Raw genomic sequence first — 144,179 nt, 5'->3', positions numbered from 1 at the left:
AGTCTCACTGGTGACAGTAAAGCTGTCTAACTGCATGTGAAGGAAGAATCCTAAGTGTTCAAGGAATGAAAAGATGTTGCTGGGTTTCCTGATTTACCCTACTATAAAGGACAGAACTGCACGTTAGGAGTTTGTATTGCCTACTGGAGCACCTCTGTAACGCACCCTTGTGCCATGGGTGAAACTCACTGAAGGGAATTAAATCAGCACAATCTTTCCCAACTCAAACAAAACCAACAGCCTAGGTTGTAGGCCCTACCCAAAGGCTGCTGTAGAAGTAAGAAAGGCAATTTCTAGACTCCTTTTTCAACTGTGAACTGTTACTAGTGCAGTCATGTACTGCTTTGTGGCTAGTGCTGCACCCAGGATCAGGGGCTGGGGTATCAAGGGAGGCTCTGACAGCCTCCCCCTGGGATCTTGTGTGATCAGCCAGCTGCTTGCTGCTGGAACCCCTGCTGCCACCCCAGTGCTGCAGCTTGGACGTGTGCTGGCCAGGCACCCTTCATCCGGGTGGCAGGATGCTGCCCTGGGATGAAGCTGCTATGAAGGGAGCCTGTATCAGCCCAACTATCCCCACCGAAAGAGTTCCTCAGAAGGGACACAGGTAGCAGCCAAAATAAGAATATCATTTAGGTGTGCTAATGACCTCTGCCAGCTCTGTCCTGAATATGCTTAGCTTGCTGCCCTCCAGAAATGGTGCAATAACACTTGTGCACTAGGAGTCTTACTAAATATCTGCAGCTCAGCTGAGCACGCTCTGAGTTTTTATTACAAGCCACTATATGTCTTTGTCATTAAACACGCTGCTAATTCATTACTTTGGACATTAACAGAATGCAGAAAGTATCTTAAAATAACATCTTAATTTATATTTTCAACATCTTGGCACCTCAGATTTTTATTTTATAAGCTTCATTAATGCTTAATGTCTGCTGTTGCATGGCAGCCCAGCTACACTGACAGCTATTGTTGCAAGTTATAGAATCATAGAATGGTTTCAGTTGTAAGGGATCAAGGGATCTTAACAATCATCCAGTTCCAACCTCCCTGCCACAGGCAGGGACACCTTCCACTAGACCAGGTTGCTCCAAGCCTTGAACACTCTCAGGGATGGAGCATCCACAGCTTCTCTGGGCAACCTGTGCCAGCGCCTCACCACCCTCACAGTAAATAATTTCTTTTTAAGATCTCATCTCAATCTCCCCTCTTTCAGCTTAAAGCCATTCTCCCTTGTCCTGTCACAACATGCCCTTGTAAAAAGTCCACCTCCAGTTTTCTTGTAGGCCCTCTCTAGGTATTGAAAGGCTGCAATAAGGTCCCCCTGGAGCCTTCTCTTCTCCATGATGAACAACCCCAGCTTTCAGTCTGTATCCATAGGAGAGGTGCTCCAGTCCTCTGATCATCCTTGTGGCCCTCCTCTGGATTTGCCCCAACAGATCCATGTCCTTCTTCTGTTGTGGGCCCAGAGCTGAACAACTCAGTTTTTCATCTTTCATCCATTCAGTTAATCAAACAATCAATTAAGCACAATTTCCCTGAATCCAAACTATTCCTACTTTCACTATTGCTTCTGCAATAGGGGTAGTTTTTAATAATGTTCCTCCTGAAACATAAACCAACATGCTTTCTAAAATACATGTATCAAATACAGTTTTCTGCAAAATTGTAGAAGGCTTCTATCTTCTTCCAGTATCTCAGTTTTTCACGCATGTGAACGCAACGGTAGCAAAATAATAATTTATAACATTGCCAAATTATTTGCCAGTTGATAATATATTTGGAGTTTGGACTAAAAAAAGAAAAATAAACACAACCCTCAAAAAGAAATAGAAATAACCTGGTTAGAGGGAAAAGGGAGAATAATCTATCTTGACCTTTCATCCGTTACATTGCTCTACTGCTCAAAGCCACGTTACTTATGATTTATACACACATCTTATTTTGCTATGTTTCAGGATTCTTGAAAAATGGACATCCTTTTTAAGGTCTCAAATACAATCACTATATAGCAGGCTTGCAACCTTTTAATGACGTAATAAGAATGTATAGAATATTGTAAATAACTGCATATATATAGGACTTTTTAAAGTTTTAACAGAAATGCATCAAAGCGGTTCGAAACCCAACTTTCCTTGGAAACCAGACTGTAAGCATTTTTAATTATTCAAGCTGGGCTGAACCTGAATATTCTTTTTGAATCTGTGAGTTTTCTTTCTTTGGCACAGCCTCGTTCCTTAACACAACAGAAGCTGTCAGTGTTGAGCATCCTCAGTCTTATAAGTGGCCTTCATTAGGATTCCCTCCCAGGTCTCCAGAAAGGTAAAAAGGAAGCAGCTTCAGGAAACACCATGTGTGGCACTACTGAAGCTGGAAAGACATATTCTCTAACAACTAGCCTCTGTGCTCAGGCAGCCCACAGTCTCACTGGTGAGCTTTCATTAAACACAATGCTTCTTAAGTCTGCAAGGCGGCAGGACAGTTTCCTTAGCAGCCAAGGAATTTTCTACTAAAACAAACCAAGGATCCGTATATTGTAATATCTTTCTCTTATACCAGTTAATGTTAAACACTTCAGCGGAAAGTGTAAATAATGGTGTTGCTCTAGCAAAATAACATCTGCTTTGCTTTTAATCTGGCTTTAGCCTTTGTTAAAAGAAAATCACAACTTCAGTAGAACCTAAAATTTACATTTAACACATCAATTCCGCTTTACTTGAAGGTATTTTTACCTTGCATGCAAAATGTTTCAGGAGGACTGAAGCCTGTGCCTAAAGCTAAGTAGAAATTCAAGTGCTTCTTTGGCGAGGGATAAATAGACGCGCATAATTGAGTGCACTGGTCAACCAGGTTATGTTGATAAGCCTAAATAAAAGCCAGCCAAGAACCAGTCTTGGGCCCCAGGGCCAGAGAGTTGCCCTTTCTATGGCAAGTTTGTCTTGGAAGCAAATATTTGGGATAGTTCAAAGAGGAGCTGGAACTGAGCTGGCTCACACAAAGCAGTGGGGTCAATGAGAGCCCAGGCTCTCCATCCCTACACACTTTAATTTAGCAGTGCAGACAAACTCTCAGGATCCTACACCCCAGCTCTCGTACCCATTTTCTGTTCAGGTAGCTCTGCAAATTTCACTTTGGTTATTCCTGCCTACACCAGGCCCCAATAGTTTTCTTGCTTACACAATCCTAAATCCCAGGGAAGGACCTTTTCTTTTTGTCTTTCTCATTTTTCAGGTCAGAATGCTAACACTTTGAGGTAAACATGCTTGTATCTCCTGGGAATGTAAGGCTTCTTTGCATTACTGATGATGTGTCTGTTGCTGTTAATCTGCCTCTTCCATCAGTATCTGGGATCACTCTGTTCCACTCAGGTTCTGGAAATATCAGTCATATACTTTGATTGACTGTCAGATGATGAAAACAGGCTTAAGCAAAACTTTCCTTGGGAACAAGAGTTAATCAGAGCTATAACTGGACCTTCATGAAAATACGGTATTTAAAAACTTGTGGTTACCTCACCAGTTTGATCAACCCAATTCACCTCAAGGGGCAATTACCATCTGAAATGTCACAGACATCATACACCACTTTGAATCTTCAGAAATTGTTCCTCCACTAAAGACCTTTCTTATGGCACAGTGGGGATGCTAGTGTAAAAAGCCTGGCTATAAATTGCTGGATTTTAAAGTAAATATCAGTATTCTTGGAACCAGGTTCCAGTCCTCCAACTGTTTGAGCCTGACAGGCTTGTCTTTAAAGTTTCTGTATTTACTTTAAGATTTCTGACTGCTGTAATCAGTGGATGAAACAACAGCTAGAATACTGTATGGAAAGAAGTGATGGTGGAACTTAATGGTTTTTTCCATCTCTAAGTACCACATTTATTTTCTCTGCATGCATTTTTAGCTTACAAGTTAAAGCACCTTCAGTCAGTCATAGTTTGATTCTTTTTCATAAGGTGATATGGGCACTTCATATAATGCAGCTACACCAAGAGCCTTTTACTTGATATTTCAGTAAGAGATCAGATCACAAAGGCAAAAGAAGAAAAAGGAAACATGATGGCAGACCACTCAAACCTGCAATTCAAACATTGCATAAAAGAAGTTTTCATTTTGTTTGTAAATATAAATTAGAAAGCAGTCGCCTTCCCAAAATTAAGGACCCTGTAGATACTTTTTGCAGTAGCAGGCTGACCAGCATTTTTAAATCATTATTTTTACTGCTTCTGCTGAATGAGGAAAAAAAAAAAAATTAAGGCTGCACTATGGGAATGAAGCATAATTTACAATTTCTCATTTAAACATGCAAATGTCTATGGGAAAAAGACTGGAACATGTAGGAGGGAGAAGACTTAATTATATATAACATTTCAGAGGTCCTTTCAGCCTATATCTCAACAGTTTCCAGCTACTCAGTCAGTCACTTATTTTTAGATCTAAATTTCTCTCTATCACACTTGAATCTGTTACCTAATTTATAAGGTACTCCATCAGAACTTCCAGTTCTTAACCATGAGGTAACAGAAAACATCAAACATGTTAACTAAAGGACCTCCCAGGCAATTTTAAGGTCCATCTTTCTTAGTATTCTGCCACTTCTCTTTTCCCTTTCCCTTCCTTTTCCCTTTCCTTTCCTTCCCCCTTTCCTTTTCATCTTTACTGTAATTTTGCTTCTATCATGGATCTGAGCCTGAGCAATGTTTCTAAATAACTTGTATTTATGATTAAAGAGAGGGAGAAAAAAAAAAAACCCAACCAACAAACCAAACGTCAACTCTGAGAAAAATATATATTCCTAGCTCCATGTGAGACAGAACAGGGCACAGAAATCATCTGGCGGCAGCAGCCCCCTTGACCCAGAGCTGCTCAGTAGCACAGCGAGCCCTGCAAGGAAGGCAGCAGAATCCTCGGACCCCTCAGCATACACGGGAAAAGGGCAATAACCACTATCGGCAGCATTGTACAGGTAATGACTGGCTGGGGACAGGTTGAAAAGCAGGGCTGCTGCTGAGGACAGCTCCTGTGCTCAGCATCACCCCCAGCCCAGGCAGCTGCCAAACCCCCTGGTTTACTCAGAACTAGGCAAGGCTCCCACTTGCTGCTGCTTTCCTGGGGCACCAGCTGGCTTTGGGAGGTGTGCAGGGCTCTCACAAGGCTCTCACAGTGTAGAAAACCACAAACTTGAGGCCATGGTGCAGTCCTTTCTCCTGATGAAAAATTAGCTGGAGACTTCACTTCCCTGTGTACTGCAGCTGCCACCAAGACAGCCCCAGATTAAAAACTGCTGTATAAAACATTCAGCCTCCTGGAAAAGTTTTAAAGCCTTTGGACTAGTGCCGATTCTCTGACAATCTCACCTTTGCTTTACATGAACTGGGAACTATTACACTATACGGTGTGATCAAGAGCTGATAATTACTGTCTTAAATCGAATGCTATGGCTACCATACACATAGAATATTTAATGCCTTTAACAAAAACAGAAAGGCAAGTGCTTCTCTGCAAAGTCAAGGCATGTGTGTCCTATTTGCCAACTCTAATACCTTTCTTTAGATCTGCTTTCATCCCTTAAAGCTCTTTAAAATAACACAGGAATATCCATTATAATATTGTAAATAGCATTGCTCAGCTCTCTTTTCAACAGAGGGAATAAAAGAGCCTACCTTGTAAAAATGGCTTCTTATCACTGTATTTCCTTTGTGACTTTCCATGCATTACGCTTATCTTTAAACAGGAAAAAAGGTATTCAGTCTTGTAAAATCAATTAAGCTTTTAAGGGATGAACTCATCTTCTACTTCCTTTACATATCCTTTAAAATATATGCAAGCTTTCCTGACTTGCTTCACCTGGCAAGCCCCAATCTGATCCTTCTCACCAAGCTAGGGTAACTTATCTGGACACTAAAGGGATGGACAAAACAGCCTTTTGTGAAGGAATTCACCCCCTTATGCAACTAAATAACTTCCAGGTTAGTCAGTAGCTCCCAAAGAGCCAGTATAGGGAATATCTCATTTTTTCATTCCTGGGGCAAACTGAAAAGTCACTCCAAACTTCAGCTTTCTCAGTGAACTAAAAAACTAATGACTACTTTGTCCATTCTCCCCAGTTGCACCAGCCTCCTTCCCTGGGGTCTCTGCAATCTAAAGCCATAGATCGACAATACTAAAACTCACCATCACTTGCTGTTCTGAGGCAACAGCAAAGTGCACATCTCTGCTGGCAGGGACCATCAGTATAAATCAGAACAACACACCCTGAGCACAAAACATTCTGTATAACCCCTTTTTAAATAGGTTCCACATCCACATCATCATCTCCAGTTAAACCACTGGCACCTGGGCCTCAGCAAATGCAGAAGCTAGAACACACTTGCCCTTTGTGTTTAGAGAAATGAAAGGGATCATGTCTTTCTCCTCACCCTAGGTGCGCCTTGCTTCTGACCCCCGTGCTGAATGGGAGATGGAGGCGGAGTAAAGAACAGAGGAAGGAAGGAGGAATTTTTGTGATTTTTGCCAATGTAATTAACTTCAGGGCCTTTTTTACTACCCCACACTTTTCTGAGATCATTTCACACTTCTAGCATAGCTGTCAGTTCCTCTTAGTTGGTTTTGTCTCAGTATCAGCTGATCCGCTTTCTGTTTGAGTTTACTTCCTGCACCAAACAGTACAAATGAGCTCAGTGATTTCCCATGCCTTTCCTCTCTTCCTACCTTCTATTATGGCGGGGCAGGGGAGGGATAAATTTGTACCATCCTCCTCCCACATGACTTCCCAAGGTAGTAAGGTTGAACAGGCAGCTGAAGAATGGGTGCTGACCCTGGCTGCAGAACCAGGGTGGGAGGATCAGAGTCCTGAGCTGCAGCTGATGGAAATAAGGTGGCAGAGTGGGCTGCAGCCACCGTCAGACCAGATTGAGTGCTTTGAGAAAGGGGAAGATGTTCCCACGTAACAGTGGCAGGCAATCACGCCTTGAGATAGAAAAGGTTCTCACCAAGCCACAGCTCAACTATGCACTTCTTAGTCAGGACTGTTAGCCAAAGGGCACCCCAGCACGGAGGAAATACATTATCCCTTCCAAGAGTTGCCTGAACGCTTTGTTACACACTCTTTCTTCTGTCCTATCGGCTCGGTGTGGGTGAGATGTGCCCAGTAAATTGCTCTTTCTCCCATCTCAGAAGCACCGTAATTCCCAGGGTTACTAAAAAGGATACCTGGAAGTATCAGTGGTCTTGCTGCCTTTTATTTATGCACCACTGAAATTTCATTTAAATCCTTGTTAATTTAGGTACACAAACAAGTAGGTAAGTACATCAAGCAGATGCTACTGACATTTTCTGTGTTGAGGGCCGGATGACGGTAACAAGCAGAGGTGCCTATACTGCTGTGTGTCAGCATTTTAAAAGCAGCTCCACAAATGCCACCATCTCTCAGCACCTAATGAACAAGAGGATATTGCTGAAGCTGCCAAAAGGGGGTTTAAAACTAGAGCGTCTCACAGGAGTCAAACAAGCAGCTTGAACTCAAAATGCCTCTCCCACCTTGCAGATGGGTAAGAGAGGCCAGACCACCACTGCCAGACAACACGAGGCTTGGCACGAGGAGGCTGGGAACACAAAGACAAGAAGAGATGGTACATGAGTGACACCAAGCATGACTGCGGGAGAAGCGCTGGAACAACTGCCAGTTCGGGGCTATTTAGCAGGGTTGCCTGACTGAGCCAGGCAAGGCAGCAGCTCTCCAGTCTGAAGCCTCCGTTCTCCCTCTCCTCCTCATAAATAAGCAAACGTCTACTATGCTGGCTGGCCTCTGGAAATCCCTTTCCAGCAGACACCAGTAGGTGAACAATACTCTCTAGGAGCATTCTTGGAAGCACAGGCTACACTATGCTGCCTAATCAAGGGCAGAAACCTCCACCAGGCAGCAGGGCACTGGCAGGTTCCTCTGCCCATTTGAGAAATACCTCCATCCCTAACTATCCAGCAGAAGTGCTTTGGGAGATTCAGGACAATGCCCATAGGAAGCACAGAGAATTAAGGCTGGTTAGCTCCTCAGTTTATCACTTGTGCATTGATAGAGATCTGTTAGCACGAAAAGAGCTGTATCATCGTAAGATGAGGGTATGATTAATTTTATTGATGTGTGGGTTAGAAGAAATGAATTGGTTCTAAGTGCTTTGAGACAAAACACTATGATGTGTTTCCAAAGGGAACTTGGGAAAATAAACTTTACAAAGCAACAGGCGAGGTTAATATGGATTGGGAGTTAGAAACTGAATATAACATTTGATGCTTTGGTATTTGAATCAAGGCCAAACTTTGATTATCACATCGATCAGTTGATTAAACCTAGTCACCTGAAACCTGGTATTATGCACTGTGCAGGATATCAGAAGATACTGTTTAAACTAAGAAGCATAAAAGGTTATTGCATCTCAATCATCATTCTATGCCTATGCTGTGGCGATGCCATTTATAAAGATAGCAGGAATGCCACAAAGCAAGCGTTATGTACGAGTACAAATGTTGTTGACTTATTCTGGGTCATTGAAGATTGACATTTTGGAAACTGCAGACATGTGGATGATATGGTGTGTGTTATATGGAACAAGCCTGTTCTTCTAAGATTTCAAACTCAATTATGCAGATAAAAAAAGTTTAGATAAACTTCTCAGTTTAATACAAATGAACTTTTGGATGCTTATCTGAACTGACCCCCTGAAGGCATTTGGGATTATTCTGAATGCTGTTGTTGTTGCTGGAAATAACAGCAAGTTAAGAATTTAGTTTTAACTTTTGCATTTCTTGAACCCGGTCTGCTGGATTGTGCAAGGGGAGGGACAGACTCCAACCTCTGCCCATTTTCATCATTTCATTGTATCTAGCTGACTGTAGTGCATATCTGCTCTCCAGTGCAAAGAAATCACAATTTGAGCCTTAGAGTTACATTAGAAGCATTGTGAATTCAGCTATGAGTGATTTTCCTTGCTTTTTCAAGACAGGATATTAAGAAACAAAAGCCCCCCCCCCCCCGACTTCAGTTTCAGGGGGACGATAGACTGTCTTCATAGGTTTGCTTATTTCTACCCCTTACAGGTCAGGAACTTAACGCACCTCTGTGCATAGCATCTGGTCAGTTCTGGAAAGCATTAAATCAAAATGGACTTTGTAGGCTCCACCTCCTGACCTGGACCCACTACTGTAAGGTCACCCTTCAGTTACTGAACCATGCTTAGAGGTGGGTCTTTTCATGATACTGGGACAGAGAGCAACCTCATGGATTTCATCCTCCCAGACACTTCCCCTTCTCTGCACTTCCAGTGCTGCACAAGCGGAAAGTCACAGCTGTGACCCCCCCCAGTCACCCCTCAGTGGGAAGAGTGAGGACTTATGATGTGAGCTGCAAGGTCAGGGCTTCAAGAAGAGCTGGAACTGCCAAAGAGGAGAGCTCAGACGATGGTGAGTGCGCAGGCTGAGAAAGGAGTGGGAAAGCTACTGAGAAAGAAGGGCACACAGGTAAGACCTTCTAGAAAGTAGTGGTTTGGGAACAGTGAGGTTGGGGGATGCATCAGTGCAGGGCCACCTTCCTGTTCAGCTCATGCTTTCTGGTCAGGCTGCCAGGGAAGGACCCGGTGTGCATAGCTGCCAGGCACACATCCTCTTTTTATGTTTTTAGAAATACATGATTTCAGGACCAGCACTGTGCTGACATGGCTGTACTGCACTCGGTCATAGGATCTTGACATGTCACTGCCTTGCAGCTCACTTGGAGATTTATGGTCTTGACGGAGACTTCCTTTGTAAGACCTCAGGCCACACTTTACAGCTGCTTCCTAGTTGGTAAATAAAAGACACTAACATCAGAAGTTTGGTTGTGAAACAGTTCCTAGTATTGACATAGGCAGAGATTTACAGCCTTAGACCATACAGGATCTTCTTCAGCTTCACCCTTCAACAAGATTCACTACAGCCCACCTAAGGGTAGCTGGCCTGCTTGCTCTCCTGCTGATTGGTAAAAAACCATCACTCAATTGTACTGAGGTTTCCAAAAGAGGGAAGGAAATACTGCCTACCACTGAGATCATACATTATCAAAAAAACCCAATCTCGTTACCAAAGTAAGTTATCCAAGAAATTACAGGACACGCAAATGTAAATGACCGAATGCAAACTGCAGTAAGCTACAGACAGAGCATATGGCTGAATTTACTAAATCAGTGCCAATACCCATTCAACAACAACGCAAAATCTCTTCAATGTTCAAGGTCAAATAAGCAACCAATTTTCACAAGGGAGGCCTATATGTTGTACACGTACTAATGCACATACATGTGGTGACTCTCCACAGAGTGGTAACTGACCATCAGCATGCTGGCGATTTATTTGGCTGTTTCAATGATAATGGACTACTCTCGGTTAGTTATTTTACTTGAAATATGGTTTGGAAATGAAAATTTCTCAGCCTTGGAAAGGTCATGATTATCTAAACCCTCCTATTTAACCACAAGAGGAGTCTTTTGGCTGCCAGAAGCCAATGCATGTAGACATCTAGTTGAAATCTACAGGGGAGAAGTATTTGCACTCCAGTACCTAAAAATTAAAGTGGATTCACACAATACCTGTGCTCTCAAAACTCTGCCATGTGCTAATGCCACCATGTTCATAGTGTACACAGTTCACAGATCTAAGTGTCAGCAACTAAACATAAAACTTACATAGAATGCATTATATACAGTAAGCACTGCTGCAGAGAAAACCATGGCGCACAGCTGCAATTGTACATGCCACTCTCATTTCAATAAAAATTATATCTTGTCATTACTACCTGTAGAATGAAAACCAAAAAGGACTAAAACCCGGTTTTCTCAGAGGAAGGGAGAGGGATGGGGGAAATAATCTCATGGCAAAAGTTTAACAAGGTCTTGCCTGCGCAGTTCATGCCAGGTAGCCCTTAGTCATGCGAGGCAGCTTCACAGCACAGCGTCGCAGGGTTGTGCTTGCAGTGCTCCTAACAGCACTGGACTCCCTGGGCAGGAGACTGCTGGTGAATGAGGAGCTCTGCAGGAAGCTTCCAGCTGTATTTCTCCACTATCACTACAGCAGGGTTTGGGGTTGGTTAATATCACTATGCTTAAGAATGTAAATTCCCTCCCAGACTCCTGACTGCAATAAAAATTTCCCACCAGTACCTCAAGCTGAGAATCATTCATTTGTGAACAGCCAGTAAGTTATTGCCTAGACAGCTGAAATAAATCAGAATATCTATTTCCCAGAAATCTGAAGTAACTCTATTTGTTTTGATGGCAAGACACACACAATAGAATTAATTTCAATTAATATTTTTGACCTTCTCCATAGAGATCCTGATATTGAAGAAAACTCAGAAGTGGAAACTTATCAAGACTGTCGTTGCCTTTCAAAGAGAAAAGAAGTGGGTGCTGACACAAGCTGAAAGAGAGTGGCCATCTGCAAAGAGGTGAACGAGCTACACAGCCCAGCCTGGTGCTTGGGTGTCTTGACAGCAGCAAGTAAATTCTCCCTCATTTACTCAGATAGATGAGATCCCCAGCAGGTACAAAGTTCATCTCATGGAGACACAGTGGAAACACCTTGAAGGACATACTGTCCTTCAGGATGGCTGAAGGATACTTTGCTCTTATAATCCTCTTCTAGTGCGGTTTTCTCTCCAAGGTGACCTCTGACATGAAAATCCAGAATAGCCATATAAACCATCCTACTTCCACCCTTCATCCTCACTACAGAAGAGACAAGATATCTTCAAGAGACTATCCCTTTCTCTTTCTCGCCCTTCCTAGGTCAAGGTAAAACTGAGGGCCTGGCCAGCACCATGGAAGCAAACTGCTGGAGACCATGAGATGGATACATTCAATAACCTTGCAGGTTCAGGAAGCCTCCTCCTTGTGGGCTAGCTTATGCTGAGGTTTAGCTGTCCATCTGAACTGTGTAAACTATAGGCTCCTCAGGTATGTATTCAATACACTGTAGCTACTCCTCCAAGCAATTTCAAACAGTACATAGCCTTTAAAAAGACCATCCAGAGGTGAAGCTGTGTGGAAATCTGCAAGCAGAGGTTACCTGCTGGCTTAGAAGACTAGCCAAAAGGAAGACTGCCAGGAAGTGCCTCAGTTTCTGACAAGAGCAGCTTCTGAAGCAGCTCGTGTTTACAACAGTTTCCAATTAACTCGGAGGAGGCTCGCTGCAAAACATAACGCAGGAATTTGAGGCACTTTGCGTGAAAGTCAAAAACGCATGGTTGGAAACAAGCAAGGGCTAGGAAAAAGTGTAGAGGCCTAAGAGCTCAGAACTGCCCTTAGGTTGAGCTCAGGGTTGCCAGCATGACTGGCAACCTCGTTGGGCACTGCTCGCTGTGTGCTGGACCCCAAGCCACCCTGCTGCATCACACCACAAGGATTCGAGTGGGCAGAGGTCTTGGTGGAGGAGGGCTGGCTTGGGAAGGATCCTGCCCAAGGTATCTCCTAGCACGCACCTGGTGGGCACTGATACTGGCTTGGTGACCAGTGGGCACCTTCCTTGGTGGAATGCTCACGTCAAGAAGACTCCTGGTCCTTATGGCACCCACTCCAAAAATCTGGTCACTGACTATCTTTGTAGCTGATGCGGCCTAAATGACCAGATGAGTCAAAGTACACAAAGCCTTGTTTTAGACTCTGAAATCAACTTGCAGTATTTTCCTGTTCAGAAAGGCAATCTAATCCCCCCTGACGCCAGTGAACAATACCCTGATGTTACAGAGGATCTCATACTGCATGCAAGAAGCAAACAGGCAAAAATATGCAAAATCAAAGACAGACTCCATAACAAGCAGAACATGAATTTGCAGACACTGTAGTGAACAGCAATGGCCACATCTGTGCCCAGTATTCAGAAAGAGAAGAAATAAGTTAAAGGTATAAATGAAACAAATTAAAAGAGTCTGTCTGGTGGCAAAGCAAAACTCTTCTAGATCAAAGTAGGTAGAGATTTACTTGTTTTGGTGGAGACATCTCTTGCTGTTAAAAGAAAGCACTAGAAAACGCTGACACAAAAATGGAGATGGAACATATCTATTTTCTCTAGGTCTTATATCCACAACATAGTAAGAGCTGACAATAAGCCTAAACACAGTAGATACGAATTTTTAGCAGTAAAAAGAAAGATTAAACAAGAAAACTCTCATTATCAGCCACCCAAGCAGGAGAAAACAAATGTCAAGCACTGCAGAATACCAAGTCAGACTCATAACTGCGTTTAATACTGCCACTGAACAACGCTGATGAAGGCAACTTGTCACCTGTTCTGTTCCATGAAAAGCAGAAAGCAAAACTGCCTACACTCTTGGAACTGATGTCAGAGTTACTGGGGGCATGCAGATAAATAGAGACAGGCAGAACAAAACCAATTAGTGTGAGAGTCAGCACTCTGGCCACACCAAATGAGGCAGTGTGTCTTGGTAGCTGGAAACAAACAGATATGAACAGCAATAATATTACCAGGAGATCAGAGGTTCTCCCTCTCTTTCAAACATAAAGAACATCTGTATCCCAACCCCCCAAGTTGTTTTTTTCCTCTAAAATATCTTGGACAGGTTAAACCATGGCAAATTTAGATAGCTAAGCCCTACAACCTGATAATAGACTCAAATTCAGTAGGTATGAATTTGAGCAGTGAAGTATAAGTTTGGATGCTCATATCCAGAACTAATCCACTTATCTCTACCTGACCATAGTGATGGTGATACTCAGGAGGACTCAATAAATTACAGGCACTTCAGGGATTATTTGAGCATTTCTGTTTATATGTATTTGGAGTTTTATGATACGCTCAGGCTGATGAATTGTTACTTCTGGCTCTACCTTTAAAAAGTCCTCACTTTGAACAAACTGAACCTGATTACTGTATTACACACAAATTCATATTGCATTGACACAACTGGTTGTAAACCACGCACAGAAAGAAATCAGTCCCTGCTGGGTTCCTCACCCCTGAACCACAGCTGCAATGCACACTGACCTTACAACCTGCTCATCCGTCTGGCAGGGAAAGTGGTGATGCAGCCCTTGACCCTGCTGCCCATGTCTGCATACTCCTTTTAGGCTGCAGGGGACTCACTGCACCCCTAACCCTGAAGCTGTGCGCGCCCCTGCCAATGCAGCTGGTGTTTCTGCAGCTGCAGTCTAGCTCTGGGTGGGGAGGACAAGGAAGAGATAGCGAGAAATAATCTCAGTGATTATGTGAGATGGAGAATACATTCCCTTAAATAACCTCCTCTGCCTGCTGAAGTTATCAGAGCATGCCTTTCTAATGCTGGCTAATGCCAGGTTAAGTTCAGTAGTTTGCAGCTGCATATTTTGTTTGAGATTTGTCCTTAATTGAACAGCAAGCTCAGGGACCGCACTAACAAGTAATATCTGCTACAAAAACACATCCATCTCAAAAGACATTTTTCAAAGAGGCACATACAATCTTGTTAAAAGCAGGAACCCTAATGGCCATTTGCTCCATCATATACCAGCAGCAGGTATGGCAGGAAAGGGAACAGCTGCTTAGTTGCTTCTGCAATCTATTTTGTCTAGATGTTTGTATGTTTGGGAGAGTGGTCTGGCCCTTTTGCAGCTCTCAGATGAATCACTCTGATAATGGACTACCAAGTGCATGGATAACATTATCAGTGATGCAGACCATGGTTCCTATATTGCCTTAATATGCCTCCGAACCAATCTGGTAAATTACTTTCATTATAGGATTTAGATAATATCCCATTACAGATCAAGCTTTTGGTTAAATGTCGTTTCTTTGAAAGACATATTTGGTATCAAGGTCTGCTTGGCAGTTTCTGAAGAGACTGAACAGAGTCCCAGACATCCTTACCTACCCCTCACAGCATTCCCTCTAACTAGCAAGCACAGGGTGGAACAACAAAAGCCACAAGATGAAATAACAGCATCTTGTGTCAACAGAGGATTGCTAGCTAGACAGATTTATTCACTGAAATCTGTCCCTGGAGTACTGCACAAATGCACGCATCCTGGTCACATACTGAAAATTGTTTCTAGGCCACATCGAGTAATTCTGAAATTAAAGAGACTACCTACGATTACACTATAGTGTTAGAAAAATATTTCCATATACAGGCTGCTGTTAAAGAAACCAACTCTTCAGTACCTTTCCAGTGGCTTACTCCTGACACTTCAGTGAAACTACAAAGCCCACCCTAGCTGTCAAAGCACAGCGAGTCTGTGCTGCATTTATTGCATGGTTCCCTTCCTTGCCCTGAAAGGAGATCTCAACAAAATAATTTTCCACTTGCACTTGAAAAAAAAGATAAAGATATCCTGCAACAAAACCAAGCCATGAAAATGCTTTTATTCGTATTAGAAAGTATAACTGTTCGTCCCCCTTTCTAAACAAAATGAGCACATTTTGTTTAGAAAGCCCAGCCTATGCTTTTTTTCTAGAGTTTCTGTTAAACATTTTTACTTTATAGTTAATAAAAAAAGGCATTTCATTTTAGCAAAGTCCTGGCTTATTAAAACTAAAGTGATGTGGCGTATTAGAGGGACTTGCCAATATTATCTTCGCACGATAATTTATTCCATATTTAGTGTTTAATACAGCTAAAGCATATGGTGCTGTTTTATTCAAACAGTAAACTATGTGATCATTAAAAATATATGGAAATGTAAACATCATGTCAGAGTTCAGTGTCTCAGGAAGGAGTTGTTAATCCTTGCAAACAGTTTCATTATAATGAGAAGCCAAATGAATTAATGATTTTGTTTCTTTATGTATTTACTTGGTATTATGTACCCATTTACAGTAATTAATTTGGTTGTATTTCAAATTTATATGTATTTACATTTCCACATTATTATAAAGGAATGTGTCATTTTTATTTTGATTTTATGAGAAACAAAGATTGGCAAAATCTGTTTAACTACTAAGCTGGGAGCTCAGATCAATCCCCATTTCACTTGAGGATTGAAAGCACAAAGCTTCTGGATCTACAGAAGCTTTGTCAGCCTTGGCAGTTTGCATTATGTTACCCATGATAGTATGCAGAAGGATCCATTGCCATGAATGCAATTTAAGAAAACACTTTCAGTTCTTTTTATTCCTTTCTCGGTATTTTTCAGGCAGCTGGAATGTCTTTTTTTCTTTCACTCTCCTTGCTGTAGAGAGATTACTTATTACTTGTATTTAACTGAATAAAAAAAAAAACCCCAAAAATCTTGAAAGGTAATTAATAAGTTGAGTCCCTAAGAGAAACTTCTCAGGGCTGTTCATGCAAAGGGAGAAAGCCAGAGGGATTTTGCTGGAACCTGGTAGGGGCGCAGTTTTGGAGACTGAGTCTCTGTTGAGCAGGGGATTAGGGAAAGCTGCAGTAGGTGCTCTGGGAACACTTTCCACAGCCCCCTGCCCGTTCCTATCAACCTGCCACAACCTGTACCACTTCTAAGTGTAAGCTGACCACTGAGGCTCTGTGCACCTAATGACAGCATTACCATAACATTATAATTTTTCAGCTCGTGTCTTGCAGGAAGATGCAGACGTTTGGGGCTCATGGCTGTGCTGATTAGTATGCAGCGTTGGACATTTTTCACCGTTAGGCAAAAATATCTCCGTCTTTACCAAGGTCAGGATTTCATCCACAGAGCATGAAGATTCCAAACAAACCAGATACTAGAATTAACTAAAACCCTCTATGGCTGCCTCTCAAATCAGCAAACACTGCTGTCGATGCAAGGCCTTTTAACTATTTCATCAGGCTACCTGAAGATTTAAGGCTGTGGAGTTATCTCCCTCCAAATCTGACTTCTGTTTCCTTACTGGGTTCCTGCAGCTCAGCCTGACCGTCGCAAGCAAAGGCAAAATGCTCCAAATACCTTCGCTGCTCAGACAGTGAGCAATCCCAGAAAATAGACAAGCCTTATCTGTTGCCTCTGGGCAGAAGGACACTGATAAGAGGTACACTCAGGATTTTGCTCCACAGCACAAAGAGAACAAGGTATTAACTTGCAGCTTCTCCAGGGCCTGCAAAGCTAGCTAACATTTCACCATCACTGAAGAAGCTCTCCCCTTGCAGATGAGTCACGTTCCTTAAAAGAAAAGCACATATCACAAGGGAGATGGTAAAATCTGGATGTCCTTTTAGGAAATCACACAGATTCTGCTTTGGTCCTAATGGAAAACTCACCACTGAGGTGACTGGGTGAGTTTAAAACTGAACACGATTTCAGCCTAACTTAAAACTCAGTATTGGGCTACCTGCATGAAAAGGTGAAAGCCTGTGTTCACCAAGTCAGGTGCAGTAATCTAAATCTTCTAACCTCAAATTCTCCAACACTGGGGTTATGATGTCTCATTTTTCCGTCAATTGTTTGTCCTCCAGACCATGCAAATTCAACATGAAAATTTCTTTCTTACAGCCATTTAATTTATACCATCCATTACCCCCGCCTGCATGACTGACATTTACTGCACGATGTCTGGTACGTAGTGCTGGCGGCTGGGAGCCAGAAGACCTGGTGTCTATAGCTGATGTTACTATCTTTGGTAAGTCACTTCATCTCTCCTATTGCATGCACTTAATCACGGTCATCATCTTCAATTGAGGTGTTTGAAGTGACTCTATTATTACAGCTGTTACACCAGATACAACAAGGCTTGAATTATTTTCAAGGAACACAGCAATACAAGACTGTGAATTATTAGGTAGCACGTCTAACCTAAAGTATTTGGCAGATACAGCCACAGAGTTGAATGTCACACCATTCAGGTCTTTTTTCCATGTAGTCAGCAGTGTAGATAAGCAACACATTGGCTGCCTGTATTGAAAAAAAATGTGCTTCACCCATTGTGCTGCGGAAATGAAGGGAAATAGGTAGTTCATTTGCCCCTTCTTTGATCATGATAATTATTTGGATCAGCCTGATCCAAAGTCTGGTGCTGCTGGCTGGGAGCTTTTTCTTCTCTTCATTCCCTTTCTAAGTAGCAAAGTGTTCTCCTAATTCACACTCCTCTGTTGAAACTGCAGGAAAACAGGTAGTAAAGCTGACATAGAGGAAGCCACAAATCCTGTTAATTACACAGATTTACACCAGGTAAATACCCTAGACCACCTTTCTCCCTCTTGATACCTCCAAACAGCATCCAGTTTTAGCTTTGGTATTCCTGAGAAAAATCAGGATGTTGATTTAATGAGGGCAAAGAAACTAATTCAGTAAACATGAGAACCCTCCAATGTAATTCCTTTCATGCAGAATCAAACAGATTGATGGCCAGAACTGTATTAAAAGCATGACAGAACTGTATTAAACCAAAACAGTATTAAAAGCGTGACATGGTTAAATAGGCATTTTATGTTCTTCAGCCATTAGCACTAAAAGTCCTAAAAAGAACTACAAGATATATTATGAGAATGCCTGTACCAAAGGCATCAGTTTTCTAGCTCTGTTTTTACAGATCAAGTTTTAGCAACCTTTTGGATTTTGAAACTGAAATCAAACTTTGGGAATTCACACATCTCTTGGGATCACTGCATTTATTTCACATGGGCTGCAGAAAAAGAAAATATCCCAGGTCTTCTAAATCCTCATGCTAATCCATTTCCATCCCTAGTGTAACAAAATGTCCAGGTGCACAGACTTCCCCAAATGATCTCAATATTACAATAATCATTCATTATTTACTGAGCTCTAATCATGTCCTTGGTACTTGGTGATTCATGGAGACCTCCCTAACTAAAGGGGTCTCTGAGTAAAAGTCAGGAGCTAAGACCTGCTGGAAAATCACGGGCAGGAGGAGGACAGAGAGTGCCTCTCTCCTGCTGTTGCTCCACCACCCTTCACCCAGGTACTGAATCTATTATTGAGCAAGTTGTCTCTAAAGTCTCATGGTTGCTAAATTCCCTGCCCAGAGCTGTTGCTGTGACAAGACACTGCGCTACCCCCCTTCCCTGGCACCATGAGGCTGTCACCTCTCGCAGGCTTTCAACGGTCCTGAAACAAATATACGCTGCAGTCTCTAATTTGCCTGTCAGTACTCAGAGTACTGTGCGGTTTTGGAGGACTTGGCGTTGCAGAAAGTAGGCATGTATCACTGGAAAAGGAGACTCACATCACAGCTATTTTCCTGCATTCTTAACGCTAAATTTTAAGGCGATTTTTGCCCTGTTGTAATTCAGTAGCAAGCATAACTTAATTATTTGGCCAATTATAATATCAGAGATCATAACAACCATTACATGAATGGGTGTTGAATCAGCGCATTTTCCACTCCACGGTAAGCAACAGGAAAGAGAGAGGAAAATGTATTAACTGAACAAAATCTAATAAACATAATGCTACCTACAGATACATGCTATTTAATCTCATGAAGGGATTTTATGCTTCTGTTCGCATGGTGATATCAGATAGCATCTCACTGAAGGAAGCAGTGACTCCAGTGTGAAAGGCCAGCGTCTGGAAAATAATGTTTCTATTTTAATATCTGCATGCAAACAAAATGTTGTCTGCCTTGCTAATTCTTAAATGTGTGTGGAGGAATAAAACTCAGGCACTGACACATTTTAGGCTACACCCAAGTGGAAAATGCTGCCATTGACTTTAACCTGAGCTTTGTAGACAAGTCTGAGCTTCTCTGGGGACACGGCACATCATCTGTTTGTCCGCGTGGACCTTCCTCAGCTGGAACTAGAGCTGGAATGGGGTGTTACCAGCTACTCCTATACAGACAGTAGGGACCTCTTTTCATGAGTTCACTTAAAACATATCTGCTGCACTTATTATGCTGTTGTGGATAAGTCCAAGGGTTGACAAATTCCCTCCAAAACTTAGATGAATTGGCCACAAGCTGTGCTGAATCAAGAAGGGCTAGAAGAAGAACATACCATGTTTAACTTTACCCCTCCCTTAAGGGGAGGGGAAGCAGAAAAGGGGGTAGCTAAGCCTTTAGAACATAAGGGAACCTACAAAAAAACCTGAATTTACAAGAACTAGTGCTTTAGTTCAAGAGACAAAAGTTTGTACCAAATCTGAAGTGATACAGTGATCCACAAGGGTTAAATGTCCTTTCATTATCAGTTGTTACAGCTACGTGTGATATTGATTAAGTTAATAAACAAGATAGCATTTTGAAGAGGAAGTGTTAGATTTTCTAACAGTGATTAGCACATTGATTGTGATTGGCTATACAATTACAGAGCCATTAAGGTGGTATTTGATTGTTTAACATGGCATTTTATAGTCACTAACTAATTAGAACATCAGTGGGCTCATGGTGGAACATTCACACTTGTAAAGCACACATAATTTTCTGAACATAAAATTCTATTATTGACATTCATTTACTGAATAGAAACCTCAAGTAGAAGGTTTCTTTCTGCATACCTGTTACTGAAACTGAAGTCCACAGCATGCATCCAAGTCTAAATCTTTTTAAAAACAATAGCCACATTTATGGTGACCTCCTCTAACACCTGCATACATATTTAAGCTGAATTTATTATTACTATTATTCTTCTTTCAATACAGGAAAAGATATTCTAAGGGCCGTATATTGGCTAGTCCTCATCCAGATACTATCAAAGTAAATGGTAAGGGTCATTTCTTTCAAGGACATAACGCAGATTCTAAATTGGGCACTTTGAAAAGTTAAATCTTACATCATTTTAGGTTATATCTTTATTTTCATTTCAGAGATTCAAAAAAAGAGCTGATTAGAGTGTTACTCAGAGATTTTTACTGCAGCTGGAAGTACACATCTGTACAAGGTAGCATGAGATGTATCAGGCTATAAATTCTGGTATTTTGTGAACTACTCCTGGTTTCCGCATTTGTTTTTCCCATGAAAAATAGCTGACACAAGAAAGATTTCAAGATACATCAAAATCAGGAATTTATATTCAGCGCTTACAAACCAGTGGAGCCTTCTTTTTAGTGTTGATAAAAGTCAAGGAAAATGAAGATCAGCTGTCGCATTGCAAACACCACCTATTTCACACAGCTACACCTAGCTCTGTGGGGGCAGGTAGACCCAGGGGTTTATCTTTTTTCTACAAACAGACACATCAGGCAGCCCTAGAAGTTTGTGGTAATCCTGCTAAAGCAACCATAGCTAACTATACTTTCAAAAGAATGAGTGCGTGGTGCTGTACCCCATGGCATGTCCTCATTATAAAAGAAGAAATGGCTCTGCTGAATGTGTCTCACATTTTCTCAGGATGTACTATTACCTTTCTCTTGCAGCTGCTTCTGCTTCTTGGCCACATTTAGCACAGTGACAACTGCTTTCATAGCCCAGATTGACACTGCCAAGTTTTAACAACTGGTGTACAGGTCCTGACAGAAACAATCCAGGAAACTTGGCAAATCTGTTTCTCTTTTAAGGCTGATTACATGCCCTTCCTTGAACAGCGCAAGGTCTCAGAAAACACCTGATCATCAGTACCTGCATAGATGCTGTACTGTGTCCCAGCAGCCCTCAAGAGTCACATACAGCATCTGTATCCATGATGGTGACAAAGTGAGTAAGATCTTTATTGCCGCAAGTCCAGTGACTCAGACTGCAGACACCTACACATATTACCCCAGTCTTTGGAAATGCCTCCCCCAGTGATCCATTCCTATGGTCCACAGAAGGTGAGCGCAGAACTTCATCTCTATGCTGCGGATAAAGGCAAGATCACCTCAGCCTGTGGGGACAGGAAACTGTTTCAGTTCCTCTCCAAGGTCAACCAGAGGAACAAGGACAGCAGTCCTGATGTGAAAAGGAGGACAGACACCAGCAGCCACGAGGGAGAGAAAGGTAGCCAGGACTTGGCCAGGGGAGCCTGCCCTGGTAAAGCAGAACCGCAGTCCACACAACTTCTGGAGATTGCCAAAACCTGCCCTAATCTGGGAGCCGACCTTCCTCTTCAGTGGTGTCTCCCTCTTCATGTTCAGTAGCATTATGAATGTGTGAAAGGGAGGGAAGAGTTTCTGGGGAACACGAAAGGGCACGGAAGTGACACTGTCATGGGACTCTGGCCTTTGGAAAAACACCAGGCTGAAACCTGCCACCAAATGAGGACAAGGTGAGATGCTTAGATAAAATTCTACCCTTTCAATGCATTTTCCCCATACATAACACATAATCCGATCCTCTCTTACATCCTCTTTTAAATGGCAGTCCTTTGTAGAATAACAAAAAATAAAGGAAAGAACATGGAGAGCAGCTAGTTTATTTCAAAAACCTGAACTAGCCATGCATCAAAACACAGAGTGGGCCATCTGGTAGGGTTCCAACTGTTGCAAAACAGAAATACACCAGGAATCAGACATCTCATAAGTTAGTAAAATCGTGATCTGCATCACCAAGTATTACAAAATAAGTGACAAAAGGACATAAAACTCTGTTCCCTGAAAAACTTGCTAGTGACTTCAGCCTGAGGTCTTGGTTTTTAAGTCCCCAGTACTCATGCACTGAAAAACACGGAACTGTAAGTTCAAGACCAATTTCCCCACACTGAGCAGGCCAAGCTGTCACAGAAGATAATAAAGGGAATATTGCTAAACTTATTTCAGGAAGAATTACTTCTGTGTGTTGCTAGCAAGAAACAAGAGTCTGCTGTCCTTGCATAGTATTCCTTGACCACATCATTGCTTTTTAAGCTGGTCTCAGCAGTGTTTGCCAGGAGATACTCATTAGTTCTTAGCTGTTCCATTGCATGCTGGTAGAAGACACAACGACTACATGTAAACAAATTGGCTCCACAGGCAGCTTGCTCTTCCTTAGTGGTGAACAAGAAACAGGCGACTCTCACATCCACAGATTCTCTGCTATGCTCTGAACAAGTTTATTTCTCTTTAGATTTTTTGCACACACTAAAAACGTGTGATAAAGCTCAGTGTAAAGGCATGAGAACCAGTAGAAGTTTTGTACCACCTTTTCCCTTCCTTTTGACATGACATTACAAATATTGGAGCTATTTACACAAGTACTAAAAATAAGCAACAATAAGTACATGTTAAGACACAGTTGTAAAGTGATATTTTCCTCAGCTTCAGCACTCCTCAGTGACTCTGCTTGGTGCTTTGCTGTTGAAAACTAACAGATGACTCTTTGTTTCTTTCTTCCAGTCACCACATCGTCTTTGTTATACCAAATACTCCACAACACACAGCAATAACACTTCTTGCCTCAGAGAGGTGCAAGCAAGTCAGTCTACTAATAACATACCAAAATGTTCCCTGGCTTCACAGTGCAGAAAGACTACCCAGTCCCTCTAAGAGCCCCAAGTTCACATCGGAGTAGCTGGCTCCTGTATCTTCTTGGACAGCAAGCGCAGACATGGACCACACCAAGCCTGGCTTTCTACATCCAGGAATGTCCACAGCAAGCCTTGAGTACTGTCTCATCCCCATGTGCTCATGTAGCAGTCACGGCTGGCATCCCTCTAAAACAGCCAGCAGGCTGAAACACAGCCCACTCAATACAACAGGCACCTCGTGGTTGAAAAACAAAAGGAAGAAAAAGAGAGAAATTACCCCTCCAAGTGCAGCAGTGTCACAGGCTGCTGTCCTTCACTAGAGGGCTGGGGAGAACTCTCCCCACTGCCCACCCTCCTGGGTGCTGCTAGGTGTTCCAGGCTCCATCACCCCTTCCACCTGCGAGCACCATGTGCACCATCTGCTTTCTCTTTCCAAAAAATCCCATCAGCTCTGCTGCAGCAGTAGCAGTTGCTTGAGTTACACCAGATGCTGGTGAATTGTGCAGCAAGGCTATACGCAGACATCAGATATGAGCAGGACCCATGACCATGCATGAGAGAGGTAGCTGCTGGGTGCTGGGGATTTTAAGTAGTGAAGGAAAGGTGAAAAGCTATCCCCACCCACCCATGATTTCCTCACATTTCCTCTGTGCTTTTTTATGAACCACAAAAAAGCACGTCCTGCGGGATTCAGTGCCAGAGGGCAGGCTGGGGAATGTTTGTGCTATACAACCACTGTGTACCAACCAGCCAGGAGACCGCACCAAGTATAAGCTCAAGCAGCAAAGCTTTGTTTTTTCTCTGAGCACATGTCAAAGTCAGCTGTTGCACGCTGATAAAATTTGTAGCAGCAAGCCTTCTAGTGTAAACATCGCTTCACTCACACTAAAGTAACTAGTCCTCTGCTGGGGGGTACAGCCATCATTTCGAAGTGGGAAGACACGATGACAGTCAGACAAAATGCTCAATGATTTATTAATAGAATGATAGAGGAATGAGATAACTCAGAAGCATGGCAACCAATTTACTCCATATGGCTGAAACCCTTCTAATGTTTGGGATTATATCTCACAAAAATGTATACAACTCATATCAAGAATTTCCCTCCCAGACCACTTTTTACTAAACAGAGATTTTCAAAAGCATTTTCTGCTGGGCTAAGCTTTACTTCCATCAAAATCACCAGCACTCCAGTTTTACTTTGATGAGAGCAAAGCTAGGCCAAATCCCACACACAAAGTTTGATTTACTAAATGCAGGGTGCTAATGCTGCTATCTCCACAGCCATATGAAATCATAGCTCCTGTGGTGCGTCTATGGAAAAGTGAACTCAGGACTTTCTAGCAATGCAGAGCCTGTTCCAGCTCAGCACAAATTATCTGAGTGACTTCGCATAAAATCCTAGTTACAAATGCTTAGGTGAGGGTATCGATATTACACTGATGCATTGGGGATCCAAAACTAAAGAAATCAGAGAAATCAAACACCGGTTAAAAAAAAATCAAGAACAATAAGGACTGGACATGCTTTGCATTCTTTTCCAAATCAGAAGCATTTGCTGTTCATGCTGCAGCCAGCTCAGCAGCTTGGACTGCAGGTCTCCTTTGCAGTGGGGAGAAAGGACTATCAGAATTAAGGAGAGATAACACATAAAACTGAAATTCAGCAAATAAACAAACAAATAAGAACACAGAGGACTAAACTTACTCCAGCCCAGCAGACCCTACTAACAAGGCACATGTTGTCTCTATAGTCTTCACAAAAGCACAAAAAGACAACTTATTCCTTTTCATTACACGCTGAAATCAACCAAAATGAAGTGTGTTTGATTGGAGAGAAAGCTATTGTGGACCGTAATTACATACAAAGAAAATGGATATATCTAACATGAAAGCGTTCTACATGGAACTAAAATGCAATAGCAAGGATAATTACTTTGATCCTTAAGTCTTTTCCACAATAACAAAAATCTTGGCAAGCTGAAAGTTGATTCTGCAATTTTTAATGTCTTTTAAGACAACTCATTTCCTCCTGCTATCCCCCACCAACCAGTTAGTCCCAGGTTTTTTAAACCAATTACTTAAGGAGACATGCCCACTAAACAGTAAGTCTTTTCCTTTTCTTTTTTCTTTCCTTTCTCATTTCTCCTTTTTGCTACTGCTGCTACAAGTAGTGTTTAAGGTAGAATCATAGAATAGTTTGGATTGAAAGGGACCTTTAAATGTCATCTAGTCCAAGCCCTCCCTACACCTTCAACTAGATCAGGTTGCTCAGAGCCTCGTCCAAGCTGACCTTCCAATATTTCCAGGGATGGGACATCTACCCCCTGTCTGGGCAACCTGCTCCAGTGTTTCACCATACTTGTCACAAAACCCCATGTAGTCTGAACCTACCTTCTTTTTGTTGAGAACCATTATGCCTTTTCTTATCACAACAGGCCCTACTAAAAAAGTCTGTCCCCATCTTTCTTATAAGCCCCCTTAAAGTACTGAAAGGCTGCAATAAAGTCCAACTCTCTCACCCTCTCCTCATAGGAGACGTGCTCCAGCCCTGGGATCAGTTTTCCATCCACTGATAATTTTTGTGGTCTTCCTCTGGACCCACTCCAACATGTCCATTTCTTTCTCGTACTGAGCTCTGGGGGGGAGAGGGAGTGGATGGGGATGCCACACTGAAAAAATCGTATGTTTACCTTTGACAAAATGCTGTACATGTAATTGCCAGAGGGTTTGCGGGTTTTGGGGTGGTTTTGTTTGGGATTTTTTTGGTTGGTTGGGCTTTGTGGTTTTTTTTTTTTTTTTTTGGTGTGGGTTTTTTTTGGTTTTGTTGTTTTTTTTTTTTTTTTTGTCATGGGCATTTTAATGTGATTGAACACAAACCCAACAGTAATAGTCTTTTTCATTGCTTCCTATCCTGAAATCATTCAGTTACTTCCTCTGTTTGATATAGGAAGCTCTGGCGCTGCAGCAATGGAATTTTTCTTTAATCTTATGGTCAACGAGGGCTGATGTTGAATGGTGCACATGGGAGCAGCTCAGGTCAGGCATCTTTACAGAGGCATTGGCAAAGACTGTGCTTACTGGTTCTTCACTCAAAATTATGTAGAACACAATTAGAGGCATTTCCCGATACCCATAACTGAGACACTACAGACCAAGTTCTTGGAAGCCTCTGACAAAACATATCCAGGAACCTTCCGATGATTTGTTGACGTCCCTGATTTCCAGTTTGGAAAATTAGAAAATAACTTGGCACATAATCCTGCAAAGGACCTTTCCAAGCAGAAACTATTGGACAAAGACCAAAGAGTTTGCAGCTGAATCTAACTTTTTTTAGCGAGGTGCCGCAGGGAAGCAAGACCCATGTGATTAAAAGAAGGGGTGAGTATGTGTATACGTACATGCGTATGTACCCAGCATGGCTATGTGCACCTATCCCTTTTGTTCCTTATCTCTCCATCCTCCCTGTAAACTTCGAGACTTAATTTTTTACACACTTCACAAAGGAATAAATCTCTTTGAGGTATTCGTCCCTTACAATATAGTGAAAAAAAGAGTTAGGTAATGAAGAAGATCTTACTAGAGCCTCTGCTGAGGGAAAGGTTATAGTGTGAGCTCAGTGAGTATTAAATACCATGTAATCTACACAGGACATCATTCTTGTGGCACAAATTTGAAGAAAAACAAGCCTCCTCCCGTTCATGCAGCTGTTTTTCTCTAACTGCTTGCACTCCTGATGGATGGCCTCCCTTTAATTTTGGTGAACATGCACCCACTGATGCATGAACTGACCTCAGCAGCACCAGGTACTTGAGCACTGTGAATAGCACAATGTAGGCTGCAGGTCAGTAGTCTGGACAGTTCACATTAACGTTCAACAGCTAGCTAAAAACTGTCAGTTTACATCTTACTGATGTAAGAACCGTAGTGTCCAGTGCCGTAGAGCATTTTGAAACAACAATCTTGGAAAGAGGTACAAACGGCGGAAGAATGTGGACTGACTTTTTAAATGTGTTTTTGGAACAGGAGCCCAGGCTTTGTTTGGATACAGTCTAATGTATTTACTCCACCACCCTGCAGGAACCCCGCTGGACTGCATTCCCACAGGGGGATGGTAATAAACCACACACCTCCAACATGCCTGGTTATGCTGCTCAGACTTATTCACCCTTTTTTCTCCTGTGCGAAGGATGTGAAGCAGAAAAGTTGGCTCATCTGTTCAGTACCAATTCTTTCCTTTCCTCTGTAGGCTGTACTCTATAGCTAAACAAGCAGAGGAATTAAGTCAGCAACTAATGACTGTCAACCTGGGAGAAAAGAAAATTGGAAAGCAATTCATGCTTGAAGACTTAGACATAAATTACTCCAGGTAAGCTACACACAACATGTCAGCAAGTCTGTAGGATCTCCCTTCATGCATCTCCTAGCCTGCCACAGCCTATGGCAAAGGTTCATTTACCCTTTTGTCCCTGCAACTTTCTGAAGCACAAATGCCTTCAAGGGCTGTCCCTGGAACGATGCCACTTAAGCAACATCCGTAGCCCTGTAAGAAACCTTACTGTGCATACCATGTGGCTTTCCTTTCTGCCTTAAAGTTGAATCTATTATGGGCTTTCAGATACTACCTACTTTCTTTGCACTCATACAATGTAGGCTTTTACTGTCAGGAATTAATACAGCAGCAGAGAAGAATAATTTCAGCTCTATAAGTTTCTCTATTTACATCCATTTCTTTAGGAAGAATACAATATTCCCATTTGAAAGCAAGAAGAAAAAGGGTTTTCAGGGGACGAGTGTTTCAGTTATAGTACTTCAACATTATTACAGAAGCACCCAGCGATCCTAAGGACATAAGTGCAATACTCTGACTCACCTGTTTCAAATGTTATGTGATTGAACTGATAGAGCATGACCATGACAAACAAGGGCTTCTGTCCCATTTTACAGATAGGTAAATAAAGGCAAAGAAAACAGAACAGACTTCAACGCTATGCACACAACAGGGAAACGCGCTTTTCTGAAATGATGCATGGTAGTAAAATGTGGCTCTTAGTTACAGGTGTGTTGTCCCAGACACACAGATCAGTGAATGTTAAAGATTATGTTAAAAATGAAACAATATTCAGATGATTCAGGGGAATCATCTGTTGAACTGGTTTTCTACTTGCCAGAGAGAAAGAAGTCTGGAAACTTCCGCTTTAAAAGAGAAAATTATATCAATGCCACAAGAAACTCAGTGTTTAACACTGGTTTTATGGTTTTAAACCACTGGTTTACAATTGTCATATAAAGCAAGTTACTCCATTTGATACTTCTGCAGGTGAGCTAAGAATCAGTCCCAGGCAATACATTTAAGCAGCTAATATACAGTTACATTGAGAGTTGGTCAGACTTTTTCCAGTTTTTCTTTGTTTTTTTTTTTAAGGCAGTGGCAAGAGGTTTTTTTGCTGAGGGTATTTTATCACAGAGGATCTGTTTGCACCAAACTTAGTCACTGCCCTGTTAGAAACCTGCATTTATTTGCAAGCAACGCAAACAGTTCTTCAGCTCAAGGACTATGTAGAGTAAGACAGCCCATAGCATGATGGAGTCCTGATATCAGCTGGATGATACTGTAATAGAAGCAGTGAAAAGCAGCATAGTAAAAACTCAGTTGGAGAGGGACTAACATTCAAAGTCTCTATTGCCTTTTTCTTGTTATTCCATTCATTTCATCCGTACTGTGTACCTGACATTGGTCGTAAATGATGAAGGCCTTTCGGAAGATTTTCACTCAGCTTTCCCTAGCTGCTGAATTAACAGCACACTCAGATGCATTTTTTTCTTTCCTTGTAACACTAAGTATCCTGTCACTTTTAATTCAAACTGACCTACTGCAATAGCATTAGCTCAAATGCAGTCTGGATGGTGAGAGTGAACACTTTACATTGTCTTTGACAGAAATGTCATTGTAGGTACAATGCAACATTTTCCACTACAGGAACAAATAAATCACAATCTTTAAGCACTGGGGCTACTTCCTGTAACAGCAGGGACTTTCAGAAGAACAGAAGGGTTTCATGAACTGGAAGTGGCACTGCAGAAATGGCATTAACAGAGTGAAGAAAGTTTAATGGGAAATATGGCAGCTCAGGATAGAAGCTGAAGCAAAGGTGAAACTATTTCAATGCTACCTCCTGTTTTCTGGTCAGCAGATTTTGACTACACAAGCCTGAACTCCTTGAAAATACTGTTCCTTGTCCAGAAAATTTTGTTAACTCAATTTCCTCCAAATTTTTCCCCCTACAAATACATGGCTTCTTTCTGTACTCCTGAAGTAGAAAACACAACTCCTCAGCAGCTGTCTCTGGACTGCTGCTCTCTCTTCAGCTGCATTCAAGGATACGCCTGTACTTTTTCAAGAAGGAAAATAGCGATGATGCCACAGTGCATTGTGCCCCTGCAAAAGATTTTTATGTAACTAATTAGAAATAAAGATCAAAGAAATATAGGCTGACCAGGAAAATAAATGTAAGAGTGGGCATCCCACTAAATGTTAAGTCTTAAAGCAGACATTTCTCCTCCATATTCTACCTTCTGCAGTCATTCATAAATCTCCCCTTCCACTCCTCTGCTGGCTAGTTCCTCTCTATTGAATGTCAATGCTTTTCTTCACTTGGTGTTACAGAAACAGGCTTTCCTACACCCTGTTCTAGCCCACTCTGTGTGCCTCACAAGCTTTCTTCTGAAAAACCCTTCTCTTCATAATGTGAAGTTATATAGGAGCACTGGATGCATTTCATCCTCTACAGACTATTCTGATCCTTTCTGCTTGCCAGAAATGCCCACATAGACACACAAAGAAATGTTTCCCTGGGGAACATTTGACCATATACTATTTAACCATCAGCTGCTACTGGAGCTCCCTAGTTAGCTCAATGACTGAACCTGTTTTTAGCTCCCAGCATGGTTTCCCAAGCTGAGACACCCAAGGAGAGAGGATGTGTGTGCTGCGTGCGACTGCCTGCAGTTCCCTTCTCCCACGGGGAGGGAGAAGACTTCAGTCGCCAGGGATGTCAATCAAGTGTTAAATTTGCAATAGCAAAGAATTCTTTTAAGCCAGACATCTATTTAATAACGCTTACTCCTTACTCATAATTGCAGACAAACCTGTCCATAATCAGATAACATGAAAGACCCTGACAGATGGCTGGTGACGTCTGTACCTGCCCCCGTCCCCCATACTTGGCCAATTTGCTGTGGTTTGCAAGTATCTGAGAGGCAGCCCCTGAGAAACAGGCAAGCTTTGCACTCCTAGGCAGGCTACGTGTGTCACAGTAGTGAGCGTAACCTGCTGGTTAAAGCACAAAGTCATTATCAAGAGAGCTTGGGTGCTGTTCCTGGCCACACAGATCGTTCGCATGCACTGCACAACCTGACAGGTGGTGGCTGCATAAGTTTGGGGAAATTTTTTTGTAACGTTACTGAAAATCTTGTATTTTAACTTTTTTCTGGGTTACTGAGTTAAGAAGGTTCTGCAATGGAAATAACTTATCTTTGATTGGTAGCAATAGAAATAACTTATCTTTAAGAGCATTGCTGCAATTATGCTGAAATTACCAAAACAAATAAAACCTCTGCAAATCACTTTCAAACACTAGAAGACATACTGATATTTGTAAGTGTTCTCAAGGAACTGTAATTCATACCGGTACACCACACACAGATAAAGCCTGATGCTTACAAGCTGTGTCTGCCATGCAGTCCATCTGCTTTCTTCAAATGGCCATATTAGACCAGCACTGTGCCTGAGCTGCAGAGGTTATTAATTGGCAGCAAATAGAAGCACACTATTTAAACCACTTTTGACTAATGCAAACCCAGATAAATCTGAGTTGGCAGATTTATTAGCACCCAATATTATGCTATGACTCAAAGAATGATTAGCCAGGACCCTTGACAGGCTGAAGATATATGATCTCATATGGCAGCCTTTATCTGCATCTTTTGAGAGATGACATTAGGTGTGTGGGTGTTTGCTTAGTGCTTGTGTAAACTGTTAGACTGATAGCCCTGAAATATGAAACTTTATCTTCAAAACTGGGCACAGTCTGGATCCTTTTTTAGAATGCTGTATTGCACCTTAAAGAAGGCTTGGAGGCTTATTGTGAAGGGCCAGGACAGGAGAGTGACTTGGTGCTTATTCACCAAGGAGACAGCTAAGAAGTCTAATGAGATATTTCTTTGCAATGTAGAAGGTATGAAAATACCTGGGGTATACTTCACATATTTGGTGTGCTTACACTCAGTACAGACTTGGTAAATTTTATAATACCTTACAAATTCTCTTCCTGCTGCACACCTACATTTGCTTTACATCATACTTTGTCCTGAAGAATTAGGTATCCTAATAGGGGGTATCTTAATGGAAACACTGGAGAGGAAATTCACAAAGCAAGTTCTTCAAAGATAAAGAAGAGATAATTCCATAAATCCCCCCCATCTTTCCCCTTGCAAAGCGAATCAGTGTACAACTTGCTTCAAATTAAAGTAAGCTTTGCAAATTTACATTTCATCCCAATTCAGAAAGTCTAAATTAACTGATTAACTAATCAGAGTATCCTGAGGAAAGGGGAATCTGTCAGTTTGCATACATGGAAAGCAAAGGAGAGGAATAAGTAGAAATAAGATGACAAAAGGGCCTTGAAATTTCCAGTGAGTATCTAAATTGTGTGAGCCATCCTCAAACCTAAGAAGCATGTATTTCTCAACCACAAGTAACAGGACCGCAGCTGTGGCCTCGGCTGAGCTGTAATAGAAGGAGAAATGTAGCGTGGACAGAGGGCATTAATGATTATTTTCTTCTATTATTCTCTGCTTTCTTAAATTCTTATTAGGAAATTAATAAACACTTATGGTTTGCAGGACAAATCCAGGCACTAGAAACTTTCCAGGGGACTTTCTTTATTACTAATGGTAATTATGCCTACAGATGAAGTAACAGCTGAGTGACTCAAGTTACCCTGCCGTTTAATTTAATCAAAGAAGTCGTGAATCCTTTAACAAGACCTTTAGAAAAAGGACAAAGACAGTTTCCCCTATTATGGGGTTACAAAGAATACAAAGAATTTATTTCATAACACCTCATATACAGTAAAAGTACGTAAGGAAAGAGAAAAGGAAAGGGAATCAATAAAGCCAACTGAAGGCATGTCGATTTTTTTGTTCCGAAGTCTGTGGCATGCTCTTAGATCACTGCCATAATCTGGAGGATTTACAGATGCGACAAATTGGTCGCAACAATATGTGTTAAACTCACAAATTGTGAATTTAACAGAAAGAGCATCTGACTGCTTCTTGTCCCTAGAGCACACAACATCAGGAGGAGGCAAAACTCTACCTACCAACACTTAACCTTAGGAAGCTGTGCTAAGATTTTATTTCATTTCTGCTGTTCCAAAGCCTGAGGCTCGCAGAATAAACTCTTGCAGAACCTGGGAACCAGAAGCAGCAGGAAAGATCTACTGATCTTTGGCATATTCTGTCATGGAGTTTGAGACTAGACAAAAATTTGAGAGGCTAGACCAAATGAGGTGTTCAATAAAGCTCTGGTAGATTTAGCACCTTACTTCTTGAACACTGATGCTCCTGATGATAATAGTGAGAATAAACCCTGGTTTGTTGATACAACAGCTCCGTGCCACTACTGGGTTCTTCAGTTCATGAAAATATTAAGGGCTAACATATCAGCTCCACTGTCAGAACAAGAGCTGCAATCCTTCCTTTCTATAACATGTCCCTTCACTCTTCAACTTGTATTGGTCTCAACTTAAGGTTAACAGAGAAAATATAAGGAAAGAGAGAAACACAAACAGTCTTAAGGCTGTCTCTTGCAGTAAGCAGCAAATAGCAATAATCTTCACAAGCCCCAGAAATCTTCCAAGATGACTCACAACTCTCTCAATTATAGAGGAGCCTGAGGGACTCCCCAGTTTCTGGCAGTGTGGCCTATCTCTCACTTAGCACAAGCATAGCCACCACTCCTCTCACTGGCTGCTTCAGCCACGGTGAAGTTACACTGCCTACGTGTAGCCTGCAAAATAAACCCTCTGCTTTGGTGCTTGATTGCCCAGCAGCTCAGGTGCATGCCACATGGCTCTGGTTCCCTCACTATCCAAACTTGACTTCACCAGGGCTCGTTCTCTAACTGTACCTGGCTGGGTCTTTGGAGAGACGCATGTTAGAGAGATAAAGGCTACACACCTACAGTCACACAGCAGGTCAGTGTCAAACATTAATAATAGAATCATTTTCTACACGAGAGCCCTTGTTTCAGAGTCCAGCCCAACCCAGAAAGTTAAAGAATTAACGTGTGCAGCAACCTTTCTTTTAAAGAGCTCATCTGTTACGTTAAAGGCTAATTAAGGTTAAGCATACCACACTCTATGTAGGAAGACTCGTTAAGTCATTCAATCTCTGGAGAATCGCAATGGGTTTCCACAGGAAGTTGTCAGTTCTGCGCTCAAACTACCTTCAGAAGCCACAAGCAATAGGGGTATTTAGTAGCTCTTTTGCAAGATACTTCAGTGTCTTGCCACCTGAAAACTCTAACCTGATATTTGGCTTAACTGTGTCTCCAGTATGAAGTTTTATATCCCCATGCCTTTTGATCATGCTTGGGTGCATCAAACTACACTTCTTTCATTCCTGGATGTTTGCATACTTTGAACATTTGTAGGCTGTAATAGTATTTCTCCTTAGTCATTAACAGTGATACACTGGACTACGAAAACAGTCAAATATTTTGTCCGAGTTCTTTCTTTCCAGTCCCAATATTTGCTGCTTCTTGCTAAACTCTCTGCAATTTGTTCCTCTCTTTGGAGACAGAGTGCCCCAAACGAATTCAGTGGGCAAAACACTCAGTGTACAATATGATACTGATTCACTACATTTTCCTTTCCATTCCCCCCTATTTTTACATCCTTCTCAATAAAATAGTCTAACCCTTGACACATAAAATGTTGAATGTGCTGAGCTCCCAGGAGACATAAAGAAAACCGGCCATGCATCTACATGCCCAAGGGTAAATCTGAGCTCCTTAGAAAAATCTGCATTACCACTGCATCACTGGAAACAATCTGAGACCCAGTGCCTGTTGCCACCTTCATTCTGAGAACAAAGATGGGGAAGGTATTTCTTAAGTGCTGTGGGTAACCCACGAAAAGATGTGGTGTGCAAAGGAAGTTAGAGTATACTGCTCTTTTATTATTGGGTGGCCAGAAGAGCCCAAGAGCCTGGGAAGCATCACCCCTTCTCACTTCCCATGTAGTGAGAGCTCCTCCACCCAGACCTCCTCCTGCCTGTCACCCTAGGGTGGAGGGCTGTTCCCCAGCTCTTCCCCAAAAGGGAAAAAGAGGGATTTCAACAGAGCACGTCATTCCCTCCTGGCACAAAGTGAAACTTTGAGGCCACACAGGCTAAATCGACAGGAAAATAGGATCTGCTGTACTTCTGAGACAGAAAACGTATACTTCAGGAACAGAAGTATTTGGCCAGCATTTATAAGCTGTTAAACAAAAGTTAGGGGTCCCCTACTTGCCTCTCCTTCTGTAGGATGTATCACATACTGGATGAAAGACGCCTGGAAGAAAATGGAATGAGGAGAAAATAACTTTGATGGCACGCTCCCCTCTTATGCCTTGTTTGTGGGGACACACTGAGCACTCCAAGCAAGCCCAGGCCTACGGCAGCAGGTGCCGAAGGAGACACTGGATCACTGTCCGGAGCCCTGGCAGGATGCTGAGTGACAGGGACCCAAGCCTCACCACCTGCCTGCTAGCCTCAGCCCTGGGAACAGCCTGGGGGAACCCTTCCCCAGCTCCAGCCAGACATGGGACAAACTCCCCGTCGACTCTCAGGTGCGTCACCACGTTACACTGAGGGTGCTGGGTTTATTCTCTGGAACACTGGGACCAATCTGCTCCATTCTGGTACCTGCTGCTGCGACAGCTGCATTTGACAAGCGTCCAAAACAATGCTTGCAATAACTGCTTGCTGTGGCTTGAGTCTGCGTATCCTTTATCACACCCCTTTAAAACACTGGTATTTTCCAAAGGAAAAGAAAACATCCTGTGCTATCTGGAATTTTCCATGGTTACACTTTGCCCGAGGTGACTTGTCCCTCCAGGGGAACTTTCAGCATTGTGTAATATTTCTGTAACCCTGTTGCTTGTATCTACAGAGGTGGGCAGATACATGGAGAGACAAATAAACGAGAGAAGAGCCTGAGATTTTTATCAGAGGGCAGAGCTAGAATGAGTCAAGGATGAAGACAACTGCTCTGGACAGTTTTAGACTTCAGTTAATTGAAGATTGCCGAAATTCCAGGATGATGGGAGGGTGGTCATCCTTGACTCTTTCTCACAGAGGAAAATGGAATTTTGAGAGGGGTGTGACTGGAAATACCTGAAGGGAATGCCATTTCTATGTTGAGATCCTGTCAAATTGTGCTTTCATAAAGAGCTAAATGTTCAACTGACTGCTTGAGGATATGTTTCGTGTCAACATTTAGAAAAATGCACAAATATCAGTACTTTAAAAAGCCACAGCTTTGAATCCCACTGTTCCTATTAAAATCTACAATTCAGTTGTAACCACTGTTACCTGGGCTGCAACTTTTCTGAACATTGGAATCCCTAAGCCCCAGGTACTTCTTTTAAAGGTGTGTTGATTCCTCTCAGAAACAGCTCCAAACTCACTTCCTCCCTGCTCTGTAATATAAAATCAAGTATTTTTCTGTGTTCCTGTATAATTCCTGCACACACAGACACTACAGTAGTATAATTTCTAAACAATAGGGTTACTCACACCGAACCTGTATTCTCACGCAGCCTTCAAGAGCTGGGGGTCTGGTTCATCAAGATGAACAAGAATGTCCTGTCAGAAATGTATTTTTACTGTGACGTGGTTTGTGTATGAACGATTTAATTACTTGCTTGAGCAATAGGACTCCCACAGCAGTAAAGGCTGGCCAACCCACCCATTTGTCACTTGATTAACCTGCTGAAACTCAAGACACCTGTTCCAAGCTAACAGAGTGTTTATAGAACGAGTATCAGAGGGCTTAACTCTTTGTCACCATCTTGGCACCGTATTTCTCACAAGGCAACCCCCCCAAACAATGCTTTTTGTTCTGTGTGACAGGTACATTTGCCTGGAGCTGTTACAGGAGGAATGCAGAAAGCCCTGTCAAAAGGCAGAATGTTTCTTTAATTATTTTTTAAAGATATGATCTCAAGGGAAAAAAAAAAAATAAAAAATCTGACAAAGCAGAGTGATCCCCCCCATATCCAGAGGCTAAGAGGCTAAATCCTTTTGTTATTAGTCTGCTTAGGCTAGGAATTCAGGAGGTACATGGGCCATGTTTGTGCTCTGTTGGTCTGTCCTAAATTCATCTTTTATTTATCACAGATGCCCATGAGTTGTAATATCCAAGGTGTCAAAGGTCTGTAAGCATCTTCCAAAGCTTTGCGTTACAATCTATTGAGGCAAAAAGTTACTCAAAACCAGAGGAAAGAGCTGTTGTTCCATCTTTTTTCTTTTTGGAAAATATAAGCCTAGTGTCATGGGGTTTAGAGCATCATCCCATATGCTCTGGTGGCTCAACTCACTTATCTATTGAGAACAAGTACTTATGGATGGAATTTCATACAAAATTAAGCTCCTCCTTCTCTGGTATACCGATTGGGGATCACTTTTCTCCTCTATAGCCTGGGAGAGCTCATGATGTGAGTTATCCTTCAAGGGCTTGCTCTATGCTGTCTGTGAAGTAACACTCAAGTGCCAGGGAGACTTCTACACAAGCCCTTCAGCGGTGCTGTCCCAGCAGCAGATTTGCAGCATGTAAAGAGACATTCTGAATTACAAAAGAACAACAGTTCATGCTATTGCATTAAGAATTCAAAGTTGATTATTTAATAAAATATTCCCTGTTTAGGCTCCAGCTGTTGATTATCTCTGCACCTGGTAGCAGCAGGTACTATTTACAAGAAATCCTGATGAATTCATGCCAAAAGAGAACATGATGAGACAAACCAAGGCCAAGACACTCTGCACTTCACTTACTACACTAACAGAGAGCGTTAAGGCAGTATCAGACACTACCTGCTGATTCGTTACTTCTGGCATGCAGAGCTTGCATCTGAGTTTTCTCAAAGCAAATTCAGCTTTCCTGACAGACTGGTGACGGGTGGGGAAATGAAATTCCTCTGTTTAGCCATGCAGAGGTGCACTGTGGATAACACACAGAGTTATGTACATCATCCCAGCCTCAAGGGCATACCTACTAGGCAGCAAAGATAACTGCCTGCAACAGTCAGCCCTTTGTCCACCCGTAAGTAAAACTTCACTGAAGCCAGCATGTCCCATAGCATGAGACTCTGATAGCATTGTTAGCATTGATACAGCTGAACCTCTAAACTAGAAAAAATTAGGTTTACCACCAAAATCACATTTTTAATATGACTCTTCCTTGTACTTTTTCAGGTATAGAATGCCATCACAAATCATAACTCCCATCTGACACTACCACGTGACTCACATTTTCAAGAACAGTTCTGACCTTCAGTCAGAAACCCTCTTCAAGCAAAGCTGAAACTCGTGCAATCACCATCTGACCTCAGTGCAAACTAAACAAACCCAGTATCCATGATGGAAAAGTGCTCTGCTGTCCAGCACCAGTACGCTGAAACACCCAGTTCCTGATGTAAGACACAATTAACACTACATATGAATGAGTAATTGCATGATTTTTGCTCTTTGAAGAGAACACTATTGTCTGCTTTTTCCTTTAGAAGTCACACATTCCCCCAAAGACACCCAAAATTATAGTATGCATTAAGGCTTGTTCTTAAGGGTCAGTATAGCATACCAACAGAAGAAGTACAGCTTGTTGCTAACTTTCTGCATGCATCATTTGCAATTCTGTTCCATGGGCACTTGCTGACTGAAGTAATCTCAATAATAAAGGTGAAAAATATATATTCCTAGAAGACTATTATATATGGAATGACATATGATGTAATACCCTGTAGCCACAGAGAAATGATGATTTTAAATGAATGAAACTAGTGCTGCTTATGTGGTGACAAGAGGATGCTGCCTTTTAAAAAAATATATATATCAGTAATGAAAACTAAGCTGTTATTATGTGTAAAGCAGCTGCAGAGAAAGCGATAGCATTAAAGGCATTAGAACAAAGATTATCTGTTCTCTGTAATTAAATCCTTTTCCCTGCTTTACACCAGATGACTCCTCAGGTCGCAGGAGCCCAATTCAAGCATCATCCTTGAAACTAGCCTGAGATGGTCACTGGAAACCCCTCACAACTTTCAGGGATTTCACTGTTGTATGGTTTCCACCCTGCCTTCTCTCTGCAGGAGTGGAGAGCTCTAATACTGATTCTTAAAGCATCTGGGAACAGACTGGTCTTTGCACAGCTTCCACTTCCTGCATACCTTTTGCCAATGACCTCTCATACATGTGAGATGAAAACATATAAATATCACTTCCTTGCTAGGGTGGGCAGATTATTCATATCCTAGTTCCAATAGCTGTATGATATAAAAACACAAAATATTTTTTCCTGGTCTCCTAAGTGGGAATATCCATCTCCCAGAAAGCAAGCACAGTGCCAGGCTATTCTTTGCATGAGTCAGGGGGACAGAAGAGTGCGTCTGCAGATCTGTGGCAAACACAGACACTCCTCAATGGCCTCTTATTAGCTTGTCACTCTGGTCAGGCTATGGATGAGCTCCATGCTCTCTGATTCAGCTTTCTTGCTCATCTGACACCACCTCACCTATTGCTTACCTAAAACTCTCCTGCTGGGAGCAGTCACACAGGTTTAAAAACAAATACAGGTTTTGCATGATCCAGGAGGAGGGGAAGAGGGCCTCCTGCTAGCTCCAACTGTGAGCCACAACATCAGTGATTAAAGAAAGAAAAGAGGAAAACAAAACAAACCAGAACAAAACAAAACAAAACAAAACACTGCCTTTTGGTGGTTTATGAGAGCTGCTGGTCTCAGTCTAGCCAGGAGGGGAAAAATCTGTTCACATGGATGCCCTCAGCCTTGTAAGATGTCTCAACACTTGGAGGGCAGGAAGGTTGAACTCATCTTTCCTTCACCTAGGGTCCCTTTGGTTTAGAGTTGGAGGTGAAAAGTAGATAATGACAGTGTCAGACCTAAATTGTACCACATCCCTTTACAGTGAGAAAATCAAAGGCTCACCCAGGGCACAGTTTTTCTGCTCCAACCACTCTGCTAGACAAAGTAGCCTCCTTCTAGAACAGTCTAAAGCAAAACAAGCTCTGACATTTACAAAGTTTCCCTCTATGATCACACTCATTTTCAGCTTGCAAGGAAAGTTTGTCCCTTCTTAAACTTGGTACTGCAAGAAGAGAGAAAAAAGAGAGTAAGATTGACTTGGGAAGCACAATAGTTTGAAGAAATTCAGACACAAAATCCTTCTCTTCTCTTCTCTTTTATGCAGATAAAACAGGAGCATGAGTAAACCAGCTCTGCTGGAGCCAAGACTGGAGCCATAGTAATGCTGGTGGTGAGAGGGCACAGAAAATGGAAGAAGGTCAGTTGCCCAGTGAAGCCCACTGTCACCTGTGGCATGAAGCCAGGCTGGACTGGAAGCAGGCAAGCATGCACTAGGCCTTGTAGTTCAGCTGAAGTTCAATCTCTGCCTCAGACTAGTCCTCCCAGTTTGTTTCTTCCACTACCACTTCCACCCATGTTCCGAGGAACATGGCAACCTCCCCTGGTGATCCTCACCTCCATCACGTTTCAGGATTCCCCAGGCCTTTGTTCTGCTTTAGGATTAATGCAATTTACGGTACGTCCCACCACACTATCCTTCAGTAACAGATGCATACACGGAAGAGAAGCCAAAAGCAACACATGAACTTGTCAGGTAAGTTAACCAACCCCCACCAGAGGTAACTCTGATGAAGTGGAGGAGTCAGAACCAGAGCAAACAGTGAAGGTCTGAACAGCCCAAGCCCCTTCAGTCAGTGGCCAACACAAATAATGAGAGAAATGTTCTTTTTCTTGACCCAAACTTTTTGACCCAAGCTTACAAAGGATATTGCATTTTGCAGAACTAGTATTTACTTTCAGAGCTCTATTAGGCTTCTTTTTTTGCTGAAAAGTCCGAGGATATTCTGGGAAGCCATGCAAATGTGTAAACTAAGGCAGAAAACTGATGAGAGGAAGAAGGAAGCAAATGAAGTTTCATGTGAATGCACGTATGAAGTGGTGGGTGTTGTACAAATATAGCTTCCCTGTGCACTGTTCCACCCTTCATAGCAGAGGACTTCTCAGCTCTGAAGGAGGAAAGTCCCAGGGAGGTAGGAGAAAAAGGCAGGTCAGCCACTTCATCTTACACAGTGAGCCAAGTATGCAAAACGTATTACAGCTGTGATGTTGTGACCACTTTCCTACAGCACCCCATAAATTCTGTTTGCTCTCTGAGGGGGCTCTTTTTTCAGTAGGGACACTGATTTTTGCTTACTGAATCAACAGGGGAAGGATACTAGCCACATAAAAGCGTGCCTACTGGAAATAGGGGCAAGACTATGAGTAGAGGGGTACAGGGGTGCATTCAAAAGCAAAGAACAAAGTAGGTCTTTCGTTACAGAGGCTTATAACACATTGCAAGTATTGAAAACAAAGGCAAACAGGAGTGGCTAAAACTGCTTTCTTATGCCCTTTTTACAAGGGCATGGTAAAATCAGGCATTCCAACTATTTAATCCACTAGCCCATCTCCAACACTTCAGCACAATGCACAAGTAAATGGTATGTTAACAACTTACAGATTTAATGAGTTTATTTCTTAAGCAAGGGAATTAAAGGCTGGCTTATGGCTCAGAGAATGAAGGTGCATTTGTACATTTTTCTCCCAACAAAAGCAAGGGAATATTTTTATCTATACACAAGCTGCTTGAGTAATCCTCTTGATACTGTCCGGCAGCACACACTACATGTTGTAAACATGACACATTAAAAAAGAAAAACAAACCCCCAAACTTTTCTGATCAGCTCCTTTTTCCAATGACGACTTGCATTCAAACAAATATGGGAACAAATATCCAAATCCCTGCCTGCAGTAGGTGAGTTGAGTGAGTAGCTGTTTAGTATCAGATGAATGAGAATGTTCTAGTGCTTAGGAAGGCTTTCAGACTTGTTTTCTTTGTGGGAGGCATTAAATGGTTGAAAGACAAAAAGGACTTCAATATAAGCAAATTTGAAAGTACCAGAGAAGTATCTTTATCAGTAAGAATAAACATATTGCTTTACAGACACTAGCCCATTTAACTTCGCTGTTTGGATTTTAAATCTCTAATTTAACATGGGGTTATCTCACTCAGATGTGCAATGCAAGTTGGCTTAGATTTTCTATGGCAAACCACTTCCCATAGTCACCGTGTGTCAGTTTCCTACCCTGCTAGCTTTCTGGTGACATAAATTTTTCCTCTGTCCCCCTCGTAGTTCAGCCACTACCCTCCAATCCCCTGCTCTCTGCCATCTCATTTTCCATGGGATATATGTTTCTAGCATACGACACACTTCCGTAGCTTCTCTATGCCCACTCACACCCACTGTGCGCTTGGTCTTCATTAGTATCCCACCCTCTCTTCCTGATGCTTTCCTTTTTCTTTGTGTGATTTAGGCTCCTTTTTTCCCCTCCACACATATGCTTCAATTTTCCTTCTATTGTGATTAAGATTTCATTTTAATGCAAATTTCAAAGCAAAATATTTGTTATTCCCAGATGCCACATGCACACTCACATTTGAGCAAGACAGAAAAACTTCTCATCCCTTACCTTTTGTTCTAGGTTTTCCCACCTTGCTGTGGTGGTTTCTTTCTTCCTCTGGATTAATCTCTCCTTTCTTTCTTTGACGCTCTTTCATTTAACAGCACAATTTTGTTTTTCTTTGATGGTACATTAAACTTCTTCTCTTCATCAGTATTTAAAGCTTGATTGATGTTTGACTTCTTTTGTCACCATTTTCTTTTAGTACTTTATTTAATTCTTTCCCCCTCTTGGGCTATTATTTTATTCCATTACCATTTTTAGGAATACTCCTCAAGGTAACACTGAAGAAAGTCACTTTTTCTCAGAGGGCCAGACACTGTGATGTCCTTCACATGTGCAAACGGTGAAATTCATAACAGGGCACACCTGCAAGACAGATTACATAAGCTTTTTCTTTTGCTTTGGACTCAAGGTACTTCTAGGATCTGGGCTGCTACCAGTTTGCACCTTGAATATGCAAACAAAGAGAAAAGCAGGTGTTAAACATTGCACATTAGAGCCACTTAGTGTGAAGTCAGAAGCTCTACTTTCCTTTTCTTCTTTCTACTTCTACTTTCCTCAGCCAGGCCATAATTGAAGCTAAGAAGAACACTACAGGTCCTCTTTCTAAAGGAGTCTATAGGTCTGTAGTCAATTCATTGAAAAATTATGTTTGTGACCTTTCATTTTGGCATGAACAGCCACCAAACTTCATTTTCCATGAAGTATCGTTAAACAGGAAGGTTTTATCAACTTAACTCTGAAAATTGGAAACCAGAAGCTCTGGAATTTAAATAACATTATGACAAATATTGAGATTGATAAAACTACAGTTTTGCTTATTTGACCACAACCTGGGACCTGATCTTCCAGGTGCTGAAGTACATGATAAACTTGAGCAAACAAGTGAAGTTACAAAACCTATAAAAAGTGGTTTCTATAGAAGACAGAGGGTATGGAAGATTTAAGCTAATAGTTCTGCTCTTGATAGTAATTGCTCCAGGCCTAGCAATTCCTCACAGACAATTCAATTAAATGCTGACAGAAACACAAATAGAGCTCACACAGTCTTCTAGTTCTCGCAGCATTGCGCTGATGTCATCTTGTATGGAAGTTACTGCGAAAGGCTGTTACTGAATACATAACTACTAAATAACACAAAGGTGTCCAAAGCAATTAGAAAAACAATAACCCTATGTTTCAAAACTTGAGTTTCCCAATCTCCAGGACCGACCCTGCTGTACCTGGCAGTCTCATACTGGATAATGTATATCTTTGCATTCCAAACATCTGACGGGTTTTGTATTTCTCCCTTTTGGGCTTATCCTTGCATTCCTGAAGAGTCTCTGATGGTAACTGAAATAGAATTCACTTGTTGTTGTGCTGAAATTAGCAGCAATGAATCACCTGGATGGGATTTTTTTCAGTGTATAACTAGTTTATTTGCTCTAATCTCCTGTTATTGCACAGTTATTTGTCTTTCTGAATTTAATTTTGTCAGTGAATATCATTCAGTTACCACTCGTCTTTCCTGACTAAATGATAGAGTACAGTATTACATAGATATATATAAAATATAAAGCACAGTTTTGAAATGCCAGTGTTCTTAACGGTAACAACTGTTTGCAAAGCAAGGCAAAACAGCATTGCAGAGACATACAAATAATCATGTAGAAAGATCAAGTATTATAATTTATAACAAACTGACATAGCATGAAATTAGGGCCAGTTGTAAGTTTGTGGTAAAAATACTCCAAAGCAAGAATATCTGTAACTAATTTTATAATACAACAGACTGAAAATTTACAATCTGCACCAGGATGGAGGAAAATGTGAGAGTATTTCATAGAATCATAGAATCACAGAATAGTTAGTGTTGGAAAGGACCTTAAGATCACCCAGTTCCAACCCCCCTGCCATGGGCAGGGACACCCCACACTAAACCATGGCACTGAAGGCTCTGTCCAACCTGGCCTTGAACACTGCCAGGGATAGAGCATTCACAACCTCCCTGGCAACCCATTCCAGTGCCTCACCACCCTCACAGTAAAGAACTTCCTCCTTATATCCAATCTAAACTTCCCCTATTTCAGTTTGAACCCGTTACCCCTTGTCCTATCACTACAGTCCCTAATGAATAATCCCTCCCCAGCATCCCTATAGCCCCCTTCAGGCACTGAATATTTCTTGCAATATTAATAGCAAACAACAAGGAAATTCTTCATCTCAAAACAGAGCCTTATAAAATGAGGTTAAGCTTAAAAAAAATCAAAAGCTGTTAACATACGGAAGTACCCACTTAAACCTCTCAAAGAGCTTTAACTGACTGCCAGTGATACTGTTGTAGAACAGTACTCAATACCCTTCTGACACAATTAATGCATGCTTTTATTTATCACCTCAAACTAGAAAAGGTGTCTTTCAGACATCCATTAGAAGTGTATGTACATGCATAGCATCACTCCACAGCAAAATCTGTGTGGGCACAATAGTTGCTCATCGCACAATTGCGCTGGGTGAGCGTGATATAAAATAACTGGCAACAGTTTCTGAGGCAGGTTAAGCATTTGTGCTTGGAGTAGTTAAAATGTCTGATAAAAGAGAAGAAATCAGTGCCTGTATCTTCTAAAGTTCTGGGGCCAAACTGGTTACTGCCCACAATACATCTGTGACTGACTCCAATACCAGTCATTAGTACTGGGCAAATACATACAGAAACATGTAAACCCTTGCCTAACAAAACTGGTTTGTTTGCTTTTTTTGCCTGCATCATAAATTTTCATGTGAACACCTCTGTTGAAGCTTCACTGCAAGATTGTGCAGTATCACAAAAATACTTAATGAACCAAACGCCAGCAAGTGCTGGCCATTAAAACAACTTCAAAAGTACCCCGCAATTCAAGCAAGCAAAACCAGTGGTATTACAATGGCTTTATTTGGCTCTAAGCTTCACTAAAATGTCTGAATGTACTTTGCAATCCAGCCATTTCTTGGACTTCTTTGAAGAGAAATCTGTCCTCAGATCAACCTTTTTCTCATTACCTAAAGCTTTTTTACACTCTTTCTTTCATAACTAAGACTATATCTCGCTATGCTTGCTCTTCCTAATGTTTCACTTGCTTAAAAAAAAAAGAAAAAGCACTAGCAATCTAAACTGGTTTTATTTTTGTATCTCTCAGCAAGTTCTAATAAAGTAAATTGAGCAATATTCTCAGTTTATTGTATTGATAAACAGACTGTAAAGTGTTTTATGATATGGTACTTCTCATATGAAAGACACTAGACTAACATAAATTGCAATTGTAACTGTAAAGTACTAAAATATATTTTCCCTTTAGGGCTCTCTAGTATATTTGGCTGAAAAAAAATAAAATAAAATAAAATAGACTTGTTTATTGTGTATATTTTTTGTAGTGTAATTAAATGTCTCTATGGTTTCCACTCAGAAACAAAGTCCTCTTTCCCTGCTCAAAGCAGTCTAAAGTCTCACAAATAATTTTACAGAGCTGTCTTGTTCCAAATTGGAGGTGAAAAAGCACTTTCTTTTTTGCTTTCTCCACACCGTCTCCAGAGGAATGGATCTCTCAGCACTTGCAGCCCTGTCATTTCCAGGTCATGCTAATAGTCATTATGTAAAAAAAGCATTGGACTCCTGACTCAATCCTTCCTACTGTCACAGGGATACCAGCTCATTGTTATCTGGACCGATGCAAAAATTTCCCTTCTCCACCCAAACCAGTGTCAAAAGTGGATTCTTCTTGGTGATGACTTTGGATCTCATCCAAAGTGAATATGGAGCAAGAAGGCATCCTCACACCCCAGGATCAGGTCTTGTCAGTGTGCCAACTGCCAGACCCTAAGGGATGCTGTCGTGGTTTAGGCCCAGGCCGTAAATCAGGACCACGCAGTCTACTTCCCCCCCCACCTTTCTTCCCTCCACTCCTGGAGGGACAGGGAGGAGAATCAAAAGAATGCAACTCCCACGGGTTGAGATAAGAACAGTTTAATAACTAAGGTATAACACAAATCACTACTGCTACCACCAATAATAATAATGATAAAGGAAAAAACAAGGAAGAGAATACAACCGCTCCCCAACCGGTACCTCACCCCCACCCTGCAGTGATCCAGCCCTTCCGGGAACTCTCCATTCTACATCCTGGGCATGACGTGCTGTGACAGGACAGATGCAAAACAATTACAGTGGCTTTGCACCCCCTCTGTAGCCAGAGGCAGCTATCCAGACTGGTAAAGACACAGAGGTACCCTGCCTTTCCAGCCCAGGCACAGGTCCCATGGCTCCACATCATGCCAACGTGACCGCAGATGTGCAATACCCACAGTGAAACTGAGGACAGACTCAGGACACACTCAGTCCCTGGTGGTTCTTATTGGAGAAAAATAGAAATTTGCAGGGATGTGGTAATGTATCTAGAGCCTCCAGGCAGGTCTCCTATGCACATAGCAGCTACATTTGAAGCCCAGCTTTTCAAAGACACCAGGACCTACCCTGATCCTTCTCACAGTGTTCGCCAGCAGCAGAATTACTGAAGTGCCTGGAACTGCTGAAGTGTGGCAGGAGGGAACGGTGTGAATCAGAGCAGTATCCAGACCCAAGGGTACTAGTCTTTGTTCAGTAAATACAATCCCTCCAGTTTCATACTTCCTTGCTTTAACAGCGGGGACCACCCAGACCTCCTATTAAGAAGGAAGCGCTGATGGAGCTGTTGTAAACCTTCTTCAGATGAAAGGCAGCAGTTGAAGTAATGGATAACTGAGGAAAGAATACTCACAGAGGAGTCAGAGGACAAGTAATGAATCTTAGAAATGAAGGTGGAAGCGAGATACTTAAAAAATTAACCTCCTCCTCTCTTTTGGTCTTCCTTTAATAAAATGGTGATAAACCTGTTTAAAGGTTCAGAGCAGCTGCATAATGAATTTACCATAATACACAGGAAAAGTGCAAATTCACCATTACAGTTCAACAGCTTGTGCTCCACTCTGAATGAGGTGGAGGATTATACAAACACAAAAAGACTCCCTGGAGCAGCTGAATGGAGCTGGTAGAATTAAGGCTGAAACAGTCACAGTTAACTCCTGATACGTGTTTAAGCACACCGTGTTAAGAGCTTCTTTTGACACAGACTCTCATAAGCTTCGTTCATCCTTACAGAAAATTTCAGGCAATCTAACTCAACAGCTTACCTAAAAAAAGAGAAAACCCCACTTCCCCAGTCCCATATGAAGGACCTGCTTGCTTTCCTGTAGCTCATTCTAGATCTTAAAACTCTCCTATATAATTCAGGATTAATTTTGATGTTTGAAACAGTGACATTTCCTAACTCTCGTTTGAGTAGTGGTCTGTAAATGGATATGAAGCTGCCTTTTAATTTGAAAACATTATTAAATCATGTTCCTTCTCCCGTTCTTATTCTTGCCTAAGTCTTCCTTGACATTCTTCAACCATTTCTTTTTCTTTTTCCATGAGCATCTTATAACAGATACAAAACCTCATCACTCAAATGTAGCATAACATGAATATTTTGCATTGTCTCATCGATGCATTCTTCAATCAGAAAATCATACTTAATGGCTTGGACACCCATGAAGTACAATTTGTCTCACATCTGTACCTCTTTGTACCCACCATTATACTCTATTGGCTCAAAATAGCCAACCTTTTCTATGCTGGACTTTCTGAAAAGGCCACGTCTTATGATAAAGTATGATAAGAACACAGAATTTAAGGCTTGCAAAGCTGATCCTACACCTCTGTGATAAAGCTGAAACAGCAACAGCAATATTAGCAGTACAGAACACTTTTCCCTGCCAGGTTCTGGGGAATGTTTGAAGACGAGGGAGGAAAAAAAAAACCCCACCAAAACCCACAACAAACACAAACACCACAAAAATGATGTGTGTGGAAGTGATGTGGGCTAGTGGAAGGTGTTCCTGCCCGTGACAGAGGGGTTGGAACTAGATGATCCTTCAGATCCCTTCCAACCCAAACCATTCTATGATTCTATAGTACTATGAAAATCTCAGGTAATGATAGGATTCATTCTTAATTAATTCATATATAACTGGTCCCGAGCAGCAGAGTCCCCCTTGGCCAGGCAAGTGAGCAAACTATGCCTGAGGTTGCCTTTGGGTAACATCCAGCATTTGTCAACAGTAACCCAAAGGAAGGAGGAACAGGTACTTAAGGTGACACATTTCTTTGGCATCCTAGCAGTAACTAGTGTGTGCACCAAGTTTTGCACTCTGCAGAGCCCCACTGAAGGGAACACCAGAAAGGCAGATTCCCAGACAAGCCCACTTCTCTTCCTCTCCACGGACACAAGTTTAGGGAGAGTGAAAGGAGTAAAGATACCCTATCATAACATGTTTTGTGATAGCTCTGGGTATGATCAGAATTCATAGATGTTCTTACTAAATTAAGATGGGATTATATCGCAGATCTCAACTTTTTTTTATTATTACTTTTTTCTTCAAAGGTTTCTTGATAAATCTGTTGGTTGGTGCACACAAAATCCATCTGCTCCCTGAAGACTGCCTCCGGACTGCAGAGCACTGCCTTTAATAATGCATATCCTTCTTGTTGTGTGTTTTCCTTTTTTCCTGGAACGTGCACTGAGTGGTTTTGATGTTTCTTCTCTATAGACATGACAGAGGGTGCATCAAATGTTAACCTAAGCATCTTGCACATGGCAAACACACACCTCCAAAGGAGACCCTTTTTGAGATACAAACACCTTCCTCCTATCACTGTTTCATCAGATGAAATATGCTACAGTCCAAAAGCAAGTAGGTGAGTAGCCTACAGCAAGCTGAAGGAACAGGTGGTTCTTCTGTACACAGCAGAACTAATGAAGCTTGGTCTGCCCCCTGTGTAGACTCGCAGATGTCTAAGAAAGGATGATTTGTTTAGTTAGCTCCTCAGTGGGAGAACCTAATACAATCTCTCTGCTCTTTCTGGTCACCTATTCACATAGAACTCTGAGGTCAGTTCTGTGAAACAAAAGCACAAAAAACTGAGGATGCTCATTCCCTTAGAAGACCAGGCTAAAAATCTTATTGAGCAGGGGAGATGTGGAAGGAAGGTATCAGCCATGAGGGGTTAGAAACATTAGCAAACAAAGCAAAAACCGCATCAGGACCAAGCAAAGAGAGAAGCCATAAAGCTGGTAAACCACACAAGCACCAAATCTCTACTGAGAATTCTTTTAGTCCTTTACCTCCAAATTCCACTTTACAATACAAACTTGAGAAAAGTTTGTCTTATAACTTGAGTACTTGAGTAATGTTTCTCCAGGTTGGCATGAAACTACAGAAGTAGCCTTTTTTTCTTTAGAATATAAATATACTCAAGTCTGAGGAAACAAAGAATTGTTTCTCAGTAAATAAGGGATTACATGCCTTCACTTAGTGACTTTATTGATACTTTGCTCAGTAGGAACAATTCTAAATGATTCCTTAATGCAGATGCTGGGGAATAGTACTCGTTGCATTTTGTGCCACAACCTACCGGGGCCTAGGGACTGAATCTGGCCTGCTGGTGCCTTTTCCTTCCACACTTTCCCACTGGAGGCAAAACAGCTGTTCACCCAGGAAACACTTCAGCAAAAGGTATATAGTTCTTTTCTGACATTTGCTCAAAGCCCAACACAGGTTGCACATTGTCACGATTGCTGTAGCTTGTGGGGAAAAGGTGTGGAAAGGAAGAGGGTGAGCATCTGCAGAAGAAGGAGGAAAAAGAAAGGGTTCCCAATGGGGACCCTCTTACAGGTTGCAGTCTATGACTTCTCTTTTTCTGCCTTGGCCCGGCCCTACAAGAAGAGAGGGTGAAGCTTTAGCCAAGATTAGGGAACAGCCGCTGAGTGAAGTGGCCTAAGGGGTGTGAATAAAAATTCCCCAAGGCAATTCCGTCCAGCATGACTTTAGGTCTGACCACAAAGCCTATATCTGTACTATCGGGACTTCAGATTAGCAAGCTCTTTATACGTGCTGTTATTCTGGTTCCTTCAGAGGGAAACTACTGGAAGATGAAGCTAAGAATGTGTTTCTAGGCCTGTATCTACAGACACCTACATAACTGATGTTGTGAGTTAGATGAAGTCAATATAAAGAGCTCTACCCAACAAGGCTTTCTTTTGTTTTGCATCTGGAGATATTGGTTAGAGATGATCAGAGTGCAAACACCACATACGCAATGGGACTTTTAACTTGTGAGTTTTTAGGCACTATGGTGATTTATGGCAGAAAAAAAGGGGGTGTTTTCAATGCTACTTATTGACAGAGGAGATAAGCATTTGACCTGGTGCTCTAAGCTCATTTTGTAGGCATTGTATATCATGGCATTTAAAGAGCACAGCTTAAGCAGGAGACTTGTCTGTTTCCCTTGGCTTGCTTATTTCTCTCTGGGTCAAACAGTTCCCTTGGAGAGAGAGAGATTGTCTGCTCCTTGAAGAGTAACCATCATACTTAGCTCTAGCTGTAGGAGTGAGGTGGGAGGAAAGGAGGGCTGCAGGAAGAGACAAGCCTGCTGCACAGTTCCAAAATACTATGTACAGCTGAATAGACATTTGGACAGTCATGCTTTACTAACAGAATGGGCTTGCATGTAGACTGGAAAAATAAAACTCTTTTTCCAGGTTCAAGGCAACACTGGAAGAGGTTGAGAACCAGAGCCAAAGTCTTCACAGGAATGTGGCTCTCATAGCAAAGAAAAGAAACTTGTGTAGTGCATTTGGCGGGGGGAGAGGCAAAGGATCTAAATCCAGTTTGACATATCATGGGTTTTTATTCTTTGCAATAAAAACACTTCTAATGGTTTTATTTTTCCATTTCATGCCAATATTACAACAGTTTCTGGTTGACTAAAGCCCAGTCTTACTCTTTACAACACAGAAACTGGAAAACTGTCATAAATTTGCTGGCCCACCTGTTCATTCTGCTGCAATGATGTTTTCAGTATGAAATAAGCTCACTATTATTATTAAAGACCATATTTATCATGACTCAGTGGGGCTATTTCAGTATTAGCTACAGCAAAGACAAAGATCAAGTATAACTGAACGGCACTGAACAGCTTCTGAAAGAGATACCTCCATCTGACATGTCTTTACATGGTACCCTCTATTAATTTTGCAAATTAGAATACAATGGATCAAGTTTATTAACAATATTCTCCAAAATGTGCAGGGTCTATATGGAGAAGGTGGAACTTTTTTTTGAAGTACCACCAGTCCCCTAGCTGAAAAACAAATGTTGCTACCATTGATGACCTTGTTAATCTAATCCTCACTCTACCTTCCATTCTGCTTTTTTTTCTCCTAACCTTTCTTCTGGTTGGGAAGTTGCAAGTGAGTGAGAGATTCAGTGCACTCTCTCTTAACTTGTATGGAGACTTGCTGTGAATATTGTCCCTCTTCCCCTTAGGATCCTGCTGCACAGCTCTTTGTAGATTTGTCTGAAGGTACCCCATACTTCATGCCTTTCTCTCTGTCCCTTGAGGACGAAGTATACTGCATAGGACAGAGCTAACTGAGGAGGGCCTAACAGAAGGAAAAAGAGGAGAAAAAGTTATAGGAGACACTATAATGTATCCAGCCATTTTCTCTCTTGCTCTGCTTCTCAAGGGTCAGAGTGGGTTGGCTTCCTGCTGAGCAGTGTGAAGGAGAAACTGGGCTAAGGTAAATGCACTCTCAGAAGGACACTGGTACTTCTCTTCATTTAGACCAAATCAGAGCCTCATTCCTCTTCCCAGGCCTCTGCCACTAAGTTAGCACTCATCTCCTAATAACTTCCCTGCAGCTGCTAACCAGATGCCTTCACTTTCTCAGGCAATTGGTATATAAATGAGGAGCCAAATTTTCTCTTCAGCAGTTCCCAGCCATTAGGCTCTCCACATTACTTACCTGTCTAATCATCCAGCCCTTCACCTCTGGGGAGTTTAAAATATTGCCCAAATCACAAGTAATGAAAATTAGTTTCTTCCTACTTTCAAACCCTGCCAGCAATCCCTCACAACACATGATGCTGCCCTTATGATCCTGATGAGAAATAAAAACAGGTTCTCTCAACCTTATCTTCCTTCTCTTGGTCATCTCCACATCCAGTTGAAAAGACAGAATGAAGGACAGTACAAAGGTACAGCTAAGGAGGGATAAAACTGCATACAAATGAAGCTCGTAAATGTTCTCCATGCTTTCAGTGTATGAGTTATTATGTAATGTAAAAATAAATAGTGCATATTGCATGTATTGACCTGAATCCTAACCACATTTGTAAACCAATATAAGATCAGTGATGAAGTATAAAGCCCATGATTACAAACCAAACCTCAATCTCCTTTGTTTGAGTTGCCACATAACAACTTTGAGTATCCAGACTGAAGAGAGGCAATGCCTACTAGTAACAGAGAAAGCCCTACCAAATCCATTCCTATTTGAGCAACAAAATTAAGGCTGTTTAGCTACAAAATCTACATTGAATTTACAAAATGCAAAGCTTAACTAAACAGAAAAATTACAGTTTATACAATATCAATGGAAAATTGTATTTTTAATTTAATTTTACTGACTGAGACCTTTCTCATTCTCCAGTAGCTGTATTTTCTGATAACTGGCCCAGCACACTATAACCTCTTTATTTCAATATTATAAAGTTTGCCAGATGATAAATACTGTTTGCAACTGAGCAGAAAATTATATATACGCTATCATTAGTGTTTGAATGCCCCAAGAGATTATGGAGCTTAGGGGTTTGGGCTTCTCATTTGCTGTTTGAAACATGACAGGAGCAGTCACTTCCAAATTGTCAGAAGTTCATACTTGTGAATTCCAGCTCCTCTAGCTCAAGACTGAAAATTTTTCCCTCTTGCTCTCCAGCCGCCTACTTCTGCAAGGTCTTGTTCACACAACAATTTTGCATGAAAGGACAGGAGGAATCAAGGTAAGGGAAAACGCCAGCAAAATATTATCTCCTTCTACATGTACTTGTACTTTCTGACTGCCAATAAGAAGCCCTATTATACCTTGCTTTTGTCTACTGTGTTATGCCCACTATTCCAATGCAATAAGAATGGAGAACGGTAGCTTTGCTTGATGCCTTTTCATAATTACAAAGTCTTTAAAGTCACTCCTTTCAGATGGCTACAGGTAGACAATGACTAGCATTCAGTGAAACTGATGAATACTACATTGAATGCAAAATACAGAGAGAGCAACAAAGAGAAAAAACTGATGCTTCACACTGAAGCCATCACATTTCTTCAGGGCTTTTGTGTGACTTTCAGTCTTCATCACTGAATATACATAACTTTTCAAAGACCTTTTCAAACAGCTGCCAAAGAGGTAATTTAGGGAAAACAAAAAAAAAAAAAAGGAGAACAAAATGTTTAATTCTAGTGTTAAATGTGTTCACCCCTGCCCCTAGCACTCACTCTTTTCTTTAAATACATCATCTGTTGCAGAATGTGTGTTTTGATTTGAGCTGCCACATTTTGCTTGGTTGGAGTCAAAACTGATTATTGAGGTTGCTAGCCACATATGAAAACATGGGACGGGGGAAACATTATCCTACACCTGTGAAGGTTTTGTCTTACTGGATTTGACAGGAAAGCTCCCTGTAGCCACTATTATTTTTTTTCTTACCCAAGACCAGAACTTTAATTGCATCCCTAACTTCTCTTATCAACACATCTGTATCCAACTGTGCTAGCACTTCGCTCACCTTCAACTTTTTTTTGTTTGTTTTAGGAACATTTCTTTGTGGCTCTAAACAACATAAATTTAGCTTCCTCATCAAGAAGCTCATTTAGCTGCAGCTTGATTGCAAGTAATTTGCCCTAACTGTCTCCGTCTTTTAATTGTTTGTGCCTTTTTCTAATCTATAAACTGTAACTTCAGGCAGGTCATTTTTGTCTTACCATTTCCTCTTTGGAAAGGCATATCTAATAACTCACCCCATATCCTGTGGCTTTAGGCATCTGAAATCATACGAACAGAAGGGATAGACCATTGATTCAACTCCAAGTTCATTTGAAAAAAAGCCTCCATAAAATCTCCTTTTTTAAGAAACAGGAAAATAAAACTTCATCCATGAAATTTAGTTTGGTGGAAAACGAATACACGTCACCATTGGTACAGAACTGACTCCCTACTCTGTTTCTACAGCATTTCCTTATGACCCCTGAGAGACGTGAAATTCTAAGTGCCAATTTGGGTACTGCTACAATCCTTGAGTAAATCAGAGTCCAATGAATTTCATCCCCACAGTTAGGAATTGGCACCATCTCCCCTGCTGGAGACAGAATACATGATCTCATTAGAGTCTCTGGACTTAGTCAAGCCTACGCATAAGGCAGCCTTTTTTTTTTAAGTAATCTCATTAGAAGTTCTACCAAATATGGTATCCATTTCAAATCTCTTTAATTCCTCCCACCTAATCCCCTTTACCCCCAAAGTGTAACATAAACGTATTAGTCAGATTAGCAGCACATTCAAGAGTAATCCCTTCCAAAACAAGAGAGCTACATGTATTTTTTCCTGATCCCCAAATTTTGGTTTGTGTTAATTATTCTAAAGCTGTCAGTGTGAATAATACTCTGCCCCCCCTCCAGTCTGAAGAGCAATTAAGGAATTTGCATTTGCTGCTTCTTTTTCTTACAAAATACTTCCTCTGTATTTTCTGTGCCTGCTCTGACTCCTGCTGGAGCCTGTGGCCAAGCTCTCAAATTAATGTTTTTAGCTCTGTCTTACTTTAGAACACTTGCATGAAGCACAAAACACACACAGAAGAACAGCAGCCTCAGGATGGGGAAAGAATGCCAAGCACAGTTGGGTTTTTTCTCTTAAGTTCCTTAGACAGGGTTTCTCCTTGCATGATCTCAACAAGATGGTTAGCTATTGTACTTGCCTGGTGGGGTCCAGGGATTCCACGCAGAGGGGTGGTCTTAGCAAAAAGAATGAGAAGTGTTTTCTGACTGTGATGATGAACATTTAGAAAGCTCTATCACCACCTTGAGATTTCTTAAAACCACTGAAAATATCGAGACTACTTTCATTATGAAATGAAGACCACATTCATGCAGGCAAACGTCAAACAAATGCCAACAAAAAGCTTTTAACCCATATCTGGCATCTTTCTGTGAGGGAATCAGCAGATGCGTGCACATATTCTCAGAGAAAAGTGCACTAGGCACATGCATACGTGTATTGTCCCTTCAGAGCTCTCGTGTCTATATAACACGTTTTCTTGATGGATAAATAAAAGGAAGCAATTTGACTAGACAGACTGCAGTTTATTGACATTGCCAATACTCAGCTATTCTGAGAAGATGACACACTGGCGGAGAAGTTCTATTTTGTAAGTTAAGTGGCTGATGGCTTCTTGTATGATCCTGCAACTTATTAAAGTGTTCCTGAAGCTTTTACAGTTTTCTTCAAAACCTTTTCAAATCATACTGGAAGCCTCATGAGTTGATCATACTGCAATTCCTCACATGTAAACTATGGGAAGACTTCCATCTGGCAAAGCCAAACTGGCAGGAAAGAATGCCAACACCCTTCAAAACCAGCATAATCAAATACCTTATTATACTATTAAAAAGAAGGTTAAAAAATACTTTTAATTTTGACAAAGAGGTTAATTTTGTGTGAAAGCTCTGACATCTCCTCCCCCACACACATGCACACACACCTGAAACAAGGAAGCAATTTTCACTAGCCCGATTCCAGTTAGGAACAGAAATTCCAGCTGGCTGACGGACAGGAACTGCTTTTGCCTAAAAGACTCAGAATTCCAAGCCCCATTTTCAAATGCTATTAAGTTCATGGGAGCTTAAAGGCCATAGGAGTTAAGAGGACTGAACTGCTAAAACACTTCTAAATAAAGTACCATTAGCATAACATTTCTGAAAGTCCTGTGGGGACAAAGCAGTGCAAGTGCCTTTTGGAGATGTTACAACAGGCTCCCAGATCTCATTTGCAGGGGGACCCATGCTCTTCCATCCAGTGAAAATTCTGTATCACTTACAAGAAAGTCCTTTGGGCTCCTCTACTCCCTATTCCCACCACAGCTGTTAATTCTACGAGTAAAGTATCGAGTCTTTCGATTAATGAAGCAGATATGGTTAATAACAAGAAAGACACCAACAAAATGCCACTAGCATGCTGAGTGGGAATAATATAATACACCATGACCATATGGACTCAAGAGAGTAATTACATATGAGTAACTCATCTGATCTTTCATGTTGCCAGGCTTTTATCTCAGATAGTCATTTTTCTCTGCTGTTACCAGCTTTTTGTTCTAATGAAGAACATCCTCCTCTTTCACGATCCTTATTATGTCTAAGTAATCATTATACATGGATACAGAAGTGGGTGAATTCCTCAAAGTAAATGCATGCCAAGAAACAGTAAAACTTCCTTTCTGCAAGGCCAGATTGAGGCATAAAGGCTCATTTGGTACCAGTAGAGATAATACAAATCTGTCTGTGTTTAGTAGGCACTTCCACAATTTTAACATAATTCACGTACTGGAGAGAGTGAAGTACTGTATAAAAAAAAAAAGGTTTTCTTTCTCTTAGAATGACATATTTCATGAAAAAATACAGAAAGAAAGAAGGAGACTTACATTTGATCATTACTTTGATAGACTCTGGTCAATTCAAGTGAAGGAAAAGCATATTGGACAAAATAAGAACCTTGCTTCTGGAAACACAAAGTATATCCCACAGTGGAGTAATAATATCACACGGCTCTCCTCAGGCATGAATTTCCCTCCTGTATTTATACCTACATTAAAAACCAAAGAAAAAGCTTTCAGTGTGAAATGAATGCTTAGCCCTTAAATACATATTACACAAGAGGCAGATACAAGAACAGAATGGTAGAGCTAGGATCTGAAAGATGAAATTGGGACTGAAGATAAGAAGGTAGATTGTGTTTTCCAGAAGAAAATAGCAGAATTCTACTTTTCCTAGCTTTGTGGAACTTCACAAATTTCCCATATAGAAATGTTTGCTAAGGTTGGCTTCAGGCATTCCTACGTTGTTCACTTGGTTTTAAGAAGAGGCAAAGGAGACAGGACCAGGACAAAGTAGGGGGACATTTAAACAAGTGAGCAGATGCACTTGTTCATCTCAAGTGTGGACAAACCTGGAAGAATCCCAGCTACATCTGGTTCCAAGGAAATTCTTTGCTATGAAAATGAGATTAAAACCAGGCATTACTACAGTCAGTAATCGTTCCTTGTAACTCATCTTTTAATATCCAGGGGAGCTATTCAGACCCCTTTTTTAGTGGGTGCTGTAGAAACATAAAGGATTACGGTTTCATACTCCATGCAATACCAAACCATAGCTTCCTAGGAGACTTTACAACCTGTAAGAAAGTGACGTTGTGTACAGTACAGAACCTGACACACCTCAGAGTAGTACTTGGTTCTGTTACTTACTGGTTGTATGTGTGGAACATAAAAGCTTGTAGGAGTGTCTTTTATGACTATAAACTGATGATGCCATGCTGGCACCAAAATGCTTACAACAATTTTCTTGATTCCTGTAATGCAGGATTTTACTCACCTGATCATGTCTGATATTGAATGTTTTCCTAACCTGTACTCAGGAATCATTTGAACATAGCAAATCTGATGGAAAGAAAATGTTCCTAAAATATTGGCTAGGGAGTTCCAGCCACACTGACAGATCTCTGACAAGCTCCCCTCTCTGGCTCTGAGAAGAGCTGCTGCTTAGACTGAAGGCAAAGACAAGCAAAATTCCACTCTATGGCCCAAAGCATAATTTTTCCTGAATTTGCATGAGATGAAAGTGATTTTAGGGAAAGAAAAATGCTGAACATTTGACTAAAAAATGAGCTCTTTGCAGCAAACACTCATTGTTTGCCTTTTCTGTACACAGAAAAATTTGCCTCCTCTATACAGAACAAAAGGCATTAAGAAAGTGCATTCATATTTTCTCCAGAGGTGTGAGTTCCCCACTGAAGACAGTTCTTTCCACATAGCTGTAAGCTTTTGAAAGCTCCAAACCAAATCTTTCTCTCAGTTGGTAGCTCGTAGTCACATTAACTCCATTAAAATCTCTTGTTCTACTCCAGATTAACACTGGCATATCTCTGTCGAACAAAGACTAGTGCCTGCACTCGAGGTTTAGTTTTGTTTACCCTCTGCAGCAACAAAAGCTCTTGTTTTCTTGTGAAGGTTTGAGACAGTCTTCTGATGTGCTATGAAGTTATTAATGTTGCTTGGTATTTGCTTTGACAGCTGCTCTGTACCCTCTTTAGTTATCTTCATTGTGGTTCACAGCTCTTTTTTCCCTTCATTTCACTTTTGCTTACGTTTCTTTGGGAGAATGATGCAACACAAGTTGATAAATCTTTCAGCCCTTCGTGTATTTCCCTCTTTCATCTTCACTTCCAAAGTTCCACTGTTTGGCTTCTTTTTTTTCCCTACTGTTCAGTAAGAGGACAGAGAAATGCTCCAGATGCAAATACCACTGGAGTGTATTACTCTTAAAATATCCTGACTCTCATAGGAGAAAATTAATTTGCAGCCCATATCCATTAAAAAGGCTCCTTAAATAATTGAGAAAACTTAAAAAAAATCACATTGTTAACATTCGCTGCCTGTCTTTACTGTATTTGGTACATTTTTTTGGGCCTTTCCTTTGAAGTTATTGATACTACTTAGAGAAGCAACCTCTGCTACAAGAGCTTCCTCCTCTCATGACACTTTTGGAATGATATCATACTTTTTCACTAGCATTCCATTTCCAAGGAAAAACTGTTTCCTTTGAAGCTGTAGCTGTGTATGCTTGTCAGTCAGGCTCCCATTTCTGTGTGACAGCATGCAATGCAAGAAAACAGGTTCTCTAACCAATGCCACCGTCATCCACACCTCTCCCAACAGTCTTGCTCCCTCAGTTTCTGTCAGAGCACGGTTTGGACCCCCATGCTCTGGACTTAAGATTTTAGGTCTGATCAGCTCCCCAGGAGCAACTGGCAAAGACTTTAGGCTGTGGGCTTGCCTCCTCCAATATGATCTAGAGGTCAGCAGTCAGAGATGCCAGAGCACTGCAGTCCTGCCACTGAAGAAGGTGTGATCTTCGACTAAGTGGAGCAATTGCAAAGCTTCCCAGAGGGCCAGGATGCATCCATCTTTTCAGTCTGCCTGGAACTGGCAGCATTAGAGACAGCCAAGAACATTCATTACCGAAGGCTTTCTTTCAGGCCTGATAACCTATTTCTCACATCATGGGACAGTGTTCACATTCCATGAGGGTCTCTGTCAAGTGTCTACATTTACACATCCCTTCACAATTGTACAGACAGGGATTTGCAAAAACCTTACAATACTCTCTCTGGTTTGTATTACTGAGAAGGCTGATGAACAGCCAAGCTTCCATCTCCTTCGCAACAGTGCAGTTCCAAGGCCAAGGAAACCTGCATCAGTCTGGGGGATTCACTAAAAAAAAACCCTAAACCCCAAACCTAAACCCAAAACAACCAAACAAACAAAACTGGAAAACATGAAGATGTTTTCCAACCATCTGTCAGGCATGTGGAAAATACTGTTGTACTTCAAGTTTTACAAACAAGAGCCCTGACTTCAAATCCTTGGGATCAAAATTCTGTTTCTCTCAATCACATTAACTGCATTCTTTTCATGTCAGTAGATTGCATACATCACAGAAAAGAAATGGCTCTTGATATCTTGCAGTTTGAAAGTCAGATGATTATGATCAAAGTTTGGCATCTCAGTGCCTTACAGAGAAAATCCATTTAGAAATATGATGGGGGAAGCAAAAGCAGAGCTACACCACTTTGATTTCCAGCCAGGGTGTATCTGGAACTAAAAATACATGGGTATGATCTTTTCCTTATTCTTCATGCACTGTAGTATTCATGAGAGAGTCTCAGGGTGGCTGCTTTCACCCCCCACACACCCCTTTTACGTCTCAGCTCACAGAGAAACAACATTCAGCAGGGTGGAAATGCAGAGCTGTTGTAAGGTGACTTTCCATTTCAGTAGGACCTTTCTGTCTGGCTGTACCCTGCCACACATGACAGCAGCCTTTAACTCAGCTGCTGCAACATCAAAACTCACATGAGACACTGCAGCCTCCCAAACACTGCTCTGTATCACAGCATCTGACTCTTTCTAATTAATTTCCTTTGTTGTACAGATAGCATCCAGGAGCTAATTGTTCTGATGAGACAGATAAAACATCAAAGGATGTTTTAAAATGTGTTTAAAAACGTGGCACGTTGACAGCACTGCAGTCTGAAGCCCACCAGAATTCAATCAGCCTGTGCCAGGGCAAGCTGGTCCTTGGGGCCTCCTCAGGGCTTTTGAGCATTGCTTCGACAGCCCACCTTTGCAGGGGTGTAAGTGTACAGTTCAGCCTCTGCATTTGGCTTCCTTAGCTGAGGTTGCTGACACGGATGCAAGCTCTCTCAGTTGGGAGGGGAAGGTGTTGTATGTGAAGTGGTAGAAGATGATCCCCTACTCCTTTGCTTCCCCCCCCAAAATCCCCTTTCCTCCCCCTCACTCACTCTCACTAATTTCAAGTAAATCCTAAGTGGCCATCAGGCAGTAATGAGTTTTTGCAATTGGCAAGCTGGATGGATTTGAACTCCTGACCCAAGAATTAAAATGCTTCATATGTAGTTATCTGCGCGGTCAGAATTTGTCTGAGTCTTGCTTAGAGCACAGCAGATAGCTTTGATTTCTGATCAGATACTTCTCACAGAAATAACAGCCAGAAACAGGATGAACTCCAGCCCCCACTACCTGATGTTTAAGTTTTCTTTCTACTGTAACAGAACAAAAAGGCAATGTAAAAATCTGTCGGCCCAATTGTAGCCACTGCAAAGAAAAAGTTTTTCCCTTAAAAAGATTGTTCACATGATGAACAGCAAAAATCATGGAAAGAGGAAAAGCCAAGGAGAGCGAGAGATTAAGACCCTGGTACATCACACAGGCACAGGGCTCATGGGACTTACACAGATGCACAAGTGCTGTCACGAACAGGACTGCCTCTTTGAAATGGGTCTTGGGAAAGAGGAAAGTGGAGAGAGAACAAAGAGAACATGGGAGTCTTTTAAACTATCTGAAAAGGAATCAGAGGCAAAGAAGAAAAATGCCAGAAAGAAACAAAGGAAACAGGGAACAAATGAACTGTGCTCAAGATGTTACAAAGGAAGCAAGGTCATGGTAGCATGGGGAGAGATGCAAGGAGAACATCAAGCTAAATGGGGGGAGCTGCTGGAAACCACAACACAGACAAGACAGAGCAGCCTGGCAGAAAACAGGAGCCCTCACACTCTGCAAAACAGCATATTCCTTGTGCTCCCAGCACTGAGGGACCAGCCCCAACTCCCAACAGGTCTGCAGAAAACAGGAGAAGCAAACTTTTATGCAAAATGCCTTTAGGACCTGCAGATTCACAGCAAGTATCAGGACAGAATCCTCTCCTGTCCCTGGATTGTCAGCATTTTTGGGGGGATGGAGGTTGGTGGTACTGTTTTGATAACAAAGCTTGTTGATACAGGTACCGAGGAGGCTCTTGGAGGTCAAGCACCACCCTTGGAAATGGAGCGACAAGTTTAGCAGACTCGCTCTGTTGTTTTTGGTGTTTGACCTTAAACAACATATGAAGCTTGCAGGGTAAAAGAAAAACAGAGTTATAAACATGATCTGAAACAAGTTTTTCAGAGTTCTATTTAAAACACAAACATAAGAAGGAAACAGAGAAAATAATCACATATGAACAGAAACAAACCCCACCAAACCAAAAAAGCTGCCATTAGAACTACAAGGAGGGAAGTGTTCAGAGCAGATATATTGCCTGTCACTTAGTATTTTTTAATGACTCAAGCTGAGTACTGAAAGGACCAGCCAGCCCCATCTCACTAGAAAGGCTATTTCCCTCTGTTAGGTTTCAGATTTCGTCTCAGGTTATACTCTGCACTGTTGACAGAATGAGATGAAGAGATTAATTTTCACCTACACTGCACTAAAGACATGTGGACAGAATTTATCTCCAGATCCGAGCCCAGGCCCAGGCCTGAAGCTATGGTGGTGCTGGGCACACTGACTGTGGTGGCCACTACTGCAAGTGCTGGCAGCACACTCAGCACCTCTCAGCATTTGGCCTTATGCAAGGTGGTTTGAAAATAACATTTGGCTGGGTGGTTCTCTCCCAAGGACAGATGGCGTGTCACTGAAAACACTCACACGCTGTGTGACATTACATTCACAACATATTCTGTTATCCTGGAGTTTTAGACTTCTTTACACTGAGACCAATACCACATCCCTAAAGTACAAATACCTACGGGAAACAGAGAGAACCAATATGGAAGAAAATCGATACTTGTAAGGAGTGTTTGAGAACAGGATTTTCTGGCCTGCTATCGGATCCTAGTTGTTCTCTTTAAAACGAGGACAAAATGTCAGCATTTTCCTCCTCCTTTTTTTTTCCTTTCAACTGCAATTTTGAATTTTTTTCAATCCAGTGTTGCCTCAATAGAGTCATTTTTGACATAGATTTTTCAAAGCGCATTTCAGAAAAGGAAAAGTCATTGCGAAGTGAAACTTCAAGTTCCTGATTTGTAAAAACATCTTCTTAGAAATAATGACATTTCAGCATAATTGACAGAGCACTAAATTTAGAGTAGTCAAAACGGAAAGCTGTTCCCAAAGAAAGTTTTGCAGTTGACTGTAATACTCACTGTATATTTGCCATAACAAGAAACACGCTGATCTCCTGGCTGCACAACCTCGTTAGACCAGGCTAACAGCACGGGGTATTCATCAGGACTCACTGCTAAAAGTCAAGCTCCATATCTCACTGTGAGCTGAGGAGGCATGCCCCAGGACACGGAGGAAGTTGGAGCTGAAGGTGTGCTAGATCTCTGTTGTTGGTGACTGCTAATCGTGCATTCAGACTGTGCTTTTCCTTCATGGGAAGCAGTGGAGAAGAGAAAGGAGAACCAGCAGTCCATTCAGCTTAAAAGGAACCTGAAAGTCACTATGATGACTTTCAGCAGTTCCTTGGGCAAATATTGCATGGAACTGGCAAAACACCCTCACATAACGGGGATGATAGCCCAGACTTTTGCAGGTGGCAATTCAGCACACTAAATGGAGGAAATTTGCCTTAGGACCATGGAGCTGAGGAGACAGAAGGGTTGGTGGGAATAATTGCTGACCTGGCTTTAGTTGTTTTCTCATTGTTGACACAAATTTACTTACATATCACTATCCTATGGGTTAAAAAGGCTGTAAGTACTGTTCGGCTCCGCCCCCCAATCCCCTTTTCAAACCTGGAAATGTATTTCACAACTATGTCCTCCCAGCACTATTCTGTGGCCTTCTGTTTATATGATAATGGTGAAATATATATTTTTTTCTTTTTACACAAACTAGAAGCCAGATTTCTTTTCCATTCATCTACTACAGAGTGAGAATAAGAAAATGAATGCTCTTATACCCATTAGATATATCAAGAGACTGAATCTATCTTTTTATTCCAAGAGCTAGAGATGACTGCGTAGCTCATGAATTACAAAGCAATTTTGAGACACAATAGCAGCAGAAACAGTAGTGTTTGGCACAATGTACCACACAGTATCCAGAGACTGAAAAGTAAAGGGAATTTCTATCTATTTATTCATCCATCTCCCAACTGTGTGGCATTTACTTCCAATGCGGTAAAGTAAAATCTGCTTTTACATGCTATTTTTTCCATGCATACTAGAATTAAACACTGTTGATTTATGAAATCTATATCAGTGGCATAAAATATAACTGTGTCACAGAATCTGAAGAGGTATGTTCAGACAAATACGTTGGAATACCTGAATCAGTGAATTAAGACGCATAGTATAAAAATAATAAATATATTGTTACCATAAATTAAAGCTGCAAAGACTTTTTCTCTTATTTGCTGGCAAAGGGAGTGATCTCTCCAGTGTCAGGACTGAACTGCAGGGCACTAATAAAACATGACACAAATAACAAATAAATTTCCTCTGTATTGAATGGTTTGAGATTTATTGAAGTCTCTTATACCAAGTTCTATTGAGAGTTGCATAATCTAACGTATAAAATTTATAGCTAGGAGATAAAATGGGGGCAAAATAACCATTACCTTCCAATATTATTTCAACTCTTGCATCTAATTTGAATATTGTTGAATACAAAACATGCGGCTTTGGTGGAAAAAGGCATATACACAGAGTGAAAGTCATGACAGTACTTTGAAACTGAATGACAAGATGAAGAGAAGTACATTAAGTTTTCCTGACATTTCATGAATACGTTTATATTTACATATAAACCAGTGATCAGCTCTCTTTAAGCTACATGGGGGTTCAGACATTTTTACACCTCTATTTTTTCCCAGTTCTCAGCTGATTCCTGCCCATTTTAGCAAACAGCTTAGGTATCTTGTTTTGCCTAGTTTCAACTGTATGGAGCAGATCCTCAGCTGGAGACAGCACAGGGGTGCACTGATTTATGCCACCTTAAAATCCGGCCAGGTTCAGCTCTGAAAATAAATTCCAGGTAACCTGACTGCATGGATACCAGTGTGAGTACAGACTGTAGCTGTGATTCTGTTTTCATTCATGGTAGTGTCAGTTCAGAGATAAAGCAATGACTTCCGTGTCGGCTTGAATATAAGCCAGCAGGAGAAAAACCAATTTGTTCTTTGGACCTAATTTTACCTCTGCTTGATTCTATGCTGATGAAACTGCACTGACATAAGTGTGTGATCACTCCCTATTTATATAAGCATGCTAGAAACAGAAATGACTTCACATTTTATTCTGCTTCTGTTCCATTTTTCAGAACTTCTGCCAGGGCAGATACCACATTTTTCAGAACTTCGCTATCCTTTGATGCTGTCAGTTTAAATAAAAGCTAAATAACCCCTGTTCAATACGCAGAACTTAATTTTGCAACAAACTTCCCATATGGAAAATTTGGATACCAAAGATCGCTACCAGCAAACCTGAGCCTTTTGCTAGAAAAGTTATCTGGGAAAGCCTAAGATAGAAAAGATCCTTCTTCCCCGCAAATTTAAAGCAGGTCTCCCTATTTTCTGATTTTTAACGACCCTCATCTAAAAAGATCCTTTAAAAACATTGTCACCCACTCAGGAGTCAAATCTGTTTTCCTCTGCAACACTGGGAAAGAATTCCAAATGAAGGTGAGGTGCCCTGGAAAACCAAGTCTCCCCTGGAAGCCCAAAGAGATTGGATATTTGCAGTGATGGGATAACCTCCCTCCATGCTATATTAGATGACCATTCAATTACACTGCTCAATGCTGATATCAAGAAGGTGAGAAGCAGACAGGAAATGGCTTCAAGTTGCACCAGAGGAGATTTAGACTGGAAATTGGGAAAAAATTTGTCACTGAAAGGGTTATCAAGCACTGGAATAATCTTCCCAGAGAAGTGGCTGAGCTACCATCCCTTGGGGGTATTTAAGCCTACATGTGGCACTTAAGGACATGGTTTAGTAGTGGTCTGGGAAGTGGACTGGAAGTGATTTATAGTTGGACTGGATGATCCAACCTAAATGATTCTGTGATTCTCTTCTGCCCAGATGGGATAACAACACTCAATAGCTGTTTACCTAGATGCTTGTTTAACAGAAAGCTGACACCTACTCCAGGTTTTTTAACAAAGAACTACCAGCAGCTGTCAGAGGTAATGGTGTGTTTAGTGTTTACCTTGAAGCCAGATGCAATCACTGACCTTGAGGTGAAAGGCTCAGTAACCTCTTCCTAGTGCTCTGAGCCCTTTCAGTTACAGAGTTAGGTAAGGAGCATCCTGCTGAGCTTCTATACAGAAACTCCTCTAAAGATTTAACTCCTAATGCTTTCTCTGACTGCTTCTACCACTCTAAGCCTTCTTTTATGATGGGTTTAAGGAGCCTGCTTTTCTGAGTGCTATAAATTAGAATAAAATCTCCTTTCTGCTCTTATGTTCATGCACTTATTTTTAGTTTGTGTGTTGCTCAGCAAAGACATGATCCTATACCTATGGAACCAATGGCATGAAGTGTTCCTCTTGTTTTTCTCCCCTAAAAGCATGCATGGAATGCAGGCTGTTCTAGCCCAGCCATGCACAACAAACCATCCCCAAAGTCATGTGCTCTGTGAGGTCAGGGGTACACAGAACTTTTGGCCCAAAAGTCACCCTTTAGCACTCTGTCAATGATCTAGTGTAATATTGTAGTGTTCATCTTTCTGCCAAAGCTATTTACCTTACAACTGTTTGATGCCTGCTTTTATCTGTTTGATATTTGACTGCCCCATGTGCAGAACAGGGCAAGGACAATTTGACAAATTACCTACCCCAAAGCCAACCCTCCACTTTTGGATGAAATTATTTGCCTGCAGCATTCCCTGTGGGAGGACCAAAATAGTGTCTGTCACATGTCAGGAATGAGCTTTTGTACCTCAAGGGAAATAATATGGGCTGGGATGCAGGACAGGCAATAATGCCTAATGAAAGTTAATAGTTTGGGCAACTCAGGTGCCTCTTGTCATTCTAATATTGCATTTTGCTATCTCTGTTTTGTTTTACCTTTCAATTTATCTGTGTGTAAAGTGGGTTTGGTACTTATACTTACCTGTCCATAAGGAGTGCTGTTTAGACCTAACGAATACAGGCTTTCTGAACATCCTAGATGAAAGAAACTATGTAAGCACAAATTATCCTCTTGTCTATCTTCTCTGAAGTCTAACCTACTTTGATGTGATTGTGATCTCTGTCACTTGTAGTCTGCATTATCGGAGGGATTCCCAAAGCCATGAATGCAAGTAAAGCTTTGAGTAACATGAAGTAACTCATGGATGTGTAAGTTAAAACTCAGGATGGAAATTATTATTTTAGGCATGGTTCCAGGATTTAGTTAAAGTATTTTAATTTTCAAATTACTTGCTCTCCATTTTCAGATACAAGCCAGCTTTCACATCCTCCTTGGCACATTAGAGGCCAGACCCTCAGGCTGGTATAAATCATCAGTATTTTACTGATACCAATAGAGCCATCCTGATTTGTACTTGGTTGAGCACTTAAGTCCAGTGAGGTATATTCACAAAACGTAGCCGGGGGCAGTACTCCGTTGAGATGGTCAGTAAAAGTAATGTGAATAAAAGCTGCCAAATATGAAAGCTGAAATTCTTAAATTTTATAGTCTTACTTATAAAGTAACTATACAGGTTAAGTAAACCATCTCTAGATATGTGCCACCACTCCTGACCTTTGCACCAAGAATGCTTTAAGGAACTGTTAGCTCCTCACAAATACATTAATATAAATCTTGATAAGTCTGTTGTTCCGATGCAAGCCCAAGATGGCCAGGGAATTAATGCAGAATTTGAGAAGTAATTCCTATCATTTTACCTCTGCAGGTGACTCAATTTGAATCAGTCATGAAAGCAGGTGAGCAGGTTTGTTCCTACAGAGTTATTTGGATTCCCTGGCTGCGCTCTCTCTATTCAGTTAGCATTGGAACACCACATTGCTATGGGCTCCTCTCTGCAGGGATAATATTGATTTCTATTGAAGGCTTTCTCCTAGAAGAAAACAAAAGAAAAGCTTCCCTTTTTCTAGTCCCACAATGAAAAGTTAGAGAGGAACTGAGTTTACAGCAGAGGAAAAGGAAGGAAAAAAGGGGAGGAAAGGAGGAGGGGGGTAAAAATGGATAAAATTTAAAGGATGCAAGGGGAGAAGGATGGACATCTGAAGGATCTGTGTCAGAAAGGTAGTTTTTCAGTTCTATCTCTCCTGAAAAGTTCCCTGGCTTGAAAGAACTGAGGTCCCAGCAAATTACTACACAGGCAAAGTGCAGTTTTTTGTTCTGGTTTGTTTGTTTGTAATCTCCAAAACCTTGGTTCAATCTCCCCTACCTCCTTGATGAGTACCTAGTATTCCTACAGTCAATACACTAAATGCGCCTTCCTGCAAGGTCAGTACTGCATAGGTGAATGCAGGAAGCAAGAGGAGAAGAATAGCAGCTGGGACTAGAAGACCACATCCCAGTCACCAGCTGAGCTGGGTGCTTCTTCCCACTCCAGGTTTCCAGGCAGCAGCTGATTCCTGCAACAATTCTGCCCAGGGCTCTATCTTTTTTTGCAATTATTTCTCAAATAAGGGATATTGGAGAACCTTCCCTTGATGGGAATCATGAACAGGCAAAATATGCTGACAGATTCAGGCATTTGCCCTATTTGCTGCTCTTCCTTTTCATCTATACTCTTTTCCATCTTAATTTTAAACAAGATGGACTTGCACTTCACCACTGTAAACTCAATAGCAAAACCATAAATGGTTTCAATGGAAAAAACACTTTAAATCACAACAGAATACTGATGATACTCACTATTTGATTAAAGTACTGTATTTTTCCACCCCACAAAGCATATTCTCCTTCCCCTTTTTTTTCACCAAATGACTAATCTGTTTAATCTGTAATTAAACAGAGTCTTAAACACATAAATTCTTTCCCTTGATGATATTCCTGCTTTTGAGACTGATTTTCTTCACTGCCAAAGCGTTTTTATGTCAATGATTTTTTTTTTTGCATTATCATTACATTTAGCTTTAGCTTATACAAAAAGCACAGCAGCATCTCCTTCCAAAATCTGCTTTTAAGGAAAGTAAGACTGAGCCAATAATAAGAACAATTTCTGTTTTTTTTTTTTTTTTAAAAAAGAAGTTCACAAGGGGAGGGGGGGTAATTTTCCAACACGCTCTCAATTCTGATTACCATAAGAGGCATTTGAAGTGTTCAGCCCTTCGGTTTCAATGCCTGCTCTAATGACTGCACTAAAATACCAGGTTTCTGGGGGAAAAAAAAAATGAAGAAAAAAGAGAAAAGAAAAAAAAGAAAAAAAAAGAAATAAAGAAAAAAGGAAAAAGAAAAAAAAAAAAACAACAGAAAAAGGAAAAAAAAAAAAGGAAGAAAAAAGAAGAAAAAAAAGTTTCTTTGTATGGAAGCAATCCAGATTAGAAATCAAGGAGTATGAAGCCTAGACATCACTTGTTCCACCTTCACTGACACCCGTTCCCTGGATGTATAAGCAGAGGCTGGTTGGATTGCAATAGGTAACAGACAGAAAGCTATTCTGGATGAGGCATCATTTTGTGTTTTATTAATATACTGTTCTATTCATGGCCATTTTTTAGGGACAGGATCCAGCTAGGCTATCAGGACTTTTAATCTAATTTGTGGATTCTTAAGAGCTATTCCACCACAAGAAATAGCATCACTACAAATAGCTTCAAATAGTGCCCCTTGTGCAGGGATCTGAGAGCATTTCTGGTACTTCTGAAAACCAGAGCACTTGTTCAGATACCGATAAAGACCAAAGAAGTCTGATCATGTAAGACCCTGTCTATGCTGCACTGATCCATTATCTTTTGCAATGCCATTACAGGGATGCAGTTAAAGCCCCAAAGTCTTTTTTTATAAAAAAGGTGACTGTACTTGATAGGCCTGCTCCCTCTCTATCTGAAATGATATCACAGGCTTCATTAGACAGTGGGATTAGGCTTGTGTTGCTCTGCACGGGCAGATTTTGGATCTCTGCTAGCTAGCAGTGTTCTCAAACAAGCCATTAATAGTGCTAACCATTCTGGCTAATATCGGGGCAAAGAGACACTCCTTCTGATACACCATTTAGGTTAAATACATTCTCCTTCTGTTCAACTTGTCTGATACTGTAATGTTAAGCCAAGAACTTATCTAAGTAAAAAGATTAAACATATCTCTGAGGAATGCACAACATCATTACAGCTGACTCACGAGGTTAAATTGTTGCACTGAGGTTGCAAAATATCAGCTAGAGAAGAGATTGAAAGGATAAATCCTTACTCATTTAGCATAGTTGCCCTATTCCACCTGCTAATGAAATGGGTATGTAAAGTGCAGTGGGAAGGGGCTCTGTATGTTAGCTCTTGCAGCACAAGTTACATTGCTGCTTGCTACGGAAAGTGATGGCTTATTGTAATAATTCTTTAGGCTTGTTTTTCACTTGGGATCAGAGGAATGTAATTCAAACATAAAGAGAGTTGGCAATAATTCATTCTTAAAGAGCCCTATAAAGACATGTGGCCAATACTGTGGCCTCTTTCAGGAAAAATAATGGTCAGACATTTTGCATGAAATTATCATTTCATTAATGTACTGATCGTTCCAAATGCTTTCAGACTTAAGTATGAATTAAACAGAATCATATTCATCTTAAAGCTGTTGATACAAACCTCATCACCTGCCATAGCATTACATTTTATTGGCCTCTGGAAACAGACTCATGTTTATATATTTGAGCATTAAAGGCCCAATGAAGAAAAGCACTCCATCACATGCTAAAGCAATTTAGTGGAGCAGGGTCTAGGGTGGAAGCTAACCCTCTTCACTGGTGAGCATTTCAAAAGCAAGCAGACCAATATTAAAACAATTAAGAAGACATTGTAAGGTGAGACTGCATCTAAGAGTAATTAGACTGCACTGTTACAGGATAATATTAGGGACACAGGGATATTTTCCAGCCTTCCCATCAAGTTTGCATGCATAAGCTACATATTCCATTAAGGCAACGCATTCTGACATTTCCTTAAAATTCAGGATGGTATTTTTTAGTCAGTTGGAAATAGGAGGTCTCTGCCTCATTATGCATTATGTAAGTGGCATATGACAACACTTAAGCCAAAGACATCCAAAGGTGGGGTTTTAACCAACAGACTAAAGGTGTATTGGAAACAGATCACCAAAATAATCTTATTCAGGCATTAAGTACATGCCTTAATTGCTATCCAAATGAAATTACTATGATGTTATGGCTATGGCGTTTGATTCTTTTAGAAGGGGATGAAGATTTCAGTGAAAGAGTTGACAGCCATGTCAGAAAACTCTCTGTAGTTCCATGTAAAAACTGTATTCTCTATGGTGGCTGAGGTTCTGATCTCATTGTGCAGCTCTCCTGAGTCTGTGGCTTTCAGGCATATCTGCCTTAAATAGGCTCTAAGCACAGCCAAGGGGGCAGGAGCCTGAATTCTACACCCACTTCTGTCACCAGTTAGTCCTTGTTGTGCTAATCCCTGAAAAACAAGCAGTTCCCTAGACAGGAAGACTAATGAGCTTCATTTCCTGTAATTTATGGCTTGTGGCTAATTGGATTTGGCTGTTGAGAAGACTGAAAAAGCCACCTGAAGTTTTCCTTGCAGCTATAGATTCTCTATGGGCTTCTTCCTCAGTGAGTGAGTGAATTCTTGGATGTCTAGTAAGGATTCAACTTTTCTTCTTCCTCATTTGTCAAAGGCACATTTTTTCCTGTGCTCACACACTGTTTACATACACTTTTCTTAGGAGTGCCATTCCTATATTCTACTCACATGAAACCTGACTGGAATTGGACAGTAGGTCAGACTATCCTAGTGTGAATACAGATGATGCAAGAACAGAAGCCTTACTTTCATTAAAAAGTCAGCTTCTGGAGGGCAGCCTAGGTCTACAGTGCAAATTCATCTTCCTGCTCTGAAAACAAGGAGTCATGAGCCCAGAAGAAAAGTAAGCGAAGGTTGGGCAAGCATCACAGCAAGAGCTATGAACTGGGACCCAGATTTGCAGCATGCAGCTGACCTGAAGAGGCTGGGGCAGGGATCCTGCACGAAAATTTGATAATTCCTCAACATCCATAACCAGCAGTCTTCAAAAATACCTGGGTTCAGGTGCTGCCTTATTGTGTTGTTTATTCTATAGGGAATATATTTCAGTCAATAGAAATAGCCATTACAGCCTGGAATCTAGAAAAGTGGCAAGAGATCATTGCCTTCACTGCAGACTACTTGGGAGCCGTCAGATAGCTGCTGACACGACCTTTCAGAAGGGTACACAGAAGGCAATGGAGAGGAAGGTCTTTCTTTTCTCTCCTTCTGTAGCCCTCCAAAATTTATGCTTCTCAAATCACCTCCTGAGCCATCTGCTCCTCCCCCCTCCTGTGACTTATTTACACTTCCCATGTCTCAGATTCCTCTTCTGTACAATGAAGTCAGTGTTAGGCTAACACAACAACACCTGCAGCTCTCCTGATGGGCATTAGAAAACTCCAGGGTGTGTTATTAGCTGTATTTTATATGTGGGAAAATGAAGATTGAGAGAATTTAAGTGACTTGCTCTGACAGGAATCATGGTCCAGTGACTTCATATGAGCCTTACATGACAGTACACATCGAAGTACAAGGGTTTGCATGACTGGGTTATGGAAAAGCAACAGCGACTTCTGTTGGTAGGTCTGTCGCTAGCTTCACAGGTTATTCTAATTCTGACCCAACCTTCCTATTTAAATTCCTTCAGCAATGCCTATTTACTGTGATCTAGAAAGTCCAACACAACTTACTAATAGCTGCAGAATGCTCTGGGAGTGTGTCTTTAGCTCTGAGGTTGCTCAAAATCTTCTAAGGTCTTTTATATGTCTGTTGATGGGTGAGGCAAGGGGCAGCGGAGAGAAACAGAAGGGAGGGGAAGGACATAAGACCTTTCAAGAAATGTCTTTGACTGAAGATTTCAGAGTACAGGGACAGGTTTGGAGATTTCTTGATTTATTTCTGCCCAGAAAATTAGAGGCGAATCAAATAAGCGTCTTCAGTCACTTTTGAGGATGAAAACTGCTACCCAAAAATATCCACGAAAAGGAACAAATTATTAACACAAGCAAAAAAGTCCTAATCCAGCAAACCCCTGAAACATCAGTTTAATATGCTCCACATGTGAAGTATTTATATGCATTCAACATTAGATGAAATTTCACAGTAGTTGTCTCATGTAACCACAAGGTTGCATTAGCAAGTCTGAAGGTGACAAAAACATGAATGAAAGTGCTAAGCTCTTTATGCATGAAAGAAACAAGGCCAACAAAGACCTGAAAACCTCCCCAACTTTAGTTTATTTTGATTTCTCAGGCACCCAAGACAATGGATTACCTAGCTATTTTTTTTTCTTGCAGTGCTGGGGCTTTTCATCACTGAAAACCTTTACAGCCTTGTATTAAATTCTAAAAGTGAGGCAGGGATTTGCCTCTCGGCTTTTTGTAGCCATAATTCAAGAAGCAGAGAAAGAATTATTTAACAGAGAAAATGAAAATATTATTTTATTCTCACTATAGCCACAAGCAAACATAGGAAACAAAGCAATTGAAGGAGGAAATATGGATATTTTCATAGAAAGCAAAACTCATCAAGCATGATAAAAGCCACTGCAGCTTAATGCGGACCAGCCTAGCTGCTTAATAACTTAAATATGTCCACATATAAGCGTATACACAAACAGGACAGATGCAAGTGTATATAGACACACTGATTTAGAGACCTGTGCAGGATTCTTAAGGTGTTATTATTGGGGGTTTTGAGAGAATTGTGCACAACATGCCCTCCTGTTTCTGCTCTTTACAATGATATGAAATGGAGCCAAAACTGAAGTGAATGCAATACTTCTTTTCATGGCAATTACAGTTACTAAGTGTTTGATAAACAGGCCTAGAGAACCCACCGACTATTCCTGAGGCCAGCCTTCTCTCCACTGCAATCAGCCAGGCCATATAATCCCATTCATGACACTTGCTGAGATCTCCCATATGTGCATTCAACCCTGGACTTCCAGTACGCTATTTCTAACACTGAATGGAAACCTGATTCTAAGCCTAAACCATGGCTCACAGCTAAATTATACCACTTAATGTTTTATCTATACTGTCTTTCTGGTTTCATGGCTTGCACAAGATCATAAAGAGCAACCAAATCCTTTAGTTGCTAGGCTAAGCCAACCAAGCCTTTTCATCCTCCTTGTAAGACAACTATTCAGTCTGTCGGTGATCTGAATACTTTTCTTTCTCTGTTTTATATGTTCATCTCAAATAAGACACTGCATAAGAGGCATTGCTCTCTCAGTGACCTGTACCTTTAACAATGGCTCTGAGACATTCCCTGCCACCACTGAAAAAACCCTCCCAGAACATCTCTGCATCAAACCTGCCTTCCCTCAGGGTTGGAAAGTGCTAGTTCTCATCTTCATCTGTGGATTAATTACTGCATGTGGATCTTCCCCTTATTTCCAAGTGCCAATACCAGGTACGTATGTACAACCCAAACACAACCATAATATTACTTACTACAAAATGTTATCTCTGACCATGATACTCAGATACAGTGAAAAATAGGGAAAATTAATCTCTATTATTCAGACGTATGATATGAAATAGTCAGCCCATAATACCCATGTGTTATTGGGCAGCTTTGGACATTAAATTGCTCTCCAATTAGCATTTTCTCTACTATTTTTTTCACATCAGGGACCAGCAGGAAACCAATGAATGGCAGCTAAGCAATGAGAGAAATAAAAGCACTTGAAAGCAAAAATAATCAAGTCAATAATAGTGCTGTTCCTATTATTGAAGGAAAATATAAGTGTTGTACAAATGAGCCTTATGGTTTTGTATGCCAGTCCATAAACGCATTCTGCAGACAGCAATCAAAACAAAGTGATTCACTTCCACAGATATAATTAGAGAACAACTCTGCAAATACTTTCTGCCTCCCTCCTTGACAAAACTTTTATGGTTTTGCATTCATACCTGATTCTTGCCACACCGGAGAGCTTTAAGTGGAGCCAGTATGAATCCTTAGAGTTACAACAATGAAATATGCAAAGGAGAGGAGAATGGAAGACAACTTTGCAATGTTGATCATACTAATTCATTCTGTAGCTAACAGTTGGAGTGGGAATAATTCAAGGTGTAATTGTCAAGTTAGAAACTGATGAACACCGCATAGGAGCTTGGAAAAAGAGGGAATAGAAATCAAAGGATCCCCAAGACATAACCTAATATGTAAGAACGTTATACATTTAAATATGAAAATGGATCAGCTTCCTTTCATGCAAAACTGGACAATGTCTCCTGAATATATCTTTAACATAGAAATAAAGCCAACACCCCCCCCAGCAGAACACTAACAGTCACTAACGAACATTGGATGTTAAGGAATGAAATAATACCTAATGCACACAAACAATCTAAGACACACATACACCTTTCTCTAAAGCCCACTGAAGGTGGTACGGCGATACTCTGTATCAGCTTGGGAGGATTTTGGATTAGTCCCAGTTTGTACAAAAACAAAGGCAGACTCACAGAAAATATCAAGAGTTCAAGTTTCTGTATCTTTCCAATAACGTTAGCTAAGAAGGGGATTCAGATGCCAAAGGTGCAGGAAATTCCATCCTGCAGTCATCCTTTTCCAAAAGGCACTTAAGACCTTTACCCCTTATTTTGGTAAGAGCTTGAAAATACGTTCTATTTTCTAACCACAACAAAATGATCAGCATCCCTACCAGCCAAAGGCATGACTACGGTTCTGGAGAAGTACTTGCGCTTTCTTCCCCTGCTACTGTTCATCAAATAGGTAACTCTCACTACTACAAGTCAGAGCCACAGGATGTACTCTAAATGCAGAAAGGCAGGATGAAAGCTCCACAACAGGCAGGAAGGTTAGTGGCCTCCTCACATATTTTGGGCTATTCAGTGAACTGCGCCATTGAGTTCCTGCTACCTTAAAAGAGCTCACCAGCTTCCAGTTCTTATGTTGCTTTTATTTTCCATTCCTCCATTTCAAGTCAAAAATCTCTATAGCAACTGGTTTGCATCCTGATGCAACTGAAGGATGGGGACAAAAGAGATACAGTTTATTTCAAGGGATACTTTCCTTTGCAAAACTGAACTTCTTAAACAGCATGTGTGAAATGTACATATGTAAATTGCATATACTAACATGTCCAGAATTCACCCTGATTCCTGTACCTCCCACAAAATGCTATGACTAAGTGCCTTATATGAGACTCCTGACAGGACCTGGCTCAGCAAGTGCCGTGCTCCCACCCTCTGGAAAGCTGAACCACAAATTTCAGCCCCAGAATAATCCAAATGAATACTGACATTCATCCTTCAAACTGCACTTTACTCAGGAGCATGCTGAAAACCTGCATGAGCTTTTAGCCCAAGGTTTCTCAGAGGTAAAGTATTATTTCGTTTCCATGTGACGGCATTGCGCTGAAGTCTTCACCATTCATTGCCCACAATGAGAAACAAAGATAGTGAACAACTCTGAAGTGAATGTACGGTAACAATAACTCAGTTCTTTAAAGTACTTAATTCAAAAGTATTTTGCGTCTCGTTTATAATGAAAAAATATTGAGACAAAAAGATTTCTTCGTTACAAAAACACTGTTCCCAAAAAGCCCTCACCTTGGCAATGTTTACTTTTCAGCTGCAGCTCTGAAAATTAGCGAGTACATGCCTTTTGCCTTTTAGTTTAATTTAATTAAAAGTGATACTAGATTGTATTATACCTCCTTAAAATACTGTTGTAAGAAACAGCCTGGGGATCCACTCCCCAGCTGCTTTAGAACAATGCATAATTCTGTTTAACTTCCCAAGCAGCGAACAATGCTGGTTTATCATAACTACTTGGAAGGTTGCCATGCCACAACCTAACACTCCTTTTCTTTATTATTGTAATTTCTTGCTTCTTAAACTCAGAGGATGGATACCCAGTTGACTGAGCAGAATATTTTGTGTGATTCTGACACCTTTGAGAAAACCGAGCTTCACTGTTTGCTTGTCACTCATGGAACATGAAAAAGCTCAGGAAATGCATACACACTCCAACAACTGTGCAGTGCCTTTGGAGGTAAGCATCTGTGATAAATAGCTGTATAATGGTTACCGGCAAGGTTCTTTGAACAGAGAAAGTATGGTACACGCAGCTTAAAGGCCATGTGTTGTACGTCTGCAAGAGTATATGTTCCTTCCGAAAACACACACACCATTTTGTTGAGTTCAACATCTATAACCACATACATCAGAAGTAGTCCAGCTTGCAAATTAGGTAGAGAGTTTATCTATAGATAACTCTATGTCTATCTTTATTTCTTTATAAGTTTATCTATAGTTAAACTCTCATAACTAAAAATGAGCATAAACTTCAGGACTGATAGGTTTAAGTCAATTTTTATAATAAGGCGTATTTCTAATGCCTGAAATGTTTATTTGCATATTAAAGGTCACAGAAAAGAAAAGCAGTTGCTCTAGCTGGAACTAGTGATAAACTACCTCATGATCTTAATTTCATGACTATACAGTCCATGAGTCATAACATGCATGTAAGTTTGCTTTCATTCTCTTGAGCAGCACTGCAAGCATTTAATTCCTGATGGGAAAAATACCTAATTTCTTTGGAGGTAGGAGATTGTAGGGAACATCTCAGCAATGTCAAGACTGATTTTCACTACTAGACAGAAAAGCACTGGTACACAGGCTGGCCAGCATCACATTTGAGCCAAAGGCTAAGAAGGTTTTATTTCACCACAAGCAGAAGAGAATGAGTTGACTAGGAACTCACGTGAGCACAACTTCTTGCCTGGCTTAGGAAACTGTGGACCCCCAGACCCACCTAGGACGGGGTCTACTATATTTTCAAGAACACTAGCAATGAAAATTCACGGCTAAGTTCAACCAGTTTGGGGATAATTTGTCCTCTTGATGACAAGGATCTTAATGCTGCAAGAGGTAATACCGAAATGAATGAAAAGACTTCTGCTTCTGATTGAAGGGAACATCTGCAGTTTAATGAATTCTCTTTGTATGGGGGCCTGATTCATTCTAATATTTGAGTACCTTAAGGGCTTGGGTTTGGATTTTTGGGGGGTTTTGTTCCATTATTTTTTTTTTACTACTTTTACAGTACTACCAACGATGACACAATATAATACTTCAGGTTTAGAGAAGCACAGAAATGAGTTAGGTTCCTTGTTCTTTTCTTTTTTCTCTTAGATATTAATTTATCTCTGTCAGTAACAAAATCAACAGGCAAGCCAGACTCGGGTACTTCTATCAATTTCAACTAAAAAAAAGAAAAAGAAATAAAGAACCCAAACGTGATGAGCATCATAGCTGCTGATGAAAAATCTTTTAGCTTTAACAAACAAAGCCCACAAAATCCTGTGTTGCCCACTAATCTTTCCTCAGTCAAAATTCCTGTTAAAGATAATACGAATTTTGCGTAATAAAAGAGGCTCTTTCCTCAAAACTACAGTATTTTACAAAACTGTTTCAAAATCTGCGCTTGTAATAGCATCATCTAGAAACAGTTCTGGAACGGTTATACTGGTTTTCCGTAATAGTACTGCAGCCAATATTTGTTCAAATATAGACGTGAATCAGGTTAAGATTACCCTCAAGATGACTTTACAATTCTGGAATCAATATTTAGGTCAGTAATTAATTAAGCCAAATTACTTAATGAAACTAAATGGATTTAGCTTAAACCTTAGAAGAACCAAAAGAAGGGGATCTTCAACAGGTGGGACTTCTCTTCAGATTTTCTATTGTCTTTTTCTGTGTTTTTAAATTATACATAGCTTGTCATGCCTGAATCTCCCCAGTCTGCCTATATTGCAAATAGGATATGCTTAGTAGTTACAGAAAGAGTTCAAAGACAAGATTGGGTTTTTTTCCACCTCAGTGATTCCTTACATGACCCCTAGTAAATTTCTTCCTCTCAGCCTATGTACTCATTTAAAAAGGAAAAGTTACAACACCAACATTAATCCAACCTTGCAAATGGTGCTGCAAAATTTAGTTAACATTTTAACATGCTCAGTGATCCTTAAGTGACAGAGTCCAAGTAAAGCCTGGCTGTTACACCGTGGAGTGCTGCACAACCACAAAAAGAAAAACTCCCCATGTAGTACACCTGATAAATTAGCCTGAGGAAAATGGAGACGTGGCTCAGATGCCACTCAGTTTCTGTTGCAGGGCTATTAAAGGCCTTCGTATGCGTGTGTACACACTCAAACAGCAAGCTATATAAGCTGCCGTTATTCTCGCTATTCCCATGTATTTTTCTTTTAGTGAGCAGGTTCCAGTGATTAGATGGATTAATGACATGTTGCTTCATAACAAGTCAAGTGTTCCTCCTCATGAAAAGATAAAATAAAATAAAACACTTCACTAACAAGATTCATTAAAAAGGAAAGCAGCCTGATTCAAACCCAGATCCAGCCTAGCGCACCTGCTGCACAGCCTGCCTACTAGCTCCAGCTGTGGGTGGTGAGGAGAGGTAAAGAGCTGGAAGCAATCCAGCGGTGCTTGCCTGCACACAGCCTGTTATCCTTTGGAGAACACGCTAGGATGAAGAACAAATCCCCACAAAGATTTTGTGACATTTCCATGTCAACTTTTGTGTCCTAAATCACAAAAGAAGGTCTTGCTGTCCAGAAAAAGCAAATTAACTAATGCATTTGTCAAGCCTTGCGATTTTGCTATTTCTCACCTCCTATCTTATCCCCCAACACAAGCTGCTAGAAACAGTAAAAGCACAAACTGCAGAAACACCAAGTTAAAGATCTGAGCCTGACAAGTGGTAAGAATGCTTAGGTCAAGTTGGTGAACCCTGGGGATGCTCATGCCTCAGTTCAAACCTTCAGCAGCTCCTAGACACAACCTCCAAAACACCATCAATTACAAGACTTTTTTAGCCAATCTACCACGACATGGTATCTTAGTATCTGTGGGGCATGACCATTGCATCTTTTACACCTGTCAAACCCACCCATACCTTTACCGTGGTTATCATCAGTGACATAAAAAAGATGGGAAATGGCTTCAGAAAACTGGTAGATGCAAACAAGCGCCACAGCTATTTTATTTATTTATTTCTAAAGCCACACATGTAAATTCACTGCAGCGCTTACTATTTATGTTTCCCTTCTGTTTGTCTTGTAATATGGCTATTTGCATTGTTTCTGTCATAGGTTGCAATACAGGCAATTGAATGTCAGGCTGCATCTGAAATTGCAGACGCTTTGATTTCTCTGAGCCTGGATTTATGTACCATGCCTCCTCTTTGTATTTTCTTAGCCTACTGATTTGATTTCTGAGCTCATGCCTCTCTAGGTGTCATGGCATGCTTTGTAGTGCCAATGTTGTGAATAAAGAAGTAGTTGACAGCAGGTGGGGTAACATGCATCCAACACCACAAGTATCAGTTATTTTTCTATACTCTGTTTCTCACAAGAGACCGTTATGATGGTCTTAGCAAGCATCAGTGCTGGGATGCAAGACTAAAGAGTCTTTAGTCTTGGAAATGACAAATCAAGAAGACTTAAAATAAAAAGGTTGGAAGAGATAGAAAATTATCTTTCTAAGCCTGTCAGACTGCTAGAGCTAACTAACACTAACTCATCTGCCTCCGAGCACTTCAGGAGGTAAAAGTTTGGAGTTTTTTTAATGTGAAGCTTTTGAATCATAGAATCAGCGAGGTTGGAAAGGACCTATAAGATCATCAAGTCCAACCTTCACCCCAAGACTGCCAAGCTGTTATCCTATAGGGCACAGCCACTGCTATTTCATGTGTTTGAGGCAGATTCTAGGCTTCTTAATTGCGAATCAAATAAGTGGTCCTCTTAAATCAGGTGCCGAGTAATAGCAAACATTTTGTGAATGTCCTGTGTAATAAGGTATAGAGATCTTTTTGTACGGCAAGACGAAGAAATGAAAGCTTCACTACCTAAGAAACTTACAAGGAAAGTGCCAGATATCATTGCCAGACACAGACAAGCATGGTGCTAGCAGCAGTCAAGCTGAATGCTGTGCAGAGGAGCCACATCTTCAGATGTTTTGTGAGGAGAAAAGGAATTTGGCATGTAGGAAGGGAGAAGCTGTTCCAGCCATGAGGGGCAGCGTGAAAGACTGGATGAGGAGACAAAGAAAGCAGTCAGATAAGAAGTGAAGCCAAACTGGTGTGAAAGGGAGGAGTGCAGAAGAACTGAGGAAGACAGAGCAAGCTCTAGCTGCGATCTGCTCTACTGACCAGTCCATGGGAATGTGTTACCGAGCAATCTTATGAGGAACGACTGGGAAAAGCACCCACTGCACAAGCAATCTGCATGCGGTTAGAACCTGGGGCCAGCTTCATTTCAATTACTACTTTTCCTTCAGCCCATGCATTTGTTTCTATTGATGAAGATTTCTTTTCTCTATTAAGTCATAGCAGGACTCAGCCTAAATAATACCAGCACTGAACCTGTGACCTTTTAAGCCATGCTGTCAGGCAGGGGGGCTGCAGTAACGTGAAACAGAGCTAACATCGAACCAGCGGGGCACAATGGCTCCATTATTGAGTGTGCTTGCACTTGTCCAACACTGGGTAAAATCCCCTGAACGATGTCAAGACCTTTTAAATGTCAAGTCTTCCTGGGTCTGGGCACTTGTGCCTGAAAGCTCCTAAAAGAGCAGCATGGTCTGGTTTACAAAGAGTGATTGCAGGCTGTTTACAGAGGAAAAAGAGCAGGAGCAAATGAAAAGAAGAAAAACGTGCCTGGGAAAAGATATTTTTTGCAGCAATCTGTGAGATTTTGCCTGGTAATTAACTTAGGAATCAAGCAGTTGTTGCAAACAGTTAACCTGAGGCTGCCCTCTGGGTTGAGAGCTAAGTTTTGTACTTACTAGCTACCTTGGGAGAGGTGAAGCAGATTGAAGGTAGAGGTGTTGAGGATTATTTATTAACAAATCACCTTTAAAGTGGAGGGCAAATAGCCAATGAAATCTGGCTTGTGAATTTAATATGGTTTTGTCAGCATATGGTAGCACTCAGGGGACGAGGGAGGCATTTCTGTTACATATGTACGTGTGACTGGCAACGAAGCTGTAATGAGAAGACTGAAACAAAAATAGATGTTTCTTGTAAATACATTTGAGCAGAAGAAATGAAGCAACTCTGAAACTGTTCAAACGTCCGGTAGTGATAATACTTCTTGTGAATTTTGAGCTTCAGAGTGACTGCTCTGAACTCCCTGTAGCAGAAATGGGAATACACAAACAAACAAACGCATGAACAGAACTTGCTTTGTTCAAGTCACTTGTGCAAAATATTATTAATTCCAAGTCAAGACTTTGGAAAAAATAATCCACAATAACGTGATTTAATATGGATGGACTAATCCCTTGTCCGTGCTCCAAAACTCCCAAAGACTTCACAGGGTGCTCACCCCCAATTTGTTGCATCTTTTTTGTTCTTTAATCGGAGTCCACTATTTTAACAACTTAACTGAGAGTCACAGAAAACTCATGAACTGCAGAGAAGAAAGAGGAAAAAGGATGTCCCACATGAACTTGGAAATGTTCCTAGCATTCCCATTCTACCCTTGGAAGGATTTCAATGGACTTTGGCTCAGGTCTGTGAATATGGGGAAGGTATTAGGAACAATAGAAATTTTCAACAGACAAGTTCTTTTACACTAATTCCCTGGGAGAATATAATACTTCAAGAGTGCTAGAGGATCCTTATGCTAGGTGCTTTACTTTGTGTAACTGCAATTACTTCCTTGCATACAAGTCTTTAATCCTTCATTTACTACCCACCACATGCTGCAGACACTTACACTCATTTGGCAAAGCATAAGACTGTTTTAACTGCAGCACACAGCCCAGCTGAGTTAGATATTTGCAATAGTAGTGCAATGATCAGGAATTATCCCACATGTCCTGATATACCTTGCATTGCTGGATGAACAGCCCAAAAATGTCACATCTAAATCCATGACACATACAGGTAAAACGATACAACTATCTCCTGCAGTCACATTTTTCTTTGCTCCTTATATCTGTCATGAACTCATATGGAACCAGCATAAATTCAGATTTTTTTCTTTTTCTTTTTTTTTTTTTTTTTTTTTTTTTGGTTAAATAAGGAACAGAACTCATACCACACTTGAGAGAAAAATTACAAAAAATATCAAGTTGAAAATGACACCATTCCTTCACAGTCTGATACTTTTCAGCCTTGAATCAAAGGCAGAAAGGTAAGAGGAAGAAAAGCTAGGACCAGTGATTCTTCCATGCATGAAGCAAGCTCTGCTGCCTGATTTGATAGCCATCTGCCTCCCAGTAGCAGCCATGATGTGTGACCAGAAATTCAGGCCACAGAATATTGCAGCACCACAAGACAAGCCCCATCAATTATTGTTTAGGAACTACTTCCGTTATAGGCATGTTTTCAAGTGCTCAGAACATTCTTAAAGACTAAGGGGAGAAAGGAAGGAAGAAAAAAAACCCCAAACAAAAAACCACAAGCTATCCTTGGGCAGAATATCTGTAAATAGTCCTCTGCCCAACAGAGACTACTTAAGAACTCTATTTAGCTCTTCCAGGTAACTCTCCCAAGTTCATTTGTACAGCCTTATTTATGTATTTTTGTTCTCTGTAATAAAATTCAGAAGTCAATCAATACTTGGATATGACTACTGGTGGCCTTCAGCTCATGGCCCCTTCTCTTTGTTCTTACGTTTGGTCTTTTCATTTGTCAAATGCTGTTACATTTGATAATCAAATGTTTGAGTAGGACAACTATTCATTATTTTACACATTTGTGCCTGACATTCACTTAAAAAACTAGAGGGTGGAAGACATAAAGGTGATCTTTTCTGCAGAGCTCCCGGCAAAGAGGCATTAATCTACTTTGAAGATCTCATTATTTAAGTCAAGATCTACTTTTAGTTCTAGGCACATGCACGCGAAATGTTCTCAAAAACATGTCTGATGATTCTTGTAGGACGTCCATGAAGAGGCCACAAGTCTCCTAAAAAAGTATTCATTATTCACAAGTATTCACTGAGATTTATCACCTCTCTGCTGCATTGCCTGCACACAGTTCACTGTGCAGAGCTAAGATCTGAATTTCCAATTGCTTTTACTAAACACAACTCATAGCATCCATTTCAGTTACTTGGTTTGCCAAGAATAGCCTGTGAAAGTATCATTTTGAGCAAACCCTAATGACTGAGCGTAAACAAAAAAAGCACCTTCCAGTTATCATTCTGCAATACAGATTTGATATTCACTTTTCTGAATAATATACCCATTCTGGAAGATAGAATGCATACCACACAAAAAAGAGCCCTCAATACAGTAAAAAAGAATTTGCTTAAAAATCACAATAAACGGTAACAAACTAGTCAGTTTTGTGTGTAATGGCCCAGCTGTTATTATTGCCATGGCTGCAAATGCTGCTTGCCTGCTGGGCTGCAGAATGATGCTGTACCGGTTGGGCATCAAGAACCCGATATTGCTGCTAATTGGCATAGCTGGGAGGGTGCTGCATGCAGCAGAGTGTGGCTCCCCCACCCAGCTGGGCTCTAACTGGCCCCAGGGCAGAGCTGCAAACACAGCAGAAGGAGGAGAGGCATCTTTCTTCAGGAAGGCAGGTATATTGTGAGGGTTTGGGGTCTGCTCAAATCCTGCCACAGAGACCTTCCTGTTCACTGCAAATCCACAGCTGGAAACACTGTGTGAGCAGCTGGAGCAACTGTGCAAAGGGGAAGCAGAGGGCCCAGGGCCCAGCACCACTGCTCTGCCTCTGCTCACAGGTCTCATTCCTCAACAATATCAGTAGTCTGCATGGGAGTTTCAGAGGTTTGCAACTGCAACTCTAGTGCAGGCTGTGCTGTAGTATGAAATACAGCTGCGCCTAAGAATTGTGGGATAAACAACACTAACTTCTTCATCTTCTCCTTTCCTCTTTCTTTTTTTCTCATTCAAGATGAGAATTAAAAGGTAAATGCCATTCAGTATGGCTATGATTGGCATTTAGCTTCTAATGCAACTGAAACTTGTAGCTAGGGTGTGGCAGATGCTATTTTGTTAGTGTCAGCCTTAAATTTTAAACAAATCTTAAATTAATCTTCATTGACATTCGGAAAGAAAACATTTGTAAACTTAAAGAGAAGGGGGGAAAGACAGCCTGGGAAGAGAGAGTGAACAAAAATGCCATGGTGAAAATACTGCACAAATAAGGGCAACATAGACAACTGCTCTTTCATGCCAGTCACTTACACACTTACAGCTCTAAACAAAATGTCTACTGGTTTTGTGGTCATTTAAAGAATTAGCATCTGCTACACTTGTAATGCTCAGCCAGAGCTACCCTTAGAATCAGTGGGCCAGGTCTCTACCTCTATTAACCTTTCCTGGCCAAAATAAAGCTCTTAGAAAGCAACTTTAAAGTTGTGAATGTTGAGTATCTGCTGACAGGATATATTAAATTCCCATGGGCAACTGTGTGAGCCATAAGTGCTCGCCTGTCCATCCAATTAGTGGGAGGAGAAAAGAAAATAAAGGTGAAAGAAAGTGTGCTATTTGAGTTCTACGAAGAATCGCAACGTAACAACCCAGCTCAATGCCACAACGTTTGTAATCAGTCCATACAGTGAAAACAAAAAGTATTTTTTATTGAACACTTTTGAATAATGTATAAATTTAAGGAAATTGTAATCTGTTTTGCTGAGAAGAAAAGCAGGCTAAATTAATTGAATAAATTATTCATTGTAAATTATGGGCTCAAGTCTGCTACTGTGTTTTTGTACATATACATCCCTTTTCCGGCATCTCTGCTGAGCTTGCTAACAAGGATACCAATTAGTAACAATGGTACTGGTGGTTTTACTTTAGCTTTACTTGTCTCTGCATTTCCTGGCTTTGTCTGGTACCAAAAGCTGATGTACTAAAAGGACACAGATTCTTTCATTTCAAACGAAATCAGAAAATACTGGAAGTATGAAAAAATAATAGCAAATAGAAAAGCTGTCTGAGCTTTACAGCTTGATCTTTCAGTCAGCAATTTGAATTCATTTCAGCAAGAGCCCAGACTTCAGTAAAGGTATTTGGAATAAACCTTCCAGAGTTCACAGTTATTGCTTATCTCTGGTTATGAAACAGCAAAATAGATATCTGAACCCAGTAACGGAGAGACCTCCAACTTTAAGGTATGTAAAATATAGCTTATTCTACAGCAAATTCTGATGCTCCTGTGATGATTTGGAAGGACACATGCTGCACATCTGACTTGGGTAAATCACAGTAAAGTCAGTAAAAGAAAAGATCACCTGAGGCTTCACAAGACACAGGCACAGAGACTTGAGCTGCTTCAGGGACAGCCAGTACCACATAAAGGGTTCAGCAAAGACCTTAGTTTTCTTAATTAAATTCAAGTCTTTCAAAAGTTGAACTAATGAACTCTGGGGTGGAATAATTTAATCTGATTTTATATGTCTACAATATAGGTATCTGTCAGAGACTGACCTCCATGGCTGCTTTTATAACAGTGCTTTTATTGCAGTTCCACCTACTTCAGGTGTCTGCTTAGGTTGAGGCAAACTACCGGGCTGACCACTTTTTCTCTGTGAAGTGCAAAATAAAGTAGGAGGGTGACTATTCAAGATCAAATCAACCACTGATGTCTGGCTGACCACAGCCCCTTGTGCTTCAGAACCAAATCAGAGATGGAGGAGGAACTACATGTGTTAATGCCTGTGAACAGATGCTGACCAATAAAATGTATGGTCCGTTCATGAAAAATGCTGTACCCAGTATTCAGAAAAACAACAATCAAATGCACAAAGAATGAGCAAGAGAGCTAAAGGCTCAGTACCTGCTGCCTTACTCTAAAACTACTTTATACTCTCCATGTTCCAAAAATGAACTCTAACCATTTCTTTGGAAAACACAAACAAATACATCTTACATAATGTGCTATGAAAAAGCCAGTGGAAAAACTGTGGTTTGACAGCCTCCCTTCCAAACCTCTCTTCTCAACTCTTCCATTGAATTGATTTGAAAAATATTCATTGAAATGTCAACCTGCATTTACCATTTCCATGGCATTTTTATTTGGTTTTTAAATGAGCTGTTAAATGTTAAATGGCTGTTCTCTGTGTGGTCTTCTGAGTTCTCTTCACATCTGTGTATCTCACCCTCAGTGGGTAACTGATCTCACATGGGGCACTCATGGACAGGCCGCCAGTTGCAGCAAAGAGACCGATATGTTTTCTAATGCTAAGACTACAGACACAAAAAGATCAAGATTTTGCCATGTGATGCAAGCTTTTGAGATAACCAAATTCAACACAAACTGGCAGGATATAGCACTGCAGATATTAGCCACAAACTGCTCAGGCTAAAAGTTACAGAGAATCTAGGTAGCACAATGAGTATGAATATATGGCTGCCTTTGCCACCTTTTCCAAAGCCTCCCATCCTTGCTGTATGTACCTTTGCAGTCAGCTGGAACATATCTGGAAAACTCAGAATTTCTGAAGGATGGTGAGACTTCTTTATCAAGGATTACTGTAGCAATGAAGCAACTCTATAAAACTAGATCAAAACTTCCTTATAACTGAAAATGTTGATTGTCAGAACAACAGCCTATACCAGGGATTTGTCATCATTTGGCTCCTAGCCCTCTGACTTTCATCAAGGTTGGATATGATGGTCTGAAAAGCCCTTATTGACTGTCTCTTTAGAAAGAAGAACTCAAAGATGTGGTAGCAGTGTGTATTCTGTTCACCCTCCGGCAGGAGTAAGCATGAAGGTTCACCTGCTGATGGGTTTTGAGAGAAAAATCCTAACATCATACTGTACCACGTGGGCTCAGTATTCTCCAGGGACTGCTTATCAATCTATGCTGCCTATCAAAATTCCTCTGGGATTAATTGCTGTACTTTTGTGCATAGCCCCGGGGAATCACACTGACAGAAGATTTTTTTGTTGTTGTTTACAAGGGGAATGGCAGGGAAAATGATCCTGGAATTCCTTTCTGTCAACTGCTCTGCATGGACAAATGCACTCATTAAAGGTGGTGACCAGGGAGGCTGAGTGGGGTGTGCGCAATAGGCCATCCCAAAGATCTACAGAGGTAAAAGGAGATAGCTTTATTTTCTATACTGCATAACCTGTGATCATTATTCAGCTTGGTTTCTGTTGCTATGTAAAAATAACAGAGACCCAATACTCCTTGGTAAAGGGTGAATGCCAGGCTGTCTTTGTTTCCTGCTTACAGAGTCTCTTAGTTCCTTGCTAGATGCCCCCAGTGGCAACAGACTTGACATTGACTCAGATTACATCACACAAACTATTAACAGCCAAAAGAAAACTGATTCTTTCCTACATTAATGCTTATTTTCTGTATAATTAATCTAAGTATTAGTCTAAGTAGCACGGGACTGGATACTGTTCCTTACCAGCTTACCCTTGCTGAAGCTACCCTTGCTGAAAAAGCATAGTCTTATTTTAGTTGTCTTTAATTTTGCAATCCACTAAATTGGGAAGATGGTATTCTGCATACCCCACGGTTCAGCATTCATCCCAATAAATCTTGTTCTAAGGAATAGTAAACATCACAATAACATCAAATAACACAAATCTAGAGGATTACCATTCTGCAGATTACTTGGTGAAAACTAAACAATTTCAAACTCACTTTATCCACTTTTAATTATTCTTTCAGGTATTTAAAACTTGCTCAACCTTTGCCCAGCTGCCTCATATATGCTGAACTTACTGGCAAGCAACTAGCATGAACTAATGAAGTAATACTTATGTATTTCCTAATTATAAATACGAGAGAGGGAGAGAACAGCTAATTAAATGACAATCAGATCTATGAAAGACTTTAAGAACAATGGAAAGGGACAACACTTACAAATCAATGCATAAAATGGAACCCTGCATTTACAAAATGTTCTCATTTTCGTAATCACAAAGCAACGAAGCTCTTTTCTTCCCCGCTGATAAAGGAAAGTGGCAGGCCCCTAATTCTGAAAGACTTAGTGGGAAAATGCTTTTTTGAAAGTATTATTTTAACCCATAAGTATGAAAAGTGCCAAACACTGCTTTTTATTGAATTCAAGCTGAAAGATGATTTTTCAAAATGTAATTTCATATCAAGTTGCCTGTCTAACTTCAACAAAGGCTTTCAACTAGCTCAGGCTTCAACCTGAACTAGCCTTCAAAGAAACATGCTTAAGGCCCAGGCAATAAGAAGCAATCAGCTACAGCAGGGGAGAACTGATCCTACAGGCTACACGGTTGTTGGATCAGTTCAATGTCGTATATGATGCAGGTGGCCTGGAGAAAGTAAGTGATACAGTCCAACCTGAGCTGTTAAAGGCAGTCTCCTAAATCCACACAGCCATTAAGAACCTGAAATAAATGTGCCCTCTTATATACCAAGAAAGGACTAACTGAACTTTTGTCAGCAGGAGGCACTTGGTACCTTTGGGAAAGCATTTTAATTCTGGTGCCTAAGTATGTATTTGTGAACCTAGGATGGGTTTCACTGATCTGGACAGGATATATGGAAACACGTACAAGGGTTTTAAGACTGTCCATCCAGGGTCAAGCAGCTCCTGACCTGTGAAGTTTTCCATAAATTGTACCTTTCTGTTGCTGCTGAGTAGCAATTTATCAGCCATGTTTAGGAGTGTCTGCAGAGGTATTGTTCTGTGCTAACTTGTTGCATTTGGGGGCTCTATCTTGAAAATAATGTATGGGATTTTATGCCCATCCACCACAGCACAGGAGAACAAGAAAGGTTTGTAAAAAATGCCCTGACACTGCTGGAAACTGCATAGTACAGTAAATGCTACCATCTCCCCAGAGTCTTGATTCAGCAAGGTAGCTACCTGGGTAGCTGCTGCGACTCCCATACAACCATCTATGCTCTGAATTCTGCAGGTATTGAATAACCGAACCATGGCAGCTGCTGCTACCTGTGTCCACACTCACTGTGTGCATGCCTACTAAAAGAAGTCAGCACGTGAGATTACCACAGCCCAGTTCAACACAAAGACTGAAGTTACACTGTAGAGTTTCACAGATGAAGGAACTCCAGCCTTGGGGAACCAGCATACCCAGCTACGCTACCACCGCAGTGTACAGGTGTCTGAAAATGACCCTAGCCAAGCAATGACTACACAAATGGTCATTTGCATTGTTTCAGTCAACGGTAGAAATAAAGGAATATTTGTTTTAGCAGAATTAAAATGAAGACAAGAACCAAAAAGCCCTGGCAATATAAACATGGCATCTAATTTTGTTTAGTTTATTTAGCCCTGCTAACCTTGCTTAAAAACACATCAATTTATAAGCAAAATTCTCTACATAGCCTTTTTTTATTCAGCTAGGAATACTTTCTGATTTTAGTATGAATGTGTCTCTTGGTTTGGTCAGGACAAAAGAACTACCAGAAGATAAAACCAATACCACCACTGATCTGGTTGTGACTGCTTCGTTCAAAGTTATAAGCAACAGGCATATGTGCTCAGGAAGTAGAAACCTAAAAAAACATCAGAGCATTTATAGAGCTCCATGCTGAACATGGGGGAGAGGTTCAAGAGGGATACAGTGCCAAGCAGACTGCTCACAGTATCATGGCCACTGCATTCTCTCAATGCTGTATGTACAGTGACCTTAGCACTATTTTTTGAGATCCAAGACCACAGCTTTGATCCAACTGCTGCCGCCTTGCAAACTGTCCACAAAAACACTTTACCTCTTTTGAGAAAAAACCCAGGTAACCTGAAGTGCAGGCAATCTAGACCAAAGTCTAGATCTGGGTGAGAAACAGGACCTAAGGCCAAAACTTCAACAGTCACACTCATGGCTTTCATTTTTATCTATCTCAGTGTTATTATACAAATGGCAAGAAAGAGACAAAGCAAATATCTTAGTTAGAAACAAGTGCAACACAAAAGGCCAAGGAAGATTGGCATACTGGTTTTCAACGCCCAACAGCGGCTCTCTTGACCAGAATGCATGTTCTGTTGGAAAGCACTATTCCAATTAATACATTCAGGTTAATAAAAGACAAAAGAAAAGAATGAAATTTTCCATAACCAGTCAGGAAAGGGCACAGCACTAATTATCAGAATGTGGCAGTTTCTGGTTGCTATGCTATATGGTTGGATATTTTCTAAAGTGTGTGTGACAGCTTGCTATTCAGAAATTCTGGGTGCACAATAGGATTCTTTCTCTTGGGAAAGACACACATTAGAAAACTTCCTGAGGCCATGGAAATGGACATGTTTTTTTTTCTCCAACCATATTACAGACCCTATCTTCACTATCTGAGTAAATGGTCCGGTTTCTGCTATTTATAAGCCTGGTTGCCCCTAGCATGGCTTTAGCACAAGTTACCTTGACAAACGCAGAGTGGGAATTATTCTGAGAAGGTGTTCACAGAACCATCCAAGTGTGGCAAATGTATTAAATAAAAGCTTTATTGAAATAAATGTATGAGATGAAAAGCTACAATATCACCCACCCCAGTGACAGGTTAGTATCATAGCTCAGTGTTTAAAGGCAGAAAAACAAGAGAGGGTGAGAACAGCTGGTGGGTTGTAAGATGCCGCACTTGAACATGTCTGCATACTGGACTCACATAACTCCTGTTTTCAGGCCGTACAAACGTGCATTGCCTTTTGGAGAAACTTATCTTTCCACTTCTATCACAGGCAGCCCAGGAGCTCAAGCCTCTTATTTTGGGCACATATATTTTGAGTCATATCTATAGCCTTCCAGGTTTATAGGTCTCAGCACTAGCATCAAGCCATGCCCTGAATTTACGCTACTTATGTTTGATCCCCTCTGTTCCAGATACTTCCTACACTGCTGCCTGCAACTGCATCCATGGATTGGTCTCCACAGAGCTGGTACTGGAAGAAAGAAACTCTCACTTGCTTTGTGCCAATTTGTACCTTGGCTTAAGATAAAGGCAAGGAAGTTGAGACTGGGAGAAATGTAAGGGGCAGATTGGTCTGAACACCAACAAGGAACAATTCTGGCAATAACCTAAGAGTATTCCAGATTCTAAACTTTGTTGACATTCTTACTCATTTCAGGGCAAGAACTGATGTAACTACAAACCACACTATAAAAGGAGTGAGTGATGAAACTAAGATTTTGCCTCATTTTTCTTCCCTTTTCTCTTTTTAGGGAATAAAAATAGTTAATACTATCATTCATAGCACTCAAAGGGCTCTGTAGGAAACTCCATTTCAAATCCTTAATCTAGTGAGTTGTGCACAAGCATGACTAAAAACATGTCTACTCACCTTAAAACAGTTAGTACGCTAGGGAAGCAGTAAGTATACAGGAATAATGCAGAACAAGCATTTGAATAAGAGTTCCCCACTCTGCAGATGCCAGCTCTAATTTGAATTATTTTCTTTTCAGCCATCTAAAAGTTTTATGGAAAAGGAAGGCAGTTCCTTGTTCACACTACCTAAAGCTGACACAGCTTATGGGCTTAGAACATCTCTCTGCAGGGGGACATAAGAAACTGGAAGACTTCTACTAGCAGTGCCCTTCTCAGATGTGCAGGTCAATGTAGTTCTTTACCACAGTCTCTGATGGACTTTTTCTTTCCCCAAACCAAAAGCTATAAAGTCATTTGTCATTTGGCTGAGAGCCTCAGGGTCTAATGCTCCCAAAATAGCAAGGGGCAAAATTCATAGGTCTGCATGAAACATGTGAGGGAGGTCCAAATTTGGTGAGAAAGACAGCATAACTTTGTGTAAATATTGGCATTAATATCAGCAACTTCATGGAAAAAATCCCACAAACAACCCCAAAACTTCAGCAAACTTGGGAAAAAAATGTAAGACTTTATATTGACAGTGATGGTACTGATTCTGTAAAATTAATCCACTATTTGAACAGAGGAAAACTGAATACTAACAAAGGCAGACAGACTGTAATGGGAATAAAAAGGAGTGGCTGAGCTGGGAATTTCATCACTGAACTTCTTTCCCAATAACAACAGCAGAAAAAAATAATGCAGGTTTCCAGAGCACCAATCACGTTGCTAATTAGCAGTATAATTTGTGCTGCCTCTAATGATGGCTTATTCTGCTCTGGCTGTCAGGAGAAGAAAACAGGAAGGGCATTTGGAAACATTATGAAAAATAACCACAGTTTTAGGGCATTTGGGCTTGAAAAATGTACAGCTGTTGATGGATTAAAACACACACACACTCCCTCCCATAAACATTCGAAGAATAATAGATGGAAGGAAAATAGGTAATAAGAGAGTGAAAGATTTTGTTATAGACTTGACTGGTTGACTAGGGTATAATTATGAGACCTGCTTCCAATCCATCCTATGTAAAATAATTGGTGTGTACAGGAGACGGATTTGCTTATAATAAATGGATCTCCTAGCGATGGAGCAGAATGATATCTGTGTGAATATACTAGAATGACAGCATAATTTAACAGGAGTGATGCTGGAGGGTGGACGTTATTAGCTTCAACATTTCTGAAGTCATGTTATACTTGCAGGCACATCTTACTTTCACACAGAAGGTGCACAAGGTAAAAGAAGTGACAGTCTTATAGATCAGAAGTTTTAAAGGACTTAATTACACTGCAGTAATCTTTCAGCTGTACTGCTGCCAAGCTGTGCTAGGTTCTGCAGAAAGAAATGTGGCCAGCCTTGGTTCAGGCAAAATTGTTCACGTCTGCTTGGAGAATGCACTTAGAGACGGAGAATGCCTTTACTGTTCTCCCAGAGCTGAGCCAACCAAGACAGGTGAGAATAACAGAGTATAAACACCCACCGTGTTGTTCTGCTCCCACTGCCCCCTCCCCTCCAGCCCCCAAACCTCAGGGTTGTTCTATCCAAGAACAGTCTGCTCACTGTCAGACTCGGGGAGCTACTTTGCTCCTTTCTAGGACACTTCAGGTTACTGCTGAGCTGTGAGGAGCTAGGTCTGGCTACAGGAGAGGCACAAAGTTGATTACAGACCTTGAGTAAAAGGATTTTCATCCATGGCCTTGCAGAGTTTTAAAATCCACTCTGAAGCGTTGAGATGTGTTCAATGCACACGCTGCTGTCTGCATTGACCTTGCATTTATGAATCATTCCTGATGAATTTGGCATTCTGATCAGAATTAGAGCAGTTCAGATGCACTCCAAGTTAGCAGCAACCAAGCATTACCATATGTTGAAAATGTTCTCACAGACAGGTTTCATGAAAAGCTATTCCCACCGGCCCTACCAAAAACCCTACTAATCGCTCTTGGGGACTGCGGATCTGGAGATGGTCCTTCCATCTGAGAAGAGCGTTACACTGGCAGGTCATCATTCCAAAAGAAATAGATACTTCCATTATTATACTCACTGATTCAGTGAAAGAAAGAAGCACTGAAAGAAATCCAGAATTTAACTGTTCTGCAGTGTGCAGTAAATAGTACTACTATTAATATTACTACTAGTGACAATTAGTTGCTGAGAAGAGAGTTTCAATGAGTTACTTCAGAGTAATATACTGTCATCTATACCTGTATTCATTGGAAAAAAATAACAGGGTATCTCTGTGGAAAAGCCATTTAAAAAAATATATTGTACAGGAAACTGTGGTGAATGATTTATGTCACACACTAAAGATATCAAAATGCTTAGGCATAATTTATTTACTTTCGTTAAATATCTGTTAATTTAATTTTGGAGGTCTTCATCCCCTGCTTCCAATGCAAGGTTGGTATAGATCAAAGCTATAAGTTATATTTTAGTTATCTGCACTCTAAGGTAATTGCTACAATTTGAATTTATTAAGAATAATTCAAAGTGTATGTCAGAAACAAAAGGTGTAAACTGCACCACAGCTAAGTCACAAGCCTTGCCAAAAGTTAGATAAAAACATTCCCTTCCACCAGCTTTCCAAGGAAGAGGAGCCAAGTCTCTCTCTGGAGCAAGTCCACTGAAGTCAATAGGGTGGCACAGGGAATCCATTTGGCCAGCACTACTTGGCGTATGGCCTGCTAGGAAGCATTGTGATTTATTAACAGGTTGGTGACATTACTGTCTTCAGCCTCTCAAGTGCATCATATCTATTCTACAGGACACATTTCTTTACACTAGTAGAAAACCAGGAAGGAATGACACAAAGCACAACAGTAGGTACTGCAAATAAGATTTTAGCCAAACGATTTGCTCTTTTCCCTGCATCCCACTCTTTTATTTCCTTGTCTGCAAAAAGCCAAAATTTACATTGACATGGCTGATGGTTTAAGTTAAATTCTGGGCTCTGGTCAATAAGCAGGAATAGGTACGCAGGTTGGCATGTCATATAACAGCCCAATCTTTCCTGCACAGATGCCAGAATTGCTTATGTTACAGCTCCTGAATCACAGTAGCTTACAGTGTGCCATACTAAGACAACACAAAATCAGTGGTTATTCGCTACACTGAGAACTGACAGTGACAGCTGAACTAGCACACAATTGCCCATGTAACAATGGAGATTTCCAAGCCATCACTTCTTTTTTCAGAACAGTTTTTGCTGCATTGTTAACCTAAAGCATCACCTCCTCCCTCAAGGGAGCACCCAGATAATTTTCTCCCTATTTATTTGTCTTGTCTTATAATGGATACTGCACTGTGACCTGCTGGAAGAGGTCCATGCCACCAGAAAGCTTTCCAACTTAGCCAACTTAGACACAGCAGCTGTGGGCAGCCAAGATACAAAAGCTTTTGTAGCCATGACCAAGCCTAACCTCAAGGAAATTCTTAGTCCTACTCATAACGTGCTGTCTGTCCACAAAAATCATTCTGAAAAATCCTCTCTTTTTAGGCACTTTGTAGGAAAAAAAAACTTTAGGAAGAACCAGTGAACACCAGGCTGCAGCATCTGGAGTTCCATGGTTTTCTTCTCCCCACTTTGAATTGCTGGACCAGAGCCTTATCCCAGAAACTGGTGTGTGGTCAAAGATCAAAACAAAAAAGCAAACCTACAGCTCAGAAAAGCCACTTCTTTGTAATAACAGCCTTAAACAATGGCCCCAGGGACAGAGTTCTAAAGAAACCATTTAGAAACAATCTGATGCTGAAATTACATCTAAACAGTAATTAAAAAAAAAACCAACAAAAAACCCTACACATCAAGGCTAAGGAGACAAATAGCCTAACACAGAGGAGAAAAGAGCTTAGAGCTCTTCAGAAAAAATAACAAACACCACCAAAACAAAACCAAAACCAAAGCATAATAGTGTTTTTTTCTCCTGCTGTTGACACATAAACACCATAAGAAACAGGTGAATTAGCACAAAGCATTCTACAAACTCAGATCAACAAAATGTTCCAGAAGTAGGTTTGCAGGTGGGATAAGATGGATTTTACCCTGCCGATGCATATGCACATTATGGCCTACTTACATTTCAGCAAGAAACAAAAGTGTTAGTTAAACAGTGTTCTCTCCATTGCAGGCTAGACTTTCAAAGCAGATGAACACCCATAACATATGAGTAAACTCTTAGATACTTGAAACTGTGCTTAGCCGTCATTGAGTCACATGAATGTGGGCGTAAGAGAAAAGGGCATGTGTTCTAAAACCCTCAACAAGAATTAAACTTGAAATTAAAAGCCTACATATTAGCCTTTACAGAGGAAAAGAATATCAAGTTCAATCTAATGAAAGTTGGGTAGGCACCTAAAAATTAAGTCTGTAGTAAGCTGAAACTGCAAAAGTCACATACAGAACTTCTCTTCTACAAGTTATTCTCTTCCTCCCCTCAATATCCTCTGTAGCCAATCTTGGAGTAGTCTGCAACACTGCTAAAAAGCTTTGTAAATGGTGTTTACAGTGACAATGCCTCCAGATTCCTGCTGAAGGCTGTGTACATGGATGTTGTCATTGATGCCCGTTCTCATTCCTTACCCTCCCATATCCAATCCAAGAAATAAAATTGAAAGAATAGTGGAAAAGAATAAGAAACCTAGATCAACACATAAATACAACACAAAATGCAAAAAGAGAGAGCAGCTGACTCTCCACTGTTTCAAAATCTATATAGTAATTTAGATCTATGCAGAACGATCTGAAAATCCAGCTGTGCTCTTTCAATTAGACTGTCATCAATAATATAAATACTGCATTCAGAATTTATGTCACAGTTTTGTTGCCTATACATGAAACAGCAGTGTACAGCTTGTTTTGCCTTTCTATCAAGCATACATAATATACGGAATTTGAAATGCAGGCTCAAAGAAGGAAGATTTGTCAAATAAAAAGAGCCTTTTTAAACAAAATTTTTTAACTGAAGCTTGTTTGTTTTTTGTCCTTCTTGTGTTTTGACTGTTTAGATAAGCTAAAAAGACAAAGGGCTATAACAATCATTGTAATTACTACTGGTAAAGAAAGTCCATGAGTATGTCCTACATACAAAAACAACCATGACAGTGGGAGGTATGGTAACTGTTCATAAAATTTTCTGATTAACAGTGAGGCAGATTTTCTAAATACATATTATCAGAGATCTGCAGAATAAAGATCTGCATAGCTCAAACAAAGGTCTAGGAACAATGCACCAGCAGGAGGGAATATGGTAAGAGACAACTGCCTGTAAATATGCCAAGGTACAGAGAATGACTTGGGAAAGAAATTAACCTGCAGCATGACTCAGATGAGATTGGCTGAACATAACAGAAGCAGCCTAGGAAAGAAACATCTACTGGAAGTTACAAAGAGCTATGTTATTAGCTCAGCCAACTAAAGAGGTTAAGCAAATTCCAGTTGTGTCAAGTGCTATGGAGCTAAGATCCAAAAGATGATGGCAGGATCAACTTCTGCTGATAAGGGGCAGAAGGCTGGGGGCTGAGGCACAGAACCACAAGTGAATCAGCTACACTGACCTACCTTTGGTGTATCTCCACAACCTAGAGTCACAGGTTTTGACGGCAGTGTGAGCACTGAAGGACAGTGTGAATCCAGCATTAGCCAGGAAGAGCTGATTATATTCACCCTCAGTCCCTCTCTTCAGGCTACACCAGGCGATGTACCATCCTAAGCAAATTACACGCTGAGGAAGAAAAGGAGGCCTCGCTGCGTAATATGTGACATGGGTGGTCCACAAGACTCCGCAACCCTGCTGTTTCTCTCTAGCTTTGATTTGAGTAAGCAATATCCTCCAGATATAAATGTCTGTCATGGTTGAAGGAATTGCCTCATTAACGTACTAACTTAATTTGGCTAAGAAAGTTCTCATAATACTTTGTGATCGTGGTCGGTCTTCAGCTAGCATGTTGGACAGATCCCAGTTCAGTGAAGTACTTTTTGACCCTATAAATTCACTCTGCAGATGCACGTATATGCCGCAACTCTAAACTTTCAGCTGCATGCCATCCGCATGCAGTTGCTATGCTCTATGCTAATATTCTTTCATTGGTAGGTAGAATGACCTCTAAGAGCCAGTTATTACTAATCAAAACTCTTATTAGGCATCCCTCAACAAAGACTGCGACAGTAAATCACCTAATGATCATAAACGGCTTAAGAGAGATTTGCAGGGAGAGATGCAATGCATATGCAAAGTACTGAACTGAGAAGGAAAAGCTGAAATAATCATATTTGTCTCGAAGGGAGACACCATTTCAAGTACAGTGATTGAACAGTGGATTTCAAGAGAATTAAACTCCTGCATGCTAGTCAGCCTGACTGAATCATTCTGTAACACTCTATTTAGCTTATAATATTTAATGTTATAACAGCTTCCAGAAATTTTCAATCAAGAAAGTTGCTTGGAAGCCCACAAACTAACTAAAATACTAAGTATAAACATATTATAAGCCAATAAATGGTAACATAATTTAAAATCCATTTAATAGCTCTTTTTTGAGCACTATAAATATCCTGTGGTTCTCGGTTGGGGGTTTGAAAAACAGCTGATCCATGATTTACAGAATTGTACCTCCAGTTTCTCACAAGCAAACTTCATTGCTTACAAGAGGCAGAAACTCATTTGATGTTTCCTTTCAAAATAAACCTGCCTGACAGCAGAAGTTAACAGGGTGGGAACCGTGTAAACAGGCACTTTAACGGAATTTACTAAAATTCCCAAATTCCATGTGTTTCAAGATTAAGTACAAAACTATCTCTGTTTAAGGTAACAATGGACCTAAACCAGAAGATACAGAAAAGGGAGATGATGCCTTTAAAAATATCAGGGCTTTATCAGTCTCCCTTTTCTATGAAAACTCAGGAAATTGTCAGGGCACCCATGAAAGGGATATGCTAAAACCCTGCTTTTCTCTTGTGCTATTTCTGAGATACTTCAGAAAGGAAGTTTCCGCAGTATAGCTTAATAACTACAGAACAAAGTAGTACAGAAAGTTCCGGATGATTTTGGAATTATAGATCACGCAGGCAAGGCGGAATGCTCTTTGGGTAGCTTATTCTTTTAGATTTAGAAATGCAACTTGCAGGCAAGTTTTAAAAAAGTAGTAAGCAAAATAAGCATCACAGACATCTTACAAGAACACAAGCCCTGATATCCTCCTCTGAAACCATTATTTAAAGGAAAAAAGGCCCAGGATGTTTCTTCTTAGTGGACATGTGCATTTATCTTGTGTAGTTTTCAGAACTGTTTCTTCAGGCATTCACACCTATAGCTTCCCATCCCTGTTGGGTCTCTTCAGGTAACTTGTGTGAAAATACTTTGGCTGAATCCTGGGACTGGCACACAGTCAGACAGAGCAGGCAAACAGCAGCAGTTTCCTCCTCCTCCTCCTTCCCAGATCCAGGGGATCCCTGACAGTGCAGAGCAGTCAGCACTGCATTAGGATGGAAAAAATGTTTTTCTCTCCATCCCTGTTTTTCATTACTTATGCATGGCACAGCTCTCAGGCTGCATCGTGAAGTCTGGTACAAAACTGGTCAGCATGGAAATGGAAACTTAGGTGTTCTCATCTCACCTGTACCACTGGGTTGTTGTATCACCTGGGGCAAGTCAGCTCAGCTCTCTGCATGTATAAACTGATACAGATGGTAATACATATCATCTCACAGAGCTGCTGCAAAGGCCAAATAATCAACAAGCACTTGTAAAGCATTTTGGGAAGCTTGACTATAACCTACTCGGAAGAGGTGACTTGTGAGGGTTTATTTCGCTTTCCAGACTATTTCAGTTTCCATTTCATTTCACTTCACCATTACATGGAGCCATACCCAAAACACAAGCACTGAGAATGGGAAGAGTCAGTTTAGCAGCCCTTTCTATAGAATTCATAATGTGACATGACTTCTTTTTGCTCAAGAAGTAGACGTATATTGTACAACTCCATCACATACTCATGCCTTTGTTGTTGTTCTTTGGAAGGGTTTTGTTTAATATACTGAAGCTTTATGAAGGTGGAAAAAGAAAGTTGACTTTATCAAATATTTATAAATCTTACAGTCAAGAAAGCACTTTAAGTGACCTAGGCAAACTACGCTGGTACAGCTAAGGAAATTCAGGTGTACCTACAAAGATGGCCTTAAATAAAAAGCTTCAAAACCCTTCAATCTCTATCACTCTGACAGAATAGCCTACTGCACAATCATTACAGCTCCCTCCTGCACAGGTAAGAAAAGAGACCTTTGAGTGAGATGCATTGAACATGAACTCTTCGCACACAATCAGTAAAACTTATTTAGCACAGATGTTGCTGTAATTGTGAGATACTGGGAAAAATCAATGTTTAATGGCAGACTCCCAACTCCACCCTGGCAGTGCTCTTGAGTTAACATCACCAGGCTAGAATTTGAAACATGTAGAACAAAATTGGCTGAAATAAGTCCTCTAAAGTTTTTATCCTCACAAACAATATCCCTTGATTTTTTTTGACCCCCAAGTCAGCCACAGATAAATACATTGTGATTTATATCCATGTACTTCTAACCTTTGCTACCCACCGCCAGTTTAGGGATGATGTTTTTGAGAAGTCCTGTGCATACATATAACATTATTTGCATAGGAACCATTCTTTCTGTTGTGTTCAAACAGTATGTATCATAGTGTGTGCTGTTTCAATATAAGGAACTATCCTAAATGCTGAGAATTTCAGTCAGACATTATTAATGAAACACATAAACATAATGCTTCAGTGAAAGGTGAGTATGGAAGCAAACGTAGATATATAAGTGATATAAAATTTGGTAAAACATTGTCAGCGTAGCATTCTACTCATACCAATTCAGCAGGAAGGACAAATATGTTGATGACACAGGTGACATCATCCATTATTCCATTTAATAAGAACATCCCAAATGCAATCCAACAGAATTTGTTTTATCCCTCACTCTCATATGTAGCCTTGCTCTTTTTCTCTGCTAAATTACATATGTGTAAAAGAGATACAGAGAGGAAACAGAATTTTATCAGATTACTGACATTCCTATCTGGCATACAGGAATCTTACCAACAATTCACAGATGTACACACCACACAGAGGGGTAAAATGTAATTTGTAGGGATGACTGACTGATCTGTATCCATCTGTACATTCATCCCAGGATAGGCATTCCATCTGCTGCAGATGCGAGCTACAGGGGTTTTGTAATATCGACTTTCAAAGCAGAGAGGCATCTACAGTACACCTAAAAGGCCAGCTAAGAGAGAGAGTTACAAGGGCAGTCAAGTTGCACAGAAGGGCTTTAAGTGGGTCAGCCATCCAGCTGCAGAACTGCATGACGTATTCCATCTGAATTAACAACACTTAAAACCTGCATAATCAGTAAGAGCACTGAGAGGAAACATCCTCTGCAGAGGTTTACTTTTCTTTGGTGTTCACATTCAGAAGCAATTCTGCTTACGACAGAGGAACTAGGATCCTGATCTCTTTATGTTTTATCCCCTTGCACTCCCTGCATGGCAGTGTTTATGTGTGTAACCAGCCTGTCTGACCTTAATTCTACTGCATTTTACTGAATTCCTCCCTTTTTCGCTCCCTGTGCCTAGTGAATTAAAGAGCTCGATGGCTAAAATGGCAACATTATTGACCAGGATTTCCATCTGCTGCCTTGAAGGCTTCTAGCTTGCCTATTTCAACGAAGGTGGTCCCTCCTGTCACATACATGAGTACACTCAGAGCAAAAAGGAGAAAAAACAAACAGACGTGCAGTAGTGCCTCAGCTATCAAAACACCAGTTAGAGTACTGAACCACACAGGACCCCCGCCGATGGAGCACAGCACAACATCTTTGCATCCTAGAACTTGAGTACCTTCCAATGCACTACGACAAAAAGTGACTAATGTCTGCCGTGTGGTTTGCATTTTCTCTCTCACACCCGCACCCACGCACACATGTACGAACCGGGTGACTTAGTCAAAAAACAAACCTGTCAACACAATATGTCTGAAAGCTGAGGGAGCAAAAAAGAATTTGGGCACATCTTGATCGATGACCAGATTTTATGCAGCAACAGAAAAGCCAGTGACCACATAGCCACACAACAGCTTTTGCACACTACTTTTTGGGGTGTAAGACATTTCTAAAGGTAAGGTAAAACTCCAGGCTGTTTCAGCCATGGGAGGAATTGCATTCTTCGGTAGGTAACAGCCACTGGTATAAAAAGCAATAAAAAGACATTTAAGGAAAAGATGCCTGTAATACAATGCTTTGCATGTGGAGCCTATTTCCACAATTAGTATCTTATTCCAAAAGGTATCTCACTGAGTTCCAGGGAGCATTAGAAAACTAAGATGTATTTCAGCGGGCACGGTTGTGTTACAATCTAGCTGTCACAGAAATATGTACGCAAAGCAGGGCAGTAGGGTGATTAGGAAATTGCTAGTTGCTGACCTCTTCCCTTATGGAACTATTCATACAGAGAGGTATAACTTTCATATTCCATTTTAGGAAAAACTGATTAACCAGTGACACCGTATCTCTGGTGCGATTTCAAAAATCCATCCAACCTTGCCAGAATTTCCCCTTTAACAAATAAACTGCTCACAATCATCAAAACCTCTGACAGGAAAGACACATTTTTGCTCAGTAATTTTCCTTCTTCACAACCAGACCTCAGTGGTAGCGGTTCACAGAAAGTTCTTCAAATGTTTTGGGGTACCTGTGTTTAGTACGATTTAAAAGAAAGGGATAAAATTACTTCCAAATCAGAGAACAGAAGAAACACTCCTGGTCTTTTAGCTGCTCTCACATACTGAGCAGTACCTTACCAGCTGCCAGGATCAAAGCTTAGCAGGAGTTCCTAAAGGGGCAAGCGACTTCATAGTGTGAGTGCTGATTACACCTTGCCCAGACAGCCTGGAAATGGGAACATTATTAAAACAGGATTATTTAAGGCTGTGTTCTCAGTGTCTCTGTTGGGCTGAGCTCATGTAGTAAAAGCTGTAGTTAACAGCATAAATGAACCACAGGCTGAGGCATGCCCAGTGTAGCCTTCATCCCTACCTTTGATCCGAAAACTTGCAGCCAGAACATTTAGTTTGGAAATATGGCTGCATATTACAGGATACCCACTGGTATTTTGCACAATTTACTCATTCTGCATTGACTCCTCTAAACCGGACGGACTCACGTTGCTCAGCAAGCATCACGGTGGCCAAACCAATGTGTCTGTGAGGATCAGCACCACTCCCACTAGCGGCCTTGCTGAAGTCAAATGAAAGCATAGAGGCCTGCAGTAAGCAGCAATGCCACAGCCTAAGCAAGTGAAGAGACCCGACGCAGCTCTGTCCTGGCTGAAATACACCGAGCACATTTTGCCTGCCCAAAATAATTAGGCTTCCACTGCTGCTGCTAATGAATGCCTCAGTAAAACTCTTCTTCCTTTCAGGATAAAGCTGAATCCTCACAGCAGTTGGAGAGTTTTAAGTAGTTTCTTGTTTCTCAAAGAAATTCCTGAAGTTAAAATGTGTCCTTTCATTCAACAAAAAAAAAAAAAAAAAAAAAAATTGTCCTCCTTGGACCTACAAACATGAGACACAACCTTCAACAAGGAAAAAAGAAATAAAATTGGAATCTCCCTACCTCTATTTTACCCAGGTATATCGCAAGGAACAATAAGCTTTTACAAAGATTTTTTGTTTGAAATTAGAAGATTGAGGGAAAGAAAGTTGAAGAGAGATAAAGTGCTTACTTTTACCCATACATTAAGGAAGAGATCTCTGGGAGGGAAAAAACCCCAAACCCAACATGTCAAATCCCATCAAATAAGATGACACTGCTATCTTATATAAGATGGGGGTAGAACTGTGATGATGCTTCTGTCCACTACTATTAAACAGGATTTTTGGAAGCTGCTTCTATCTACTGCTTCTGAGGAAGAAGCTCAGTCTCCCACAGGACACAAAATTCTGTGAAAGCTCTCCCATCTGAGTCCAAGTTCAGGCAAGGTCCAAATGCACTTTCAGTATCTGACAGGAATACATCCTGAGACATCCACCTATCGACTGCGTGATTCTGTGAAAGACCTCGCACATTTTCTTTTACTGCAGAAGCATACTGTATGTTTAATACTTCTCTTCAAGTCTTGCTTTAAATATTTCAAGTGATGAAGCTCACACCACATCCCTCGGGACATTATCAGACTCATAAATCTCAATGTCAGGAAGTTTTTCCGAGATATACCACCTAAACTCCCATTTGAGTTCACTCCATCCCTCCCCTTACTATGCCAAGTAATTCTCTGCTTCATGGCAACACACTTCTAGTGTCTGTAGACTGCCCCATCTGCAAACCTGCCATTGATTAAGCAAACTGCAGCAACTTACCTTCATTTTCCATTGTAAAGCAAGCCCTCCTGTCCCCTCAACCTTTTCTAATAGTTTACTGATACTAGTGTGCAGCGAGGTTATAAGATGTCCTTGAGTTTGTAGTCCTTTGGAACAGAACACCACTCTCTACAGTTACAGCACAGGATTTCAGAGTTTAACTCTTCTCCAAAAATAAACAAAGCAGGCATATTTTTTCCCTTCTGTGTATATTTCAGAATTATAATTAGATTTATTAGCACTTGCAACTGTTAGTGAGAAGCCAGATCAACTGCTTCTCTTTTTTTATCATTACTTCTGCACTGCCCATTTGCCAGCTAAATTACTTCAGTAACTTCAGTGCTGTGAGATACAGAACTCCACACTGCTGAGGTGAGCAAGCTCAGACTGAGAGGTTCAAAACGTCATCTCTATCACTGCAGCCTTCTCTGATATTCCCCACACTGAGGGCAAAGCAACCATTACTATTTCACGCCTGCTCTGTGCACACTTCCGATAGGAGCAAACTGTGCTTCTTGACCCATAACTGAAGTAATCTCAAAACCACATACCAAGCATGCACACAGATATGTTCACTTTGGTGTTTGATCCTAAAGCAGAACAAGTGCAGTCTGAGCTGAAAGATTGCTTTGCCCAAAACCCATGAACTTTCTATTTTACATTTCTGAAACAATGCTAGAAATGTTCTCCCACTGTTAATGCACAGCAACACAGTTCGGTATGCCATGTGAGACTGGTGTGAGAGTGCAGATAGTGAAAAGCTTTAGTAAGCTCAAATACATACAAAAGCCAGAATGAAATTAAATGCATGAAGACACTCCAGTAAAAAGGTGACTGTGTAACGGAGTGGCAATACTTCTAATTGAGTAAACCACAAAGTCTTTGATAATTTTCAACTATTATAACAATCCTGGGAGGAAAATAGAGGCACCTGATTTAGTACAACTACACCAGTTAAATGCTGAGGTGGGGAGGAGTGTGGAAGTAGAACTTCCTAGAACCTTGAAACTGCAAGGAAAGAATAGAAAGTTCATTCAACTATTCGTTTTATTCAAAGACTGGTATAGAAGCAAGTGGCAGGTTCACACATGAATATTCCTACAAAAGACAGCCCTATTAATTTGCTCTGCTTTTCTCTACTGGAAATGCCTCACTATCAGATCACCTCTTCCCAATCCAGTTACAATTAAAAACATAACTTCACAATAAAAGGCATTTTCCTCTTTCCCAGAGGCCATCTTGATATTTTGGCAATATTGCTGAGTAAGGATAGTCTGAGAAGTAAAGGATGTAATGAATAACCACGTATGCTGTAAACAGGCACAGGAGAAAAAGCTCCTTACAGGAAAAACAGAAATCAAAACCAGCTTGCCTGAATTTTAGCAGCACATCCCATTCCGTTCATTGGTCCAGTGCAATTAAGCTATCCTTGAAACCCCGTGTCACACATCACTAATAATCAGTTACTTATCAATTCTTCCTTTTATTTGAAATTACCCTGCACACACCTAAGTTCACATTCAGCCATAGATTCAGACAAGCTTTGAAACAGAAACAGTTTTAGCCAAACCCCAGAAATATATCTGAACACCCTACCCCCATACATCTGCTGTGTCCGGCTTTCTGGTACTGAAGTAAAATTTGATACAGTTAGGATTTCAGAAGATATAAGGTGAAGTTAATTCAAACTTTAACAATATACATTCGAATTCTCCTTCAGGCACATACTTGGATACTGCTTTCATATCAAATCTAAGCATCTCCCTGGAATGTTTACTTAATGACCTTAGTGTTAGCATCAAGAGTTTAATCGGTCAACTATAAATAACTCCAGACTGCCCCTGAGATTTTAAATGTTGGCAGAGAAATGAACTATAATGAACAATAGAGAATTGTTTAGGTTTTATTCTGAGGGCCCTGGAATTAAATAAAACAATAAAATATTCTGGCAGGGGAAAAAAAAAAAAAAAAAGCTAATCCCAAATGTAACCAGCTACATTCATTTTGTCACTTTCAGCATCTCACTTAGCTTATACAACTAATAGACTGATGTCACTCATTGTTTCCTGTCTTCTCAAATACCAAGATGGCCAATTCACTTTGGAAGAGCCCTTATTTATGACTCTTTCCCACCGTGCTTTAATTCAAGGGGGTGGGACCAGTAACATATTTCTTTATAGCTTTCTTTTAATGGACTATAGGATGTTGTTGTAAGGTCACTGACCACAGTGTCAGGAAACAGAGGACTATGAATCTGTATTATTTTCAGGTCACTGAGTGACCAGGAGAGAATGGACTGTGACTGGGAAGTGCCAGCTTTCATTATTCTGCATAAGTCTGAGTGACCTTTCATTTCCACCATCCTTCCCTACCCTCTGCTGTAAAAGCCTCCTCCATTTCCAGTTTTTCTCTAGTATCCATTTTCAGCTGTACACTCCTCATTCCAATGGGGAACACCGTCAGGAGGCTGAAGCAGTTTGGTTTGGGTTTGTCCCAGGCCTCTCCCCAGTTTGGTTCCCAAACCCTTCTCTTTAGCTGTCATGCGTAATTTATACAGCAGGGCTGTAACAGACTGCAGTTTCAGCCTGTGGCAAACATCCATATGGCTCAAGCTAACCCTGGGTGAACAACTACTGCTCAGGCAGTTGCCTCAAAGTGCTGTGTTCACTCACACATAAAAGTACAACCTATTTTTCAAATGACATGATACTCAGCTGTTGTGAAATTTGTTATGCCTATGACTGCTCTGCCTAAAACAGAAAATAATTTAGCAATAACAACACAAAATACAGCGGGGTCTGGGCTAGGCGACAGTGATACGTAAGAGATGATGTTCTGCCTCTGGGCTTACAGAAAATACTACTACTAGTCCTCCTACTTTTTATCTATCACTACAACTCTGCTGAGCACCTGCCTCGTATGTAGTACTGCTGGGCTCCATTCTGCACAGTGCAGGTGTTGTAAAGCATGTAACTACAATATCATTTGATAAATAACTGAGATAGAAAAATTAGGAAAGTTAAGACAATGGAATAATACAATAAAGGAGAAGAGAAGGGCATCTGAGGCAGAAGAGAAGAGGACTGCAGGAGAGGCAGGTGGGAAACTGAAAGGAAGGGAGGAAATGAATGTTGCTTCAAAATGCTCTTGCAAAAATATTTCAATCTTTACTCTTCATTCATTAAAAGCACCCTTCCTTCAACTCCACTACCAGTGATTCTTCCTTCCAAACCAGTTACATGAGAAAACAATGTAATAAGATTTCTAATTCTTAATGCAAAGATTTCTGAAACTTTATAAAGGAAGAACATGACATTTGGAGAAGCAGGGGAAGACTATGAAAGCAAATACAAGTAATATGCACAAACAATTAAACAGAGATATTTTGTATCCTCCCTGTGAGACACTGGACATTGTCAGAGAAAAGATAATAGAGAAGGTGAATCACAGGCCTTAGTCTGTTTGGTTTGTACAGGTTTGGGTTTTTAATAATAAACAACTCCAATGACACAGACTGAGAACTGCTGGCTGGAAAAATCAAGGCTCCCAAACTGTTCTCAAGCAAGAGACTGTTCTCAGCCATCAGCATTTCTTGCAGTTCACAATCCACCCTGTCATCAGTCCTTTCAAACACAAAAATGATGCTGCTCTGTGCAATATTTAGCAAGTTACTGAAAATCTGGAAAACTGTTCTTTTGAAAACATGGAAACTCTTCCTGCTAACTTGTACTTAGAGAGGAAGAAGGACGTTTGGTCTATATAGGTGAGACGTAGCACGCCAGAAAATATTGCTTTTCCAAAGTATGAGATGCTTAGGACAGCTGAGTAAGACTAAGTGCAACTATAAACAGTCTGGCAAGTGCAGGGCTTGGCCTACAGCAGCAGGAGAAAGATCAACAGGCCCAAAGATTCTGAGTGAGAGGTAAGACAGGGTAATTATCCAGGGGTCAATCAATAGAGAATAGAAGGACTCGCGTCACAAAGTTTTATTGTTACAAATCACTGATAGCTTCCATACGATGCTATTTACTTTAACTCCACATGTTCATCACCACATCTGTCATTGGTCAATTGGTTCATGTTTTTAAGATGCTCGCATTTTACATTATAGCCACTCTATTTCACACTAACAGCAATACTACAGAGTTCATCACTGTCACTTCAGGCAGTGTTCTGTGGCTGTCTTGACCTGTAAAAATAGAGGCAATAAAGATGTAGAGCAGTGTGGCTCTGAAATCCAGTGTGTCGAACCCTGTGGCAAGATGCTTTCAGTGCTGAATTTCTTTAGCAAACTCCATCCAGCTCAAGACAATCCTTCAATGAAAGGCTGAGGAAAAGCAGAAGTTTCTTTTCCTGTTGCCAACTATTATAATCACCAGTCTGCTAGGGACTGGTACACAGATGCTAGGAAATTCCTATGCAGAGGGCTCCATAGTTTTGAAGAATTTTATGAAATCCTGCATAGATCAGAGATGTGTGACCTGCATCCACCAAGCAGCATCTGTTTTAATGGAGGCACATATTTGTCTATGAAAACTGAAATGAGACAAGACTGAATGCTCACGGTCTGACAGACTGCAAGGCAACCACATTTTCAAGAGCAGCTACTGGGATCCAAACCATTGTAACATCAACACACAGTCACTACAGCAGTTCAGTGTCAAGCAGCAATGTTTTATTTCTATACCTATATAAAGTCAGTCAGACTTTGCATGGATCAGTGTATCCTCATGCAAAGAAAATGGGAGAAAGAAACTGTAGGCAAGAAAATACCATTGTGCTTTAAACAGCAATACCCAGACTAAAGTGAATTCTCAAGTACGTGAAAGAGACGGCTCAAGTACTTAGGCCTATTTCCTTATTACTTTGCTCTTTTACGAGACTGCTCGTTTCTTTCAGAAATAAGAATGTAACTATCTCAAAGCTCAACTCAGCCACAGAAAGAGCTCACCAGAATATATTACAGATGCTTTTTGGTCTTTTGCATGACAGTTGCTATTAATATTGAAGCAATGAGGACCCAGCGATGTGGAAAAAGTGCAGACGTCACAGAGCCTAACATAAACTCACCCACATTTAGGCAAACCACATGAACCAAAACAATGGCCATTAAGGTTTTTAGGTATAAATGCAAGACTGAAGGCAAACCTTTTTGCCTTTGACCTCACCTATTAAAAAAAACCAAAACACCTAAAAGTAAAAAAAAAGGAAACAATACCAAACCAAACCCCCAAACCTAAACGTCTGATGAATATGGTTATAAGTGACTCAGCAAGCCAGTAATATGACACACAGAGAAAAGCAAAATAATTCACTGTTGGAAGACACAAAGCAAAGAAGCAAGAGCTAAAATAAAGTCTCCTGCTATGGTATAATCCTTCTGTCCTGGATGTTGGACTGAAAAACTTTCAAGTTCAGGCCAGGAAATGAAAAATTGGTCAGGAAAGGCTGAGGTTAGGGGAACTACTCAGGCAGGATTTGCTCTCATAGCGTTATCCAAAAAGGAGCATCAATGTCTCCTAGAATGAGACATCTGCCCAGGAACAGCAATTTGAGAATGCTTCCCCGATGCAGGTGAATAATGCAGATTGCTTGGAGGTCAACATTGCAGCTGGGCACAGTCCAGTAATTTCCAAAGAAGCTTGAATGACTGGATGATAAGTAGCAGTAACATGTCTGAAGTACCCTTAACTTCAGATTTTTTCAGTATTTAGTCAGTGATAGAATCAGGGCTGCAGAAAGAAAAGTAAGGTTTCCATGGGAAGAGAAATATTATGATCCCTCACTCCTGTCAATTAGATACTCCCCAAATCACATTAACTGCCAGGTCCTAAGCCTTAAAAACCATTCCATTCCCTTGGGTGATATTCAACATGTCAATTCCTCATACTGGAAAGAGTATGCAGCTAATTTAGTTCCCTTCACAACTATTCCAAAACTACATGCCTGACAAAGATATCACCCAGACTAAGTGAATAGAGAAATAATTGTCCAGTCCTGACTTTCCATTTGTATTCCCATTTAATCTCCAAGACACAATCTTTCAATGCTTTCCACCAAAACCTTTGCCCATGCATTCATTTCTACTTAGAATGCATAAGAATAATAATTAGCAGTGAAAAATAAGGGGAAGAATGGTACGGCTAATCACTTTCCAATATTAAAAAAGAGCAAATCAAACAAACAACATCCAGATGCTTTCCCCTGCTAAAATTACCTAAGTCCTTACTTTTGATTACAAAAATAAAACCCGAAACTATTATTATGGAATTAAAGCTTGCAATTTCTGAACTATTTAGAAACATGATTTGAGAATATAAAAGCTAATGGGTGCTTACATTACCTACCATCATTAAACAGTTTAACCTTTTATAGTAGTTCAGCTCATTAAAGGAAAAAAAAAAGAAGGATTATTAGGGAGAATAAGCAAGTTGCTCTACAACGCTGTCATCTCCCTCCTAGCCACCTGGCAGAGAGTAGTATGCCTATCAATGACGGCATTGTACCTTCAAGCTGGAATTAATAGACCTTTCTCAGAGCCTTACAACCTACCCATGCTGAAGTCTTGGTTCTTCTCTAGTTACAGAAGCTTTACCTGGGGAGAGGCTGTGGAGAAAGATGGGCAAGAGATTGGATTTTGTATGGTCTTTGAGGACAGCAACAGTAAGTACACCTCTAAAACGGAATGAAGGTACTTCAGGGTTGGTGAGACCAAGAGCTGAGTCCTCTGTAGATGGCTCTGAAGCTTTCTGTGGCCCGAGTCACCACCTTTTCTGCGGAGGTGGAAAAATAGCTCATTGAGGAGATTCTGCCCATCACTGCTGAATAGAAGATGAAGCAAGAAAACTATTCCATGTTTGCTTTCTCTGTTACCAAACTAGACATAACTGGAAATGGGGGGGGGAAAGTAGCACTACAGAAAGTAATATAAGGCAGTGAGGAACCTTTCACAGTGATTCTCTTCTGACTTCTCCTTCAGACCCCTTCTTTTATGAGTGCAAACAACGATGGTTATGTAGCCATGGGTTTAGCTTGCAGAAAAAGTTACAGCCCAGAACCCTAATTTTGAATTTCCCAGTACAATACACAAGTCAGAGCACTGAAAGAAAGCTGCCTCAAACACCAAACTAAAAGGGAAACAGGAGTCTGATCAAATAAAGCCTGAGTATAAACATAGTCCCAAGCAGTACCTTAGAAAAACTTTAAAAGTTCTTCAGTAAAAGGTGCAGTAAAGAAGATAAAAGTCTTCTTTTGCTCCCCTTCCCTCCCTCCAAAGTTTGTTTTCCTTTGCATTAAAATAACCTCATTGGAGAAAAGTGAATTGTGGGCAAAGTTCTCTAATAGCAAAAGCAGTTTATTCAATTTTATTTCTGATGCTCAAATTCTATGCCTTCTCTGGTCCTTGCATCCAGTCACCATGGCAACAAAAGTGCTGAAAAATCCTCTGCCCATTTGATAATCATTTAATCATTTAACAACAAAAGGGATTGGGAATGGGAGAGTGGATTAGTGGAAAACACCAAAAAGAAAATAAACTGGTATAAGTAAAAAAAGCAACAAACCAAAGTCCAAAAAACAAACCTACGCAAACCTCCAAACAATTCCTCTCCTCCAAAAAAGCCCACCACAAATAGATAGAGGGAGCAGAAGTAAAGACAACAAATGGCCAAATGGCTTGCAGGATCTCTGTGTCCACACTGGGAGTAGGTTTGACCCTCTCATTATGCTCCTTCAGACACCATGGTGCCTTTTTGCTAGAGAAACCTGCATGCTGTACTTTGAGTAACCAAAAAACTCCAGAGAGAAATCCAGAAGATCTGTGCTAAGAGCCCTGAAAACGAGCAAAGAGCGAAGGATATTCCTAACCAATAAAAACCACATCATAGAGTTCGTCTTATTTCTTCCTTCTGGTCAAAAAAAGGAGGTCTGGGCCTACAAGGTATTTCAATAGGAAATCTCTGAAATGCTGAATGTAATCTACTGGGGTGCTGCCCTGAAGCAGAAGGCTCTGTCACCTTTAAGCAGCAGGGCTTATGCTCCCCTGATGATAACAGGAGTGTTGAGCAGCTGTTAGCCTGGATCAGGATGCATTCCCTCCCCTGGAAGAATAACGCCATTAGAGGCAATTTTTCATCAGGGTGGAAACTCTCCTACCAGACAGATATAAACATTTCTTGCAGCATGTTCTTGCTCCTGACACCCACAGAAGATGAAGGCATGTTCAGCTCTGAATACTGTGGCAGATATGTCTTTGTCCCCCCTAAATCTGTGACTGGGGTGGAGCTACAGAATGCATGAGACATGGAAGTGGGGACATCAAAGGGGGTTGCATGCAACTAGACAGATACAGTGCACTGGCAGTGCTGCATAGCCAGGCAGCTACAGCAGAAAGCCACAATGTTGGATCTCATCTCAAGCCCAAGCCCTCAATATTCACAGGACATGCTGCCCCTGCTGTTAGCAGTACCCCAGATGTAAAATAAAAACCCCCCTCAAAAAACAAAATAAACAAAACCAAAACAAAAACACTAAGAAAAAAAACCAAAACACCCCCCAAAATCCCAAGCAGCAAACATACATGAGGGACACTATATTTATCGGAACATCCAGGTCAGCTTTCTACCCATTAATCTAGATACGGACATGGAAGCTATCAAGGTAGCCAGTGATTTAACTTAACTTACACTGTCCCCTTATTCTGAGATGGAAAACTGCATCTCTATAACAACATTTCATTAAACAATGGTTTATCTGCTCACATTAACTCAGTGGGAATGGAAATAATTTTTGAATCTTTATGCTAGAAGTCAACAGCTCCTGTGTCCCTGGTAGCCCATTTGATACGGGAAACTGTAAATTATCAAACGTTCTTGATGTACCCTTGGCAAAATGTCGCATCCCAGAGAAGGTGGTGAGGAGAGGGAAGAAATTTGTGTGACAATCTTGGCTATTCATGCCTGCCAGAGAAGAGCGGCTTTGCTCTTTAATGGATATTATTGCAAATACCTTATGAAAAATATCTTCCGAGTATGCCTATAGCAGGACAAGGCACAGAATTTTTACATGGCATTGAACTGATAAGGCCTAATATTTTTAAAATAATTGCTATTTCTCAGGTAGAAATAATGTATCTTCAGGCTTTTCAAATTATTTGTAATGCTTTCTCTGGGGTGCCACATCATTGTGTCATCTCAGTATTCAGTGCAATTATCCAAACATACCTCTTAGGTAGGAAAAGCTGCATTATTCCCACCGCAAAGAAAGTGAATTGCACACTACAAATTTCTCCTTCAAACCCAACATATACAAAGGTCACTTGTACTCCTAGGAGTAGAGGCTTGAGTCTTGCTTGCATTTTGCAGTGCTTTCATCACAAACCTCCCCTTTTTAGTATAATGGAGGGACGGTGAGCATTCATCACCCTCCGAGCTTATCCCAAAAGGGACTTCTTCATGTATGCTTTCTTTATAATTCAGGACAATTTGAATGTGGATCTATATTCATTGCCCAACAAAATAAATCCCAAATAGGAAAACTCCAGAACTAGGGATCTCCGGATTTAACTCCCAGCCTCAAGCAAGCAACCAGGTAAGGCTTCAGTTTCTGTAGGTGCCTCTAGATCTGCCTTGCTCCACTCACAATTTTTTTCTGTAAGCCAAGGACACATCAAATCTAAATTCTTGTCACAGATGTTGAGGTGAAAACAATGGCAGGTACAGATCCGTGGGAATTTTCAACCTGATCTGCAGTCTTTACTCACATTTATGTAAAATTGATCTGCATAAGGGCTTCTAACATTGCTTTCTTTAGTACCTATCCCTGACCTGAAGCACAAGCTTAGACAGATATGCCATGCTGTACCTAAAATGTAAGTAACCATTCAAGCAGCTTTCCCCTGCAAGCCCCCAAGTGTTCTACACTTCCAAACCTCATCAAAGAATTCCAACAAAAGTTGTCTTGATTCCTCCAAAGCCACCCAAACAATAACATTCAGTTCTATGCCAGGCTGGACCAAGACCTAGTAGATAACCTTCCAAGGCAGGCAAACCACAGTGCAATTTGAGATCTGTAAATTCTTATTAAGGTCTGATGCTGCATACCCTGCAGTGACAGCGAGCTGAACAACTGTTCGGACAAAAGAGGTGGGAGGGATTGGGCTGAGCATGGACATTTTCATGCAACCACTGCAGTGTGGCAATTCAGGCTGGGGCTACCGTAGCCAGCAAGAGAACACATGCATGAAATGAGCTGTAATTTGTACCAATAAAGGCCTCATAACCAATCATAACATTATAGTGTGCAGATGCCTGTGGTGCAGAGCAGTGCAGAAATACATCATTCAGCCTTAGCTAATGCATATAACTTTTTGGGAGGGTAAATTATCAATGCTGAACTCCACACTGTGGAGTCTAAAGTGTTACTGTAACCTGAACTAAATTCTTTAAAGTGCTTTCCCATCTTTCTGCATTGGATTACATTGTAATATACAGACATCCCTTGTCTTACCTTGCACACATGCAGGTATCTATTTAGTAATTAAAATCACTGCTCTAAATATTTTTCTTTTACCTTTCACTCTTCATTTTGGATTTTCTAAAAGTTGTTCCCACTACCTTTTGCCATTTTTTTCCTAGTTATTCTCTTCTGACTTACATAACGTGGGACAGGAGAGGCAGATTCCAAAAACGAAAATACACTGCTTTAAAAATAAAAATTAAATCACTCTGCACCAGATCTATAAGGTGAGCAAAAAAAGAAAAAGATAAATCTTGCCTTTTTATTTGCCTTTTGGGCTTCACATCTTAAAAAATACACTTAGGTTAGAATTCAGAGATGGTTTTTTTTCCCCACAATCCCTGGACAAAGAAAATTACTAAAAAGTACTTTTTACTAAAAAACAGATTTTCTTACCTAGTCATTTGAGTCCAGAAACCAGAGCTTTCAGTAAACCACTAAGTTATGCAGCAGTTAGGCTAAAGTCACAAGAAAATGGCAAGAGTACTTATACTCCACACCTGATTCTGTAGCTTTGGAGGAAGAGGGCAACAAGAGGGTAAGGAGACGTCATTAAAATCAACCACTTAATTCTTTCACCTGCTTCTATTTCTTTCTTTCAGCTGTGTTATGGAGCAGACAACAAGAAAATCAAGGATAAGCAAGAGGGCATCAACCTGTAGTCAAATGCACCAATATAACTTCTTATGAACTCTGTCTTTCTGTGCTACAAGTTATTTTTTAATGACCCCTGTCAGGCACAGGATATCGGGTTATTCAGACCTTTGACCTAACCCAATCTATATTGGGTGACCTATATACTGTCATCATATTACAGTCTCATAAAGCCGATGTGGACTGTATCTTATTATTACTGGGATTTTACTATGTGTCTGTCATGATCATATTGACTAGGTAGTACACAGAAACAGAAAGAGAAATATTACTTTCACTTCAAAGTCTTATACTCTCTAGTTAGCATCTGGCTCTATTTTTATTTTGTGACTTAAGGAAGAGTTGCAGAGGAAAAACCTTCCTTGTATTCTCATGGGCAAACGTCATCTTCAATGTATTGAAAGGGAAATTCCAGAAATAAAGTGTAGGCAGAAGTGGGTAGTAACCTTCCTCCATACACATAAATCATAGCTTGCCTTTTGCTCTCCAAAGGCAGGATTCACCACTAAATCCCACTGGGAGAGGATGTGCCATCGTTTCTTAGGCAGGTGGACTTTGCAAGATGCAGAAAAGGCTAAAAAATGTTTGGCTTTATGTCCAACTAGCTTGTGCTTCTGTAAGAAGTTAATTGGTTCCAATATCATGCTTACATGACTACCTCCTGTTTTCTCAGACAGCCTGACTTAAGTCCCCACAAATCAAGGAATTTAACAGTTAGCACATCCAAGCATCTTCATAATTAAAGAGGAGCTGGCTGTATTGCAACGCAGCTGCTTATCGCTCCAGTGGGATAAAACAAAATAATTAAGAGCAAAGATATCTGATATTTACTAGTGCTGTATTTAAATAACTCACTATTGCTATTTTATAGTAAGACAATTGTCTACTGAAACATAAGCAGCCATTTCACGTAAATAGAATTATTCCTACCTATAATTAAAAATTATTCCTCAACATTTAAACATTTCAGAAAGATCTCAAAATGCTATGAAAATTACTTCCTTGCAGAACACTTACATTTAACTTTACCTACTCAGAAGTGCAGCCACTTCTACAAGAGATCCACTTCATAATGGGTCAGCCTATGGAACAGGCAGCCAGAGAAACAGCACAAGAAGTGTATTCCTTTGAAACTACAAGAGGAGTTTTGCTGGGGCAAAACCTCGTTCTCTAAGCTGGAGTCTCCAAGACACTGGACTTAAAACCCTAAAACAAGTGAATACCTGTAATGTTTCACTTTGTTAATAGCCATGTAATTAATCATTTGCCTTTTTTATAGCATTACACAAATTACACATCAAGTTGGCTCAGATAGGTGGGGAACAGAGCTCTATTAATATTAATGTATTTTTTCAGAGGAAATTTTGTTTAAAACCAATTACAACAAAATTCACAGTATTTGATCTCTTACTACATAAAGAAACCCAACACCTGTATATGTTAATATGTCAGCGACATTTAGAAATAAAAGACAAAGGTGAAAAATGGGCTTTGTTCTCATTTCTTTTCAGTTAGGTAGGTTTTCAGTATAGAGAAGCTTTCCGGTTTTGTGGATCATGGCTCTAACAGATGAAATGCCTGTGCAGCACTGAATTTATTTTTCTTGCAGAAATAACATTTTACCAGTTGTGCCAGGAGATGGCAAGTTTTATGTGCTTATTTCAATTGAAAACATCTGCACTAGATAATATAAGCTGTTGGGTCACATGTTAAATAACACTATTACATGTGACTGCATATAACAGCTGTTTTACATCTTTATTATGGTTTGTAACTAAGCAGAATTGAATCATTAATTGAAGTTGCTGTAACATTAAGCCTTAATGCATTTATACTTCTTACTTTTTCAATTAAGGTCTGATTCAGTTAAGTACTTGCATATGAGCCATTGCCAGAAACATAACTCAGGTACCCACATTGTAACTCAAGTACGAAAGGTATTCTCAAAGCACCTGTTTGCCTCCTAAAATCTCAGATGCCCACAGATTTTTTACATGAAAACTTCAAAACCATCCAGTTTTCTTTTACTGAATACATTAGTGCTGAAGGGCTCCTTGCCAAAAACTATGTGCATCTTCTTTGAACTGATAATTTCTGGAGAATTGTCTAAACAGATTTTGCAAAGCTGCGTTGCCAAAGCAGCCTAGATGATGGGTGAAGTCTGCAAGGGGGGCAAAACGTTGATACAACACAGGCCAACTCCCAACACCATCAGTGTCACCATTTGCATCTTCCCAGTTAGGCACATGCCTGAGCACCTCGCTGGAATCTAGGTAACTGTGGTTATCCAGCCAGGTTTTTCAATGAGTGGCTTAAAATCCAACATGCCTGAAAATGCCAGCATTTGGTCTTAAGCAGATGCTAGAATTCTAATGAAAAATCAGCATACACCCCACCACATTAAGACTACTTACATTTGAGTAAATTATAGAGAAAGCAAGTGTGGAATGGAGGAGGATGTTTAGAGTCTCATTTGTCCTATGATTTCTAAAAGTTAACAACTACATTCCAGTTATACCAATTAGTGGCTTGTTCAAAACTGAATCTTTCTGGCTTCCTGATTCTCACTCACTTAACAAAGTCAATGTGGAAATGTTTTTCTAGATAACTTACATCAATGTAAGAATGGTGTGTTTGGCCCTCTTCCCAAATATTTATTAACACTGGATTAAAACACATTCCATTGCACGATAACAGATTAATGGGCTGAGAAAAAATGAAAACATCTTAGAAAGCAATGTGCCTTCTATAAACACATAGCTACAACCTGTGGGAACAGGTTTCAAAAATGTGGATACAATCTTACTCAACACACCATGTTAACCAGGAATCATCTCACCATAATATATATACAGATGGTTTTCTTCTGCTAAATGAAGGCATCAATGATCTAGTTAATATTGATTTACTTTTCTGTAAGTCTATATCGATACAGATACACTAATGAATTGAAGTTACTAAAGATATCCCCACCCAACTTCCCTGCCAGGCTGCTGGAAGCAGAGATAATAGATTGTCTTATGCTTCATCAGTCTAGATTGGTTCTATTCTGACAATTACAGAAATAAAAGGTGCAGAACAATGAAACAAGGCATATTATTGTAGCAGATGGTCCATTTTAGAACAATTCACATGCAGGTCTAGAATAAGCTGTGGCTCTGATACCCACTAAATGCATTTGCAGACTGTTCCAATAGTTTCAGTCCAGTTTACTTACTTTGATTAGCACTGAAGAATTGACACATTTTTATGTGTTGGTTGCTTTCTGGATTTAATTCCGTTTGTTTAGCAGCATTATAACTTGCACTGGCAGGAGTTTATTCATTCATTTTAACATTCATATGGGCGACCACTGTAATTGTTTCACTATCTCAGTATCCATCATAATGGGATCTCAGCAGGATTTTCTCTTAGTAATCTCACTTTATAATTAGAAGTATCATATCCGGTCTTCTAATCAAACTGGCAGATTTGCAACCAGTACAGTGGTTGCATGTAAATAATTTTAAATGCATTCCCAAGTTAGCGACCTGTGAAGCCCAGATCCAACAAGTGCTCAAATGTATTCATGGTATCTATTTAACATGCACCAAAAGGAAGGCTTCCCCATTTCTGAATAACAAAAAAGGTTTTGTTTAGGACTCACAACATGGTTCTTCATTTCCTCTACTCCTCCCAAGTCACTCTGCATTAAATAATATAAATAATATAAATATAAATAATATAAATATTAAATTTTATATTCAATGTGGTACTATGTAACCCAATGAACCACCACATAACCCGTCATCATCTAATACACTGGGATAGAAAATACTGGAACGCATTTTCATAAACTTGTTTTCTTTTAGGTTGGGTACGTGCTGCTATTGAGTTGGATTTTAATTCCAAGTTAAATTTGGGCAGCACATAGACATGAGTCTGGCTTCATTGGGATTGCCCTTCCCAAAACAGATAGCTCACTGTCATATCCCCATACTATTTCTGAGCCATCTGTTGCTAGGATTTTTTGCTTAATGCATTCTTTATAGTGAAAGAATGTGCTTGCATTATGTTTTCTTTCTTCCATTCCCTTCCTTCTTATCAGTTCATTCAGAAAGAAATATGAGAGTCCCGTAAAAAGGGCAGTAAAACAATAGACTAGAATCAACCAGTTTGGAAAAGACCTTTAAGATCATCAAGGCCAACCATTACCCCAGGACGCTCAAGCCCCCCACTAAACCGTGACAGTGAGGGCCAACGGATCTCCCCTCGTGGCTATCACTCATGATCTCTAGTCACAGCCACCCCTCATCTGCCCCCTCCATAGTGGTCCCAACTATGCAGCTGCCATCTCTACCCCTCATGGCCACCCTTCATCTCCCCTCAAGATCTCCCCTCATGGCCACCCCTCAAAGCCCATGGCTGCGTTGCTCTCACCTCACTATCTCCCCTCACAACTGCCCCACCTCTCCCCTCACGATCTTCCCTCATGGATGCCCTTGCTCTCCCCTCATGATCTCCCCTCACCCCTCATGGCCACTGTCCCCTCAGGATCTCAGCTCATGGACGCCCCTCCTGTCCCCTCACGATCTCACCTCATGGACGCCCCTCCTGTCCCCTCACGATCTCACCTCATGGACGCCCCTCCTGTCCCCTCACGATCTCACCTCATGGACGCCCCTCCTGTCCCCTCAGGATCCCACCTCACGGACACTCCTGTCCCCTCAGGATCTCACCTCACGGACACTCCTCCTGTCCCCTCACGATCTCACCTCATGGACGCCCCTCCTGTCCCCTCAGGATCCCACCTCACGGACACTCCTCCTGTCCCCTCACGATCTCACCTCATGGACGCCCCTCCTGTCCCCTCACGATCTCACCTCATGGACACCCCTCCTGTCCCCTCACGATCTCACCTCATGGACGCCCCTCCTGTCCCCTCACGATCTCACCTCATGGACGCCCCTCCTGTCCCCTCACGATCTCACCTCATGGACGCCCCTCCTGTCCCCTCACGATCTCACCTCACGGACGCCCCTCCTGTCCCCTCACGATCTCACCTCATGGACGCCCCTCCTGTCCCCTCACGATCTCACCTCATGGACGCCCCTCCTGTCCCCTCACGATCTCACCTCATGGACGCCCCTCCTGTCCCCTCACGATCTCACCTCATGGACGCCCCTCCTGTCCCCTCAGGATCCCACCTCACGGACACTCCTCCTGTCCCCTCACGATCTCACCTCATGGACGCCCCTCCTGTCCCCTCACGATCTCACCTCATGGACGCCCCTCCTGTCCCCTCACGATCTCACCTCATGGACGCCCCTCCTGTCCCCTCACGATCTCACCTCATGGACGCCCCTCCTGTCCCCTCATGATCTCACCTCATGGACGCCCCTCCTGTCCCCTCAGGATCTCCCCTCACGGACGCCCCTCCTGTCCCCTCACAGTCTGTATTAATGCTGCTCAGGAATGAGATTTCCGCTGACATTTGCACTCTCCCTGAAATAACTAAAAATGCAGAGAACTGCAGGCCAAACCCAGAGGCAGCTAAATGGTCCTGATTTAACAAGTACTATTAAAAAGAGGGAGAGGTCTCACCGGTAATGGAATGGAGAGGTTCTGCATCTATTTAACACAGCGGCCGGCTAAATTCTGAAATGCCATAGCATAACTACGGATGAAGAGAAGGTTGGTATCTGGCTCTGGGAGGGACAAACAAGCTGTCATAACAAAGCATGAAGTCAGCAAAGATGTCTAAACCATCATGGGCTGCACCACGACAAACAAAGGACAGCACAATTTATTGGGAATCAACTGCTGGTTTACTAACAAAATTTTGGCACTGAGTACGGTCCTTTTACCACGTCACACTGATTTAAGGGGAATAAATTGCACCACCTAATTAAAAAGAACACAGATAACACTAAAAGATAGAGGCAGGGTTAAAGCTGACACTGGGGAGCTGTAATTTGCAACAAAAAACCCTGGAAATCAAAAGCCTGCTGGCAAGGCACCCACTGAAGTGAATGAGGTGACAAATACATGTACTGTCAAGAGGGCGCCTATGCATCAGCTAGCGCTACAGTCTACTATTTTACTCAAACAAGATTCCAGGGCTGGGAAGAAAGTCAGAGAGTTCAATAATGAAACTTTTCCGTTGGTTCATCAAAAATGAAACGCTCTGCAGGCAAAGGATTCAGTTTCTACAAGGATCCATACTTTTAAAAGTTTGTTGTTTTCTTTTTTACGATTATTACTCTTACTGTTGAGGTATTCCGGTTCAAAAGGACTGCTCTGACACACTGAAACACTGGGAAATGCGGTCAGGAAAGGACGCTGAGCTCTGAGTTGCTAGGAAATTAATGACAAAATTCTGCTGACCCAATCCTTTCCTTTCCAGCCTAGGTTATTAATTTAGAAACATTTTTGAGACCTTCAGCGCTACATCCCCGCTTAGAATAGCAGCAAGTCTGAAACCGCTCGAGATAGGAAGCCCAACTTTTGTTTTACAAAGGATCTTCCACTGTTGCCAGAGAGTCTGTTGTTACACACGGTTGTTTTCCTTCACTGTCTGCAAGTGAGAAGTTTGCTCATACTGAACATCGTCAGGAGGCAGCTCTGTCAGAACTTGTTTTGAAACAGGACCATCTGAACAGAGATGCTGTTATCATTTCAGAGCAGTAGAAAAATTTGTTTTCTCATCCAGATTTAGAGGTTCTCTCTTTTTTTTGGGTTTGTTTTTTTTTTTTTTTTTCAGTAGAAAGCCAAGTTTAAGCAGAATAAGGATACAGCCAGGGCCTTTCAAAACATCTCATGAGAAAATGAAGCAGAGGAAATGTTCTTGCTCCTCTTTGCTGTATTGAATCTTTTTTCCAATATTTAGGCTCTAGCCAACAAAATCTGTGGAAGGCTTTTGTAGAGTCACCATGCAAGCAGTGAACACAGGGCTGGGAAGCACCTAAAAAGGTGAACTCGACCTACACAGTCCTGCTGGCAGCTGCTCCCAACCCACAGAAACTAAACACCCCATTTCCTTCAGTATGTCCCAAGCAATGTTTTTCTTCACTTTTCTTCAGATGCTCTTCTCCTGATCCAAATTCCTGCTGAATCACAGTACCCAGAAAGAGACTGAACATTTTAGCCATTGCTTCGCTACTTCTGACGAGAATGAGAGAAATGCACCAGGTGCCTCTACAAATACAGCTCTTCCTTATACCCCCAATACAGTGTTCATTTCTTCACAACCCTCCTTCTCAAAATCATGTGATAGTTGTCATTGCATGCATTGTTCCATGAACGACAGCCCTATATTTCTTTTCCCTCATAACAAGACAGAAATAGCAGGTGCAATTATGAAACAGAATTTGACCCTCCAAAACATTTATTGATAGCATCTGTGAGGAATAAAAAGGTGAGAAGAAAGGGTTAATTTCAATGTCTCTGGTGTAAGAGCAATGCGCTCTTCCCTTGAAAGGGAACAAGTGAGCTACAAAAATCACTGAGTTGCATTAAAATGGAAATCTCCAAGACAGTGTTTTTTGTAAAGCACTTTTCAGAAAATAACAGTGAAGTAAAGAAATGTATAGGTCTAGCAATTTAGCCCTAATGGTGTAATTGCAATTGCCATTGCTATTCTAATTCCTAGAGGGTCTGATTTTACAGAGGTGCTGAGCAGCTGCTGTTTCCATTGATTTCTGGTGGAACTGTAAATGATCAGGACCTCTGAAAAATCCATATCCACTATGATCCAATCCTTACCAAAAAAATACTACCTTTTCTCATATTGCTTGAAACTTGCTTATTTCCCTCAATAGTTTTTTTCTGATACAATTCTCCAATAAATAATAAATCACACAAAGAACATCCCTCAAAATATCTGATGCCTAGCAAATGCTTTGCATGTCTAGAAAGAGCCTAAGGTGTTTTAATATTTTGGAGAGTTGGTTTTTAGGGTCAACCAGTCAAGAATTTGCTCTTGGACACAAGATCTCTCTGTGTATGCGTCTTGGCAAGGCTTGGGAGATAATAGCATGAAGTCTGAACCTGCTATAGCACCTGGAATTTATAAGAATCACCGAGTCACAGCTCAGCAGGCTGTGCAATACTCTGAACCAGGCACCATGTGTAACATGTTCGGACTCTAGAACTATGAAGTTGTAAGTCATAAGGCTTTTTTAAATAGTTACTGCATTGGAAATGAGCTAGCATGAAATAATCCCAACCTTTCCTCTGCTGGGCAGATTAATTTCAAAGTCACATTACTTGCATTTTACAAATTAAACTTTGGGTCTAAGCAGCTGCTGATTTTGTTTTGCATTTGAAGGGGTGGGATGAGGACAGTGGAGTGGAGTTCTGATGTAGGAGAATTAAACATGCCTAACGTCTTCATTGGCAAAACTGTCATGGTGCTATTAACTGTAAAGGAAGAAAGCACAAATGAAAGCAATAGGCTATCATTTGAATAATGCACATCTTGAATGAATAATTAGGTACAAAACAACAGGAGAAAGCAAATGTAAACACCAAAGGGGACCTCGGTGGAGTACTAAATCAACATTATCATATAAAAGAGGATGCATAAATACAATTATAAATGTATATTTACATATTTTACATGCTTCTATTAAAGAAAATCTACCATAATACCTGATTTCTGACAATTTATTTGACAAATAAGATGAGCTTTTGTTTGTGAGAAAGTTACCAAATCCTCAAGGAAAATGTTCTAAGGTCAGACACATGCTCTGCTAATCATTCTGCAAATAAATATATTGGACTGCAACATTTTACCAGATCCATTTTGTTTTGCTGTTTATGGTTTGTTTCTTTGGTGTTTCTTTGTTTTGTTTTTTAACTTCCCATAATTAAAATATGCTGGTCATCCAGACAAGTTGCTTAAACTATGTCATGTCTCTAATAGTTCAACATAAATAATGAATAATCTCAGGGCAAACAGTGCTCAAAAACCCCTTAAGCTTTAAGTTATTCATTGGAAATATTCAGAGACTACTGACAAATAAAAATGGCATTCACAGAGATCAGGACTAATTCATGAATGATTCACAAACAGAAGAAACAGCTGAATTCATAATTAATATTCTTTACTTCGGTAGTTCAACCACAAAAAATAACCCTATTTGAATGAAAAGGAGTGACCTGAGTTGCTTACCAAGTAACCACAGGGCACTGTATAATAGTCCACAGTATCTGGAAAAATAAGACTATTTGACCAGACATACTGTGAATAGCACTCTATCTACTGAGTAAGTTGATTGATATGCTGTTTCACCATACAAAATTGTTCTACATTTACTTTCTGTGCATTGTTTGCTGATGAAACCTCAGAAACATCCTTTCTTAAAGAAGATGTGGAAAGAAATTAGGTAAGACTGTCTAGATTACTCAGAATACAAAGGAACTCCTTTTGAATAACTTGTTCAAAATGTTTCAGAATGTAACATATCACTGATTTTTCCTAAAATTGAAAACCTGCGGGGGTTACATTAATTTTACATTTAAATTATTCATGATAAGGAAGATAATTTTAAGTCCAAAAAATCTTCAGAACATTTTTCTTCATAAAACATTCCAAAATCCTGGCACTTTGATCAGGTTTAAAAAAAGACCTGAAAGCTTACAACTTCATTTACATTAGAACTGTTCTTAGCAAATCCACTTCTAAGTACAAAACAGTCAATGCAAATGTCACATAATTTGTCTTGCAGACAAGACTGGAATTTTGAAATTCTTTTTACATTTTTAATTCGTTGAAACGGTCAACTGAAAAGAAATAGCCAGGCATTGCTTTCACAAAATGTTTCACAACAGAAAAGAAACCCCCGACACTGTCCTCATTCTAATGAATATTTGAATAATTCAAAAAAAAGGTTAGCATCATAAACTATCTTCCCATGTTTTCTTGATAATAAAAACCACCCAAATTCTTACTTCACCAAATTTATCTCTTTATTTTTGGTGGAAAAAAAGAAGGATAAATAAAATGAGAAGATGGAATGTTTTCCTCCATGAAACAAATACTGAAGATGTCATTTATTTTAAAAGTAAGTTCAAAACTCACAGTTCTTTCTTAACTAATTCTAGTAAGACTCTTTCTTATGCCATGTCTACCACCATGGTCACACTGGTGTCATCTGATACCATGGTTATCCTACATTTTGATTCCTCCCTACTTCTTTCCAGTATCCACCACCTCAGTCTGTACACTCCAAATATTTAGTACCAACCTCTACTTCCACAACTGCATTATGAAAGGCCAACAACTCAAAACCCGATAAACTCTACATTAATTCCTGGGGAGACTGCCAAACTTGCCTGGGCCTACAACAATATTTTCAAGGGCAGAGAGAAGGCGGTATTTTAAAGGAGGGTTGGGAATAGTTTGAATTCTTATTTTGAAAATAATGAATACTGAAAGTTCGGTGTTTCCTTCCAGGGGAAATATTGGAGGGCAGATGAGAAAAGCAATGTCCAAATTTTGATTTTTATGTGAACTGCTTGGGACAACTCGACCTTCAATGTTTCGCCTACTTCTTCAGCTTTTACATGTCTTAATATAGCTTCTGTACCCTTCTCATCCATAAAAGTTGTTTTATAATAAAGCAAAAGCATAAGCATAGTAGACCTGGTATTGCATAAGACCTTGAGTCTTCTATGACCAAGTTTAAAAACCTGAAATCTGAATCTGAAAACAGGAACTGAGTAAAATTCAGAGTCAAATCTTCTGCACTTCTTGGCTTCACCTTGAAGCAGAATAGAAACACTGAACAAATTCCAAGGAGCAAAATGCAGTCAGAAATGTCAAAATGTCCCATTTCGCCATATTCAGTTAAAACATCTGATTTTCTCATAAAAAAAGTGGTTTGGTTACTCAGCTGTATTTCAGCATTAAGCTTTATCTTCTTATTCTCTCAATCCAGTGTGCCTCCCATCTCCATAGCAGGCAGACAGGCAGGACCAAAATAAAGCTGTCAACAGCACACATTAGTTAGCTCAGGTGAGTCTTATGACTTCTGAAAATGCATTAGAGACACATGTTCGACCAAACACCCAGCTTATGAAAGAAAATAAGCTCTATACAGGTAAAATTTATCTATGGCAAAATGCTATTTAATATTATATTTAGTTAATATTGATCTGAAGCAAAATAATTTAGATCAGTGTCAAAACAAAATCAATGCTCTTATTCAGGTCAACTAACATGAAATAAAATAGCTATTTTGATTTTAATTCTTCATCAGAAAAAAATACAACACTTAAAAAACTGCTACCTTGCTTTTTTTCCCCCTTGGAAATTACACTTCACAGTGGAATAGCATTTCAGTCAAAAATTCCCAACTACCTCTAGCCAAAATCCATGTTCAAGTATTTAAATACGTTTCCTGATTTTGCACAGGCAGAATGCTCTGTGCTTCCACCAGAACGGATTTGTACATAATATAGCCAAAAGGGACATTCCTATTCATTAGCCTGAAGTCCTGTATAGCATAGTCAATAGCAATTCCCTGAGTTATGTTGGAACTAAGTAAAAAAAAAAATCTTGCAGGGACGACAAATCCACCCACATCTTGGCAAGTTTAAGTTCTTCCAAAGGTTAAATAACCCCACTGCTAAATATTTGTACCTGATTTCTAGTCTAAATTTATCCTGTTTCCATTTTCAGATATCAGCTCTTCTTATACATTCATCTCCTAGAATGATGAGATGTTTATTATGGCATTGCCATTCCCCATATAGTTACTTGTAAACTGTGATTAAGCTCCCCCTTAGCCTTGTCTTTGTTAGGATAAGCAGATTGTGCCCACTGGAGTCTTTGACCATAACTCATGTTTTTGAGCAGTTTAGTCATTCTTGTGGCTATTCTTTGATGAGAGCATATTGCTGTTAACAGAGTGAATGCACTGGCTTCATAATTTGGTCACTATTTTGAACACAAGGCCTGTTACAGCGGCCCTGGAGCTTAATGGAAAACTGCCACTTGGATGCAAGAAGCTTCAATCTATAGTGCAGTATACATGCTCTTTTGTGAGAGCAGGGTACCAGCCAGGATACTGCCAGCTCACCTGCCTGTCTTCTACTTGGTTTCTCTCCAGCTCTCACGTAAGAGATCCTCTGCATCCATTCAGATACCTTGAATCCCATTGAGACTTTGGCCTTTACAGCATGCCCATTAAGTCAAAATAAAAGCAATACAAAATGTCTAAACTAAGCCATCTCCAATGTGCAGCTTGCAAATGTTTTTTTTATTGCTGTGATTTAAGTGGAAGGATTTTGAAATGAGGACTGAGAATCTCTCTTCCTCTCTATTCCTTTATGGGTGAATCAATCGGTGTTCATTATCTAAGTGCTTTTGACAATCAGAGGCTAAACATTACTTTGCTGGTGGAACAAAAGCATTCAACAGTTATTTAAAAGCTTTTAACACAGGTATGCAGTTTCTGAGACAGATAGCAAAAGATTCACTTACAAAAAGTAAGGCTTAGACTTTTGGCACAAACATTTTGTCTCAGAGTGAATATAGCAGTTTCAGTGACTGGTTCCTTGAAATACAGGAAAAGTTCATTCACACAGTTTTCATTCAAGATGCTGACAGCTGTACTGCTGTTTTCTTTCTGGATTTCACAGTGCTTTCTCTGAGAAAGACTTTAAAGAAATGAAATAGGCTGCTTGTCACTGACAAGGTTTGATTTGCTACCAGTAAGGAGATACCCTAAGTGGCCAAATGGGAACAGCCTGAGACAGTTTCGAGGTCAAATATCATCAAGTCAGGGAACGACCCACTGCATAGACAGGAACATTTCATACACGTCTTAGCTGGTGGGACAGCCATCTTCCTGAACAAACATAATTACATAAAGTTTCAGGTCAAAATATGACATTTTGAAACAGAAACTGGATGTTTCCTCTCATCACACAGAAAAATACTCCTTGAAGTTTCACAATTTTGCCTTTTTAAAAAAATTGTTGCAGTTTTCATGCCAAGCATCATGGGGCATACACATGCAGATCTGCCTAGAATCAACAAGCTGCCAAGTAAACTGATTCCCTTGGGACCATCTCCATGCAGGAAACTTTGCCCAATTCCATGCCTTTTCCACAAGTCACAGTTTTTCTTTCAGCATGTTTATCTGCTGGTTGCTGAAACATACATTTTGAATTGTAGAATCATAGAATGGTTTGGATTTGAAGGGACCTTAAGACCATATAGTTCCAACACCCCTGCCATGGGCAAGGACACCTTCCACTAGACCAAGTTGGTCAAAGCCCCATCTAACCTGGCCTTGAACGCTTCCAGGGATCCCCCTTGTCCAGTCACTACATGCACTTGTAAGAAGTCCCTCTCCAGCTTTCTTGTAGGGTCATTTAGTTACTGGAAAGGCTGCTATAAGGTCTCCCTGAAGCCTCAAAGCAAAAGGAGCCTTTATTTTAATCCCTTGCTGATGTCTGATAGCTCTGCAGTAGCTTAGCTGTTCATCATGAAGCAATATGAGGTCATTTCACCCCTATTTGTAGTCCAGTATGTTAACACGACCTGTTTGCCTCTTAAGTGGTATGAGTAACTGCCAGTCAAACAGTTGATTGAGCCTAATGATCTCAACAGGCTTTAAGAGATTTTATTAGGTTAAGCCTGAAGGTTTTCATTTTACATTCATTACTCAATGTATCAAACTAAAAATTGCTTTATCACAAAGCAATACATTCTCACCACTTCATTGTTAGATATTCTTATTGATTGTGCCTTTCTTTCAAACAAACAGCACTATCCAATCTCTTTGAAGTACTCTTTGTGGATGGGTTGCCTTGGCAATAGAGCTAAATGGAAAAAGGAAATCCTCTCCTTCTGAAAATTTTCATATGCTGGAATCTGGTTCCCCTCAGAAGCAAGCCCCATCTGCTAAAAGAAATGGGGCCCTGACTCCGAATCAGCAAGTGAAATAACCTATCGGGTTTTCAACAGCCCTGAGATTGCCAATGCAACAGCGACTTTTTTAGCAGACTGCTGAGGAGGAAGACAGAGAAACTGACAAGAAACTACTCTTTGCCGCAACGAAACCTTATCTGTGATAGATTTTAGCTTCAGAGAGTGAGAAAATCTAGACATAAGTTGTTTAGTCATAATTTTGCCAGCTAGCTCCATTTGGCAACTCATCAAGTTGAAAGGGCACTGTAATGAATACTTTGATGGTTTTAATTTTCTCTGTAGCATTTCAGATTTTAGTCAGCATCTTTACTTCCCATGCTACACAACAAATTACACGAGTATAAAATGATATCTGGAAGAACCACATTAATATTAAGAGCTACTATGTACAATGTATAGCAGGAAGGAAGAAGTCAGACCAGGAAATTAATTTCTAAGCTTGAAAACTCTCCAAACTTGAGGCTTAGCCTAAGTACCCACAAACGCTAAGGTTATTTTGTCAAACTGCAGGAGTGACACTTGTTCTTTCATAAGTATTCAAAATTCAGTTCTTTGGCTAAAGTCTGCAATTCAAAACTCCACTTAGGTACGTTGGCTCAGCCTCTGAAAATTTCAACATGTTCTCCCCGGTTCTGTCCTATCTGTGTTGTATGGTTTGGACACAGCTTGCTGACGGAAGTGAGCTTCTGCTGATTTAGCTGGGTTATTCAGGGGAATGGTCCAGCTACCCAGTCAGATGCAGCTACTCAGTCAATATATTGCCTTACATGAGAAGATTTTTCCTATACACACAGCAGCAGAAGAGGCTTTTGTAATAAAGCAAGAAAGGACTAAGTTATGTTACAGTTATGCGTATGTACACACAAATATCAATAAATTCTATTAACTTCTCTGGCACACACACAAAAAAATTAAAAATAAAAGCCACTTAAAATCTTCCTATCTGGAAGGACAGAGAAGGATTTATAGTCACCTCAAATGAAAATGCCTTTAAACATGCTTACACATGACAATGCAGCTCTCAAATAAGTATCTGACATAAAACCTCTTATTTCACCCTCTTGCATGCGTGGCCAAAAAAAGGAATTGCACCTCATCTGAGCCAGGGTGTATATAGAACAGTCAAGCGCTGAGGGCTGAGTACAGAAAAATTATGAGAAAACACCTCCTTGTCAATGTTGCAGACCAGACACATGCTGAGCATGTGTCCTACCCCAGACAGTCAGGAGTGACACCAGAAAGTAAATCCATCAATAACTGCTTTTAATTTCATTTTCTTGGTAGTCAGGACATGCAGACACAGCATGAAGATGAATGCTGCAGACCTGTGTTACTTCTCAGATCAGTATCACTGCTCACAGAAGCTCCTGAGGAATAAAGGATGCCTAAACCAAAACTATTCTCTTTCTCCTTTAAAAGAGCACTGGGTTTAGATTGATGGGGTTACCATGGCTGGGTAAACTGAGTTTCTCACAGTCTAGTCAACTGAGCCATTTTGGTGTGAGGGTAAAAATCACCATTTTGCATTCTGCTGATTTTTATTTCTGGTTTTGAAGAAAGGGCTTCCTGTGGTCAAGGAGTGTGCATAACACATCATGTTAGGGTGTAAGTAAATATTGAAGCAATATAAGCAACACAAAATCTTCAAAGTCACACAGAAAATCTGAGGCACAGCTAAGAAATAAGAGCAAGCCTATTGATCCTAGCTTACTCACCAATACATCTTTCCTTCAGAAAATACTATATCCTGTATTAGCCATCTACCTAAATACTGTCTTTTTCACCCAGATATACTCTGTATGCATTTTGGTGCCAAACTCGCTAACGTCAGCTTTATTATTAAGACGATGAATTGCCTTTGCTAGTTCATGAAGATGAGGTGAAACTGGCACATTCCCATTAGATGATGCATCTAATGGGACCACATTCACTAAGGCTTGCTAAATCCTATATCTTGAAGAGTGTATCTCCTGAAAAAAAGTAAACATATTCATGAAATAAATAATTATGTAATTAAACCAAAGCCATACATGATAGGATAATGTCTGATTAAAGTCTAAGACATTTAGCATTATTATGTGAGTCAAGGGCTTGATGTTATTACTACCTGCACAGTCAGCATATCTTCCTAATTTATTCATTGCATTTTACAACCATCTCACAACAGAGATTATTCTAGAAAACTCATAGAAGCTGCACAAACAGTGCCCAAGCACGATGTGTAGGCAAGGTAGAAGCCTGTCATAGTTATACTATATGAATAACTCACAGACGGTAATGTATTCGTTAGGGGATCATTACCCCCATATTATAGACAGGAAACTAAAGCCACAGAGAACATGAAGAAAGCTCTTACAGCAACTACCTTCAAGGTATCTTGGTATTGGCTGGCTGGCTAATTTAGAGTCCTTACATTGCCTCTTTAGAGTCAATGTAGAAAACTGAAGACTTCTCCTAAGCAGTAGCACGGCAAAAATACATAGAAAATCTGCAGCAGAGGAAGGCATTGAATCCAAGTCCTTAAGAACTAAATTGACATTGTACTTATGCCAGGTTTAAGCTCTCATCCAGGACAAACATCTATTTACAGATGCAGCTAATGTCTCATTGCATGTACGTGTTGGAAGACTGGATGTAAAAATTAAAACAAGTAGACAAAACAGTTGCATTTTTACCATAACCTAAAGCACATGTCTCAAGAGCTCCCTTCCCCACTTTTTCCTTCTCCTTCTTCTCACAAGTCCTCTTCTGTGTTAATATAAACTAGAAATAGGACTAGATCCAAAATATTCTCATTCCCAGGGAAATTTCATAATTATGAGGCAAGGAGAGTTGATGCTGATTCTCATGTTAGTCCAGCAAACTCACAGTTACATCAAGCTACATGAAACAGCTCCAGAAAGAAAGTTTGAGGGCCCCTTCACTTCACAACACATTTGTAAGATGAGTTAGGGTGGTCTCCAACTAGCAACGAAAGATGTTCTTGAACACTGGGTCAGGAAACAAAGGAACAATACACGCATGGAGCCACAGAGCTATTGGATGACTGAAGCAATTGCAGAGGAAGAACACAATTCTTTCCCATTTTTGGGAAAAAAGTCCAAATCCTCCTCAGATTTCAGCCTGCCATATGTTATGCCTGTAGAAATGATCTTGTGCAGTCACACGGTGTCCTTGCTTGCTCATTTACCTCTTTATATGAGGTTTGAACATGGCCAGTTTCTGCCAAATTTTACACTGTGGCAGTGGTCTCAGAGACATTGAGTTCCTACAAGGTTTCATTCCAGATAAGCAGCAGCACATTAACCCTTCTCACTGAGGGAGGGACAGCAGCTTGAGCTTGCTCTTGTACACCAGACCACCCTATGCAAAGGGAGGGAGGCTACCAGAGACCCCAGTGCAAGAAAAGCAGCAAAAGAGCTTGCTTATTAGTTAATATCAGATTTTCTGGCCAGCAGACCCTGAGCTAGTGGGGAGCGAGCTGCTGGCGCTGTGCCTTCTGAAACTGTATGCTTCATGAAAGTCTTCGATGCTCTCAAAGAGCTTCTTGGTCTCAGAGCTGGGAGCTCACAGTGGAGGCAGGCACCTGCCCGCAGGCAGAGCAATGCCCCTCAGTCTCAGAGAAGAGCTGGGTTTGACACACAGCTTTTCAGTGTTATTGCTTTTGCTTTAGAGACAGGTAGCAATAACATAAAGGTAGAAGGAAAGAGAGAAGCAGGTAAGCAAATTAGCAGAAAAGCAGTGAGGTAATCCCCACTGGGCAGACTATCATAATATGTCATTAAAAACCACTGGGATGTTTAAGGGAATTAATTAGTTTACAATTTCTATAAATATATTCCTGAGTGGCAGGTGTTCTGGCATCCATATGCAAAGCTGACTGCCCAAATACAATTGCAAAACCACCCGCCAGGAAAAAAATCATGTTTATCTGCTGAGAAAATAGATACGTTGTGCCAATCTGTTCTTCTAGTAGCATGCACAGCAAACCTCTTAACTCTTTTGTGTCTGTGCAATCATGAAGTGAAAAGTGGAAGTCAGAAGAGCTAACATACCTGCACAGAGGCTGAGAACACTTTCTTCTGGGTTTTTGTTTGTTGTTTTTTTTTTTTTTTTTAATTTTTTTCACTGATATTCCTGGTATTGAATATTTCATCCTCAAAAATAGTGACAAATAATTTACTTGCTTATCATAAGACACTGAAGAGCAGATTCCACCCTTTATATTTCAGGTTTTTACTGATATGATTCAGCTCTCCATTCGAATGATTGCAAGCCCTTCTCCCAAGTGAAGTCTACAGCTCTTTATACTTGTATATTCATTTTACTCAGATTCAATATTCTAAACTTAAATTAACATAGAGTTAAAAATTCTAGCCCTTAGCATTTAAGCCTGCAATTAACAATTAATATGTAATGCAAAAGCCTGTATTCCTTTATACTATGGGATGCTATGTTTACTTGATTACAGAAACACAGAATAGGTGATGTTGGATGATGTGTTTGGAGATCATCCCATGCAGCTCCCCCTGCTCGAGCAAGATCAGCCAGAGCTGGTTGCTCAGGGTTAGGTTTTGAACATCTCCAAGGACACCCACAACCTCTCTAGGCACTGGTTCCAGTGTTCAGTGGAAATATTTTGATTAGGTTATTCTTTGTTTTCCACTTGGAGTAAACAGGAATTGTTCATTTGCTATAAAACTATTAATTATCAGCAACAAGAGCTATTAACTGTACCTAAAGTATCACTATTAACTGTATCTGAAGTATGCTCGATTGCATAGCTGACATCACAGAGTGACTGCACCGTTTTCCACCTTAAAACCAATTTGTTAATAATCCATAAGCATATTTTGGAAATTACAAGGATACCTGTACATATTTGTCACACAAGCGGTAACAAGAGCTTTCTGACCATCTGACAAAACAATAAACCGCGGGAAGTACCAAGTGTTTCCAGAGTGGTGACCTTCACCAAAGTCAGTAGCTTCTGTTTTTTATCACTTGTCTTAATCACTGATTCAACACTGTCTTCTACCAACTTGACTTTATGTATATATGTTTAGTGGTGGACTTGGCAGTGCTAGGTTAATGGTTGGACTCTAATCTTAAAGATGTTTTCCAACCTAACCAATTCTATGATTTTATATAACACAGTGAAATCCAGCAGCATTAATCTAACCAGCTCAGTGTGAATGCAACAATGTACAGAAATTAGTTCCTTCCCCTTGATCTCTGTGAGAAGTTTGCTCTCAGCTTTCTCCAAATGCTCTTCAAACAGCCAGCTTTTATAGTAGCCTGAAAAGTCACCAGAGAAAGGCAATTTTTGACCCCAGGAGAGGCAGCAATTTCAGTCTGCTCAGAGCCATCCGAGCTGCTCCCTCTTTCATAATGAGAAAGCTCTAGTTTAAGGATTACAGCTTCTACAGCATGGCCCAGAGGAGAAATCTCCCCATGTATCAAGGCCCATGTCAAAGCCAGCAACTTCAATTTCAGCTTAAAGTGCCCACAGTTTCTAGAGCACTGGGATCACATTTGCCCATCAGAATACTTCCTATAATAAATAGCTTCATTTCTCACTAGCTGTGATTTCCAAATGATTTAAAGTTACAGACCTTTTGTAAAGGGTGGCACAAACATTTAATCTTACAATGACAGAAGCAGGGACAACTGCACCAAGGGCCAAATCCAAAAGGAAAGGTTGCAGGTTTCTAGCCAGATGATGGTGGTAGGGTGGCAGGCATAACATGAGAGTATAAACGGCAGCATGCACTGCTTGCACTGCAGAAGCACTACTGTAAACCATTTTCATTAAATGTAAGCAGTCAGGGGAAAACTGCTCCTCTTTAAAATAAAGATCAAGTTAAAGGGTTTGAGGACAACTTTTTTCTTCCTTTTGTTCAAAGAAATTAACCTTTGCAAGGCCACTTTAGCCAAGTATTATGCAAGGTCCTAAGCAGCATAAGCACTGTCATTTCCATTAGAATCTAGGCAATTTTTCATTCTCATGACTTCCACTGCTGCCCTTGAGGAACTGCATTCAGAAGTCCAAAGATGGCTTTAAAATCCATTGCTCAGGAATTTAAACTTCCAAAAATATATGTTTTTACAGCACTCAAAAAGCCCAGAGTATCCTGAATATTTGCATGTAAAGAGCCAACTCATTCTCAGATGGGACAAAAATGGCATTTGAAGTCCCTTTATCCTACCCAGCACACAAGCCAGACTGACAGTTGGGTACTATAGCATTATTAATCTATATTTATTAACATGAAGTTCAAAGACATTAATATTTCGTAGCACAGAGGAAGAAACATCCTCTCTCATTATAGCCTGACCACACTGATGCTATCACGGTTATCACTCCAGATGTAAGAAAAACAACAGAAAACCCCAGTACTACAACTGGGCCGTTCTGATGTGTAGATTATTCCCACTGTTGCTGACAACATGACAAAGCCTTCGAGAACAGACTCAGAGAACTTGCTTATGGACATTTTCTACATATCTTTTCAGCCCTTCTCACACTCCCTTCTGTGTAGGCAACGGACAGACAAGGGTCAAAGGATTCAAATAGTTTCTTTCTGTCCTCGAGGTGTATCACTCTTTACACTTGCCTCTTTCTTGCTCTTACTGTGCACCAGTAAGCATCTGTGGCAGGTAACTTCCCACACAGAAGTCCATCTGTTCATAGATAAAGCATTTCTAAGAGCCACCACATACATAGGAGACCTCCTTTGATTAACTGCAAGTTTCATGGCAAACAATATATGATAGCGACTGAAGGACAAAAGAATTTGAGTCTGTGGGAGTGACAAAAGCCAGACTGTCCCTTCTTCTTGGGTTTTGTCTGCTTATTCTCCTAGTATTTTTTACTTAAGGTCAGCCATCACATCTGCACTAAAGTAATGAAGGCTTACTCCTTTCCTGTACAGTGATCTTTGGCTGTCTTAGACAAATATATGTAGGAAAAAGACATACTTTTTACATTTATAGGAGGACCAAAGATTTTTTTCTGCAAGTAGTAATTAGTAGTGCAAATGGTCAGTAAGCAATGCTTCCATACTGGAAGAAAATTAAATCCTTAGTTAATTAAGAGACAAAAAGACATAAAGAATATATGAACTCTGCCTACTGTAGTAATAACAGTAATAAAGGCCTTCATCTCATTGTTAAATGAACAATTAGTACTGCTGAATTGTAACCCCACAGGGGACAGAAGAGTGGAGAACTTGTTCCTGCACACTGCGTTACTCTGACAGCACCAAATAGCTGTAACCACAGAAAACCAAGTTGCCCTCCAGAATTTTTCAACAGCAGAGGTGGATTTCAGCCACTAGAGAGGGAAACTTCAGTGCATAATTGTTTGCATTTTGGGGACATTGCTCACAGCATACTTCTCCAGCAATCTCCCAGCCCATGAAGCCTGACAGATAGGCAAAGAGATGAAAGAAAGACAGAACAGTCGAGGGGAGTAATGCAACATATCCAGACCAGCCAAGAATCAGACCCATACTTATCCATGCTTCCTCTTCAGCTAGCAGAAAGTAACAATGTCCCTGAGGCTACTCCAGTGGTACACTGATATGTACGGCTATGGCTACGTAGTGTAGAGATTTTAGCAACAGTTCTGAAATGTAAAGCATCTGAACTTGCTGGTTACTATAGAATGAAAAAGAATAAAAATGCATAAAGAAGAAGGAGCAGATTTAGAACAGCAGCTGGTTGACAGCACACAAGAGGGCTCTGCAGGGGAGAAGTTTCTACGGGGTTTTATCAGCCTAGAATAATGCATGGGCTGGACTGCGTTGAAGAGACTCGCCTATAAATAGGACTAGTCCTCTACATTGATCAGCAGACATAGGCTGACCAAGGAACTTAAGGTGGATGATGTATCTGGCAACAACAGTAAGAAGATGTTGTGGATTTTTTTGTGCAAAATAATACCATGGAGAAATTGCTCAGGAACAAGTAACTCATGGAAAAGTTTTATTGCCAAAATGTTCCACACATCAGTACCGGCATGGGCTTCTTAACCTGTCACTCACAGTTAACGTTGGGCACATAAATTAAAGTCAGCCAGGAGCTAATTGAACTAGCCTTCAGGTTCTCTTGGAAGTTATCTGAAGTTTTCACTTCATTCTTGCTGTTATGCACTGGGAATGCCAACATGACATCCCAAAACTATTCTGGTGTCCTGCCAGTAAAACATCACCACACTAAATGAAAACTATGAATGGAGATGTGTTTCCTTCCCAACACGAAGGCAAAAGGAGAAGGAAGATGACAAGGTTGCTACACAGTTTCTCTTATCTTGTGACATGGACCTGGAGACTACCTGTTACCCAGGGATGCTTCAGGGCCTTTAGTGATTTTGTAAAGCCATCACTGAGTATCTCCACCTGAAACAAAACGTGAGTTATACAAGAGGAAAGGCCTGGTAACCTCACACACGTCTGCAATCCCTGTTTCACAGCACAACTGTATCCATGTTGAGAAACCAATGTTGCCTGATCATTGGGCTCCTGAGAAGCATACTAAGACAGTATGCTTCTTTTCAGTGCTGTGTATCTTTCATGCTGTGCAGGAATACCATCATCCATTACTGTGACTAAACATGGCAAGTGCTCAACAAATGACAGCTACAGATGAGGTCAGGAAGCTAAAATTACACTGGGTCAGATTGGGTCTCTGTTACACCTATGAAACAACACAGTAGTTATTCTGGATTTAGAGAAATTTAAAGAAGGGAGTCTTCAAATGCACTGCATGTGAAATTGCAAAAGGAACTGTAAACAAGTGAATACAATTATCCACATTACCATTTGCTCTGTCTACCTCTTCCTTAAAGCACTGATAATGCTTGCGTATATCTGTTCTGGGAGACCCTGCATCAAACTTCTCAACTACCTTGGAGAGGTAACTGAAGGCTAACTGGAACTTGCACAGAAATAATTGCTATGGTATAACACAAAAAATACTGACTGATCTTTTCAGTGGAAGTGTCTGTGAAACCCAGAGTCGCTAACCATTTGCACATCATTATTTAATTCAGAGAAGCAAACCACAAACAGTGTACGAACAGCACTATTTATCCATGGAGAATGCATGTCATTGTCCCAGGATATTGTGCTTTCTGAAAAGTTCATGTGATTTCACAAAGCAATTGGACAAATTCATGGAATGAAAATTGTACAAGTGCTATCCAATACAGAAATAAATACCTCTGCACAGGCACGCTTGACCTAGAGATAGCTGCAAACTGGGAATGTCAACCAGGGAGCCACTACAACATATTTGCCCCAGTCTTCTATTTTTTTCCTAGGTATCCAGTTGATCACTGCCACTGACAGGATCCTGGGCTCGACTGAGCTTTGGTCTGACTCAGGAAGATATTCTTCTGTTCTTTGAGGAGAATTCTGTATTTGCTCTTATTAGACATAGCACTTTTACTGTGTATGAGTGATACGAGATATGCAAAATCCTGTAAAGCCAAGCACCTTTACTGAAAATACCCTAATCACTAAATCAATATTCACCTCTACAGTTGTGAAATTTGCCACTGTATTTTACGGAAAAGAGTCTTACAAGTCTAGTGCAGCAAGTGTTGATTACTGTATTTTTAATCATGCATACGATATCACTACAGTTATTACTACTTTGCTGCAGCCTAACTGAACCCATACTTTAGGAAAGCTTCTGAGTATTAATTCCTTTTCCTCTCTCCTCTTATGTACTGAAAAAAACTAAAGCATTGTAAGAATTAAAACCATTGCCTTAACACAGACAGAGATACTTCACACTGTACTGAAGCTTCAGACTTTTTCTCTTCCTTCCTCTGACAATACGGGGTCCAGAGCAATCAGAGTTTTGCTTCATGGCTACCTTCACTATCAGTAAATGCTGAAAATTGCACACATCATCTATGTAATTGTTATTTTCAATACATCATACAAACACTAACTGAATATGAATGCCTATGTAGATTCTTTTCGTTTATCAGCCATTAATGTTGCATCTAGCTAGCATACTGAACAGCTTACAGACACAGTGGACAGCTGAGTAGTTCCATGATCCTCTGTGGAAGAAAGCCTAAACCCTAATCTTACAGTTAAGCAAGCATGCATGTCTTTACTCAAGCACACAGCTATGATGTATTTGTGAAAATTATCTGCATTAGTGTTAGACAACCTGGATTTAACTGTTTAGACAACCAATGCTTACATCTACAGTTACACAAAGCTAGCTCTCAGAGTGTTACATCTCCCATTCTGAGTAAATACTAGGAAAAAAAATTACATGCACTAAAAAGTTATAGAGTTCTTGGAACACAGAAGAAAACTTACTCTAAGTAAAACAGTCTTTTATCTAGTCCTTAAAAAAAATCAATCTTTATGACTTCTGAAAATTGATATGTATTAGTTATGAGTCTTATGTGATTTCTTCAATTGCTTTCTGTAAAATTTGCCAAGTTCTTTTTTTATATAACTGAAGCTGTGTATTTTATGTTAAAATTAGAAACTCTTCCTTTGTGGCCTTTTCAACTTAATTATACCTCACAATTGTTCCTGATTTTAGAGCTATCTAACCTCAAATCTCTTTTTATTACTAGCTAACTCTTTACTGTGTAGCATAATAATGAAAATACTAGACAAAGAAACTGCAGAGACAACTCCAAAGTTTCAGCCCCAAAGCATTAAAGTAGCTCTTCTCTTCTTAAAATATGTTGCTAGATCTAGCAGTGTGCATAGGTTTTATTTGAAGATTAGGATTTCAGCATAGCAATGTCCTTTGAGTGAGACTCGGACATTTAATTAACCAGACACCCTTGGCTGCATCTAATCCTGGTTTTAAATCCATTTATGTAAACTTGGAATAAATCCTGTAAAATTAAAGTGGTTATATAGAATAAATCCAGTGCAAGATAGGAACAGTTCCTTCTCGGCCCTCCCCACCTGTGCTATGCCTTTTAAGACTGACTTCACCCTTTCCCCACTTGCAGGGCCACTCACCATGCAATCAACAACTGTGCTGGTGTGTCTTGCTCGTGTCTACCTTATACATCTTTACCATGAAGATCACGGCTACTGCTGAGAATCAAACATCTGAGGTCTAAATTTCAATAAGGTAAATAACTGGTAGGTGGGAAGTTTATCAGTTAAATAATGTTTTTTATACAGTCCAGATACATCCATTATACCTGCCAGAGAAACAATACCCTCGACAGAACTTTCCCTCAAATGACTGAAACTGATGGGGAGGCAATGGGGGTGCTGGTGTCAGCATAACCCTTTATATTGGATGACAAAGAAAAGCATTTTGTCACTGGGAAGTGTTGAGCATGCCTACAGAGGGAGCCAGAAATACAAGGCCCAGATTTCTTCCACAGGGCCAGAAATACTCTCTCCTTCTGTCTGCTGCATTCACCGCCTAGTATTAGGGTTCTCTCCTGGCAAGCAGCAGACAAGATTCTGAACCACTGTAGCCGAGTAGATCTGATAAGTTTTCTGCCTATCACTCAGTTACACAAACGGCAGGGATACACGGTGGTTTGCCTTAATGTATTTGATGGTTTTTTGCTCTTAATTACTTGTTTGAGGAAAGGGGGCATTTGCTGCACTTTCATTTCCATGACTAATTCTGTGGCAGGTCTCCAAAGAAACGAGGCATCATCAGAGTGCCTCCCTGACTTCGCTCTCACCAGAAAGTTCCGCCACTCCTCTGCTGAGTCTTTCCTACTGTCACCAGGCAGCTGCTCAGTGGACCTGCAGGTAATTCATCTGACACATCAAGCTGCAATAGGTAGCAAGGCACTAGACTTTGACCTTCTGATCTACTTAGCTTAAGCACCTAAACCAGATATACCTGCTCCAGTTCTGAGGTGCCTTGAACACTGGAGATACCAATTTTGCCTGGGGCTGTAGAAGCTGATATAACACAAATATGAAAGCACTTCTGTAACCTGACAGCAATCCTTGTAGCATTGCCTTGTCCCTTCTCAACTAGAAATTATTGCAGTCTTGTAGAGTAAAATCTCAACAGGATTATAACCCTTACAGAAATACTTTGCTCCAGCAAGCCCATCAGGGACAAAACACCTGAAGTCTCCTTCCTTTTTTTGAGGTAGAAGGGATGGCCAACATAGAGTTCCCTACAAAAAACCTCTTCAGAATTTGATTGTCAAAATAGCCTGGGTTAGATAACTTCCTAAAGGTAATCCAAATAGCTGATCTATCGATTATATGTTTAGATATTTATATATTTATAGAATAGCCTTCTTTATCAGCCAGCTGTTTGCTATTCTTTTTGCTTTCCCCTCCCCTCTTCATAGTACCTGTGATGCACTAAAAGCTAATACTTCTCTCCAAAAACTTAGAACCAAAACCTGTAGGATGGTCTCTACTGAAGGTAAGAGGTGACCAGCTGGACAGCTGGAATGGATTTTGACTCAAAATTTCATTTTATTTATTGCATGATTAATCTTATAAGGGTGCCTAAAACAACGAAGAGCCATCTTTATTTTCTAATAAATAAATAAATGAATAGATCAATCACATTATTAAGTACAGTCTAACCCAGGTGAGGTTTAAAATCAGGTCATCCAAGGCGATGCAACACGAATCTCCTTTCTAAAGTATCTACCTCTTACGCGCATACTTATAGTTAAGGAATGGTCAGTGACTGATCACCATTCTCTACAAAGCCACTCTTCCCAGCAGGGTTATTCATCCATTTTTTACAGACAGCACTAACAAAACTGTGGAAAATCTGTTGGCTTAACATTTTGTAGTGCTTGGGGGGATTTCCCTTTGATTCCTTCAGTTCAGGAAGTCAGGGGGTGGATGTCCTGTTTTGAGAGAATCTTCTTGCTACTGCTTTTGCTAACATTTGCCTGAGTGCTCCACAGGAAAACCAGAGAAAGAAATGTTTTTCTTACTGACATGTATTTCTGTGAACAATCAACAAGCATTTTGTTCTGAGCCTTGGAGATGAATGGTCCCGAGGCACCCTTCATAACATCAGGGGTTTCCTCTAAATGTCCTTGGGCAAACGGTAGATCAAATGTCTTTTCAGTGGGGGTGGTGACATTCAGAGTTGTTTGGTTGCTAACTGCTGCCTGAAAAAACAGCTGCTTTTCACTTGTGGTAGGCATACAGAGATTCTGAGAAACATTGTCCTTTGGGATAGGAAAGCACTGCAGAAACATCGGATCAACCTTTTACAGAAAAACAGCTGAAGGAACCTTGGATCACAGTCATGTTGTAGCGAGAAAAACACATCTCGGCTCATATTCTCCTGCTAGCCCAATCTCAAACAAGTCAGGCCTGGCTTGAAACAAACACAGTGTCTGCTAAGGTGTTCTGAAGAGCTGCTTGGTAATAGGGATGTCTATCATGGAGCTCACACAAATGAGTTCTCCCTCCCCAAGCAACCTGCCATTAATCCTCCCCTTTACTGTCACTGCAGGAGTTACTGCAGCAAAGCTGTGCTCTGAGCCTCTGTTGGGAGCTTGTCTGAGGCAGACAGAGGAAAAACCAAAACCCCAAAACATCCCAGGCTACCAAGCCAGGCAACTGAAATCCAAGGACACTCCTCCAAGGACTTCCACAACTAGATTTCAGAGATTTCAGTCCTTTCCCTACCCCTATGGTTTCTAAACCACCCTGTTTCTCCTAATCTCACCCAATTTTATTTCCAGGGAAGCAGGAATCTACTGTCACCTGCCTTGAACAAAGGGGAATTGAGGAGATAAGCAACTTGCTCAAAATCAAACATCAGCCTTGAGCTGGAGAAAGGAATTGAACTCATAGTTCCAGAATCACAACTTTTCATCCCTACCCCTCGACCATCCTTCCTCTATTTACCATTAAGGATTCAAGGTAAATGTTATGGGTACTTACTGTACCTGAACACGGTGAAACCATGTGGCAGCACACCCTCCTCCCCTCCTGCAGCCTCCCCAAACTTATCAGTAGCAACAGGATTCAATATCAAGGCGGAAACTTTTGCAAATATGGGTCCCTATCTGCACTTAGTGTCCTTCTCAGAGTAACACCATATGTCCCAGCTACACCGACATACGGAGCACAATACATCGCACCTCCATTAGCAGGAGGAGGTTCTGCGCTGAGGAGGAGTGCGTGAAAATCAGATTGGCCCCAAGGAGCTAGTTAATTCTAACTTCCTGAAACCTCCTTATTTTCTCCTATGCTTATTTAGGTAAGCACACTTTAGGGCTTAGATTTGGAGTGTGCAGTTCAAGCTGTGTTACGTCGTATTATGATGCAATATAATACAAGGAAAACGCTTGCTTCCTCTGGCATGCTGCATTTTGAGACACAGTACTGCCAATGCATAAGTTTCTGAAATACAACTAATGACAACATCGTAAAATCATAAAGTACTGATTTTAACTTAATTTTGAAAAGGTTAAAAAAAAAAAGGGGGAAAAAAGAGTGAAGGACAGGGCAGAAGTTATAAAGACTG

This window comes from Psittacula echo, assembly GCF_963264785.1.
Source record: "Psittacula echo genome assembly, chromosome: 3".
NCBI lineage: Eukaryota > Metazoa > Chordata > Aves > Psittaciformes > Psittacidae > Psittacula > Psittacula echo.
This window is presented reverse-complemented; position numbering follows the sequence as displayed.